Source organism: Helianthus annuus, chromosome 15 (assembly GCF_002127325.2).
Source record: "Helianthus annuus cultivar XRQ/B chromosome 15, HanXRQr2.0-SUNRISE, whole genome shotgun sequence".
Lineage (NCBI taxonomy): Eukaryota > Viridiplantae > Streptophyta > Magnoliopsida > Asterales > Asteraceae > Helianthus > Helianthus annuus.
Window position 1 is genome coordinate 17,930,197 of NC_035447.2, and position 144,179 is coordinate 18,074,375.

Genomic DNA, 144,179 nt, shown 5'->3' on the forward strand with positions numbered 1-144,179 from the left:
GTAGCTGTTTATATGCGATAACTATTTATATGACATTACCATCACAATAATACAAGTAATCTTATGTAAACGGTTTGTTGATATTTATGAACAGAAAGAGATACTTTCACAAAAGGAGTTGGAGCTAAAGGCTGCATTGAAGGACCTTGAAGCAAAGAAGGAATCACTTTCGCATTTGGAGAAACATGTCAAAGATCTTACGGAAAATGCTAAGGTCAAAGAACAGGTAATACTTTACATCTGAACTCGCATCACATATGATATAATGACACTAGCACAGGGGTATATTTATTGGAATGAATCTGATAAGAGAGATCAGAATGTTTCGATGTTGTTCTTGATTGAATTGGTAAACGTAAATGATACATGCCCGGTTTCATATATACATCAGAGGGTTTATGATAACTGCCCTAACTTAGGATATAATAATAATAATAAAAAAAAAAACATAATATAACCTATATTATATCGAATAAGAACTTATAATAATAAGATCTAGCTTAATACTAATATCCGTCTAATACCCTCCCGTAAGCAAGATCAAAGCTGTTGCTGATTCTTCAGGTATGTTCGCCGCTGACTTGCAACAGATTCTTTAGACGTGAAAACACTTTGAACTGCAGCGCCTTAGTGAGCACATCTGCAATTTGACTTCCTGTGGAGCAGAAACGAACCTCAATATTGTTATTCTTGATCAAGTCTCGAATGAAATGATACTTGATCCTTATATGTTTGCTTTTGCCATGGAACATAGGGTCCTTGGCTAAGCATATTGTGGATTTGTTGTCACAATAAATGATTACTGGGCCATTAACTCCTTCTTGGAGCTCGTCTAAAATCCCTTTGAGCCAAAGTGCTTGACAACCGGCCATGGAGAGAGCAATGTACTCTGCTTCTGTTGATGATAACGCCACTACCTTTTGTTTCTTTGATTGCCATGCTATCGTTCCTGTTCCCAATTGAAATACATACCCTGATGTGCTCTTGCTGTCATCAACATTCCCTGCATAATCACTGTCACTGTAACCGATTAGCGTTCCTTTGCCTCCTTTCGAATATACTAGTCCTTGATTTAGTGTTCCCTTTACATATCTAAGTATCCTTTTCCCAGCTTCCCAGTGACTCCGCTTGGGTTGTTCCATGAATTGACTTATTTTGTTTACCGCAAACATTATGTCCGGTCTGGTATTGGTTAAGTACATAAGACTCCCAACCAATCTCCTGTATAAGTTAGGATCTACTTCATCACCTGAATCTTGTTTAGACAGACGTAAACCATATTCCATCGGAGTTGAAATCCCAGAGCTGTTCATCATATTGAACTTGCTTAGTAAACCCTTTGCATATTGCTGCTGGGACAGAATGATATTCCCATTGTCGAATGAAACTTCCATGCCCAGAAAGTAGTGTAGGATTCCCATATCGGTCATTTCAAATTCGGTTTTCATTAATTCCTTGAAAGATTCAATACTAGATAATGAATCACTTGCAATAATGAGATCGTCTACATACAGACAAATGATTATTTTCTCCTCTTTTGATATTTTAGTGAATAGAGTATGTGCATAAGCACACTTTTTGAATCCATGAGTGGTAAAATATCCTTCTATCCTACTATACCATGCTCTCGGGGCTTGTTTTAAACCATATAAAGCCTTTTTCAACTTGCACACCTTTCTTTCCTTTCCCTTTACAACATATCCTTCCGGTTGTTCGATAAAAACATGTTCTTTTAAATATCCATTTAAAAAGGCTGTTTTTACGTCCATTTGATGCAAGTGCCAACCATGATATGCTGCTAATGCAAGTACAAGTCGAACTGTATCAAACCTGATGACAGGTGCAAAAACGTCTTGATAGTCTATTCCATATTTCTGATTGTAACCTTTCACGACCAACCTTGCTTTGTGTTTGCTTATTCCCCCATGTTCATCATACTTAGTCTTATATATCCATTTAACGCTGATTGGCGTTTGGTTCGGAGGTGGATCCACTAATTCCCATGTGTCATTCTTTATAATTGATTCCATTTCTTTATCCATGGCTTCTTGCCATATCGCTTCTTTGCTTGCTTCAACATAGGATGTTGGATCAGTATCCGCATACAAAACAAAATTTACCACCCCACTCGTGTTTCCTTGACTTTTCTTATAAAGTTCTTTTACTTGTGCTTCAGTTAATTCTGTTGTGTCTTGATATACTTGAGTTATCGGCTTAGTTCTAATAACTTCATTTTCGGAGTCTGATGAAGAACCAGTGCCTTCATTGTTTCCTGCTTCTTCGCTATCTCCAGTACCTTCATTGTAAGTCTCCGGTATTTCGGCTTCGATGTTACTGGGCTGCACATTATCTTCATCATTTGTCACTGGTAGATTAATCTGATCTTCCACTGCTACGTTTCTGTCAACTTCACTTGTATTACTTATTTCTATCCTAAGCCCACCATCACTTCCTTTATTGGTTGCCCAATGTTGATTTTCACTGAAAATCACATCTCTACTTATAATCATCTTGTTTGTTATTGGGTTGTATAATTTGTATGCCTTGCTATTTTCATTATATCCGACAAAGATAACCCGCTCAGTCTTATCGTCTAACTTGGAGCGATTTTGCTTGGGAACATGCACATAAGCAATGCAGCCAAACACCCGGAGATGATCTACATTTGGCTTTCTTCCACTCCATGCTTCTTGAGGTGTTAACTTTGACACACTCTTGGTAGTTGCACGGTTCAACAGGTAGGTGGCACAGGCCACTGCTTCAGCCCAATAAGCGTTTGGTAATTCTTTCATCTTCAACATACTCCTGCTTAATTCCATTAAAGTTCTATTTTTTCTTTCGGCCACTCCGTTTTCTTGAGGCGTGTAACTTGCCGTAAGTTGATGATGTATTCCATTATTCTTAAGAAAGTTTTGAAATTCATGTCCACAGTATTCTCCTCCTCTATCTGTCCTTATGCCTTTTATTTTGCGTTCTATCTGGTTTTCTACTAGTCGTTTGAAATTCTTGAAATAACATAGTGCTTCAGATTTGAGTTTCAAGAAGTATACCCAGGTCTTTCTTGAGAAGTCATGTATAAACGTAATAAAATACTTGCAGCCTCCAATCGATTGTGTTTTCATAGGTCCACATATATCGGAATGAACCAGTTGCAACTGTTCACTTGCTCGCCATTTAGCCTTCTTAGAGAATGGTTTTCTGGCATGTTTGCCAAAAATACATCCCTCACATATGTGTTCCGATTTGGTAATCTTTGGCAGCCCATTCACTATTTCATTTGCCCCCATATCGTGCATGGTTTCAAAATTTAAGTGCCCATATCTTCTATGCCATAAGGTCGAATTGTCTTGTGTAGTCATATTATATACTCTAGGAACTACATCATGTTTTAGATTCAGCGGATACATTTTGTTCCCTGTCATCTTTACAACACCAATGCAACATCCAGACGAGTCATTAATAATACATCCTTTGTCATTAAACCACACATCATAGCCCTTTTGTACTAGTTGCTCAACACTTAAAAGATTGTGTTTCAAACCTGCCACATAAAATACATTTGGAATTCGCTTCTCGTGACCTTTGATTTTAACATTGACATCACCACATCCGAGGACTTCTAATCTTTTGTCATTGCCGGTTCGAACCTCCCGTCTTTCTGAATCATTCAGATTTATAAATAAACTTTTGTTACCCGTCATATGATTACTGCATCCACTATCAAGATACCAACAATCGTTCTTAACTACTTCTTCCATATTAAAAATCATAAACATTGTGTCTTCGGTTTCATCTTCTATATCATCTTTGTGCAACAGTGCATCATTTGACCGATCACCTTCTTCACGTTTATTACAAAACCTTGCCGTGTGCCCTAATCTTTGGCAATTATAACATCAGATCATCCTGTTGAATTTACCCTTTCCTTTCCCTCGTCCCTTTTCGGAGTTATCAAATCTAGATGATCTAGATTTATCATAACCATTCCCTTGGACTTGGAAAGCCTGCTCTACTGATGCATCATCATCATATTGCTTTAACCTTAATTCATGCGATTCAAGGATGCCTAGCAACTCCTCAGTGGAAATTGCATTTAAATCCTTCGACTCTTCAATCGCCACTACAACCAATTCATACTTCCTAGTCAGACTTCTGAGAATCTTTTCAACGACGCGTTGTCCTTCTATTCGTTCTTCATTCATACGTAATTGGTTGACTATTATTGTAATTCGGTTAACATAATCTTCTATGGTTTCAGTTTCCTTCATTCTTAAACTATCAAATTCACATCTTAGGGTTTGAAGCCTTACCGTTTTAACCCGATTTTCGCCCCTGTAGGCTTTATGTAGAACTTCCCACGCGTCTTTGGATGTTCTACATGTTGCAATGCGTTCAAACACCGTTTCGTTCACTGCATGAAATATAATATGCAGTGCCTTCTTGTCCCTTTTTACTTTTTCCTTGTAAACATTCTGTTCATTCTCTGGTGCCCCTGTTGCAATTTCTGTATATCCTTCCTCCACAATCGTCCACAAGTCTTGCGATTCCAGTAATACTTTCATCTGTATATATGCCAGTGATAGTAATTTTGTCCCAGTAATTTTGGAGTCTGGGTTTGAATTCCACCATTGGAGGCCATATTTGTCGACATCTGATGTAATTGTGTGGTTTGTGAATCGTTGAAGTTGAAACTTGATTTCGGATCGGTGGCTCTAATACCACTATATTGGAATGAATCTGATAAGAGAGATCAGAATGTTTCGATGTTGTTTCTGATTGAATTGGTAAACGTAAATGATACATGCCCGGTTTCATATATACATCAGAGGGTTTATGATAACTGCCCTAACTTAGGATATAATAATAATAATAATAATAATAATAATAATAATAATAATAAAACATAATATAACCTATATTATATCGAATAAGAACTTATAATAATAAGATCTAGCTTAATACTAATATCCGTCTAATAATATTGACATTGTAAATTGTAATTGTAGGTTCACGGGGATAATGCAAGCGAGGTAAAATCACGGGACATAGGATCAACACTGACAACAACAACAGCATCAAAGCGCAAAAGCAAGAAAAACGTGGAATCCTCAACCGCACATGCAGCTGCACCCACACACTCGTCCTCATCAAACACACAAAATCAAGCCCTTGATGGTTCAATTGTCACAAGCGTTAAGTTCATAATGGGAGTAGCATTGGTATCAGCGATCATTAGTCTAGTGATATTAAGCTGTTTTAAGGTATTTTTGGGGAAGGAGTGGTGTTAATCTGTTTTGGTTTTTATGTTTGGGCTTGATTTGAGCATAATTTATTAGAACATGCGTTTTTTTTTTGTCAATAACTGTGATCAATAAGAATTTAAATGGCATTGGATGTTGATGATGATTTGTATTTGCCTAGATAGAGCTGATGAGAATAGGTTGTGGAAGATACAAAACTAGAGATTGCAATTTCTATCCATTTAGTTATGAAAGTTTAATTCGGGTACAAATATATTCCATAATTATTAGCAAATTTGATGAAATGTAGCATATCCATGACCAGTAGCTCTGCAAAAATTTGGGCTACCTGACAAACCCGAACTGAAATAGTGTTTGTCGCTTGGTCCTTGGTCCAGCCTATTCAAAATTCTCGGTCTCAGGTATAGACCGAAGAAAACCAACCTAGTCCAACGGCGGCCTGCTCCATCAAAAAAAAAATATACCCAACTGTGATTTTGCAAGTGTACCTACGGCAGTCTAATCCTAGTCCAACGGCGGCAAAATTGAAATTCTATTGAATTGGTTAAAAACAATTTAAAAATCTACAGCAGCCTAATCATCAAAGCATGGTAGTTCTAAAGCATAGTAGGTTCTCTTGCACTCATCACCTTTTTTAATAATCAATGAGCAAAGGATCATCTTGTATGAATCCTTTGTGATGAAGGTAACATGACAAACCCCGGTTTGTTTTTGTGATACATCAGCTCGCGTTTTGTAGAATTTAATACTATTACTAAAACCAGATAGATTCAGAACAGAACAGGCAACAATAATTTAGTTCTCAAAGCTGATTCAAAATTTGTCTCTATCGTCGCCCTCAAAACCCTAGCGGCGCGTTTGCATCTTCTTCAACTAATTGACAACGGTGATTGCTAACATCAAACATCGATTTCACATCTTCAATGTACAATTTTTCTTATCTTCCAACGTTCATCATCCACGTAACAGTCGGCTTTCAACTTGATCAGTGTTTGATTTTGAAATATGTATGTTCATCTTTTGTTTGTTTATTTATAGACCTAGGGTTTTTCGTTCAATATTCTATATCTGATACTTGGATGGTCTAAGTCAAAATCAACAGTACGATGGTACATGGAAGGATGAAGGTGTTCTTCGATTAACAATCAGGTTTGACGTCTACCCTCGTTTCTTTGTCAACTAAAGTCTGATTAGTCTTTTTACTAATTGAATTCATGAATATGTCACATTCGTCATCCGTTAGGTTTTGTATGGTGATGTTGTTTCATACGGAATCTGTAAACCTGTTTATTAAAGGTGTTTGTGTGATGCGATTGAAGAATGGTTTAGGTAGGATGTGGTTGAAGAATCTGTAAATTTGATTACCAGAGGTGTTAATGATGTTTCATTTGAATTCTTGAATATGTCACATTCAGTCATTGCTTTTTTGCATTGGTGTCGGCTGTTCAGTTTTTAAGTCTAGAAAACTTGGTTTGAAAGAGTCATTTTTCACAGTTTCGTTTTTCTTAGCAGGTTCTTAGCTTAATCATATCTTGTGATTTAAGGTAACATTATTGCTTGGCTAATTATTCCTCTTCTTCAATCATCGCCACCACAAACCTAGCTTCAAAAGATTGTCTTCAAGTAAGTTTATGGTTCCAATTTGTAGTTATGAACGTTTGATTTTGTAATTTTCATCTTCACCTTCAAAAATTTTGGTTTAACTGATGTTAGGTTATGTGTAGACTAGAGTTAAAACAACAAACGTGAAGATGTAGACGAATTGTTTATACAAAATTTCTTTCAAAGAAGCACTTAAAATCAAAGAAGGTTGGATTTGCTTCGGAGGTTGTTGAGGTGGTAAACAACTCTGACCCATGAAAGGTAGGCGGGTTTGCTATGAAATTGATTTTTCATGTGTGTATTGTTTTCCTTTTACTTGAGGTGTATTTCAGTCACACCCCCAACATACCACATGCGGAAACCCTCGCGAGGCGTGTGACGTACCAAGATCTAGCCACCAATCAAATTGAACTAATGGTTAAGTAATAAATAAAATTCCCATTAAAGTAAAGAGCGCAATTCAAAATGTTTAATTTAAAACACGATCATGTTCAGCGGAAGCATAATTTAATTGTTCAAGTATTTCAAAAACCATAATATTCAATAAGCCAATGTTCAAAGTTACACCAAGCATCACGACCCATGACTACTCCAGAATCCCAGACTGCAAGTCCCATGACACGTATCTAACGACCTGCAAGCATGCAGACAAGTGTATCAGCACAAAGCTGGCGAGTTCACAGTTTTGTAAACATGTTTAGTTGCCAAGTGTTTAGTTTAAAAGCATGTTGACTCGAGTACCACAAGATGGCGTCAGTTTGTTTGCCCTTCCCCAATGCCTATCAACATTGGTCGAGTGGTTAAGGTCATTAGTTCACGCCCGTCCTCCCCGGTACGGTGTGAGGGTGCCAAATTTAATAGCGCTATCAACTAATAACCCCGTTGCCTCCCCGACAACCAGTTCGGTAGTAGACGGGACTTAAGGTGATAGATTTGAGTGTCTTATCCAACATCGAATTTAAACCCAATAAACCCAGTATTCCTCCTCGGAATATTTACTAGTTGTCCCTCCCCGGGACGCATGCTTGAAAAAGAGCAGTGAACTCACCTTAGATTGCTCGGTTGGTTATTTAGTTGTTTCAAGGTTGGTCAACCACGTCCTATTATGGCTACTAATAACAGTTAGGAATTTATCTAAGTGTTTCACATATTTAACAGATTGTACACACAAGTATCATCACGTAGCACATAACAGACCATTCGGCCCACTCACAAATTCACATGAGCAAACACATTTATAGTCGCACACTCAAGTGTGCGACCCAATAAGTTACAAGTTGGGCCTCAGTCGAGACCGAGACCACAAGGTCTCACCTCCAGGACCTCGAGTCGCAATTGAAGGTCTCGAGTGATAACTGCACTAGTCGAAACCCCACGGTCTCGAGTCGTATCCTGAGTCAAAACCACACTGGTCTCGACTCGCAACCAGTTGGTCTCAAGTCTTCTCATGTTGTGGAGTCTGGTTTCGAGTCGGAACCTCGAGATTGCGACTCGCAACCCCTGTCGATACCCCTTAAAATGTAACTGATTCCCCCTATTAACACCCCTTTATTTTCGTAACAGCAGTTATCAACTTTGGCATGTTCCAATCAGATCAAACAATGTAATTTTTGCAGTTATCATACATGTGCCTACAACCCTAATTGTCGTTATTCATCATAATAATATCATCAATTTTACATAAACATAATCATACACCAATCATGTGATCACCAACCCAAATATTCATATCATCAATACTATCATAGCAATCATCCGACTAGTACATGACTATCATTCTAGATCCAAGTCTCGTGAAAACAATTCTAGGCTTCAATACCATGGTGGATCATAGCAATACTAGCATACATAATGTCCTAGATTATCGGTTAACAGTATGATCAATTTTTAGTTTCAAGGCATTAGTTTATCATAACAACAACTATCCGATCATGCACCAAAGTTTCATATCATCAAACACAGTTTAATATTTAACACACAACCTCGAATATCAATGAATGTAAATCAACTCAGTGATGGGTATACTAACCGAAAGATGGGTGTTGCTAAACACAAGATACAAGCTTTGTGGGGAAGGAAAGCTTCAAAAGAAGTAGGTAGCCGTCTAACAGGAAGGGAAGGGGCACTTTGGTTTTGTTAACTTTTGTGATTATGGTAAAATGCCATCTCTAATTACCATTAGATGTGTAACCACTCAACACCAGTGGGTCGGGCCCAGTTGGGCTCGATGAAGAGTGTGGGTTGCAATCGAGAGGTACATGGGTTACGGGGTGTGCGAGTGTAAGAGGGGTGTGCGACCAAGATTATAAAAACCAACCTACCCTTTTAACATATAACCAAAACACACATCCATTCAACACATTAGGCACATCCAAGTAAATTCATTCATTCCAAATACGTACATGCAATTACAACGTAAGGCAAAGCATGCAAAATTACGAGTTGTCACAATTTGATTCATATAACATTATCAGTTTTTCTGTCGAAGTTTACAATCAAATTGATTTTTTACAGATGGTTTTGATGTATTATATCTTAACAAATCAGTAAGGAAGAGACTGTGTTTCCATGGACTGATGTGTTTTAGAAAACTCCAAGTTCATAGCCACCATGGCACCAGGAAAAGAATATAAAACAATTTTGCTGAAAAAGTTAGTTATGTTAATAAACCATGAAATAAATCGGCAAAAAAGAATATAACTTGTCACACCCTGAATTTTCAACACAATCCTGGTGGGCCCGAGTGGGGAGTATCGTGACGTAAGATTGGTATCGTCATAGTCAAATATTCACAGATAGCATAGCGGAAGTCTTGGAGTATAAAATATTATTACAAATGTAAGCGTACAAATGCAAGCGTACAAATGTTCAAAATAATTATACAGACTTGTTTGTAATAAAATCCACAGGCGGATCAATAAACGTACAAAAGGGAGAACATCAGACTACTAGGCTTTATGCAAAGGAGTTGCAAATTTCTCTTCTAGCATTACCGAGCAACTTCCAGCCTATTTACGTATTTGCACCCGTCACTTAGTCTTTTGAAGATACGTCAGTTTACACTGGTAAAGACAATTGACCGACACATTTTGAAAACATTTTCCAAATTGTTTTCATGTACACAATGGTACATATAATTTTCGTAAATAACTTGGGATAAACTATATCTCATGTTATTAATTTAACAATGCTTGACAACACATATGGGACCCGGTAACAAAGCCGAGACATGATTAACCGACACACAACTTATTCCCTTATTGGGAATACCCATATTGGGCAAAACCCGTATTGGGTTATAAAATCATTTTAATAAAGTATTAGCACCTGTCAGGTGTATGCCTACTGTTAAAGCAACAAGAGTATGGCAGGGGAAGGTCCAGGATCCACACCAAGAGACAGCTTCTTGATCAATATCTGCAACCAAAGAACACCGTTAGCCTTAACACGAGAGGGGGCCTCCTACGTTTGGACTCCGGCGTGAGAATCAGTGGAATGATCTTTAAGAGTCTAAGCAATGAAAGGATAAAAGTTTAGAGTGAGAGAGTGAGTGAGATTGTCTAATCTTTGGCTGGGATAAGAATCCTCTTATATAGGCGGACCGGTCTGCCTAAGAAGCCTTTATCCAGCTGTGCACCTTCTATTCTGAGTAGGCTTATCCACCTTTAGATTGCTTGCAGGTTTGGCCTTTACCTCTTTAGGCATAATTCAGGTTGTGTGTCTCGAGGACACTATTTACTTTATAAAAGTTTGTCCTTTTATCTTGACTTATTCATTTCAAGTCCCGAGGCCTGAACAGTAACTTTTGCTTCCTGTCATCAGCTATAGGTATATCAGCTCCCGGTCAGGAGCTTTAAGCTTCTGACTTCCAGCTTCCTGTTTTCACCGTTACTTATTTATTTTATTTTTATTACTTGTTGACTTTGACTTTTGCTGACTAGGATCTCTGAGTACCCACGTCATCAGCCCCCCAATCATGAGTGTTGGTGTTGTAAATAGCAGTACTTATGACTCTTGAGTTTAGGGGTTTTGCCCTTCTTCGAGGAAGGTCTTTTAATTTATGCTTCTTTAATTGTGTTCAATAAAATGTGTGTTTTTTTTTATTTTGAAAGAAAAAGGATGCATTTTATTGAAGTATCATTCTAGAAGCATTTTAAAACGTTTCGAGCTTCTCGTCGGTAGCCCCATTGTCCACTTGTTAGTTTGGGCGGTCTGGATAAGATTGATTTGACAGTTCTGTCAGGCCTTCTTGAATGCCCTAGCCGTCTACTTATGATGGTTTAATCCTCACCCTCCACTTGTAAGTTTCTTCTCAAGTTTGAATTTTGAATTTGATTTCCCTTTATATAACCGTCAAACATACCCCTTTATTTCTTTATCTTCTTCAACTTCTTTTCTCCTTATTATCCAGCGGTTATTACAAGATTTTCCAATCATCTTCCCCCTTTTACTCCCGGTGAGTCACTTGTCTGCTTTTTATTTTTATTATGGCTTCAAACAAAAACGACATTCATGTTCAATTTTCAAAGTTGACCCAGTCGGAAATTGATCAGTTCTGTGCCGATTACGGCATTGATCCCACCCTTGAAACACAAGTTCCGGGAGACAGAACTGCGAATGAATGTCCGGCTGGCTTTTTTGTTTTTTATACCCGGATCGTTGATCAGCCCAATTTATGATACCCTTTACAAACTTTTTCCTTGAAGTTCTGAAATATTATCGCCTTTCTTTGGGTCAATTGGCTCCGGTGGGTGTTCCCCGGATCATGCATTTTGAGATTTTATGTCAGGCACTTACTTATGAGCCTTCTCTCCTGATGTTCCGGCTTTTTTCTGGCTTGCCCGGAACGGCGACTGGTACACCATCGAGAAGACTCAATGTGAGGCACCCCTCTTTTCTCACACCGTTGGTCATACTTATTCTTGGAAGAACCAGTTCTTTTTTTATTTCTGAGCGATTGCTTCCTTTTACTGTTGTTCCTCGAAAATTTTCTGAGGTTTTAAATGAGAGAGAACCAGGGGTTAATGATCTTGACAAGAAGTTACTCCTTAGGCTTCGTGTCTATCGTGCCAAACTGAGGGCTTACCCGGAGGAGCTCCTAGTCATGTTGGGTGTTAGCCAAGACTGGGCTGAGTCTGGTTTTGAACCGGTCTTGTATTCGAATGATAAGGGTATGTATTTTTTGTGTTTGTCTTATATTGTATTTGTTTGATGTTAATGTTTTTGTTTCCTTGCTTTTTCGAAATGAGTGCCTTGGATTATATCTTATTGCTTTTACAGTTTTGCGTAGGGATTACGCGTAAACCGCGAGTGGATTTGATGAAGTCTCGAAATTATGCTGAAATGGTTAGACGAGAGTATAAGATTACTGATGTGAAAAAGTGTCGAATCAGAGTGTTAAAGTACGGAAAAAAATAAACGAGTTATGATGTTTAGCAGTCCATTCGTACAGATGGACATAATCCATTCGTACGAATGGACGTTCCTGCTTAAAACGAACCGACTGTTTGATATGTTTTCGTTCATAGGGGGTAAATCCAAATGAATTCGATAGACGTGTTCTGGAAGAAGCTTGACTTCCAGCCGGCAAGGAGTGGGATTGAAGATATCGATGTAGACGCGGAGTTTGAAAAACTCAAACAACAAATCAATCCAACACCTCCTCTGGTGAAAAGAGCTACCTCAAAAAATTTAAAGAAATCGTCATGCCAGGAAAGAATACGAAAAAACATCCTGTTTTTCAAATGAACACCCGTGGTCGTCCAACATTAAAGACGCAAGAACAAAGGACGGCAGAAGATACAAGAAAAGGCTCATATATGCCGTCTGAAGAAAGTTGGTTCGACGACTCGTACGATCTTCCTCATCACGGCGCGTACGCATCATCCCAAGACTCTCGAAGACAGAAAAAACAACCGCTTAACCTTCACCTCGATTTCCCAAATATCACGTTGGGTCCTAAGTCGGATATAGCTATCGGGAACTATGGATCTCAAATTCCGAAAGTGTTTCACCCATACATCTCTAAGATAAAGGATGTGAAACCAGATGGTCACTGTGGGTTTCGATCGATAGCTGTGGGGTTAGGACAGAAACAAGGAAAGTATATGACTATCCGGCGACAACTTTTGTTGGAGATGCATCGAAACAAGTGTATTTGGAGGCAAGTCTTCGATCCTGAAAATGTAGGACATTACGATGAGCTGTACAACAGGATAAGTTTTGAGGGAGTGGGTAGGGCAGAGCCCAAAAATTATATGTTGATGCTTGAGACGGGATTTCTTATTGCTAAAAAATATGGTGTGATTGTTCACACGTTGGACATTCGTGGCAGCGACACAGTTTTCCCTCTGTTGGGCGGTCCGGATGACGCTGAGGGGCCTCATCAAGTGGTTACGGTTGTGTTCGTCGATTGTGGACATTTCATCCATGTAACACTTGAAGGTTCCTACCCGATGCCTCCCACGAACTTTATTTGGAATTCGAAAAGAACAGAGAGGGCAGCAGCCTGGCATGACAGATACAAGGATCGAATCGACTCATATCAAAGGCTAATGTGCCCACCCGTTGGCCTTAATCTTTTCCCATATGTTCAACATATAGATTTGTATAATTGTAATCCTATTAAATCAGTTATAATCCAAAAGTATGTTTGTGATTGTTATTGTTAAAAATACGCCATAATATGAACAAATGCATATCCAGCATTCAACGATGCCCTACGACAGTTGTAGGTGCGTTTTTGAATTAAAATGATTTTTAAAAAATAAAAAAAAAACCCAAAGCGCCCTGCTTTGGCCAAAGCGGGGCGTTTAGGGTTCTTTCTGCAGAAAAAGCCTTGATGTGATGTTATATTCTGTATGGTGTTCCAAAAAAGTGTCACATTTGAACCCTAAGCGCCGCACTTTGGCCAAAGTGGGGCGATTTGGGTTTTTTTTTAAAATCATTTTAATTCAAAAACGCACCTACAACTATCGTAAGTTGACGTATTTTTCCATTTTAAACACATCCAACTCATACCTATTTTCAACAAATTACAACAACAATAACAAAAATAGATATTAATTTACAATAACATTTAATCAACCAAAAACATAATTAAATTTAAACTCACAATAATATCAAACATCACCTACATTTTTCTTTAAAAATTCAAGAAACTTGAAACACTAACTGTGTGGATTGTTGGGGGTTATTTATCATGGTTAGTTATGATAAAAAATAACTAAAACGATGGCAAGTTTGTAATTTAGAGTTGGGGGCAAAAGAATAATTTGTCAGGACAAATTAGCGAGTGCTAGGCAGCTGTTTGACACGAATAAAAACAAAATTGAGTCAACAAGTAAAATAAAACACTACCATGGTTTTGCCCAAAAAAACGATGGCAATATTGCAATTTTTAGCTGAGGTAAAATCGTAATTTTATAATGGAGGTAAAATAATATTTTTAACTGAGGGCAAAACCATTTTTTATTTGAATTGGGGGCAAAATCGTAATTTTTTAACTGCGGGCAAAAGCGTAATTTTTAACTTGGGGCAAAACCAAAGTTTTATTTTGAATTGGGGGCCAAATCGTAATTTTAAACTGGGAACCAAATCATAATTTGGCAGGACTCTAGCTCGGGGCAAAACCATAATTTTATTTGAACTTGTGGCAAAATCGTATTTTTTAACTGAGGGCAAATTCGTAAATTTAAGTAGGGGGCAAAACCAAAATTTTATTTTGAACCGGGGACAAAATCATAATTTTAAACTTAGGATAAAATTGTAATTTGGCAGGACCTATAAATAACTATTATATGAAAAAAAAACCAAAGTGGCCGCCACTTTTGGCCAACCACGTGCTTTCACTATTCCCGCCAGCCACTTTAATTTGTATGTATTGTAAATGTAAATGTTGGGTCTACAATTGTCGACTTTGGTTCATCTTAGACTCCGTTGAATCTATAAGTTGATACTGCTGCTTGAACTCATTTGACAACCGTTGAACATTTCGGAAGCCTTGATAATGCAAATTATAATTTGTAGATTGTGGGGCAGTGATGATGCACATTAATTAATGTGTGGTTTTCGTTATTTTGGCATGGCAACCGTCATGGCAATGTGAAGCCATTTCTGCCTTTATATTGCAATCGGTATGCAGCCGCACTCTGCTCTACCAATTCTGAGCCCTAATTATACCATATATTACAGAGCAACGTCATTAAATATTTTGTTATAGTTGCATTTGAGGAATTAAGATTACCTTTGAAGAAGAAATAGAGATATTGATGAAGATGTGTAGTAAGTGCCATTATTTTAATTTCTGAGCTTTTTGATATGGGATTGATTACAAATGTTTGTGTCTTGATTTAGGCTTTCAAAGTTTATTAGTTGATTTGTTTGGTACTGTATGCATTTTTGAAGATTGGGATAATCTTTCCTCATGTGTTATGGCATCAACATTATCTACATCATCCATGAAGGCACTTGCCATAGAAAATTGAAATACAATACAACCTAGTGTATAATTAACATTGCCATATGGATTTTCAAGGCCCATAAAGGTTTTCTTTATCATTTTTTTAATTTGTGCGAAAAAATCTAGACATCTAATTAACGATTACTGAATTCATCTTTTTGACATCTTAATAAATTTACAGTATTTTTACTTATACAAGTGTTTAGTGTCACATACGTTCGATGGTCTTCCATTCTTTCTTTTGGTTTAAAACAAGCAATTTTCGTCTTTTTTATCGGCTTAAAAACCAATAAAATAAATATCGGTGCAACCCATATTGCTTTTGGTTTCTGATTTGGGATGTAAGCTCCAATCACATTTTAAAAAAAACCACCGAAACCCGGCAACGCGGGGTATCTATCCTAGTTACATCCATGAAAAGTACACATAACCCGTTGACTTTTACATCCATGAAAAGTATAGTATACATAACCCGTTGACTTTTACTATTCTTTTTCAATGTTTGACTTTCAGTCTAATCTAACATTCAACCTATAAATTTGGGCATAAAACCCAAGATTAACTCAATTGAATAACAGAGCAATCACTGTCTGCATGAGTCCGAGAGAACCACGATCCTGTTTCGGGTTTCAATTCGGGTCGGATCCTATGGGCCTTGAGCTGGGTCGTGTAGGCGCCAGTAGCGGAAGCGTGTTTCGATCATCTGCAAAGACCCGATCAAACAAGGCCCAAATTTCTGGTTTGTACTTCAATTTCTTCGATTTATGTGTCAATTTTATGATTTTGATTAATGAGTTCTGATTGTTAGTCAATAATTATTCATGAAATTATTTAATTTCATTGGTTAAGTGGATTTTTTTGTTGCACACCAAGTGTTTGATGAAATGTTTGTACTGAAAAATTGAAAATTAAGTATGGAGCTAGTTTTGATTAATTAGTTATCTGTTCGATTGATGCGGTGATTAGATCGCATCGCTGCAGTTGATGCGCGCATTATGCGGTTAACTAGTATTTGAACATAATCGACTATCGATTGAACAAATTAGCCGCCCGACAGATGATGAGAATATCTTATATTCTGGTGTTTAAAAGTTAACAACTTAAAATTTTATCTATAACTTACTTTTAGTACTTTTTTTTAACAATGAGCGTGCCAGCGCCACATACGTGATGCGCACACTTCGCGCATCGCTCTTCGGCTTTTGGGAACGAAACGCATTGGAGTGCCACACGCTTCTTGAAACCAAGGATCCATTGCACTCACACTCATTTGATGAAAGTGTTTTGTTCATGTAGTCCTCTGAGCTAAGAATAATAGTATAAAACAACCTGCTACTACATCTATTTGTTATAAGTAAGTGCTTGCTGTCATAAACCTAACATGCAACAAATGCGATTATATTCTAGATGGAGATATCGAAGAAAGTTCTCTTCTCAAGGGCCAATCAACTTCGTCCGGTTCAGTTTTGCCATATGTCGGTGTTGCTAGTTTGGGAGCCATATTGTTTGGATATCATTTAGGGTATGCACCTTGACATTTCTAGCTTTTTGCATATTATTAAATTGGGGTAACTTTGTAGAATAGTAATCAAGTTTTAAATGTGTTCTAATTAGGTCACTCAAGTTTCAAAAGTATTGAACCGAGAGTTTTCTAGAATAATCGGTTATTCTAGTATTATAGTTTGATTATGATTTAGTTTCTATATTTATCTCTTTCCATAGTTATCGGATATTAGTCTATATATTGATTGTAATCTCATTGTTGATTATTCAATAAAAATACCGATACCTTTTCCTGTTATTATGGTATCAAGAGCCAGATTTACCTCCTAAAAATTTTCCTAACCCTAATCGGTACTCCTCTGCCGATTCTAAAATCTCAGCCGACGCAACTTCCGGCCTACTCCCCTGCTCTCAATGGCGGCTATACTCTGTTTTTCCAACCCGGAGAAGACGACCCATAACTCCCACAAGTTTCCCTTCACCCTCAAACCCACGAATTATGGTTATTGGCGGCAGATGCTTGAATCGTTTCTCACATCTCATAACCTATTTGGTTATATCGACGGAACCGTCCCCTGCCCAGAACAGAAGGTACAAACTGGTGAAGCTACGACTGACAATCCAAGCTATGCTCCTTGGATCTCGAATGATGCCCACATTCGAACCTTGTTGATCTCAACCGTCTCTGAAAAATCGTATCAACACATCCAAGGGAAAACATCCCGGGATGTCTGGCAATCTCTGGAACGGGCCTATGCGCCCAGCACAGCCTCACATGAGTTTTACCTCAAAAATCAACTTCTTCGCATCACCATGAAGGGTGATGAAAAACCAATTGACTATTTATGCAGGGCCCAAGCATATGCCACTGCACTCGCTAATATTGGAAAACCGGTATTGGACAGCGACCTCGTTATGCACACTCTTGCAGGGCTTCGTGAAGAATACACCGGCTTAAAGGGCAGCGTGCTGGGAAGAAACCCTCCCATCCAGTTCAACGAGATCTACTCTTTGCTGTCCGATCATGATTATGCTGTCACCAAAACATTCAGCCCCAACCCATCGGCTTTTCTGGCCGCGGCTCAACCACCCTCTCAGCCTTCGGCTGTCCCGAGCCCACCAAACCTAGACCAATTGCAACAACAAATCCAAAATCTTCAATTGGTTGCTTCTCAGCTGGGTTCTCAGTTGCAGCCCAATCCATCACAACCTCAGGCCTACTTTGGATCTCGATCCAACAACAACTAAAACCGAAATGGCCGAAACAACAGGGGCTGAGGTAATTCTCGGGGTTCATTCAATCCGCGTTCCAGAGACAATGGTGGCACAAGACAGTTCTCATGGGCTTCAATTCAAAACACCGTCTATGGTCATTGCAATCGGTGTGGAATTGCCCATCTACCATCCCAGTGTCCGAATCAAAACTTGGGTCAGTCAAGGTCTGCTCCTCAAGCCAACTTCACTGCTTTTACGGATGGTGCTTCTTCTTCCGGCAGTACTTGGAAAACGGACACTGGCGCCACTCATCACGCAACACCAGACTTATCGAACCTGGACAATTCTGAGGCATATTTTGGTAATGACTCCTTACTTGTTGGCAATGGTTCCTCTATTCCTATTTTTCGTATCGGGTCTTCAAAAATCCACTCGTCTAATAAAATTTTTAATCTTTCTGACATTCTTCATGTTCCAAAACTTAAACAAAATCTTTTATCTGTTCAAAAGTTTTGCTTTGACAATGATGTCTTTTTTGAATTTCATTCATCTTATTTTCTTGTGAAGGACGAGTCTACCCGAACTATCCTCCTTTCGGGCCCCAGTGAGCACGGCTTATACTCTATCCGCCTTCCTCAACTAAAGACTCTACCCAAGGTTGCTTTCACCGCTGTCAAAGCTTCATCGGATGTTTGGCACCAACGCTTAGGACATCCACATGCTCAAGTTTTTAATTCCATTGTTTCTTATTGTTCTTTACCAGTTTCTAATAAATTGTTAAAACATTTGTGTCCTTTTTGTCAAATGGGAAAGTCATCCAAATTGCATTTGTCTGATTCCAATTTTCGTAGTAACAATATTTTGGATCTTATATATTGTGATGTTTGGGGCCCGACCCCGTCACCATCCATTGATGGTCATCGTTACTTCTTACTATGCGTTGATCACCATACTCGTTACATGTGGCTTTACCCTTTATCCCAAAAATCCGATGTCTATGCCATCTTAACCAACTTCATCACCATGGTTGAACGCCAGTTCAACACAAAATTAAAGTCCATCCAATCGGACTGGGGTGGTGAGTTTCGTCCACTTGCAACTCTCTGCCGCAACCTTGGGATCCTTCACCGTCGTTCTTGTCCTCACACAAGTGAACAAAACGGCTTTGTCGAACGCAGACATCGCCATGTTGTCGAAACAGGCCTTTCACTCATGGCCCAATCTCACCTCCCTCAACGTTTTTGGCACTTTGCCTTTGAGACCGCGGTCTATCTAATTAACCGCCTTCCCTCTCGTGTGTCTTCAAACAAATCTCCATTTGAGCACACTTACGGCCGCAAACCAGATTACTCCTTCCTACGGGTATTTGGTTCTCAGTGTTTTCCTTACCTTCGCCCCTACAATCACCACAAAATTGAGTTTCGCTTCACGCCTTGCGTGTTTCTCGGCTATAGCCCTTCTCATCATGGCTATAGGTGCTTCGATCCACTTACCGAGCGTATCTATATTGCTCGCCATGTTCGTTTCAACGAACAAGTCTTTCCATACGCTCCATCTCCCAAGCCACCCTCACCACCACCCTCTTCTCCTTACATCTCTATTTTTCCTAACCCACCTCCTGGTTTCCCACCACACCCTCCACCGAACAGCCCTACACCCGAACCTACACCCTCGGCCCAGCCCAATTACACCAGCCCTGAACCTACTCCCTCGGCCCAACCACCTACCACCAGACCCGAACCATCCACCACCGAAACCCCTCTTCCCTCGGCTGCCCCCGGCAGCCACCCTGCCTCTGCAGCCGCACGCTCACGGCCTGCAAACCTTCGGCCGCACCCAAAACGACCGGATTGATACAATCCGGCTGCATACACCGCCACCGCTTCCTCTCTCCCGTTCGAACCTCCTACCTTTACTATTGCCAACAATTACTCGGAATGGCGCGATGCTATGTCTGAAGAATTGAACGCGCTCTATAAGAATGGTACGTGGACCCTTGTACCACCTGTCCCAAACACTAATGTGGTTGATTGTAAGTGGGTTTACAGGTTAAAAACTGATGAAACTGGGAAAGTTAGCAGGTACAAGGCACGCTTGGTTGCAAAGGGCTTTCATCAACAACACGGTGTTGATTATCATGAAACTTTCAGCCCCGTTATAAAGCCAGTTACTATTCGGACAATTTTGTCTCTGGCCGTGACAAATCGGTGGCCCCTACGGCAGTTGGATATTCAAACGGCCTTCCTACACGGAAACTTGGAAGAAACAGTCTACATGTGACAGCCTCCAGGCTTCACTGACCCGAACAAACCGGATCATGTTTGCTTGCTCAACAAAGCTCTTTATGGCCTTAAACAGGCACCCCGGGCCTGGTTCAATAAATTGTCCACTGCTCTTTTACAGCTGGGATTTCATGGGTCCAAAACGGATCCTTCACTGTTCATCCTTAACTCGTCGGGCCTACTTGTCTATCTTCTAGTTTATGTTGATGATGTTATCATCACGGGGAATCACTCAGGTGCCGTCTCCAACATCATTGAGCGTCTTGACTCACTTTTTGCTCTAAAGGACTTGGGTCAATTAAATTATTTTCTTGGAGTGGAGGTTATTCATAAGAACTCGGATCTTGTTCTTTCACAACGAAAGTACATTAACGATGTTATGCACCGTGCCGGCTTGACAGACTGCAAGCCTATATCCACTCCGATGAGCACTTCCCATGTGCTTCTTCCCGATGATAGCCCTCCACTTGATGACCCCTCTCGTTACAGGCAAATTGTTGGAGCTCTTCAATATGCCACACTTTCCCGGCCTGACATTGCCTTTGCTGTAAACCGGGTTTCTCAGTTTATGCATGCTCCTACGGAAAATCATTGGTCTGCTATCAAACGTATATTACGCTACTTGAATGGCACAATCAACATGGGTCTTTGGATCCGTCACAACACGGGGTATCGATTACAGGCTTTCTCTGATTCTCATTGGCAGGCTAACCTACGGGCATTTTCAGACTCTGATTGGGCAGGATGTCCTATTGACCTTCGATCAACGGGGGGATTTGCCATTTATCTGGGTTCTAACCTTGTTTCCTGGTCGGCTAAAAAGCAGAAAACAGTTTCTCGCTCTTCAACTGAGTCAGAATACAAAGCAATCGCTGATATTGTTGCAGAACTGATTTGGCTAAAATCACTCCTTCGTGAACTTGGTTTGGACAGTGGAGCTCCTACTCTTTGGTGCGACAATCTTGGTGCCACCTACCTCACCGCTAATCCAGTATTTCATGCCCGCACCAAACACGTGGAAGTCGATTACAACTTTGTTCGTGAACAGGTCTCACAGGGCAATCTCACCGTGAAGTTTATATCAACGAAGGAACAAATTGCTGATATTTTTACAAAACCGCTGCCCGCGCAAAAATTCGATTTCTTACGAACCAAGTTACAGATTGCTGACCGCCCTGAACTTGCGGGGGACTATTGAACCGAGAGTTTTCTAGAATAATCGGTTATTCTAGTATTATAGTTTGATTATGATTTAGTTTCTATATTTATCTCTTTCCATAGTTATCGGATATTAGTCTATATATTGATTGTAATCTCATTGTTGAGTATTCAATAAAAATACCGATACCTTTTCCTGTTATTAAAAAGTGTTCCAATCAGGTCACTCAACATTCATTCTTCATTAAAATTAAGGGTTTTTTCATCCATTTCATAGGTAACCGTGGTGATGTGGATTTTTGTTTCTTTTTTCTCTTTTATTTGATGCTAACGTCGAGTGATGACGTGGATTGTAACTTGTTTTTTTAATTTTTAATGTAATTAAATGGTTTTTATTTTTAATAAATATAATTTCATATATTAAAATAATTCGACCCCAGCATCTTATGCTCCATTTTTTTCTTGACACATGGAAAAAAGGACATGGCTCGATTTGAATGTTAAGTTATCTAATTGGGACAAAAACAACACCAGTGACCTAATTAGAACACTTTTAAAACTTGGTTACTATTATGTGAAATTTTCCTCGTTCGCTTAAATCAGCGGCGTCTCTAAGAATTCACGTACCCTGTTCCAGCTCGAAAAATGTGCCCATATGATTTAATGAAAATTGTTTTTTTATTTGTATTTTTTAAAATCATATTAGCATTGGGTTGGGCCCAATAAACCTAATGTAAAGTTGGGTAAATTATAAAGCATAAAAAGGTATTTGATAATGGGCCTCTATATTGGATTTGTATGTGTTTACAATTTTTTTTTTTAAATAGCATATATATATATATATATATATATATATATATATATATATATATATATATATATCGATTTTTTAAATCTCGTGCCCCTCGGAATCACGGGCCTTGTGCGGAAGTCCTCCCCGCACACCATAAGAGCCGCCCCTGGCTTAAATCATTACTAAATTATTTCAGTGTGGTGAATGGTGCACTGGAGTACCTTGCAAAAGATCTTGGTATTGTGGACAACACTGTTCTACAAGGTAAGTTGTACTCAGTTTTAATAGTCTTTTCTCTGTAAATTGAGTTGCTTGTCTTATTTTATATTTATTATTATTGTTCTCATTTCAGGGTGGGTTGTTAGCACGCTTCTTGCTGGTGCCACCGTTGGTTCATTTACAGGGGGATCACTTGCAGACCGTTTTGGAAGAACAAAAACTTTCGTATTGGATGCAATCCCACTTACACTTGGAGCTATTCTTTGGTTAGATATGCTTTTAATTCTTCCCAGTGTTTTTAAATACAAAGTAACTTAACATGATGTAACGTTTCCAGTGCCACAGCAAAGAACGTAGAAACCATGATAATCGGCCGCTTGCTTTCTGGCATCGGAATTGGCATATCATCTGCTATTGTCCCTCTGTATATATCCGAGGTAAAGTTATCCTAAACTTATTTTGACTTTCTGGTCAACATGCTTACAATTCATTGTAGGGGTGTTCAAAAAGCTCGCGGCTCGCTCGAAACTTGCTCGAAAAGCTCGTTCGAAAAAAGCCCGTTTTGTTTTCAAGTTGAGTCGAGCCGAGCCAGCTCGTTTTGTGATCGAGCCGAGCTTGAGCCAGGGCGCTCAGCTCGATGGCTTGACTCATGACTTGATGGCTCGTATGTATTTGTGTGTATGTATATGTATATTTTTTTAGAAATGTGTGTTAATTTTTTTTAATGTTATCGATATTTGTAAAAATAATTTGGGTAAATTACACTTTTCGTCCTTTATGTTTATACCAAATTGCAATGGATGCCCTTTACCTTTCTAAATTACAAGAATCATCCTTTATGTTTTTAAAACATTACGCCATATTTCCTTTAGCCCTAACCCAGTTAAACTTTTTTGTTAAGTTTGAGCTCCCTGGCTCGGCTCGATTACAGCCCTAATTCATAGTTGCATACCTAACAGGATAACTAACACCTTTTCTTTAGATCTCACCAACTGAAATCCGAGGTACACTCGGATCTATCAACCAATTATTCATTTGCATCGGGATTCTTGCGGCTCTAGTAGCTGGTTTACCGTTAGCCGGAAACCCTACATGGTAATTTCTTAATCCTATTTTACATTTTATATAGAATAAATCACAAAAATCGTCCTTTATGTATGTCACTTATTGCAAATTGTGTCCTTTATCTTCAATAATTAAAGAAAACGTACTCGATGTTTGCAAACCCTTGCAAGTTATGTCCTTTAGCCCTAACTCAGTTAATTTTTTGTGGTTAAATCTGACTAAATGGACCCCACATGAGAGTATTTTGGTCATTTTACTCTCATGTGGGGTTCATTTGGTCAGATTTAACCAAAAAATTTAACTGAGTCAGGGCTAAAGCCTAAAGGACATAATTTGCATGGGTTTGCAAACATCGAGTACGTTTTCTGTAATTATTGAAGACAAAGGACACAGTTTGCAATAAGTGACATACATAAAGGACGATTCTTGTAATTTACTCTTTTATATATTGATACCAATATAACAACAGACTAATACATCTGCAGGTGGAGAGCAATGTTTGGCATTGCTGCTATCCCCTCTGTTTTATTAGCAATTGGGATGGCATTTTCTCCCGAGAGTCCTCGTTGGCTTGTTCAGGTTTCCCATTATTTATTTATCATGTGAATAACAAAGATGACGTTTATGTATAAAGATTTCGTTTCATGTCAGTCACAACATTTTAACTAAATGGTTTAAAAAATAAATAAATAACAGATTTTAAAACAGTTGTCATTTTTGGACAAAACATTTTTATTCATATACATTATCAACAATATTTGTTGTTCATTTTAAATAATATATTTTTGTTATTTTATATAGGGTGAATTACACTTTTCGTCCTTTATGTTTGTAGCGGGTTGCAATGGATGACCTTTAACTTTAATAATTACAGTCACAGTCCTTTATTTGCAAAACCTGTTACACCTTAGGTCCTTTGACACTAACCTGGTTAAAACTTTCAGTTAAGTGAGGTCATGTGCAACCAATGTGAGGGCAAAACATTCATTTAACAAAAAATTTTATATAAGTTTTAAAATTTTGACATTCTTTTTTTTGTATTAAATGACTGTTTTGCCCTCATATGGGTTGCACATGACTTCACTTAACTGAAAGTTTTAACCAGGTTAGGGTCAAAGGACCTAAGGTGTAACAGGTTTTGCAAATAAAGGACTGTGACTGTAATTATTAAAGTTAAAGGTCATCCATTGCAACCCGCTACAAACATAAAGGACGAAAAGTGTAATTTATCCTTTTATATAAAACAAAAACACAAAAGTCAAAAACGTTCCTGACGCTAAGAAGTTGTTTTTCCTTCTATATATATTAATAGTAACATAGATTAAGTTTATTTTTGGTACCGATATTGTTCAAAACGGCAACGGGGTGGTTCCTCATAGTAAAAGAAAAAAACATCAACTTTATGTGACCCATTCGAATAAAGTTATAAATGAAAAACAAATGTGCTCAAAGTAATTACAATAATAAAATAATAAATAAAATTAGTTATAATAATCATATAATAAAAAAGTCAATAGCTAAAAAGAAAAGAAAATACTAATAAAATATAAGTAAATCAGGTTCAAAAAAAATAATTATAAAATATTAGACTGTAGCTAATACTTCCAAATTAAAAATCAAAACTTTGTACCAATCTTTTTTAGTAAGCGTGAGAAACCATTAGGGAAAACTCACGGCCCCACCAATACACTACTAACAAGTGGGACCAAGTAAAGCGCAACTTACACTGGACATGGGGCCTTCAAGGGGTTAAGGTAGGTGAACGTGAGACCTCTGCTGGAGGGGAATCCGACGCTTACTACTACGCCACCCCTTGAAGGTCGTAGTACATTAACTATTGATAAAACTGATATAAGGTTTACTTTCAGCAACGGAAAATTACCCAAGCGGAGCAAGCAATTAGAAAACTATACGGAAAGAACAGGGTCACCGAGCTTATGGAAGATTTAAGTGCATCCGCTCAAGGTTCAGAAGAACAAGATGCCGGTTGGTTTGATCTTTTCAGCTCCCGCTATTTCAAAGGTACATTAACACTTATTAAAAGCCAGAGTTCATTGCAAAAGATTAAGCTTTGTTTAGTAATGCCTAATAACCAATGGTGTTATGACAGTTGTCAGTGTCGGTGCCGCCCTTTTCTTGTTTCAACAGTTGGCTGGAATAAACGCGGTTGTATATTATTCTACTTCAGTTTTCCGCAGTGCTGGAGTTACGTCTGATGTGGCAGCAAGTGCTTTAGTTGGGGCAGCCAATGTTTTTGGTTACATAAACTTGATCTAAAGTCTAAACTATTTGTGGATAAAGATTCAGTTGTAGCGTTATGGTTGACTCGTAATGTTGACTTTTTGCAGGCACGATAGTCGCGTCTTCTTTGATGGATAAAAAAGGACGCAAAAGTCTACTTATCACAAGCTTTACGGGAATGGTATCATACATTTCGTACTAAAATGAAAAGTTGCACTTTTTTTTTTTTGAGTTAACTGCTATTTTCGTCCCTGTGGTTTGTCCAATTATGCCGGTCCAGGCCAAAACCGTCCCTGACATTCTTGAAATATGCTAGTTCTGTCCAAAAAACTAACGTCTGTAAAAACCTGCTATTTAATGAAAGGTAAAAACGTCATTTTCCTTTTTTCTTAAAAAGGGTGGGATTTTAATAAGGTTTAAATGGAAACTGACTTATTTACCCTTCATTGAACAGGTTATAACAGACGTTAGTTTTTTGGACCGAACTAGCATGTTTCAAGTAAACCGGGGACGGAAATGGTACAAATTTGAAAATTTGGTCTGACTGGCATAATTGGACAAACCACAGGGACGAAGATGGCAGTTAACTCTTTTTTTTTTTTTTTTTGTAGATTTATTGACTTTTATTTTTGGGTAAAGGCTGCTTCAATGCTGTTGCTGTCTTTGTCCTTCACTTGGAAGATTCTAACACCGTATTCTGGACCACTTGCTGTCATCGGGACTGTCTTGTGAGTCAAATTATTCGTGTTCTCTTAGCTTAATACATTAAAAGTCACCCTTATATTGATTGGTCGTGGTAAATTGGTAATTAACAGGTACGTGCTGTCGTTCTCACTTGGCGCTGGTCCTGTCCCGGCTCTTTTACTACCTGAAATCTTTGCCTCAAGAATAAGAGCAAAAGCAGTTGCCTTGTCACTTGGCATGCATTGGGTAAGTAATGAATCGAATTAACAACATTTTGATAAGGGTGAGCATGGTTCAGTTCGATTCGGTTATGGGCTATAACTGGACCTATAAACGATGTTTTGCTTTTTAGATTTTCATAACCAATAGATTTTGATTATAAACGGTTCGGACGTGGGTGGTTATGAAAATCAAAACCTATAACGATGTCTTGCTACAACTGATATATTATTTATAAAAAAAGTATAACAAAAGTTTTCTGACATAAAACATAGAGTTAAATGCCATTTTAGTCCATGTGGTTTGGGCCATTTTGCCAGTTAAGTCCAAAGGTTTCATTTTTTCGCCTGTGGGTCCAAAAAGGTTTCACCGTTGCCATTTTAGTCCACTGGGTTAACTTCATCCTTTTTTTTTGTTAACATGAAGGGTAATTCGGTCATTTTATAGGTAATTCTGTTAACTAGAAGGGCAATTCGGCCATATAAAATGACCGAATTGCCCTTCTCGTTAAGAGAAAAAATAGATGAAGTTAACCCAGTGCACTAAAATGGCAACGGTGAAACCTTTTTGGACCCACAGGTGAAAAATGAAACCTTTGAACTAAACTGGCAAAATGACCCAAACCACTGGGAGTTAATGGCATTTAACTCTAAAACATATTATTTATAAAAAGCGAAAAATACAAAGGTTGGTTTAATGTCGGTTCGGTTCGGTTTAGTTATTTACACAAATATAACCATAGGGGAGGGTAACCATAACCTAACAATTAAAAATCGATTATCAGAAAAAAAAAAAAAAAAAAAAAAAACATAACCAAAACGGTTTGGTTTTTCTGATCACTCGTAAGTCCAATGTGGACTTAACAACTAACAAACGGTTACTTTGTGGATAATCAGATATCAAACTTCTTTATCGGCCTGTGTTTCTTGAGTGTGGTGACGACATTTGGCATAAGCAAAGTGTACCTTGGATTCGGCTGCATTTGTATTCTTGCTGTTATGTACATAGCTTCTAACGTTGTTGAAACAAAGGGGCGATCGTTGGAGGACATTGAACGCGAACTTAGCCCACCCATATAGTAGGATTTCTAAAATTTTACATGATAAATGTTTATGGGAATAATGTACATTTGATCTTGATACAGTTTATGAAGCTTTGAGAGTTTTTAGGTTAAGCTATGAGTCAAACTATTAGTAACGGTTTTTAGTTTCTTTGTAGCAAAACCAAACCGTTGAAAAATAGAAACTAAACTGAACCATGACCAAACCGTTACAGAGTTTGGTTTCATAGTTTAGGACTAAAGTTAGTGAATTGTTTTGGTAGCTTATGTAACGGGTTAGGCTGACATGTAAGTATAACTTTTAAGTAAAGTGAATAATTTTATATAAGTATGGAGAAACGGTTTGGAGAAAAAATAACCGATGGTTTGGAAAACTTAAAAAAAGAAAAAAAAATAAAGAAATCTTCTTGTTTGGAAAGGTGAAGTTAAAAAAAGAAAAAGAAAAATACACTCGTGAAATCAAACCGATGACCATAGTCCGTAAACACCATCGGTTATTTTTAGGGAACAAAACACTAAAAAACCCCACTACGGGTGGTCTCGGATTCAAACAAAAAATTTCTAGTTCTGCCGTTACAAATAATCAATGCATAATTTTGTCTTGGATTGGATGGTTAAAAGCTACACTATAACATTACATGGTCGAATGGTTATTTCCAAGATGAAATCTTCTAAAGCTTGTTTTCACACACTTTTATGAGTTTCAACAAGTCAAAAGTTAGTTTTAAAGCTTGTTATTATAGTGCTTATTTCCGGATGAAAGGTTGAAGGAAATCAACTCACAAAGCAATCAAGCAGACCTATTAACCAAGGCATTTGCATCTTTTCAAAACATTTGACTATTTCCTCAATAGATCAAGCCATGTGTTTTCATTAGGTATGAATATTGCAAACTACTTGTGTTTAAAGAAGGTTCCTACCATATTTTATCTTTTACTAACTTTTATAAAGTCTTTTGAGTTCCTTTGTTTTGTGATAACCATAAAAACGTGTCTTGTATGCATAGTGGCGTAGCTAGCCTAAAAATCCATGCACATCCCAATTTTATTTTATTTTTGGGATCAGTGGTACCCTTTGCATAAAACCAATTTTTTTTTACACTACGAAAACGGTACAAAGAGGGGGTTGAGGGGTAGCATGTGCTACCCCTTCTAATACACTAGCTCCGCCCCTGTGTATGCATCTAGACATGATAGATGTAGGAATCGTCGAAGTTGACGTGGGTTTTTGGTCTTGATTCATTTGTTGGAACGTATGTCTAGCGAGTGGATGGTTTATGCACTTTCGATCCATAGCATCTACTTCGACTCTCATGTTCAAGACTGTTTCCTTCATTTAATCACTCATATTGGAGATTGATCACGACTCTACCGTGACCATACTCCTTGTACAGCATTTACGTGTGTTTGGTTTAGTGCACTTGACGGTTAATCATGGTTGCTTCGTGGCGTCAACTGTGAACTTTGTTGGATTAATTTAATCTTCTTGTGAAGTCTTTAAATCAACATACGAAACAAAAGAATGTACGCCCTTATATGTTTTCAAATAAGGTATAAGATGAACACAAGTATTAGAAATATAAAGTTAGGTTCTGGTAGGGTTTTAACATACAAATTGGTTTAATGTGAGAAATGAGAAGCAAAGGGATTTTTCTTTGAAAACTTTTTTCTTATCTGAAGAAACACCAAGTTAATCCGACGATTAGCTTGTAGTTCGTGTCTCGTCCAAATAAGGTTAATCTTCTTCTAAACTAGATGAATAGCGACGTCAACCCTACAAAACAATCAACACACTGTGAAGCTCGTTACAAAGAGGAGAATAGGGGGGTTCTCCTTGTAACCACCCTCCGGCATGGGAACAAGAACTTGTTTTGAGGATAAGATTGTGTGTATTAAGTGAGAGAGCAAGAGAGCGATCCTTAAATCTGGATGTGAAGTTCTCTATCTATAGCCGATGTGATTTGTAAAGGAGATGGGCTGATGGGTCTTGAGCCTGAGATTGACAACAAGGAATATCCATTCTGCCTCCTCTGCCACAACCGTTAGTGATTCTAGGCGAGAGGGTAGTAGGCGCATGCTGAATGGATCCACGTGTCCTGACAGTTGTCCTTGTTGTCTGGTTTGTCATCAGCAGCTAAGTGGAGATCACAGGGCAGTGGTCGGCGCAAGCTGATTGGTGCCACGTATGTGTCCTTGTGTACTTCTTGTCTCCTGCACGATTGTTTATCATGCAGCAAGATCAGATACAACCTGTTGAGCGCCTATTGGCCCACTGTTCTGCCACTCGTACTTTTTTTATTTATACAATGTTTCCTTGCGCTTCTTGCCCCGCGTGACTTGGGTACATTCGTGCAGTCGGCGCAAGTTTAAGGAAGCCAGGTCTTTTGTTAAAGGAACTAAGTGTCAGAATTTATTTTATCCTGGTCCTTACCTCGCGCGCGACCTGAGACACACCCTTGTAGTCGGCGCAAGGTCGGGAAAGTCACCATTTTGGCTTACTTTGGGTATGGTCTCGTGCGCGATCTGAGACTAACTCGTGTGGTCGGCGCGGGATTTGGGACCATACCCCTTCATTATCTTATTAAGTACGTATTTTAGTCTAGAATTTAAAAAAACATGATTTTACGCTAGTTGAGTAATTATATAATTTTTATAAAGTAATTATAATTACTCTACTAGTAAGTAGAGTAATTATAAATAATCTACAAAAATTACATAATTACTTTATTACTCCATAGTAATTTTCGACAATTTAAATTTCAAATCGTTAACTTAAAATGGAAGTATTCAAAATTCATAATCAAGATAACTATTTAAGTTCTTTGTTTCTGTTTTTTGACATGATTTATTGACATGTATCATCTTTAGTATCCATGCATAACTTTATTTTAATAATACAAAGTGTATTGTGTAGTACTTATTTTTTTACGAACCGTAACCCGTTTTAATGAAGTATTAAATGATAAATTATTGTATAAATGATTTCATGTATCTAATCTCATAAGTAATTAAATAAATTAAAAAAAAAATAAGTGTGTAAACATTAATAAAGATTTATATCATACCAAATTAAAAAAAGTGTGGCAATTACTTTTGTTTCAAAGATGGTTGAAATAATTTTGTGTACGAAGTTAAGATGGCCTTTGGTGATATTCTCTGTTTACAAATGCAAAATAAGACATTTTTTAAAACTACGTTTTTTTATAAAGATGGTTGTGAAATATTATTGAGGAATTCAACCTAGATGTCATTGATCTTGAAGATACCTACAACCCATATTCAAAGTATATTGCTTTTGAAAGTTGTATAGTCGATACCTTGGTAAATAACTCTATTGCATTAATATTTTTATACTCTTTTATTAACTTTTTAACAATTTACATTCTAATATTACTAACAATTTGTTCTTATTTTGTAATGACTACTTGAACACATCGGAATTTTCACTGGTTTACACAATGATTCAAAAATAATTATAAAGATGATTGGTGGATCTGAACGAGAAATTGAAGATATCTATAGAAGAAGGGCTTTTCGAAACTACAAAGTTTATAATATACTACAGTTTGTAATCTATTTATAATATACTACATTTGTTTTTTTTTTTTTCATATCTACATTTATTAATTGTTGTTTGTTACAAGTATAATGTTGTCGGTTGGAATGATATGATAAAATATGGGGAGTTCCATGGGGCAAGATGGGTATTTTCAAATGGTTAAGGAGCCAAGGAAAGATTTTGCTTGCAATAGATCAAGACCTTTAATATTTCATAAAATCGTGTTTATCAAAATCATCTCATAACATTGTTTTTTATATTAAGTATTGTGTGTTTATTTGTTGGTTGAAATATTTGAACATTATCATTTGTCTTTTTTTTTTATAATAAGTCATTAGTACGATTTTAACATTGTGTACATGTTCAAAAAACCATGTTTAATTATATAAAAACTTTAAAATTCATTTATAGATAACTTATTGAATTATTTTAAATACGATGTTACTCATAAAATTAGAATATAAAAAATTTTCTCAAGCCCGAGAAGCAGTCCCAGGTAATAACCTAGTTAATACATAAAATATTTGCAGGTTAATGGAATTCATACCTTCAATTTCAATAATTATTGAAACTTAGCAATAATTGGCCATGAAGGCTTCAAATCGTGTGTTTGTGTGTGTGAAGATCATGAACTGAAGACTCTAAACAGTATACTAGCAAGGGAAAAAGATGGCAGTTAACTCTTTTTCTTTTTTTTTTTTTTTTTAGATTTATTGACTTTTATTTTTGGGTAAAGGCTGCTTCAATGCTGTTGCTGTCTCTGTCCTTCACTTGGAAGATTCTAACACCGTATTCTGGACCACTTGCTGTCATCGGGACTGTCTTGTGAGTCAAATTATTCGTCTTTTTTTAGCTTAATACATTAAAAGCCACCCTTAGACCATGGGGTATAGTGGGGCGGGGGTTGAGGCTTGGGTTGGGCATTGGTTGACATGTGGAACGTGATGGCAGACATGGGAAACTCACAAGAACACACGGTATGGTGGGCGAGGGTTTGGGGGGCGTGGGTTTGGTGGGCTTGTGGGCTGACCGGCTGGGCTGACCCGCTGGGCAGACCCAATAACACAAATTTAATTTTTTTAATAATCTATAATCTATATCTATAATACTATATAATAGATCTCCTATGTACTTAAATGTAATTTCACCTTGAAATTTTAAGATGGCATATGAAGGGTTAACTTAAAATCCTAATTTTTTACCATATTGTTCCCTTTCTGTCCTTTTCACATGAAATAGACACCCTATTATATATTAATCAATCACGATTAATCCGAAGAAAACACGTTTCAATCCTGCATCTAAGGGTTTCAGCCAAATCGTCTCTCTCTAAGAAACCTAATCGACCTCATCTTCAACGTTACTTCACTTCATCTTCCTTCCCGTAACTGTGAATCATCAATCATCATGATGAGAGTATACGGATCGCTAAGGTAATCAATTGTATTGAATTGCACCAGCAATCGTTCTCTTCTCCTCTCTAACAAAAGCATCCCCATCATGAAGATAACTCACGGTGTTCAGATCTAGGGTTCCGGCTCTTCCCTGTCTTCTCCGAACTCAGGTTTCTTAAAGCACCTCCAACTCTCATCAGCTTTCAGAAATTTCAAGAGATTTGGTGATGCTTTTCCTCTTCGGGTCTCGAATTGCAACCCTGTAAAGACAAATTACAGGAGAACAATTGTATGTAAGCCTCTTTCTTTGCTCATCTTTTAGCATTTTATATTTTCTTACTTATCAAATGATGTTGGATATTTGATTATCAGTTTTCTATTTGGTGATTGTTTGTAGGTACTGAGGATATTAATAAGTGATGAAGTGATATCTTGTGTGGGGATTCAATGAGGTATGGTTTTGGTGTAAATTTTATGTTTTAACAATTATAGTTCCGTAGTCATCTCTGTTTTTTTCTATTCAAAGGGCGTTTGGATTTGGATTTTGACACTTATGAATTAATATTTTTTAATGTTTTGAAAGACAGAATTTGGGGATGTTTGGATTTGGATTTTCAACTCTTGCCCTGCTGTTTATAACCCAATGCCCATAGCAAATAAGGATGAAGTCTGGCTTATGCAGGTTTTTTTTTGATTCTCAACTGATTTCTTATGTTGATGTTTTGTATAATGATTTAAATTAAGAGAAAAACAATAAACCTCAGTTCCTTGGAGGTTATCAGCTTTGATATTACATAGTATTTTTTTACTTTATATTTTAATATCAATTGGGTATCATCAATATGCTGGTTGATTCTGATTGGGATGCAATAAGCGCCTCTAATAGGCCCATGTTTCTGTTTGGTGCCATAAACCCATCTCATAGGTAATGTATTTTTGGTCAAATTTGTTGACCAACATTGTTATATGTCAAATTCATGAACCACTAATTTTACATTAGTTATGTTGGTAACAAATGGCTTTAATTTTTATGCAAACATTGTTACTAATTTTGACCCATTTAGTTATGAATGGCTCTATTAATTAGTACGTGCTTTATCTTAAACGGGTCAAAAAATCCTAAACTGGAAGAGACCATTCTTTACAGTTTACTCAATCTATGAAATTGTTTTAATGAATATGTTTGAAATATTACTGTAAAAAGTGTTTAGATCTTGTAATTAAGAAGTTTTTGTAACCGTATTTGACATGTTAGTATCTAAAAAATGAACTAAAATGTGTTGGGTTAACGTACCCGGACCCACCTGCTTTCAACTGCACTTAAAATAACTAGCATGAACCCAAACCAGTTGTGATCCAACACACAGTGCTTCTTTGCTACAAGCAATCAAGATAGGACTTGTAGAGTATGAAAGTTAAGTAATTAATCTTTCAAACCTGGTCTTGGTTCATAAAGGCAACTTGGGTGTGGTTCGATCAGTTCGCTTGTCATCAGACGAATAGTTTTGGTGGATACACTGCAGATAATGTGACAAAATTAATGCTTTATTTGTTTTCTTCTCACTCGCCTGAAATATTGTTATAATCGGTTCGGGTCGGATTTATCATGTTTTGCTCACTATACTTTTTTGTACATGTGAGTCTTGTTTTGTGAACAATTCGGGTCAAGATCAATAGGGAAATTTGGCATGATAGATAAATCTCACATTTTTATCCTTGACAGCCTATTTCTTGCATAGAAAATGACAAAAACAAGGCACAAAGTCATCTTTATTTACTTATGTATGGAAAGCACAGTGATAAAACATATTTGATCTCCCATTTAAATTCATTTTATTATTTAGTATGTCTGACATAAAAACATAACCAAATCAACTTGTTCATAACTAAATTGGTCAAAACCACCACGTCTAAAATATTATGCTAACTGGTCTCTTCTTTGGGTTTCAGATTGCTGGACATAAGGACCTTCTAGAGGGTGATCTTACTTAAAACAAAGAATTAGATTGCGAGATTCGTCTAGCACAACCTTAAATATTTTTAAGCTTATACCCTAAAGCGAGTGTGTGACCCAAACCATCAAGGGAGGTAGCATGACTCTTTGGGAGCTTTAGGTTGATCATCAAAACCTTTTGTCCATAATTTATTGTTTCAGGAGTAATTTATTTTATTAAATAATATTTATGGGGTTTTTTATGCATTTTGAAATAGACGCTGGAGCGACTTTTGACATGTATCAGTAAGTTAATTTTTTTTTTTTTTAATTTTAGCTAATAGATATTGAAGTTTATTATTCACTAACCTTTCTTGTTTTTACTTAATATTTCAGGCAAGAGTTGAGATGAAGTTAACTTGACTTGTTTTTACTTAACAGTGTATCAGACTTGAAGGTGTTGTGAAAAAGTGCAGTTTCTTATGCTCTCAACCACCAACTGAGCCTTGATGATTTAACTTAAATAATTGATGAGGAAAATATAAAAGTCACAATCGAAGCTTTCTTGAATGCTCTTCATGAAGTTATTCCTGCTTTTGGTGCTTCAACAGACGAACTTGAACGTTGCAGGTATATATTATCTAGGAATGAGCAAATGTTACCGGGTACCGGTACCGAATTTACCGAACCAGTACCGAATTTACTGAATCGGGTACATTTTCGGTACCGATTCGGTACCGACTTTTGACGTTTTCGGTACCGGTATTTACCGGTATAGAACCGTACCGTATCGGGTATATTCGGTACCGTGCCCCATTTTTAGGGATTTTCGGTACCGGCAGGTACCGAGCTCATCTCTAATATTATCTCCAGCTGTTTTTATTTTTAAATTAATAAGTTTGTAATGTTTTGTAAGTTTTTAGTTGATTGTGGTCAGCGACATGCTCAAATCTTTAAAAGAAATATGTAATTAGCAGGGCCATTTAAGGTGTTAGTCGAGGTATTCACTTGTCATAGTTCTTCTAGATGGTCCAAGTGACAGGCGAATTATGGCTTTGATTAATGGTTTAATTAATGTTAATATAACTATTTTCCCCAGCTCACACAACCTTTTTTTGGCAGTGGTAAGACTGCAATGGCAGCAACTGTTGGTATTGGTAGCGATTTCTCCTATGTGAAGATTGTAAGTTCTTCTATATTTTAACTATGGGACAATTCCATGATACCCTTCAATACTTATCACATACCTGTCTAACAAAAAGTTATAATATCAAATATACTCATTTTCGAATTTGTGACATTTATGATACTTGTGGCTGTGCTCGTTGATGGATGGATGGACATCATCATACTGGTTCTAAAATTGGCAAGGTCGGAAACAGAAATAAATCAAGAGGAACCCTCATGTTTATTGTTTTGGTATCATAATTTACTGATCATTTCTCTTTTTTTATTTTACTTTACAAACATTCAGTTGGTTTTTGACTTGTCATTTTGTCGTGTGTAAAACGATCCACGTCACAAGTACTCTTTATTTGATATATCGATTAAATAAAAAAATTGGGATGAATTTTACATCCTAAAGCATGGATATAGTTTGATTCAATTTTTAGTCCCGCCGCAACGCGCGGGTTACCTACTAGTTTTAAATAAAGAAAATTACAAAAAAGAAGATTACAAAAAAAAAAAAAAAAAATTCCTAACTTTTATATTTGTTTTTTCTCTCTTCTCTCAACGCCAAGACTATTTCTAACTCGTCACCCTGTAGGTGATCAATCGGCTGGGATAGAATTTTCAAATCATCTCGTCTTTGTTTCAAGGCATCTCTAGTGGAATACGTTGAATGTTTCCAACTTGCATGAAATGTCATCCAACTGGTCGCTGTATATTCCCCTACGCGAGCCAGAACTCCCAGCTGAAGGCGACGCCGTTTGTTTTTGAGCACGCCTTCTTGAGGCATTTCTTCCATGCTCAAAGTTATATAAAAAATAACCATTCCATTAATTTAAACAAAGGTTAAGAATACCTAAACTTGAATGTTGAGATTGTTCACACTAAGCCCTCGCCAATGCAAGTTCTTCAGCGTAGCCCCATTTTTGTTGTTTTCGTTTGGCGGTTTCAACTACTTTATCCTCCTCGGTTTTTTTCTTATGACTTCTTTTTTTTTTTATGGGTTTAGATGCGGAAGGACCCTCTTTGGATGGTTGAGTTTCGGGAACGGATTCGTTTTGTGAAAGGTCGATGGAGGTTGGTGAAAGGTCGACGGGCGATTGTGAAAACGGGGTAGGTATTGAATCTTCGGTGTGTAGGAAGTTAGTATATAAACGATTCCCAATATACGATGCATAACCCGCTATGTCGGGCATAGGAGAGTGTATGAAAAACGGACGAGCTATTGGACGAGTGGGTGGTGGGCTAGGATTATTTTCTTGGAATCCATACGGGTTGCTCGGGTCAAAAGGACGGTTGTAAGGATGCATTTTTTCGTTTTGTAGTAGGAGAATTGAAGATGTATAGAAGATATGGTTGAATGTGGTAAAAAATGGAAGTAAAATGTGATTTTTATAGTGAAAAAATAGAAGAATTTTTTTTTTTAAATATAACCGTTGGCCAACGGCTAGCCCAACGGATCTTTTCTTTTGCCCATTCACAAACCGCCATGTCACCTTGGTCCCCCGCCCCACGCCCGGCTTGAAACCCAAGCCCCAAGGGGCCACGCCCCAACCCAAGCCCACCCGGGGTGGTGCCTTGGGCGTTTTCCCCCAACTCACGCCCCAACCCAAGCCCCATACCCCATGGCCTTATATTGATTGGTCGTGGTAAATTGGTAATTAACAGGTACGTGCTGTCATTCTCACCTGGCGCTGGTCCTGTCCCGGCTCTTTTACTACCTGAAATCTTTGCCTCAAGAATAAGAGCAAAAGCAGTTGCCTTGTCACTTGGCATGCATTGGGTAAGTAATGAATCGAATTAACAACATTTTGATAAGGGTGAGCATGGTTCAGTTTGATTCGGTTATGGGCTATAACTAGACCTATAAACGATGTGTTGCTTTTTAGATTTTCATAACCAATAGGTTTTGATTATAAACGGTTTGGACGTGGGTGGTTAAGAAAATCAAAACCTATAACGATGTTTTGCTACAACTGATATATTATTTATAAAAAAAGTATAACAAAACTTTTCTGACATAAAACATAGAGTTAAATGTCATTTTAGTCCATGTGGTTTGGGCCATTTTGACAGTTTAGTCCAAACTCCAAAGGTTTCATTTTTTGCCTGTGGCTCCAAAAAGGTTTCACTGTTGCCATTTCAGTCCATTGGGTTAACTTCATCCATTTTTTTTTTGTTAACATGAAGGGTAATTCGGTCATTTAATAGGTAATTCTGTTAACTAGAAGGGCAATTCGGCCATATAAAATGACCGAATTGCCCTTCTCGTTAAGAGAAAAAATAGATGAAATTAACCCAGTGGACTAAAATGGCAACGGTGAAACCTTTTTGGACCCATAGGTGAAAAATGAAACCTTTGAACTAAACTGGCAAAATGACCCAAACCACAGGGAGTTAATGGTATTTAACTCTAAAACATATTATTTATAAAGAGTAGGGTTCGCACGGAAAGTGTGTTTTTCCTAGAAAGTCTAGGAAGCGATCTGGTCCATTCGATTGGTGTGTTTAAGGGATGAGATTAAATCAATGGCAATCTTGTAATATTTGAGTTTAATTAATTGATTGTTTCAAATGAGTAGGGGCAATTTTGTCAATGGCCGTGTTTTAAATCAATTAGATAACCGCCCAGTTCCTAAATTCAAACGATTTTCCCTCTCTCTCTCTCCAAACCCATCTTGGAAACCCCAATCCCTACCAAAAATAACTACAATCATGGTAGAAGATAACTTTAGAAACGATGGAGAGCACCGGATCAAATTAAAACACTTCTCCATCTCCACCATCTCCGAGTTCATCATCACCATTCAAATATTGTTCTTATCATCTCCGTTTTCTTGACGATGTGTTTTAACAACAAGCAAATTGACACAGTTGTGTTTTAGCAGCAAGCAGATTTATACAATTGTGGTTTAGCATCCAGATTCATACATATGTGTTTTAACAGCAAGCAGATTCATACAGTTGTGTTTTAGCATTCAGAATCATACAGATGTGTTTTCACAGCAAATAAATTCATACAGTTGTGTTTTAACAGCAAGCAGATTCATACAGATGTGTTTTAACATCCAGATTCATACAGATGTGTTTTAACAGCAAGCAGATTCATACAGATGTGTTTTAACAGCAAGCAGATTCATACAATTGTGTTTTAACAGCAAGCAGATTCATACAGATGTGTTTTAACAGCAGGCAGATTCATACAGATGTGTTTTAACATCCAGATTCATACAGATGTGTTTTAACAGCAAGCAGATTCATACAGTTGTGTTTTAGCATTCAGATTCATACAGTTGTGTTTTAACAGCAAACAGATTCATACAGTTGTGTTTTAACAGCAAGCAGATTCATACACTTGTGTTTTAGCATACAGATTCATACAGTTGTGTTTTAACAGCAATCAGATTCATACAGTTGTGTTTTAACAGCAATCAGATTCATACCCTGTGTTTTACCATCTTTATATTGTGGGATCTATAAAAAAATTAACTTTAGCCCTGTAAACTGTTAAAACACAGCACCAAGAACATGCTGATAAATTCCAGTAATCTTCTGAACAATGGAATATGTGATGTAATGTGACATGGAATTTTAGTTAATGAACACATTGACTTCCAGATTTGAATTCGAAAATAATAAAAATTCCGAAAATCATGGAATTTTAGTTAATGAAGATACATTCCAAAAATAAAATTAAAATGTGAAATTACATGATAGCCCTTCTACTTAAAATCCCTCAATGACACATGTTCAATTCTTATTCCTTCCTAGACTTTCTAGGAAAAATAGACTTTCCACCCAACTCCTACTCATTTATAAAAAGCGAAAAATATAAAGGTTGGTTAAATGTCAGTTCGGTTCGGTTTAGTTATTTACACCAATATAACCATAGGGGAGGGTAACCGTAACCTAACAATTAAAAATCGATCATCAGAAAAAAAAAAACATAACCAAAACGGTTTGGTGTTTCTGATCACTCGTAATTCCAATGTGCACTTAACAACTAACAAACGGTTACTTTGTGGATAATCAGATATCAAACTTCTTTATCGGCCTGTGTTTCTTGAGTGTGGTGATGACATTTGGCATAAGCAAAGTGTACCTTGGATTCGGCTGCATTTGTGTTCTTGCTGTTATGTACATAGCTTCTAACGTTGTTGAAACAAAGGGGCGATCGTTGGAGGACATTGAACGCGAACTTAGCCCACCCATATAGTAGGATTTCTAAAATTTTACATGATAAATGTTTATGGGAATAATGTAGCTTTTAGTTGCAGCTCATTTGATCTTGATTCAGTTTCGTTTGTTTGTTCATAGTTAAAACATGAAGTTTTGAGAGTTTTTAGGATAAACTATGAGTCAAACTATTAGTAACGGTTTTTGGTTTCTTTGTAGCAAAATCAAACCGTTGAAAAATAGAAACTAAACTGAACCATGACCAAACCGTTACAGAGTTTGGTTTCATAGTTTAGGACTAAAGTTAGTGAATTGTTTTGGTAGCTTATGTAATGGGTTAGGCTGACATGTAAGTATCGGGTTAGGATATAATAGGAAGTTTATTTGGGTAGGAAGACTAGGAAGTAATCTTGACCATCTATTTATTTAATCAAGGGCTAAGATTAAATAAGTGAAATTGAAGGAAAAAATTGGAGGCGCGTAGGTTTGTTAGAGGAATTCTAGTCAATCCAAGCAATAGTTTCTCTCCTCCAATTCCCCCTCATTTTTTAAACGTTAATAACTCTTTCATACGACATTATTTTTTTTTTATAAAAATTGCACCAAAAAAACAAGCGTTTTTTTATCTTTAAAACGACTATACAATTGCTATATTTCTGAAAAAAAATTTGAAAACCCAGTTGCATAAAACACAATGGAAAAAACCCAGTTGCGTAAAACGCAATGAAAAAAAAAACCTAAAAAATGACATTTTTCTAAAATGCAATGCACCAAAAACACAAAGAAATGTTTTTTTTTGTAAAACGCAATGGCCAGAAAACATAAAGAAATGTCTTATTTCTAAAACGCAATAGCCTAAAAACACAAAAGAAAGTGTACTTTCTAAAACGCAATGGACTGAAAACACATAAAAATGTGTTTTACCTAAAACGCAATGCACAAAAAACACAAAGAAATGTCTTATTTCTAAAACGCAATGGCCAGAAAACACATAAAAATGTGTTTTACCTAAAACGCAATGCACCAAAGACACAAAGAAATGTCTTATTTCTAAAACGCAATGGCCAGAAAACACTTAAAAATGTCTTTTTTTCTAAAACGCAATGGACTGAAAACGCCTAAAAATGTGTTTTTCTAAAACGCAATAGCCAAAAACCACATAAAATGTCTTATTTATAAAACGCAATGGCCTAAAAACACAAAATAAAGTGTTCTCTCTAAAACGCAATGGACTGAAAACACCTAAAAATGTGTTTTACCTAAAACGCAATGACTAAAAACACTTCAAAAATGTGTTTTTCTAAAACGCAATGGACCCCGCCTGGGGCTGCCACCGCTTGGACCCTGCTCCCAGGGGCGCTGCCCCCGGACCCCCGCCAAGATCGTAAAACGCAATGACTAGATTCATAAACCCAGATCGTAAAAATGCGATTAAAAAATTTCTTACATAGATTTCTTCATATTCTTCACCGATTGACGAAATTTGAATGTTAGAAACACTTATCAGCGATCGAATCAAACGAATCAATTGATTCGCTTCAAAAATCACAGGGAAAAAACGAGATTTTAAATGAAATTAAACTGGGTTTCTTCAAAAAAGCTGAAGAACACGTTGATCGGGTGTTTGAAACATTGATTTGTGACGAAAATTGCACGTGATTATTGAGATAGAAAATGAAGAAATGGTTGAAGATGGTGGGTTTTGAAAATGGTGGGTTTTGAAGTTTACTGGGGAGAAGAATGAAGAAGAAATGATACGATTGACTAAAATATCCTTACTCTTTATTTTAAATTTTGCCACATGTCATAATTTTATTGCTTCATATCCTTCCTAACCAAATTAAACTTTCTATTTGATCATCATCCTTGATTTTAAGAGGAAGTATAACTTTTAAGTAAAGTGAAAAAATAATTTTTTACAAGTATGGAGAAACGGTTTGGAGGAAATATAACCGATGGTTTGGAAAACTTAAAAAAAAAATAAAGTGGAAAACTTAAAAAAGGAAAAAATAAAGAAATCTTCTTGTTTGGAAAGGTGAAGTTAAAAAAAAAAAACACACCTGAAATCAAACCGATGACCATAGTCCGTAAACACCACTACTCAAGATATACATATCAATGAATTGAAATAGCTACAAGCCTACAAACAATCAGGGGCAGAATTAAAACGGGTTCAAGAGGGTCTGCTATCTCGCAGGTCATCAATTTTTTTTGGGTTTATATTAATATTACCTGAGGTTTTGTTTATAAATACATGAGTTTGACCTCTAACTCCCTAAGATAGATAACCTTATGTTGATCACAAAAAAGTTCTAGTTCTGCCATTATGCATAATTTTGTCTTGGACGGTTAAAAGCTACACTATAACATTACAGGGTCGAATGGTTATTTCCAAGATGAAATGTTCTAGAACTTGTTTTCACAGATTTTTATGAGTTTCAACAAGTCAAAAATTAGTTTTAAAGCTTGTTATAGTGCTTATTTCCGGATGAAAGGTTGAAAGAAATCAACTCACAAAGCAATCAAGCAGACATTTTTTTTGAATGACAAAAAAACTTCATTCATCACCCAAAAGTTTCATTACACAAATTATATACTTATATGATTAGTAAGCTACTAAGTCAACCATCTCATTATGATCGCCAAATAGATTAAAACATTACATAAAATTAGATGTTCGACACCTTGAAACCAAGGCATTTGCATCTTTTCAAAACATTTGACTATTTCCTCAATAGATCAAGCCATGTGTTTTCATTAGGTATGAATATTGCAAACTACTTGTGTTTAAAGAAGGTTCCTACAATATTTTATCTTTTACTAACTTTTATAGTCTTTCAGTTCCTTTATTTTGGGATAACCATAAAAATGAGTTTGCATAGTGGCGTAACTAGCCTAAAAATTCAGGTGCAACTCAATTTTATTTTAGAGTAAATTACAAGTTTTGTCCTTTATGTTTGTCCCAAATTTCAGACATTATCCTTTACCTTTAAAATTGATGAGTTTTGTCCATAAAGTTTCAAAATCCTGCACGTTATGTCCTTTAGGGCAAACCCAGTTATAATTTCCAGTTAAGTTTTGTCATGTGACTTGCACATGAGGGTAGCATTGTCTTTTCACATCCTAATTTATAAATGATTTTAGAAAACAAATAAAACATCCTATCCTGCAATTTCTCAACTCACCCACACACACTCTCTCTTTCCAACCATCTGCCGCTACCACCTCCCACCCTCACCTGCCGCCAACCACCACCACCTCCCACCCTCACCTGCCGCCGACCACCCACTATCTCCATCAACGCCTGAACAAACAAAAAATACAGAGCAACAAACTATCCCCAAATCTCCAAACTATCCACCCCTACGAAATCATCTGAACAAACAAAAAATACCCAAATCTCTTCTTCTCTCTCTCAAACCGAGTGAATGAAAAGTCAAAATTAGTCAACACTTAACAAAAACTGATCAAAATTGAAGTGAATCAGACAATTAGTAATGAAATTAGATCATAATCAAACATCTCACAAGTCAAAATCAGTCAACAATTAACAAAAACTTATCAAAACTGAGATAACTGTCTAATGGCAGTTAATCATCCCAACCTCTGAAATTCGCAGACAGGTTTTGTTCACAACTTCTTCTGGTTCAGGCAATTCACAGACACACATACCCTGGTTCTATTTCTCAAAATCAGAGTTGTATCCGATTAAATTATTCGGGTGAACCACTGAAATAATTTGATCTGAGAGTGACTACATCGCTCTCTGATGTAATCTGAAAATTCCCCAACATAAAGTAACCGAACCCGATATTGTTTTTAGGGTCAACTTTTGGGTAGTATTATATGTTGAACTCGGGTATCGGGTCAGATCGGGTATTGTTCGGGTCGGTTTGGGTAGTGGACTTTGCTCAACCCTAGAACATTTTGAGCATATAAGTGAAAAATTTGGCCCATGGCTTTATAGCCTGGTGGCATCTTGGGGGTGTGATAAGGCTTTGGGATCAATAGGTTCTGGGTTCGATTCTCACAAGGGGGTTTTCCTATATTTATTGGGTTTTCTCCTGAATTGGTGTATAGGCATTATGCCCAGTGGAGATGTATATGATCGGGTGGTTCCGCTAATGGCACGATGATATTCCGGTGGTCCGTCAGTGATCCAAATTTGCCGTTAAAAAAAAGGTGAAAAATTTGTTTAAACGTAAAACATTATAATGAAACACAGCTAGCATTTAATATATGAAAAATAGAAAAATATCTTCATAAGTTGACAACTGGCCGTTATATATCTATTGAGTATATAACTTAAAAGTCCACATGCACTCTCATCTTATTTGCCGCTAACCTCCGACAACAATTGGCCGGAAACAGCCACCTTCACCGCCGTGTTCATCAACCGTTTTCGATGGATAAAAACTATTTGCAACTGTTTGTTGACGAGACGTCGTTGACCAACCGAATGGTGCTAGGAACGCTGCTGCCGGAGAAGATATGGGAGCCGTTACCACACTTTTTTCAGACGTGGCTCCGGAACTACACCGCCGGAACCTTAGTTTACTTCATCACAAGTTTTCTTTGGAGCTTCTATTTTTATTACTACAAGCATAATATTTATGTTCCTAAAGGTATGTTTCTTGTTTTCATTTTGGTTATTTTTTTAATTTTGATCTTGTAGCTTATGACATTTTCTCAATATTTCATACGGCCTCATGTATGTCCACAGCCCATGTTTCTTACTGTATCTTTCAATAGCCGTCGCCAAAACACTTTTATCATTTGCACCACTCGGACGATTGTTCCATGCTTCTAGATAGATATATACCCGCAAACCATCCAATTTTTGTGTTGATCTCTCTAAATTTATAACTAATAGAATTGACCAATCAATATGTTTCTTGTTGCATCAAATGAAAAAATTGTTTACAAACTTGGTTCCAAAAACAATATAATTTTTAACACAAAACCGTATTATTAAAATACATAAATTTTAATACTTTGTTTAAAAAAAGTTAAATATTATAAATTGTATGAATGTAAAAAAATATTAACATATGGTCAGATCGGTAAAAATGTTAACCCACGCTCGTGGAAGAGCTTCCAACTCGACATGACTCCAAGGAATGCATTGCGCCTTTCCACTCCCATCTTCTTGTTCTTGTGCGATTTTAATACTTTGTTTAAAAAAAGTTAAATATTATAAATTGTATAAGTGTAAAAAAATATTAACATATGGTCAGATCGGTAAAAATGTTAACCCACGCTCGTGCAAGAGCTTCCAACTCGACTTGACTCCAAGGAATGCATTGCGCCTTTCCACTCCCATCTTCTTGTTCTTGTGCGTGTTTTCCACAATTTGTTCGTTTTTTCCTTTCTTGCTCTTCGTAGGTTGTGGTTGCGTTTCGGGGTTATTATCATCATCTACGCCTAAAGAAACGTAATCATGCAAGGCTTCGCTTTGATGCAACGCTTGTACCTGTGGCATTTGGGTTGGTTGTGATTGCATTTGCATTTTCATAGCAATGTGTTGTTGTTGGACTTGCATATGCCAAGCGTTTGGTGTTTGACTATAACCGTCAAATGTAAACATATTTGAATCAATCGGTGTCATGGGGTATACGAGTAGGGGTTGAGTCGAGGGAGTAGCGGGTGTGTTTGGGAAGAATGGTGGCTGGTTTGGTCAGCTCGGATCCATGATAACATTTGTAAAACTTGAGATTGTTTAAAGAGAATGTTTAAAGAATTGGAAGTGGGTGTGAATTAGGGGTGTTCAAAACCGGATATCTGAAAATTCGGATATCCGAATTTTTCGAATAACTGATTTCACTATCCGAATCCATATCCAAATGTTCGGATATCCGAATATCCAATTTTTATTTTTATTGTTTTTTAATATTCGAAACCGGGTATTTCGGATATCTGAATATAAATTTTCGGATACTTCAGATAATCTATAAAATATAAAAATTAAATTTTCGGATATTTCGGTAATTAGCTCGGTCCCTTTCAAACTATGCTAATTAACTCGGTCCATTTTGAACAATTCTTGAGAATTTCCACAAATTGTCCTCGTCAAACGTTTTCGTAACCTTGATCTTATGAAACACCTCTTGCTTTCATTCCTCGCAAGTGAATTAGTAAACTTGAAGACATCACAGTCGCATTCGATTATTGTTTCTGTTATGCAAATTCGTAAATAACCTGACGTATCTGCGAATTTCGGCCCACCGTCCCGATATCATATCTTGATTACATGCCTCACTTCCCACCTGCTTGTAGAGCAACTCTCTTATTTTAGTCCAAAATATTCTTGCTTTTTCTTTAGTCTGCTACATAAAAAAGAAGTTAATAAATGTTAAAAAAATATAAAAATACGAAACAAAAAAAATATTGAAATACTATACCTGCTTTTTCGATCCTTTGATATTTCAATCCAATCACCACAGAATGCAATTTTGATATTTCAATCCAACCCCGACCCGATTTTGTTTCACAGGAAGAGATCGGAAAGAAAATAGAAAAAAAAAAGTAAGAAAAATATAAGACTTTTTTTATGAACAAACTTCATTGAATATTGAACCAACCCCGATCCGATAACCGGTTACAAAAACCAGATACACTGAAAATACAAAACCACTTTATATTTGATGTGGTTTTACAATATTAAAAATGTATACAATTAACAAAATAACCAACTGGGGTAGCCCAGTTGGCCACCGACACCCACCTCTTCCCAGAGGTCCCGGGTTCGAGTCTTCAGAGTGCCATATGTCGCCCAGGATAAGAACTCGGTAGGGGGAATTCACCGCGGAGCTAGCTTGGTCGGGTAGCGGCTCCCGGAGTGGGATCACTCCGACGGTTAGGAGAACCGTGCTCTACCCCCCCCCCCCCACCCCCACCCCCCCTCCTCCCTACAATTAACAAAATATGAAATCTGACAGTAAATTAATCAGTATGAAAAGAAAAAATTCTAAACAAATTGAAATAGTGTACAACCAGACGGTCTGGTTCACCGGTCCAAACCATCCCCATGTGCTACCCCCTCTATAACACAAGTCTTGTTAACAATAAATATTTCTTTTAACTCTTGTGTTGATAAAGTCCAAAAACTATTATTATTGTTATTGTTAGTTTTTATAACCTTTTGTTAACATCAATAACATAAGTCTTATTAACAATAATTATCTTTTAAAGTGTGCTTTTAACTCTTGTGTTGATAAAGTCCAAAAACTATTATTGTTATTGTTAGTTTTTATAACCTTTTGTTAAAGAAAAGATTCATATGTTAAGTCAGACCATCTCTAGTACATGTCCTTAGCCTATGTGTTCCAAATGGCCCTATTGGAGATCAATGTCCTTCCAAAGTGCGGGTGTTCTGAGAGGGGAAAGAGTGAGGCCCGTAAAAAGGAGAGATGGAGATAATTTTAAACAGATCGTTTGACGTTGAGGGCAGAAGGTGGCATTTTTGTAATGCAGGTGAAAGGGCAGGTGTTCCGAGAGGGGAGAGAGTGAGGCCCGTAAAAAGGAGAGATGGAGATAATTTCAAATAAACAATTTGACGTTGAGGGCAGAAGGTGACGCTTTTACAATGTAAGTGAATGTAGGTCGTTTGTATTATTAAAAATAAGTAAGCTATACTTGACACATATAGATCCCTTAGTGTTTCACAAAATATGAACCCGTCATTATATTATACTATATATACAAACACAAGATGGGGGAATAGTGTCAGACGACACTTCTTCATTGATCCAACCAATTTATGATTTTATCCTCAGTTTAAAATTACAATTTCGTCCTCACTTCAAAATAACTTTTTTCCCGGTTTAAAATAAAATTATATTAAAAATGATACGATATTAGGAAAGGATAGTGTTGAGTGTTTCCCTACGTTTTCCTACCTTTGGGCCGCCGGCGAATATGAATCTTGGTTGAATAGTTTATCACCAATAATCTAACAAGGTCGCTTTCTTGATTTAATATTAAATTACTAGCTTACAAACTTGACCTGTGTATACAGTTGACTATAAAAAATATAAATTATTGATGTGTATATAATCATTATCAGTGAAATGATTTAGTATTTCAAAATTTGAAACAAAAAGAATTTACATGTTGAGCTATCTAAATATATTTTTCTAAACTTTTACTTCTTTTTTCAGTAACTATAATCCATCTTATTATATATATGGTTGTAAAACAATATCACTAAAAAATTAAAAATAATAATGATGATAAAACTGTAAGTGTTTAAAAAATATAATCTAATTTATGAAGTTGTGACAAATGAATATAAAATTATATTATGTATAGCAGTGATAAATAATGCTTTAATATAGATAGTGTTTTATAAATGTGGATAATAAGATGAGATACGAATATATCATAGTATAGAAACTATTACGTATTAAAAAATTCATACTATAAATAAAATATGGATTTTCAAAAATAAGACTAAAGTTTTTAAAAGTATAACTTTGAGTGTCAAAACAACCTCTTTAAATATTAGTCGGCGTTTAAAAATTCAAATCAAGACTTTATAAAACTATATAGCTTCTTTATTTAGAATGATGTGCTATTAAAATCAAGGTTAATATGTAACACTTAATGTTATTAGAAAGTTTAACCATTTTTATGATGAAATTATATATATAATGAGTTGGTTCCAGTACACAATAGTCATAGGTTAAAACATTTTTTTTTTCATTTTGCATCTAAACTCGGAAACTGAACAATCCAACCCAAACTAACATGGACCTGACCAACTCAAACTTTAAATAAATCGGTTATCGGGTCACTTTTTTTAAGAAAAAAACCCGAACAACCTGAACTTGCTGGTATGATTTGATTGTGAGGAAAAAACAATTAGATCTTTGCGCTAGACCAAGTTATAAAACCGGTTTCTGGTCCAACTTGCTGGTATGATTTTTTGTGAGGAAAAAAACTATCAGATCTTTGCGCTAGACCAAGTTATAACTGGCTTCTGGTCCAACTTGTTGGTATGATTTGACTGTGAGAAAAAAAGCTATTAGACCTTTGCGCTGGAACAACCCAATAACACAAAATACTTGTACTAAATATTTGTCATCGTAAATAAGTCTAAAACAACAACTTTAGTTGTTTTTATTATTATATTACATTTTTTTAAAATTTTATAGATTTATATTAAAAAATTTAAACACATATACTAAATCTATCTATACTATATAATAAAAGAAACCATTTTGAGGACACTTGTCATCATATTAGGCCATCTCTTATAGATAATTATTATTTTAGTTTAATCTCTTTTAATTAATTATAGATAATCCTCTTATTAACTATTATTTAGTTTAATAACTTATAGATAATTATTATTTAGTTTAATATCCTTCTCATTTATAATATTATTTATTTGAATTAATTAGAGTTAATTACTGTTTTCGTCCATGTGATTTGTCAAAAATCACTATTCAGTCAATTAGTTTAAAAGTTGCGATTTCAGTCCCTATTGTTTCACTTTCGTAACTATTTCAGTCCACGTCGTAACCATTTCAGTCCCTGTAATTAACAGAATAATGGATTGAAATTGTTACGAAATTGAAACCATAGGGACAGAAATGGTTACGAAAGTGATACCACAGTGACTGAAATTGTAATTTTTAAACTAATGGACAGAAATAGTGAATTTTGACAAACCACAGGGATGAAAACAGTAATTAACTCAATTAATTATTACTTTTATATTTATCTATTTATTTAAATTCAAACTTAGTTATCTAATTTGATCTTGACTATATATTTGAACGTTTTGTTTAGTTTGGTATCAAATAGATTTTACGAAACTTGAAATAAAATTAACTAATATTATTTATCATTTATATATTTACGGAGTTTTAAATAAAGGGTTACATTTATTGAGACTTCGTTAACAAATTTTGAAACAACAGAATAATCTATTTTTATCATGAAAACCAAACTTTGTATTAATATATTAAATATTTTTTTTCACTATACAAAATTACATTTACTCGACCCATGTAATACATGAGGTGTTTTAAAATATAACTTTTTTATTATTTGATATATAAAGTTAGATTTATTCAATTCGTATAATACACGTGGTTTTTTAAGGATATATATTTTTTTATTATTTAGTACAGAAAATTACATTTATTCAAACCGTGTAATACGCATATTTTAAAAGATGTTATTTTTTATTATTTTGTATATAAAATCACATTTATTCAACCCGTGTAATAAATGGGGTTTTTTAAGATGTATTATTTTATTATTTAGTAAAAAATATTACATTTATTCAAACCATGTAATACATGTGGTTTTAAAGATATAACTTTTTTTATTTGGTATATAAAATTACATTTATTCAACCCGTACAATATGATTCTTATAGATATAACTTTTTATTATTTAATATATAAAATTATATTTATTCAACCTGTGCAATAAAAGAGGTTTTTAAAGATACATTGTTTTATTATTTAGTATATAAACCTTATTTATTCAACCCGTGTAATACACGGGGTTATAACCTAGTATATAAATAAAAGAAAGTCACACATGTTAACCATGTAGATAGATTCCACATGCTTCACATAATTTCATGCTAACTACATTTTTTAGCTTATACTTATTGACACAAATGGAAAATGACTAGGGATGGCAAAAATACCTGAACCTGACGGGTATATCCGAAACCCGACACAAATGGGACGGGTATACCCGATACTTGATGGGTATAGGGTCGGGTATGGGATTGGTTTTAAAAAATTTTGCGGGTATGGGTCGGGTATAGGATTAGTTGATACCCGACCCGATTACCCGAAACCACATACCCGTTTACCCGAACTATATACCCGATCATATACCCGATTTTTTTAATTTATACTTTTATTTTCCATTAACCCTTGTCTATTAGTATTTTATTTTGTATGTTCATAACGTGAAAAAATAAATTTTCTTTTAGTATATGCATTTGATAATAGTATTTATATTTTATATGTTATGAAATATATGCATGTGAGTGTATAAGTATTATAAAGTTCTTATTAATTTATGATAAAATTTATATGTATTTAATGTATATTTTTAATTTATAATAGTTGTTGTATAAATAAAATAATATAATAATTACAATAGTAAAAAAATGTATTTAAAAATCACAACGTAAAATAATATAATAATTACAATAGTTGTCGTATCCGTTGCTCCTGTGACGTTGGGACGAGCATGTAAGACAAAAATCACCACATCCTTCTTCTCACACATATATACATACAACTCATATATATATATATATATAGAGAGAGAGAGAGAGGAAGGTTAACGTACATTACGGCTTAACGTACATCACGTACGACAGGTAATTACGCACATTCATTTTAAAATCACGCATGTTATAACTCAAAAATCCAAAATCACCCATGTTGAAACACAATAATCACGCATATTGAAAACATTAATCAAGCATGTTATAGAACAAATCACGCACGTTGTCGTACGTGAAGTACGTTAAGCCGTAATGTACGATATACTTATATATATATATATATATATATATATATATATATATATTAGATTCATCCCTCATTTCCATAGTTCCATCTCCTTTGTCTCATCCTCACACCCATCCTGCGTGACGCTGACATGGAGGGTCATTCTCCAAGGATGAGCCTCTCCCATACCGTATAGCCTGATGTGCCATACTAAAAATCGGTTTAGTAAAAAAAACATAAAATTCCACATTGTTGTAAAATCGCACCTAGCTTTCGATTAGTCTCCGATTAATCGTTAATCTCGGGGTTCGTCGAGTAATTTTCATTTAATCGGCCAGGTAATCGCTAGACGATCAACAATGATTAAATCCAATCCTAATCGACCAAAAATCAGTGGCAGTCTAGCGATTCTGTACATTCTGGCCAAAACCTATGAATTTTGGCAATTAATCCTATCTACTTCAAAATATGGATCGAAGAAGGTGTTAAAACATGTCAACTTAGAAAAATTACATATAAAATCGTAATCTAGTTATTTTTGATTAATTCCGATTCATTACTAGTCGATACCTCATCGACCAACTAGCGTCTAGCGATTCTTACGAAAATGAAATTTGGATTAATTTAAAATAGATAAAACTAAAAAATATAATAAAGTTGAATAATAAAATAAACATTTAGAAAAAAACAAAAAACATAAAATTCAGAGTAACAATAAATGAAACAAATTATCCTATATATTAATATACCAACCTTATGAATAGTAGATGTCACATCATCATCAATAGTAAACTTTTCTTATTGGTTCATATACCTCCACTCACATATTGACACGTGACAAAGTTAATGAATATGAATATTGTTACCCCACCCACACCCACCCCCTAGACAAAATTGTTGACTTCTTTTCCCCTATCACCCGAAACACCCAATGCTTAAGTGTACTTCTAATTTCATTTTTTAGATGTGATTTTATTGTAGTTTTTTTTACTCTTTTAAGTTTCAAAGGAAGTAATACACTTTGCTGATCTGAAAAAGACACCACTAACAAAACCTAGAAATGAAGCATGATAAAGATTTTAACACAAAGATTAAACCTAGAAACCAAACATGTGACGCAAGAAATCTAAAAGAAAAAAAACGTTTTAATGCTTTATAATCATATATGCTAACCACAATGTAAATCGCGCAACGCGAATCGGGCAATGACCCTAGTTTAAAAGTAATAAACGACGAAGTGCCAAATAATAAGTTAAGAGATCTCCATGTAATATTAGTGTTCATGTTGTTCTATTCAATTCTAACACTGAGCATTTCATTTTTTTTTTAATTTGAGTATGCTATATTTATAGTTTTCTTAATTTAAAAAAAAAATGTTTTACTAGCTATAAATTTATGTGATTGTGTAACGTTACGTGATTATGTTCCAGTACGTAATTGTGTATGAGAACATAATCAGTGAATACCTAAATCAAGTACCATGTGTGCAAAAGCAGTAACAAAATACTCAATGTAATAATTACGTACAATGTATGCAAAGCAGTAACAAATGCTCTATGTAACACTACACCTATAATCACGTAACAATCACGTAACGACTTTTATTACATATCTCACCGCGTAATAGCATAAAAACAATTAAGTTATCATTATATTAAATATATAATCACGCAATAAGCAAAACTTAGTAAAAAGAACATTACACAATAAAAAAAACTATAATAATGTAATTAGGCGCTGATACATAATCGCGAGTACACTTTATACATATGGTACGTGATTATAGATATAGGGTCATACTGAACATTTGTTACTGCTTGCATATATGGTACGTAATTACGTACTAGAACATAATCATATAAAATATTTTTTTAACAAACTAAGAAAACTATAGTAATAGCCTACTCAAATTAAAGAAAACGAAATGATCATCGATACAGTGTAATTAAAAAAATTCTTGTATAAAAAGTTATAGTCGTTTGAAAATTAGAGATGAAGTAGAGTCACGAGATAACCACAAATATCGACTTTTACCTTCAAATACCGCTACCGTACCGATACCATACCGATACCGTACTGTACCGACATATTTCGGTATATGTATCAGTACCCAGTTTTGGCGAAATTCGAAATCGAGATTTTCAGAATCGGGACAATATCAGGACGGGGTCGGGATTTGCTCATCCCTTTTGTACATACCCTTCCTTTTGAAAATTGAAAAAGATTTACACTTTAGATAGAAAATCCCTTTGTATCCGATTCCATTTATCTTACATCTAAAACAAATAACGATAGACACGCATATTTACCCGATATTCTCTCTTTTTTATGTCAGTGACGTTGATAAAATATTAATATTAATTTAATACACTATACTATACTAATATATAATTTAGCCAAAAAATTATATAACCAAAAAATTTCCTGGCTTTGCCATTGTGCAAGTGCTTGTTTGATTATGATGATGATAAACCGGGTGCCAAAACAAGAACCTTGTTGAAACCACTTATAGATTTGTTCTTTAGAACACAATGGTTTTATTTGTTATTTATTTATTTATTTTGGAGTTAATTGCCCGGATGGTCCGTATGGTTTCACGTTTTTTCACGTTTAGTCCCCACCTTTCGGAAATAGTAGGTATGCTCCCTATGGTTTGTCATTTTGTTACTCGGATAGTACCCTGACATTTACTCAGGGGACTATCCGAGTAACAAAATGACAAACCATAGGGAGCATACCTGCTATTTCCAAACTAACTGACAACTACTCGGGGGGCTATCCGAGTAACAAAATAACAAACCATAAGGAGCATACCTACTATTTTCAAAAGGTGGGGACTAAACGTGAAAAAATGTGAAACCACAGGGACCATCCGGGCAATTAACTCTTTATTTTATTGAGTTAATAGCCAAAATGGTTCATGAGGTTTGCTCACTTTTGCCATTTTAGTCCAAAATCCATTTTTTTTTAAATCTGGGTCCCTGAGGTTTGCATTTTGTTGCCATTTTAGTCCAAATTTCAAAAAAAGTCTAATTTTGTCAGGATTTCTTACTGAATTTTGTCTTCTTCCTCATTTCTCATAAGAACAAAATTGTCATTATAGATTATTATAAACTAATTTATATTAAAAAAATAACAAAAAAAGCCTCAAACAACTTTAAATAACTCTAATCAATCGATCAAAACACTCTTGATAATCTATAACGACAATTTTGCCCTTATGAGAAATGAGGAAGAAGACAAAATTCAGTAAGAAATCCTGATAAAATTAGACTTTTTTGAAATTTGGACTAAAATGAAAACAAAATGCAAACCTCAGGGACCCAGACTTAAAAAAAATTAGATTTTGGACTAAAGTGATAAAAAAGAGCAAACCTCAGAGACCATTTTGGCTATTAACTCTATTTTATTTTTTTGCATGTATCACTGCTATAACAATAGCAAATAGTTTTCTTTTAAAGTAATTTCATTTAAAAAACATGTTATAATTTGCTTTGGTACTTAAAAAAATGGTCATATATGAACATAACTTTAATAAATAATGATCGGTATTTTAATAAATACATTTAACGAACAACTCCTTTGTAAGGGGCTGTTTGGTAGCCACCGAATGTTCATTAAGAGGCTACCTCTTAATGAAACCATTAAGAATTTTACCAATGAGAAGGTAGAAGAATGTGACATGTGATGATTACCATTCAGAGGTTACCTCTTAACCATTCAGACTTGAGGTTACCTCTTATTCATTCAGAGGTTTTAAACCATTAAGAGGTAGCATCTGAATGGTCATTAAAAGGCTACCAAACAGCCCCTAAGTAATATACACACTAAATCCTTACACTTTCAACATGTACACTCTCACCGTTTATTTTTATTTTTATTTTCATATTTGTCTTTGTTCATTTTACACTACTTACCCCTCTAGTTGAGAGTGAGACAAAGAGGAACCTACTAACTTGTTATAAGAGTGTTATATATTAATCAAGAGTCACAACCTTGGTAGACTCGCATGTTAATTGAACCCTTGTATTAAACATACTCATTGCGCTTTCTTTGGGTATGAAACAATGATGGATCTAGAAAATCTTTTGTAATAATCCAGGAATACGTGTTGCTTCATAGACTTTGAAGCCACGTGTTGTTGTTATTATTGGCAAATTTAGATTCCTAAATATTGTTTAATTTTGTCAAAAAAAAATCATAAAATTGAACTTTCATTTATTTAGATGGTAGACAAAGTATAATATACTTCACATTATTAGAATTTAGATCTTTAGTTAAAAATCTTCATATGTATTGTTAGTTAAGTCACATATGTTGCCTAATAATAATTAGTTTGTTTAATAAACAAGTTCGTGGCCCGGCTTCACATATGAAGCTCGCACCGGATCACAAGCCTAACCGGGTATTATTTCAATAGTTTTTATTTAATATACATTGTATATTAATTAAATTTATATATGTTTTATATTAACTGAATTTGTATAAATCGTTATAAAAATAACTAAATAATTATATATAAAAGTTATAATAATATATATTCATAAATAATAAACGAGCTGAGCCCGAAGAAGCTCGTTATTTAAATATACGTTTCAAAACGAGCTAAGCTCAAACAAGAGCTTTTGCAAGTTTAACAAGCATAGTCGACTCAACTCGGCTTGTTTAACCCGAACTCGTCTTATATTAACCACAATTTTATTTTCTAAAACCATGGGCAAATGAAACCATGCATAAAAACATAAGTATTATTTAATCACCTACTCCATCCTCACATTAGCCATTGTTATCTCAAAATGAAAGAGTTAGAACACCTGCAATTATTTGTGAACGAAACCAGTGTGTACAATCAACTAGTGATCGGAAATTTGTTGCCGGAAAAGTTATGGACTCCGGCCCCACACCTACTTCAAGGCTGGCTCCGTAACTTCATTGCTGCCACCTTTCTTTACTTGTTTACTGGTCTCATCTGGTGCTTCTACATTTACCACTTTAAACGTAACCTTTTTGTTCGTAAAGGTTAGAACAATATCAACTATGGTATAATAGTTTATTGTTTTTTTTTGGTTGGTTTTTATTTATGGGTTTTGTTTAGTTTGAATCTTTAGACGATTTCGTATCGTTTTACAATTTCACTACTAGAAAACTGACAATTTTTTAGTGATAATTAAATCACTGACGATTACCCTCATAAAAGTGGTTGATTCAAATCTTTACAGGCGCAATGTTAGGCGGTATTTAGGTGTATAAAAAACTTACGAGCATTTTCATCAATTTAAAGAGAGAAGAGTAAAATGCTAAAATGGTTTCCGAGTTTAGGTCACTTTTGTCATTTCAGTCAAAAAATAAAACATTTTATATCTGGGTCCCCTGAGGTTTCATTTTTGTTGTCATTTTCATCTAATTAGTAAATTGCGTTAAAATTTTCTGTTAACTTTTCCCCTTAATTTTTGTCGTTTTCCTTATTTAAATGAAGGGCATAATCGTCATTTTATGCCATAATAAATTTTAATTAAATGAGGAAAACGACCAAAATGGGAAGAAGTTAGCAAAAATTCTAACCTAGTTTGCAAATTGGATGAAGAGAGCAACAAAAAAGAAACCCCAAGGACGCAGATACAAAAAGCTAGTTTGCAAATTGGATGAAGATAGCAACAAAAAAGAAACCCAGGGACGCAGATACAAAAAGTCTAATTTTTGAACTTAAGTGACAAAAGTGGCCTAAACTCGGGTACGAGTTTAGCATTTTACTCAAGAGAGAAAAAAAATCAATTGACTCGAACTTAAAACTTGATCTTTTGTAACAATTTATATAATCAAACATAATTCTTGTTTTATTAAAATCTTTATTGGTATGCAGATGCTATCCCTTCTAGGAAATCAATGCTTCTACAAATATATGTTGCAATGAAGGCTATGCCATGGTACTGCCTTCTTCCCACGGTCTCGGAGTACATGGTCGAAAACGGATGGACCAGATGTTTTTCGCGGATAAGTGATGTCGGATGGTTCTCCTACACTTTCAACTTGTGTTTGTATCTAGTGATTGTCGAATTCGGCATCTACTGGATGCACCGCGAGTTGCATGACATTAAACCTTTGTACAAATACCTTCATGCAACTCATCATATCTACAACAAACAAAACACACTTTCACCTTTTGCTGCTATGTTTCCTAAAGGGTTGTGTTAAACGTAACTCTCCCTCTCTATTTACTCTTTGTTGTGCCCCCTTTAAGTTGTCAGCTCACTTAGGGGTGTAAACAAGCTGAGCCGGGCCCTAGCTTGCTTAAGCTTGAGCTTTACTCGTTTAAGTGTTTAACCGACGAGAGTTCAAGCTCAAGCTAGCTCATTTCGGTCTTTCACTACTACAAAATAGAGCATAAGACGGTGTTCAATATTTGGTTTAGACGGTGTTATTAAAATAACACCGTCTTAAAATCAATTCCTCACATGACCGTTGTGCAAATCCAATTAAAATATTCAACAAAATTCCATAAAACACCGTCTTATGCTTCAACACCGTCTTATGGTTACATACGCACCCTTTAGACGGTGTTCCCTTTGAACACCGTCTTATATGCTCATGCTTTAGACGGTGTTATTTTAATAACCCCGTCTTAAAATCAAATCCTCACATGACCGTTACACCAACCCAATTAAAATAATCAACAAAATTCCATACAACACCGTCTTATGCTTAAACCCCGTCTTATGTGTACATAGCACCCTTTAGACGGTGTTACCTTTGAACACCGTCTTATATACTCATCAAATTCAAATCGCAGAAGCTCCAACAACCCACCAAATCTTCATCTTTCTTCCAACTTTCTCACCTTCTTCATTCTCTCATCTTCTTCATCCAACTTTCTCACCTTCTTCACTTAATTTCATCATTAAGAAGCTTTTAAAGCTTTAAGGTTAGTTTCTTTTTTCTTTACATATGTTATTTAATGTTTTTTAGTTTTATAAATAGTTTTAAATGTGTTTAGTTATATGTTTTTTTTTATTAGAAATTGAAGTTGTCTTTTGTTTTTCTAAGGCATTAATGTATTTTATATGTGTTTAACATTGTTATAATTTATTTTCAGTGATATATGAAAATTTTCTATCTTAATTTACATATAGATGTTATATATTTACATTTACATTTACATATAGGTATATAAATATATATTTAGGTAACCCTTTAGAATTACCCGTCCAAAATTTATCTAATAGAGATAAATTTTGGATTGTCCCGTTCGGGACTGTTTTTTGAATATTCTATCTCATTTAGGATATGTATACATTTTAACGAACTGTCATTTAAGAAAAGATCGGTTGGTATTTCCTCTACTCTCACGGGTTTGCGGTTTTTCGCATACTTGGGGAGTTAAGGGGAAATGCTGCCGATTTTTTCTTAAATGTCGTCTCGTTAAAATGTGTACTTCTGAGATAGAATATTCAAAAAGTGGGTTAGGATTCACCTCCTTAGAAAACCGGTTTACATCATCCGTATACGCTCATATCATTTTTTTGTTTATTTGAATTTTCAGATGGATCGCGATTGGATGTACTACCGAAATCGTACAGATGAAATATATATAATGGGTGTTCAAAGTTTTCTTAAGGCCGCCGAAGCTCATCGCGTGAATATGGGAGATCGATTAATATTTTGTCCCTGTGCATCGTGTACAAATTTTCAAAAATTTGATATCAAAGAAATAAACTTTCATTTGTTTAGATATGGTTTTATGCCTGGATATACTTGTTGGTCAAAGCATGGGGAATCTCTTGCTAATCGTAGCACATCGTCTTTCAAAATAGACAATGACAAAAAGGATAATAAAGAACAATATATTGATCACGAAAAATTCACTTTAAATGACGACAAAGACAACTTCAATGACATGTATAATGATTTAGAGACTAATATTGGTGATGATGAGCAAGAAAAATTAAGAAAATTACTTGAAGATGAGGAAAAACCGTTATATGCTGGTTGTAAGAAATACTCGAAACTAAGTGCTGTTTTGAGATTGTCTACCCTAAAGTCAACACACGGATGGAGTGATAAGAGTTTCACAGATCTATTAGTGTTATTAAATGACATGCTTCCAGAAGGCAATGAGTTACCACTTTCGTTATACCAAGCAAAAAAAAAAATGATGTGCCCGATGGGATTGGAAGTTGAAAGAATACATGCATGTCCAAATGATTGTATGTTGTATAGAAACGAGTTCAAAAATGATCATACATGTTTTAACTGTGGCGCATCAAGGTATAAGCGTAAAAGCAATACAGATGAAGTTGACGATGATGTGGCAAAAAATGGACCACCAGCTAAAATGTTGTGGTATTTTCCTATTATACCAAGACTGAAACGATTATTTGCAAACGAGAAGGAATCAAAATTGGTAATGACATTAATGTTTATTTGTCTCCATTGATAGATGACCTTAAAACTCTATGGAACCCAGGTGTTAACGTGTATGATTCTTATAAGAAAGAATATTTTGATTTGCGTGCCATGATATTTTGCACCATCAGTGATTTTCCAGCGTATGGTAATTTGTCAGGATATAGTACGAAAGGTAGACTAGCTTGTCCTATTTGTGAAGATGACACAAGTTCAATGACACAAGTTCAATATGGTTAAGTAATTGTAGAAAAACCGTGTACATGGGACATCGAAGATTCCTTCCGGAAAATCACGATTATCGGAACAGAACAGTGGAGTTTGATGGAAAAATTGAGCATGGAAAAGTAAGGGAAGAATTTGATGCATTTTCACGAGTAAGAAATTTAAATGTCGTGTTGGGGAAAAAAACTCAAGGGAAAAAAACAAAAGAGAAAAAAACAAAAGGGAAAAAAACAAAGGGGAAAAAACTCATCCTGAACCATCCAACATTTGGAAAAAAAAAGTCTGTCTTTTGGGATTTGCCTTACTGGGAGCATTTACAAGTTAGACACTGCTTAGATGTCATGCATATTGAGAAAAATGTATGTGAAAGCCTGCTTGGATTATTGTTAAACATTCCCGGGAAAACTAAAGATGGGATCAATGTCCGTAAAGACATGCAAGAAATGGGAATACGTGAAGGGCTTCATCCTTTTCCGCACCCTAAAGGTTTTTTTCTACCACCAGCATGCTACACAATGTCAAACAAGGAAAAAAGAATGTTTTGTGAATGTTTACACGGTATTAAAGTTCCATCCAGCTATTCAGCAAACATTAAAAGGTTGGTGTCATTGAAAGATTCTAAATTGCTTGGTATGAAGTCTCATGATTGTCATGTTTTGATGACACATATGATTCCTATTGCAATCCGTGGATCATTACCAGATAAAATCCGACATACAATCACAAAGCTTTGTTTGTTTTTCAACACAATTCATTCGAAAGTAATTGATCCACAATCACTTGAAAGTTTGCAAAAAGAAATAATCGTCACGCTCTGTGAACTTGAGATGTATTTTCCGCCGTCGTTTTTTGATGTGATGGTTCACCTGGTAATCCATATTGTAAGAGAAATTCAGGCTTGTGGTCCTGTATTTCTACGCTACATGTACCCTTTTGAAAGATACATGGGTTTCTTAAAAGGTTATGTAAAAAATCGTAGTCGGCCTGAGGGTAGCATTGTTGAAGGATATACTTCCGAAGAAGTGAATGAGTTCTGCCCAGGTAATAATATCATAACATTTATAATATATTAGTTTTATTACGTATAATTAACAATGCAATGCTTGACTTATCCACAGGTTATTTGAATGGTGTCAAAAGTATTGGTGTTCCTCAATCTCGTCACTCGGGTAGACTTCAAGGGAGAGGAGGTGTTGGTATGAGAACAATATTCCCAAGTTACGATTCTTTACAACTTGCACATTTTGTTGTCTTACAACACATGGCATGTATTGCTCCTTACGTTAACGAACACATGGAAACATTACAGTCGACATACCAGGGTAGGACAGCATATTGGTATAAAAAAAAGCATAACGAAGAGTTTGCTAGTTGGTTGAAAAGTAAGGTAATGGCAAATGGCCAAGGAGATGTTGATCTAGTTGTACAGAAGTTAGGTCAAGGTCCAAATATTAATGTAACATCTTACCAAGGGTACGACATTAATGGTTATACGTTTTACACCAAAGATCAAGATGGGAAAAGTACAATGCAGAACAGTGGAGTTACTGTAGTAGCCACATCGACCCAGTACGATAGGACGAATCGTGATATACTTACAAGAATTGCTAAAAATTCTTATTACGGTGTTATACATGAAATATGGGAATTGGATTATGGTTTCACCACCATACCTGTGTTCAAATGTAAGTGGGTGAATAACACTAGAGGCGTTACAGTTGACAAATATGGATTTACACTTGTGGACCTTAACACAGATGGCTATGCATCTGAACCATTCGTTTTAGCAAAACTAGTAACACAAGTGTTTTTTGTCAACGACCCGAGCAAACCAAAATGGGATATCGTAGTGCAGGGTAAAAGAAGTTGATGTGTGTAAAATGCAACATATAAATCACATCAATTAAGGCATAAAACTAACCCTTTTTTAGTACTAGTGTTGGAAAAAGAGTGTTTTTGTCTTCCTTTTGTAATTTCAGGATGAAATGAGCTCAAAATCACAAAAGAAGCAAAAAGACAACTAATTCTACCATAAATACAAGAAAAAGGAACAAAAGTGGATTGCCCGGACCCTCAACGGCACCTCCCAAGGCAAAGGAGAAGAAACAGAGTCTGAACACGCCCCGTGTCCAGCGAACACGGGGGCGTGCCCAGGAAGCAGCAGAAAAGACAAACCGGTAGAAGCTTCCATTGCCCACCACGGGGCCGTGTCCAGCGAGCACGGGGGCGTGGTGAAAGTACAGCAGGCGCATTAATTGTAATTCGCAATTACAATTAATGAGGAGAGAGAGTGTCAGGCGGGCACGGGGCCGTGTCCAGCGGACACGGGGCCGTGTCCAGCCTTCTGTTCAGCCTATAAATAGAGGAGCTTGGCTTCATTCTCTCTCATCCCTTGGCACACCACCTCTCTCACACCTCATCCACCACCCACCACCACCATAACACCATCATCCACCACCATCATCCATTGTCCATCGTAGAGTGTGTGAGTCGTCTCGGGATCCAAGATTGATCGTAAGAGTTCTTGACAATCAAGGCCATGGTTGCCTAAGTCTCTTACATCACTTGGTGAAGACAAGTGTTTAGCATAATACTTTTTATTTTTAATCTTTTGCACTTTTTATTTGGTTTTGTATTAATGACTTTAATAACTAGTTACTTATGTTGAAGGTGATCTTTCCTTATCGTTTGTCCGTGGTGTCTTGGCATTCTTTTACTGTCTATATAAAATAAAAGATTTTCACCATTCATATCTCCACGGTCTATATGGAGGTATGTTGGCTACCTGGTCGGGGGTTAAGGGAACGGTTTGGTAAGGGTCTTGCCCTTGTTCAGCGTTTAGAGGTCCTGCTTGGGACCTGGGTCAAATTTAGTAGGATCTCCTTCAATGCCCATAGGTATTGGATGGCGGGGATCCAAACTCTTTGACCCCCTCATAAGTTAACTACTATTAATACTATAACCCGGCTATTTAGGACTGTATCCCTGCTGACTCAGACTACTTAGCCGAGGGTAACGTCACCGCCAGAAGCGGGGCCTACCACAATTTGCATTAATAACTTAATTCATTATCTTTCAATAATCCGACCCTTTAGGATTGTATCCTTGCTGACTCAAACTACTGGGTTGAGGGTAACGTCGCCTTCAAAAGAGGGGCCTACTTCAATAACTAAGATAATCTCTTAAACAAGTGCAAAAGTGCGAAAATAATCAAAGGTTATACTAATACACGTGTCGGATCCAAGTGATTCATCTTGTCTATCTGTTTTTATTTTATTTTTATTTTCAGCATTTAGTTAGTTTTTATTTTTCTTAGTTTAAAACATTTTTCTAACTTTTTGATTTGATTAGACGTTGAGGATAAACCGGTATTAAAAGCTCTTGTGTCCTTGGACGACCTCGGTATCTTACCAACACTATACTACGTCCACGATGGGTGCACTTGCCCATATGTGTGTTTAGTGTTAGTGAATATCGTGTTTTATAAATTTAAAACTTGGCTAAAAGTGTAAAAAGGGCTTAAATATATATCAAAAATATAACACACTTCACGCACATCAGAAGTATTGTTGGTGTTGATGATGTCGTCGACGATGAAGAACACGACCAGCTTGACGACCTACCACCATTTTCTGTTGGTATTCAACCGGTGCATGATGTAATCGATGGTTCCGCCACGTACAAAAGAACCGACCACCACGATGGGATATATGTTGACGGACCACGTTTAACTAAGCGAAAAAGGTTTTAGATAAATTTATATATAGTTTTTCTTTATTACAATTTTATTATATAGTTGATGGGGTATGGTACTAAACCCGACCCGAGCGGTCGGACTACCCGTTACTTATTGCTTTTATATTACTTATTTATTATTGTTGTTACTAACCCAACCGCGAGGCCCAACGCGTTGTAGTTTACACTACTTTGGGTCGGAGCTTGTAGAGATAACCCCTAACTGGGCCTGGCCCATTGAGGTTAGGGGAGGCCCATATCCCCCTATATAAAGAGGTCTTCACCTCTTGAATAGGGTAGAGCATATTGAGCCACCACACTTTTTGTAGCTGGAAACAGGAGAACTTCTCCTACCGGCAATCTCTACAGCTCCACTTTCTTTTCTTCTCCATTGCAGATCTAGGTTCAAGAGGAAGAACAAGGTGTGATTCTTCACCCTTATGTAGAGCGCGGTCCAGTCATCCCGGCGGTGATACCGTGTTTCTTCATTGGCGCCCACCGAAAATTTTATACATTTGTTGATCACATCTCGTTTCTCTCTACTCGATTTTCAGATCTCATTCTTCTTACATGATTTTTCATGTTTCAAACTTCCAGATCTGTTTTATTAGAGCTCAAAAAAGGAAGTTATCGATAAACATTTCATTGATCTGTTCTTTCTATGGTCAAGAAACCAGATTTATGTTTCTGATACACAACTGCATATTCCAGATCTGAATCCAGTCTTTTCTTTCTCTATTGCAATGTATTTTGCATTTTTTTTAGGATCTTGTGTTATCCTTATCCCATGATCACACGTACTAAAAGTGTGGTGGATTTTATTTTATTGTGATAAGAAATGTCATCGTTTGACGTATCACAGTGGAAAAAGGAAAAAGAGTCTACAGTGCACAACTTTATGTTCGTCTTAATCCTATCTTATTTTAATCATATTCCCCAACATTGATATATGATTTATAAGAAAACAAATCATGCCATCATATCTGAGCTGTCATCACAATAACTTCTACCCAAAAGCAATTAAATTAATTCGAGTGGCAAATTGCTTTTACAGTGGGTACAATTCATATAGCATGTTTTGTCTTGCTCATGGAGACATTTTCTGAACACATGACAGGCACCTAGAGTACTTTTAGTACTAGTACTAGCCATTATTTTATATATTTTCTATTTTGAAAGGACATCACCCATAAGTATTATCCGCTGACTATTTGATTGAGCAACCTAAGGGCAGAGGGTTTTTATCCTCGCGCGACCATCATCGGTGATCTCTATTTTTTTTCTGCCACCTCGCGGATACAGGCGTAAACCCCACGCACCAGCCACACGCAGCAGGACATGCCTCTGCTACCATGCGCAGCAGGACATGCCCCGCCACCAAGCACAACTGATCGCCGTCACTACAGACCAGCTACCAAGGAAACAATGTTCATTTACCTGACTGTTTGCATGCACAAGACTGTCAGAAACTTGTAATGAGACTAAAACATCACCGTTCTTACATCGGGAGTGCTCCACAACCTGCGGCGGAAACGTCACCCTGCGCACGCTGACTATCTTTTCTCTGACATGTTGCGCGACTGCGCGAGTAAGCTTCAAAACAAGGTACAACCTTTTGCTTCATCTTTAATATAAAATCTCAAGCAAGGCATAACCTCCGCCGAGTGAGCACCCGCGCGAGCGAGTTTCCCATGCACCGAACTAGCTCTGTCGCGCGACCATGCTCCGCTCTTTACCAGCAAGCTTCGTTGCGCGAGCATGGTGGACAAGCTCTGCTGCGCAGGTATGCTCTACCCGCCATAATGCATTATCAAACGATTATAAACTTTGCGCCAAATGTTTGATCACAAAATGGTAAAAGCTAGAAAAGCTCTGGTCTTTAGTAGGGGAACTTGCTTTTGAGCTCAAAAGTCTGTTTTTGAACTTTCAAAACTTGCAATATCATAACTCCTTTTTGTCAGAGACCAACTCAAAAGAGCTTTTATCACATCACACTATTTACAAAAACCACCCTCATAAACGTGGTTAGTTGTGACACAACCCCTCATTTTAAACAAGGTTGACTCATGAAAAGAAGTATTATCATTTTAAACTCATACGTAAAGGCCACTTGCCTAGTTCTTTTGTATGAAAAAGAAATTAAGCGATGCATTTATTAAAACCTTTATTTAAAGTGGTCAAAACATTATAGTGTCACGACGGGACTTATTCCTTATAAGCACACACAATGTGGCTAAGGCGAACAAACATGATTCACGCCTCGCGCGCAGTTAGTAAGCTCTGCCAGCTCGCGCGACATACATAATTTACCAACTCGCGCGCAGTTAATAAGCTCCACCGACTGGCGTGCCATACATGATTCACACCTCGCGCGTAGTTAATAAGCTCCGCCGACTGGCGCGCCATACATGATTCACACCTCGCGCGTAGTTAATAAACTCCACCGACTCGCGCGCCATACATGATTCACACCTTGGGCGCAGTTAATAAGCTCCGCCAACTCGCGCGCCATACATACTTTACACCTCGCGCGCAGTTAATAAGCTCCACTGACTTGCTTGCCAGTTTTAAACGGATTCCCACATTGGGTTTTCATAATTACTTTTTGAAAGGACGAAAAGCAGCAATGACACTTACTGAAGTCATGCTTTCATGGTATCTTCAAAACAAGTCAATATAGTTTTTTTTTTCAAAAAAAAAAAAGGGGCTGTTGACTTTCTGACATGAACAGTGGATAGGTCGTATGTGCCCTTCAGAACAACTTGGCATTTTAAATGAAATATATGTAATTTGGAGTTGATGATTTTCTTTGTCTTTAAAAAAAAAAATAAAAAAAAAGACTACATCAAAAGTGTCACTAGCCATCAACTCTAGCACATGGATTTTTATTCACATGTATTCCCTGCTTAGAAGGATACACCTAGAAGGATACACCTGAATTAAATTAAAGTTTAACAATAATACAATTCCCAATAAACTAAGCGGGCCAAAGTTGAACAAATGTAATCGATCAACGACACGATCAGAAGCTTATTGTCAAAAGAATCTTGAGATTTTATCTACTTACAATAAATAAATTTCATACAAAGACGAGGTCATAATTGCTCTAGTTATGACGTTGATGTATTTAAACAAAATATTCACATCTGAAGATCTGAAGACCTGTAACAAATAAAAAGCATAAAAGTGAGATTTTATTGCTACTTTACCGACATGAGTCCATTTCTTCTAATTATACAATAACGTGATATACGTTATACCAGTGCATTCGTTACTTCCCTATGATCAATTTTAGTACAATGCAACTAACAGTTATGTGACAGCAATAGACAATAACACTAGCATGCATGGTGTAACACCATTTCGAGGTTCAAAATTGCTTTCAGAATATTGCGAAGTACGGATGCATAGAACAAACACCTCCTAAGGATGAAGTTTCGGTAAACGCTTTCCACATATCACTCTTTATTACAATTTACCATGTCAACTTATTTGCAGGATAGGCAATACATTCAATCGGTGAAACGCAACGAGCGATCCTCACGCGCACCGATGAAAGCCTAAAAAGCACCTTCACACATGAGCACGTAAGTCGCCGGCTGGCGCATGCTCCTTTACATACGAGCACGTAAGTCGCCGGCTGGCGCATGCTCCTTTACATACGAGCACGTAAGTCGCCGGCTGGCGCATGCTCCTTTACATACGAGCACGTAAGTCGCCGGCTGGCGCATGCTCCTTTACATACGAGCACGTAAGTCGACGACTGGCGCATGCTTCTTTACATACTAGCTCGTAAGTCGCCACGCGCGCATGCTTTTTTACATACGAGCATGTGTGTCTCCCGTGAGCGCATGCTTAGCCATATATGAGAACGCTTACAAAACGTAAACTGTGCTACAAATGCACGCACCACTTTGGGTATACGCAAAAACACATTGGCTAAAATAAAGTTTCGCTTACACCAACAATCTTCAAGACAAGCCACATCTCCTTGCTTCATGCCACACCGTTGTTATGTCACACCAGAGGATTAGCACAAGCTCGGGTCTCCACTTCATTATTCATGACGCAACTTTATGCCAATTCTCATTCGCGATAACCTGTTCAAAGTGGATTAACACATGCAACTATTGTAGACAGCAGTTTACAAAGATTCAAACACTATAAATACATACGCTTCATGGCTTAAGACAAGCGCACCTTGCGCTAACCAACAGAAGTCACACCATAGGGTCAATATTTTACAATAGCCACACGACTGTGTGCACACTGCTAGAGCTTGGCCTCACTCAGGGGTCGCCACTCGCCCGACAAAAGACGAACCGTCAGTGTCAGCATGATGATCGTCGTGTCAGTAGTCAACTCAAGGGTCGCCATCAAACGACATTTGCACCAACCAATCAGAATTCAAAATTCGAAGAATTTCCCGCTTAAACTTACAAAGAGACTTCATACTGAAGCTAGCAAGGGTTGTGCCGCTGTCATCATCAGTTGATGATCACGCGCGCCAACCCTCAAAAGCAACACCTATCAGTAAGCAAGCCTAGCGGCCACGCCGTAGTAATTGACAAACACTTACACGCGCGCCGGCTACCATAACCTAGCAAATGCTTCAAAGACCAATACGCTCTTTTTTCTTAGTCCAGAGCTCCAACCATTTACTTCGCGCATGGAAGCAGCACTGGACTGGGGGGACTTGAAGGGTTAGGGTCCCAAAAAGCCGAGCTGACCAATCAGGTCGCACGCAGGACCATACTACTTATATATTAATTTGACTAATCAAGAAACACCCTGAATGAAGGCCCTCAGCCCATCTCCTTCTAAACTACTCCAACTAAAGATAAGGTCCTTCATACACAGGAAGGACCGTAGCTAAGCTCAGGAAGGATTAAGAAGATTAACCCTTATGGTCGAAACACGGGTTACTTGACTAACAAACCTAAAACTAGTTACGTATGCGCAACCTTGACAAGCTCATGGCAATGCGCCAATAGCAACTACCCGCAATCAGACAGCGTGCGCCAGGTTTGCCCAATCAATTTCCATGATGAACAACCAGGGGATATTCATTATCCCATTTATCTCTACTCACAGTGAAAGACAGACGCAACAAGCATGGACAACAACTTTCCCGCATCTGGGCGACTGGTAAGCCTAAAACTCAATCTTTACTTTCGAGCACTCCTAACAAGTCTAGTACTCCTACCACGCTTGCACGCGGAGCAGCACTAGACTGGGGGACTTGATGGGGTATGGTACTAAACCCGACCCGAGCGGTCGGACTACCCGTTACTTATTGCTTTTATATTACTTATTTATTATTGTTGTTACTAACCCAACCGCGAGGCCCAACGCGTTGTAGTTTACACTACTTTGGGTCGGAGCTTGTAGAGATAACCCCTAACTGGGCCTGGCCCATTGAGGTTAGGGGAGGCCCATATCCCCCTATATAAAGAGGTCTTCACCTCTTGAATAGGGTAGAGCATATTGAGCCACCACACTTTTTGTAGCTGGAAACAGGAGAACTTCTCCTACCGGCAATCTCTACAGCTCCACTTTCTTTTCTTCTCCATTGCAGATCTAGGTTCAAGAGGAAGAACAAGGTGTGATTCTTCACCCTTATGTAGAGCGCGGTCCAGTCATCCCGGCGGTGATACCGTGTTTCTTCAATAGTCAACTTATTTTTATTATTGTTTTGTTTTTTTTTTTTTTTCAGGAATAACCGAGAAAGATGATTGTTCAGTTATGAAAACTATATTTCTATGTCATTTTATTTTATAAATGTATTATGTTTCTTTTTCTTAATATGATTTTAAAGTTAAGTTATTTTCACTTCTATTAGATACGTACTCAAATACTTAAACCCATTATTAATCTTGATATAAAACAAGACTAATGTTTGATAACAATTAACTTTGAAAAAACAAACACTAACATACGTAGTGTTATGATAACAGTTAACTTAGAAAAAAAAAACAAACATAAACCAATTCCATACCCTAACATACGCTTTTAGTCATGCTCGACCAAAACCCTAGCTCCCCTTCCCCTTCCACGCAGCCCCTCCAGATGCAGCCCCTCACGCAGCCCCTCTAGACGCAGCATTCCCCTTCGATTCAAGGGCGGACCTAAGGCTAGACCAGGGTGGGCGGGCGCACCCCCGGGAAAAAAAAAATTTAGTGCTAAGTTCCGTTGAAAATCCCGTCCGCACCTCTTGGAATTTTTCGCCCGCATCCCATGGAATTTTCTGTCCGCACCTCTTGGACATTTTCGTCCGCACCCCTTAGGTAAAAAGCGTTTTCAGTTTATATTTTAAAAATATTCTTTAGTAACTCCTATTTTATAAAAAATGCTACATAAATTATTTTACTTTTAATACCTAAATAACTAAACCCAAATACCTAATACATTTAACTAGCCCACTACTAAGTCTTAGCCCAATAAACAAACCCAACAAATCATCAATATTTCAAACTAAAATAAAATAAACTAGCCCAAAACCGTTACATATTCTATCATGCTCTCTTTATTGTCCTTGCACGCCAGCGATCAGAACATCAACAGCGACAACAGTGAACAGTCAGCAGCCGCATACCACCGTAATCAGCCACGGGTAAGTTTCTTTGTTATTTTTTATGATTTTTGGTTGGTTTTTGGTTGATATTATCCACCTCCAGCGGCCTATTATAGCCGCGTACTAACCATAGTAGACATGTGCTTCATTTTGTTTTCATTATGTTATGGTGGGTTATATAAATTAAGTTCTTTTATTTTACATGACCCGACTCGACCCGAACCGACACGATACGAACCGATTTTTTATTTATATACCTTGTGGCCTAAAATTTTTAAAAATGTTACGCACCCCCATGGAAAAATTCCTAGATCCGCCACTGCTTCGATTCCCCTCCAGACAGAGCATTCCCCTTCTACGCAGCCCTGCAGACGCAGCATTCCTCTCTAGACGACGGAAGCATTCCCCCTTCGATTCCCCCTTTGAGAGCGGTTAGTTTTTCGATTTCCCTTTGAGACTGGTTCGTATGCTTTCGATTATGCTTTGAGACTTGTATGTATATATGTTGTTGTTTGCAAGTGATTTAAAGTGAACCGAAGAAACTTTAGACTACTTTTTTATGGAGAATATGCTTTCGATTCCCCATTGAGACTAGTTTGTATGTATATATGTTGTTGTTTGCAAGTTGTTTAAAGTGAACAGAAGAATCTTTAGACTACTTTTTTATGGAGAATATGCTAGACCATACTTTCAGGTACTTTTATAAGGAGTCAAAGGATAAAAAAGGCAACCGATGCGCCTTTTTAAATGTGAACACAATCACAGGTGATATGTGCAAAAGAAATCCTAGAGAGGTTGAAGATCACATTTTAAGTTTAGCGACTCATCATATCGATAAAGATTTCATTCTTGCACCGCATTTGGTTGAGTAAGTTTCTTTTAGTTAACTTTCTTTTATTTTATTACTATGATTCACATAACTATTCTATAAGGGGACTAGGGGTGGAATCACTAGTGATGGATTTCATCACTCCCACTATCCAATCAGCAAATGCCATGTCATCAACCATATTTCCATCACTAGTGATAGAAATGGACTAGGGGTGGAATCACTAGTGATGGATTCTATCACTCCCATTTTTTTAATTTTCATTTTAAAATTAGAAAATAAAAATAAAACACTAAATTATAAATTTCATTAAACTTTAAAAAAAATTACATAACCAAATAAAAAATGAGTGTGAAAATACTTGAGAGTTTTTTGAATTTTTGGTGTAAAAATTGTTGAAAGGTTTTTGAGTTTGTTTAGATATATGGGGTATTTATATAAAAAATTCTTGTAATTAACCCAAACGGTCAAAAAAACGGTCAAAAAAAACGTTCACTTTTCAAATGTTAACGCGTTGTGTGGAGCACGCGTGAACTTTACCACGCGTTTTACATGGTGCGGCGGCGGTGTAGCAAATGCCGATAACGCGTTATGGGTGGCCGATCACGGACCACCCCGGGTCCTCTAACGCTAATTTTGTAGCGACCATTGGTCTTTGTTCATCATCGCCCAACACACAAGACATGTGTATATTTTGGATTCAACAAAGATAAAAGGCGAAAAGAATGCTTCTAACTATCGTCTTTCAAGCCTAATTGCTACCGCCTTAGGATCCGAGTTCAACTACACAATGGTTGATGTATGTGTGTTTGCTATTTCTAAGTTGTTTGATTTTCTTTACTTTTAAATAATAATTTGTTAATTTATTTACAGTGTAAGCAACAAAAGGGTGGATGGGAATGCGGCTACATAGTTCTCCAACATATGTTTGACTTTGTCAATTTGTATCAAAACCAGTTTCCCGATGAAGTAAAATATACTTGTTTATCAATTTATTACTTAACTGTTTATTTTTTTTTTAAACTTAGAAGGTTCAGATGTATATAACATGTAAATATATACAAAGCTTTATTGCCGATGTTATTACCGATTTTTCTCTTTGCCTTTAGATTTAGTCTATAATATTTGTAATAACTCTTTCTATCTATTTTTATTTTAGATGTGGCACGACACGAGAGAGGCAACGGATAATGAGATAGATGTTTTGTTGATGACGTTGATGCCGAAGTTTTTTAGGGAGTTAGGTATTTCGTTAGATTAGCGTATGTAGTTTATTTATGCAATTTAACGTAGCTTGTTATGTATTCACAAATGATTGTAATTTGACGGTTTATTTCCGAATTGGATGTCTACGGGTTTATTTTTGATTTGAATATGTATTATTTTGGTTTGATTTGAAAATGTTCCATTGGTGTATGTATATAGCTTGATGTATTTCCTGGAAAACCTTGTATATGTTTTTTTTTCCAGCAAGCAAATGTATTTCTAGCAAATGTATTTCTGGAAAATGTTTCACTAAACACCGTCTAATAAGACTTGAGGTATAAGCCGGTGTTCAAACTCTGAACACCGTCTAATAGGACTTGAGGTATAAGCCGGTGTTCAAACTCTGAACACCGTCTAATAAGACATCAAGTATAAGCCGGTGTTCAGACTCTGAACACCGTCTAATAAGTCATGAATTTTAAGCCGGTGTTCAAATTGAATACCGTCTAAAAAGATATGATTTTAAACCAGTGTGGTTTAAGACGGTGTTGAAAACACCGTCTTAAAACCCATTTCACCCCGTCTTATGCTCTATTTTGTAGTAGTGTTTGTATATTTCTAAAGCTCGAGCTTGGCTCGTGAATATCATTCCAAGCTCGAGCTTTCGCTCTGCTTGTTTTTATATTTAGTAATTATTTTATATACATTTATAATTATATTCATATTTTATAAATATAATTAGTGTATATAACATAATATATAATATTTAGTAATTTGTATCGTAATTTTATTTATAATAATTATTGTATAGATATACATGTAATATGTTACATAAAAATTACATATACAATTGGCTCTTTTAGCTCGATGATGGACATTTTAAGAGGGTCAGGTACGTTTAGCCAACCTGGGTACTTTAAACTAAATCTTGTGTTTGATGATTTTGTGCCAGGTTTGGCCTTCCATCCTATTGATGGGATATTGCAAGCGGTACCACACGTGATCGCGCTATTTCTAGTTCGGATGCATTTCTGCATTTCACGACCCACATAGGGCTATTGTTTATCGAAGTGATATGGACATGCAAATATTCATGACTGTGTAGACGGGAAAATTTGGCCAGTGATGGGTGCGGGATACCACACGATTCATCACACGACTTATCGTCATAATTATGGACATTTTACAGTGTGGATGGACTGGATGTTTGGCACACTTCGTGATCCTGCAGAAGAGGGGACCAAAAAGATGTGATTTTGATATGTGTTGGTGACCTTTTTCTTTTCTTTTCTTTTTTTTTTTTTTCTAGTGTGGTGTTTATGTAAATGATTTGAGTAATGATTCATTTGGATTCAGATTCATTTGGTTTCCTTTTTAAGGTTGTAATCATGGTCCAGGGTGTGGGGTGAACGGACTTCGTAGTTTTTCTGTAGCGTATATCAATGCATCATCATCATACTCAGTATATCTTACCAATACCAAAACTAAGGTAGGGTCTGAGGATGGTGAAATGTAGACAACCTTACCCCTATCCCGTAGGAATAGAGAGCCTGCTTCCAATGAGACCTCTGGCTCGATAATAGTTTTGCATCAAGACTTGGACATAAAGCACATAACACTCAGCAATTGAGACAAATGCCTATCAATGCATACTTGTTGCATTTGAAAAACAAATTGAAAAAAATATATATTATCAAATTTGATCTAATACATTATTTATTCTTTATAAATGGTTATTAAACGGCACATCACTTTTTCGTGGTCAAGAACTTAAGATTACCTTGATAATTCATTTTACCTCTTACTTGTACCGTTAGGAACGACAAGTCATCATTATTATATGTGGCATGGCCCGAATCATACAAAAAAAATTGGATGTTGGGTTAACAAACATCCGAGCAATGAAAAACCGACACTGGTGAAAAAAATCTTGATTCCGCCACTTGTTGTAATTGGAAAGATGTGAACACGATGGTGGCCAGTGGCGAAGCTTGAAAAAAAAGTTCGGGGGGTCGGAAAGTAGCGGACCTAAAAAAAAATTTCTATCGCGTAGTTTCGAGGTGTATGTTCGGGTCGGACGTCGGTGATTCGATTCGGGTCGGGTCAAACATTAATATCAAATAAAAAACGTTCTCAAACATTAAAAAAGAAGTTATCATTTTATTCTTCTGGTCGATGTCCCAAAGTAAACGAATTTGGGTTTTTTTTTTTTTTCATAGGGTGGACTTTTAGGTTGGGTTATGTAATATACATTCTAGTATTCTATCAAATATAATGATTTGAGCTATAATATTTGGACTAATTAAATATTTTATTTAGGCTATATAAATAAAAAAAAATTAAAACCGGGGGGGGGGGGGGGGAAACGTATAAACCTAATTTTTTTATAAAACCGGGGGGTCGAAAACGTATATACCTACAAAATCCTATACGAAACGTACATATATAACACTACTGACCGAAAAGTTCGGGGGGCGGGCGCCCCTCCCCGCCCCTTAAATCCTTCGCCAATGATGGTGGCGGTGGTGGACTGTGACGGTGGGGTAGGGATGAGCGTGGAACCGGTACCGATACCGAAAATCGTCAAAACTGGGTACCGGTACCGAAAATGTTCAGTACGGTACAGTACCGGTTCCGGTATGGGACCGGTATTTGAAGGTAAATTTCGGTATTCTACCGGTACCGATACCGAAAATGCCAAAAAGTGGATACCGGTACCGAAAAAAATTCAGTACGGGAAATTCGGTACTGGTATCCAATACCAAATGCTCATCCCTATAGTGTACAACTATTTCCATTTTCATATAACACATCATGTGTTTTCATGTTTTGTGGTGTTTGTGTAAATGACCCATCATAATCATACCATGTTGTGTCATAATGAAATCGCAACATATCATGTCAAGTGTTTTAAATTATTCATATCACTAGGGAGAAAGCCCGTGCGATGCACGGCATGCATAATAGATATTGTTTGTTCGTGGTAAGACGTCTGACACGGCTGGTGCATAACATGTAAGACAATACGCCTACAAAGGGGCGTGCTTAAACTTTATTAAACCATGGACCATAAGTTGTTTCCTTGGTAAAACTTGTCGGCCAAAAAGAAGTGAAAAAAGATGTCTTCCAAGAAAAAAACATGAAACAGAAAGAGGAAAAACGCATAAACTCTCGCACGCCTTCCTATCTTATTGGATAACACATAGACCAAACTTTTGCTAACGCATGCCAACGTCATCCCCAATCCCATCACCAGCCAACTGACTGCAGTGAAATAACGAAAAGAAAACTATTAAAAATGGTATACTATGTTTACGTATATATGCATCGAAAAGTAGTACGGGTTTTCATTACTAACACTAAGTGCAGACGGTATACCTTTCATGTGGGTCACTGTCAATTGTTTCTTTTGAATCCGAATCTGCATAAACAGGCCTGGGAAGGAAAAGCACAAAACATTTATGTAGACGGTTATCCAAAAATATGCACAATTACATTGTTTATGTACCACGCAGATGGTCAAGCTCTCTTATATACCCTTTGGTGGGGCATAGTTTCTCTAAATAAGTAAGTGCATGTGATGTTTCCAAAGCTGGGATTATGCCGTATAGTCTAAATAGTCTCTTGAAGGTTGCATTTTATATATAATCACACAAGAAAATAAATAATTAGCAAAAGGAGATTGAAGAGATGAAACAAAATGGTAGATGTGGCAATTTAGATCCAAAACCAGTTGTAGTAAAAGTGGAGGTTGTGATTTTTACTTATAACGGGTCAATCAGCTTTGTGTTTTTTTTATCCAAAGAAAAGAAGTCGAATAAAAACCATCAAATTGGTACAACATGCCGAATGGGTTTAACAGTACCAAAAGTCTACTTGTTAGGCATAAAAGCGCCTCAAGCATTTTATTTATATATTTTGGATATTATTAATTATTCATAAAAGTTCTAACAATGGACATTAAATGTTATACGGGTCAACCCACCAGCCTACCCCGTTTAACTTTAACCAATGCATAAAATGACTGCGGCGGGTCAACAATTTACGATGCTGTAATATCGACCCACGCGTTGCGGCGGGCGCGTGAACTTTGTAAAGGTATGTGCCTTGGGTAATAATCAAGTCTAAGATTCAGCAACTCCACCACAATCGTACACTACAATATCATAGAACAATTAGAAGCTTACACCAGGCATGTCAACAAAATAGTTCATGTAAGTCGAATGACATGGCAAATGGAGTAGATGGAAGAACCATCCCTTTCTTGGATGCACAATTAGCGTCGAAAATTGTAGAACGAATCTGGCGCACTACCTTATTTCCTTCTACAAAAGTCAACATTAGGTTTTTTTTTTTTTTTTTTGAACGGCTACTTTCATTAAGCTAGCAAGGCGCTAGAAAACACAAACAAACAACAAAACAAAACTATTACACTGGGCGCACAACCCAATTCGACCAAACAACATCCTTAATGGGCGATCTATTCCTAATCCAATGGAAGCTTAGGGCCTTGACATCCTTAAAAGTCAACATTAGTTAAAAAAAGCCCGTTCGTGCATGTTAAGTATAAAAAGCTAGTAAGTTTTTGGAACCTGAATTTCATACTTGAACTGGCACCTTAAGTAGTAAAATGACCATCCATGGCTGCAACTTTGGTTTTCCAAAGGCTGGTTACTAAACAAAATAACCATAAAGGTTAGGTATTGCTAAAACTATAATAAGTCTCTAAAAACTTGAAAACGGTTAAACTAATTTACCTTCTACATACATGAGAGCCACAATGAAGAGGATGTTGAAGAGAAAAATAAAACCAAGAAGAGCACCAGCACCAATCCAGTATGAGCTTTCTGTAGTTTGGACGTCTAAGTTCTTTAGCACAGCAAATCCTAGGTTGGTTGAATTGTCGAAACTCTGCCAAAATATATATCAAATTAATTGGTTTTTTTTTCTTCTTTTTATGTAGAATTGTTTAGGTTTTTATTAAGAATTAGTTGCATACTCTTTGGGTGGTCCATCTAGGGTCAAGTAATTCATTTAATGGATTTGAAGATATAAGACAGAGATGATAGCCAATAAAGCCATTCCCACCAGTTTTGGAATTGAGTTTTTATTTTGAATAAAACCACCCAACAAAAATAAAAGCAGAAATACTACTGATCCACCCGTGTTTGCAATATTCATTGTTTTTGACCAAGCATAATAGGCGTTTTTGCCCTCAATCCCGCCCCAAAACGCCAGCAAGGCCGCCCCCTGGGCGTGTTATGGCGTTTTCTTTCAAAAAAATGCGGGCAACGTGTTTTTAATCACGCCGGAGAAGAAGGGCTTTGGCCAATGAGTGTGCTCCTGTTCTTTGTTTGGCCAATAACAATTTTTCATGGTTTTTTTATTTAAATTCTATTTACACCCCTTTTAACATAATGACCCACATCCCCACTACACCCATTTTAGAAAACGCCCAATAATGCCCCATTGCTGACTGGGCTACCACATGGCGCAAAACACCCAAGGGTGGGGTGTTAAGCACTACACATGGTGTTACAAACTCCAACAATCAATCTAAACAGTCCCACTGCAACATTATGTATTAGAAACACCAATAGGAGATGCTTGAAAAACATGTGTCACACCATGCATATTCTATTAGCTTAAAATGAAGATTATTTTAATTTATTTTTTTGAAAGTAAAATGATGGTCAACATAATACATGCCTGCTTCAGGGGCAAGGTCAACACCCCGATAGCGAATTACGGTCACAAGACGCTCTCTATCATGAATATGGGTATACGGCCCAGCCTGCTCGACCCATTTTCAACTGATTCTAAATTATAACACGACCCAACCCGAATATTTGGCCGCTTTCACCGATGGTCAGTTGTTGAGGATCCTTTGCACATTTGTCATTTGTCTTAAGAAAACAAAAGTAAATATGTAAATAACATATGTGCATTCGAACTGATAATAATAATCTGATTTCTTCAATAAACTGGATTAAAAGATTGTAAATGGGTCAAAATTAATCCGGCCAGATTTGAAATTAGCCAGAAAAAAGAATTCATACTAAAAGAGTAGAAGTTAAGAGCCCTAACCCTAATTGTAAAACAGTTTCAGATCAATTATCATAAAATAAATACAAAAAGAAGTTAGAATATTAAGAGATCCATGTACAGTTATAGAGCGATATACGTCAAAAATCAAAAAGAAAGAGTAACAATTTGCATACCGGGATTTGATATGTTTATAGGAGAAGCTTTGGTTGCAGCTACTTTACTGGATGGAGAGCTATCCACTGCATGTTCACCACATAAAATAAAAACCACAATCAATATAATATTATGTAACCTAATATAAATTCAGTTATTCACAAACTAAAAATGTAATAATAAAAGACTACTCACTACATGTTCTTGATACGTGCTCGAGTCGTTGAAATTTCTTAGCTTCGAGTCTATTGTTGACTGTATTTTCTCAACAATGACCTCCTGGTTCAAAAGGCTCACCTGCATGAATATTACAGGTTATGAGTTTTGGAGTCAAAAGGATTATCCATCACTTAATAAGATAAAAAATCTAAAGATGATAAAAAAATGAAATAGCATAGAAATTACGCAAGAAACAACATTACCTCTCTCTTTGTGGGATGCACATTAACATCAACGTGTTCAGGAGGTAAGATAATTGACATATATACGAAAGGCTTTGATGCTTTGGGCAGAGTTGCAGCATATACAATTTCAATTGCCCTCTTCAGAGCAGTACACTCAACTAATCTTTCTGCAAAAAAAGGAAGTTATGTATAGATTCTTATTAGCCAATATCATATCCTCTCAATAACTCTTAAGAATTCGAATTCTTGAATTAGAAAAACTGAATTCGGCATGTTCAGTATAACAAATCCGAACCTAGTTGTCAACTATGGGCACGACCTCCTTTTCGCATTGATTTGTGTCACCAAGATCAAATATCTTCTCTCCAGATTTCAACTTTGAACGCTTCAAACCTAGCACAGATTACAGGGTCCAAAATTCCAAATTAATATGTACAAAAAAATATAGAAAGTTGGGGCCCCTTGGAAATCGGGTACCCAAAGCTTATGCTTTGATACACTTACCCTTGGGTCGGCCCTGGGCATAAAAACTAACCAGCATGCATCCTTAATACATGTAGATTGACAAACAGAAGAACATGATGTTGTAAATACCAAATGCAATTAAAAATTCTGCTAGAGGTTGGCTGCTGACTTGCTAAAAGTGTACAGTACCAAATGAGAAGCGGAAGGAAAACATAAATGTCGAAGATTCTGACTTTGCTATTGCTCGTGTATGCAACTTCAATGCCAAATTCTAAACCAAACCACTTAACTGTATATACTATAAAAATACTCAGCATTTTATCACATTTGAAACTTTAACGTTGGATAAGTTATATAAAGAGGAAAGCTTCTCTTAAATAATCAGTCTCCACACAATCATTTATTGTATTCGACAAAGGCTAGGAAAAACAGACATAAACGATACCTTAGCCTCGGCCACCATAGCCCCGGTGGTTCGGATCCAGTCACCAAGAATGGTCCCTCATCAAGATAAAATACATCAAAAAATCTGCCATGTATTTTTTTTTATCAGCCTGCCCCAGCCCATTCGAGCCACACCAAGATGTCTCGCTACTTTTGGGCTTGGTCCATACGGATTTGGGTCGAACCTGTGGAAACGTTACTTTTGCGGGTCATGTTCTTGTCAACCCAGCAGGTTCGCAAGTTGACCCTTTCAACCCATTTGTTTGTTTTTTTAGAAGTTTGACCAATTATAAAACTACATGAGGCGTGCATCATGTACCATCTATGTACAACTAAACTAAATAAGCTTCATTTACGACCATAAGCTACATCTCTCTCATCTGTTTAACATATCAACCTATTTATCAAGCAAACCTTTCATAATTTCTTCTTCTTCTTTGACCGTAACTACACGCCTCGCGAAGGCGCACCTATTTAAACCAAGCTAACATTTGATTTCAACAGTTGTGTACCAGGTTTCCTCACCTAGTTCAAAATCATCCTTTTCAAATTAATAACTTAAGAGCTAACGTACTGGGGCGCCATATCCAGCCAAAAGCCAAACATAGCGCCGCATGGCGCCATGAACACCGGGACAGGGGGCGGTATGGGACGAAAAAGAGATGGCAGCGCCATACATATCGCGGCGTGATGGAGGAGCTCTTTTTTTGTTTGACCAATCAAAAATTAGTCTGTGTTTTTTAAATCAATTAATAAAAATGAAAAATAATAATTAGGTATTGATGGGTAGGGGCTTTATGACTACGGGCTTAAATGCATAACGGCCCATAACGCCCACCCGCACACGTGGCGCGCCACATGTCGCATAACGCCCACAAAGGGGGGTTATGACTACACATGGCCTTATACCAAAGACATTTACAAAGTCTTAACTCTAATTCTCACTCCCTCAAGCCAAATCAAAGTCAGCATTCGACTTCTAAGCGACAAATAGTCAATTCTCATCTCTAAAACCTACAAAACTCCTTACGTTGCTTAAAAAACACCTAATAAACCACATCAGAACATAAACCCTAGGTCAGGTTAACAACAGATTCTAAAACCTAAACCTCCGATTCAAATTAACTAACATTCACGAACAATCAGAGATCGAACTCCACATATAATGAGCATAATAACAAAATCAATCAATTACAGAACACAAACTACAAACAAAATGAGCTAATCAACCTAGGGTTTCAAAATTATCATAACGAAGATGAAGAACAGTGTACCTGATGATCGTTGTGAAGATTATTGCAACATCAGAGCATGAATTTGTTGAATAATTGTTGAATGTGATCGATTGTTGAAGATATTTTGGAGAAGATGAAGATGCAGTTTCGAGTGGAGGGATTTGGGTGAAATGTGGGTTTTGCAGGTAGTAGTTGTAACGATCCTTAAACACCAACCCCTATTAATTTAGTGGAGTGAGAGAGAGAGAAAGAAGAACCCAATTTAAAACAATCATAAATTTTGGTTTTAAAATAGAACATATAACTAAACTTTTGAATATATATAGATGATTTAATTTGTTTCGATCATATAACGACATAAATGATAAAACTCTAAATTAATTCAATAATTCTGACCTTTTCAGTTTTCGTTCTTCCTTATGTCAGATACAAAATGGATAGTAAAAAGAAACTAGCCTTCATAATAGAGTTTTTTGTTAAAATCTAATTGCATCATTTTTAATGCAAATAACTTACCTATGGCGACACAACACCATGGTTTAGAAAAAAAAATGAGTAAATTTCAAAGTTCGTCCTTTATGTATGTCATATATTACAAAGTATGTCCTTTATTTTTAATAAGCTCAGAAAACATCCTTAATGTTTGAAAAACCAATCAGGTTATGTCCTTTACCCTAAACCTTGTTTGTTTTCCCAGTTAAGTTAGATCACATGAGAAGCACATGAGGGCATTAATGTCATTCTACCTAACAATTAATGTGCCCTGTTATAAAAACCCTAAACCCCAACATCATCTTCTCCATCTTTCAATCACCTGCACATAGCTAACCCTAATCCCCAATTCGTCCACCACCAAAACCCACCTGCCACCACCACCGATTTGCCATCACCACCACTTCACCTGCCACCACCACCGATCTGTCTCCTCTCTCTTCACCCACAGAGCACCACACTCACAGACAAACCAACAAACCTTAATCTCCTTTAAAATTCTCATCTGCGAATTTAATCAAATAGAATTTCTAATGAAGAAAAGGAGTATAAATTTCAATAAAGTAGATAATTCCGATAAAAATCCAAGACGACTTCCGAAATTTTATACAATCTAACCCCTGCTTAGACAATGTTCATATTATTCCCATAGAAATCCAAAACGATACGACATGGTCACTACTATCGTCTCCGGCGAACCACCACCGCCACGTTCTTGAGTCTCCAGCGTAGCAAAACAACCAAAGTTCATATACGATCTAGTCACCACCATCATCTTGTTGCACCGCCGCCGTTCAGATATGACCGGAGAATTCGAAGTTTAACCACATATTTGAAAGGTTCAGAAAAATACAGATCTGAAAGCGGATCAGTAAACGACGATGGTTATTCGAGATGGCGGCCCGGATCTAGTGGTTTTCCATCTAGACACCACACCTGACGGTGGCTAAGGATAAAGGTAGGGCTACAGCGTCGGATTTAGTTATGTTTCAGGTTGCCGGAAGTGGTGGCCGGAAAGGTGGCGTTAATCGGTTGTCATGGAGAAAGAAAGAGACAGAGATGAATATGAGAAAGGAAGGTTAGAGAGAGGGAGAGAAAGAGAGAGTTAAGTGAAAGAAAGAAAATCAGTTTAGTGGATTTAATTTATTTTTTATACATGTTTAATTATAGAATGACATTAATGCCCTCATGTGCTTCTCATGTGACCTAACTTAACTGGGAAAACAAACAAGGTTTAGGGTAAAGGACATAAACTGATTGGTTTTTCAAACATTAAGGATGTTTTCTGAGCTTATTAAAGATAAAGGACATACTTTGTAATATATGACATACATAAAGGACGAACTTTGAAATTTACTCAAAAAAATTGTAAAGTTAAATACCATTTTAGTCTCTGTGGTTTGAGCCATTTGAAAAGTTTAGTCCAAAATTTTCATTTTTTGCCTGTGGGTTTAAAAAGGTTTCACCGTTGCCATTTTAGGCCACTGGGTTAACTTCATCTATTTTTTCTGTTAACGAGAAGGACAATTCGGTCATTTTATATGTAATTCTATTAACTAGAAGGGCAATTTGGTCATTTTATATGTAATTCTGTTAACTTCATCCATTGATATGTTTTTGAAAATGACTTCTGTTTTAAACTTTGATGCACTAATTATAACATGTAAGTATATCGACGTATATAGCTTTCACTTAATTACATATGTCGTATCCTGATGGCTTCCTAAACTTCACAAAATAAACACACTTTTTAGTGTAACCGTGTGCGTGTGCGTTATTAGGGAACAAGGAACACTTCATGACCATTGTGATTTTTAATCAAATAACATACAAATAATTTTGAACATAGTAAAACTACATATGAAACAACACTCACTTTTCATAACAAACAAATTAATACAACACGACTAAAACTCGAAAGCTTGAGTAACAAGTTACCTTCTTTATACGTGTATTAGCGTCATAACACAATCCCACACAAAACTTGCTCCACAAGTAAGTATCACCACACCAACCCCTTTCGTCTTCTAAACATGTCGACACTCATTCGAGACTTCTCCGGCTTGTTTGACTTCTTTGACTTCTCAAGCCTACTATCTAAACTATTTCTAGAAACTTGCGGAAGTTCAGGCCGTAACTCAAACGTGTCGGCAGTACCAGCGGTGCCACTTTCAGGTGCTTTCTTCTGATTCTCAACGTCTACTGTCGGGTTTTTTGACCCGTTGGCGGTCCCTTTTGACTTCCCGAGTGACAAAACAAACTTTTTTAAGTGACGTATGAACTCAGGGTAGAACTCGAGGTTGCAATGGCCGCCACCCGTAAGCCACAACGGTTCATACTTGTTCTTGCAAAGCTCCCATAGCTGTTTCCCATGAGAATGATCAACAACTTCATCTGCCGTACCCTGTATGTATACAAACACAAACCGACTTGGTCAATTTGTCTAGAGGCCCGTTTTTCATTTTGTTTCGCTGAAAAACTAGGGTGTAAATGAGTCGGGTTGCTCGTGAGCTACTCTCGATCGACTGGCTAAAAGCTCGTATCGAGCGGAGCTTAAACGAGCCCCAGCCCAAAAAGAAGTTTTTTTAACAAACGGGCCTGAGCCCGAGCTTCACTTATCGAGCTCGAGCTCGAGTAGGCTCGCAAGCCAAAACCAACCTATTATTTATATAACTTTAATTTAACATATTATATATATATATATGGATTAGGTTCATTTGTGAACAACCCCTTGATAGTGAACTGTGTGAACTAATCCCAACCCTTGATTATCAATACACAAGTGTAAATCAATGGCCAGGATTTGATAAGAATTTGATGATGAAAATACAGTAGTGTATTTAACGATTTGATGACGTAAATCAATGGTCAGGATTTGTTCACTCATACACTAGGGTAGGGTTTATGCGAGAACCAACTTTAGGGCGAGAACCAATATGAACACAACCAAAATAACCCCAAAACTAAATGCTAAAAATGTCTTTTTTTAAATTTTTTACAGTTAAATCACAACTTTTTATATAAAAAATATTAATAAAAAGTTGCGATTTTAATGGAAAATTAAAAAAACAAATCTTTTTGTGTGTTTTTTAAGTAGTTTTGGTTGTGTTCACACCAGTTCTCGCCATAAATAGTGGTTATTAAATACTAATTATTATAATAAATAAAATTATATAAAAATAACTAAATAATATATATTATGTTATGTGTGACTTTTATAATTATAAATGTATATAAAAATAAATATAAATGTATACATAATATATTAATAAAATACGTAATAAATAATAAACGAACCGACTCAAGCTAGGGCTGTTCAAAAAGCTCGCGGCTCGGAGCTCGCTCGAAGCTCGCTCGGATTTAGCTCGGAAAAAGCTCGCTCGATTTGGCTCGGTTTAAAAGTAAGCCGAGCCGGCTCGGCTCGGTTAGAAAGTGAGCCTAGCTCGGCTCGGCTCGTAACGAGCCGAGCTGGCTCGGTTCGGCTCGCTTTGTAGCTCGGCTCGGTTTAGCTCGAATTATTTTACTTATAATAAGTTTTAATTTTATATACATTATATTATATTACAAAAAAACTGATTATTATTTACATGTATATAGGTTTGTAATTTGATATTTATGGCATATTTGAAGATTGCTTACCATACTAATGAACTAATATTGTATTTTATTGAAATTAAAACTTATTTTGCATTGTTAAACTTGATTTTGGTTTGAATTGTATTAGGTTGAACTTATTTTGAATATATTCTTTTTAAATTATTGAATAATATTTTAGGCTATTAAATTTTAAGAGGTATATATTAGTTTTTTTTTTATAAAATCGAGCCAAACCAAGCCGAGCCGAGCTAGCTCGGTTTAAAACCAAGCCGAGCCCGAGCTTAGATTTTCAGCTCGGTTTTCAATCCGAGCCGAGCGGAGCCAGCTCGGTTTATAATCGAGCCAAGCCCGAGCTTGGCCTGGCTCGGCTCGGCTCGGCTCATGAACAGCCCTAACTCAAGCTATGATATGTTAAACTATCCGAGCTCGAGCTTAGGTGGGTTCGGGCTTGGTTCGGCTCGTTTACACCCCTAGAAAAAAAAAACAGTCATTGATCTTACGTGTATGACAAGAACCGGGCAGTTCACTAAACCGATCTTGTCAATGTTCTGAAACCAACAAATGCAGAGCACAGGTTAGTTTTCACTTACAACACGATAAAACAAAACTTTAATATATCAGTATGCATTTAAATATTTTAATTATAATTTATAACCTTATAAATATCAAACCAATAGGTTCTTTTGACAGGATATAGCACCCTCAGGCCCGAGAGGATGGGACTGTGTAGAACCACACCTCTTAAGTCGGGTATACGTGATGCAAGATCAATGGTGGGACCGCTACCAACAGATTGACCGTATACGATTAGTTGGTCATCTTTAACACCGTATTTCTCCTTGAGGCATTTATACACTGCGTCAACGTCCGCGTATGTATTGCACTCGGATGGCTGTTATGAACAAAAAATAAGGACAGTTGTCACGTTACTAAATTAGGAACCATAGTTTTTGTTAAATAGCAATCGTAGAATATGTTTCAAAAGGTATATAACGCGCATATGGAGTTAGATAACAAACCTTTCCGGTTGATTGCCCATAGCCAGAGTAGTCGTATCTGCATATACATAAGAGATTTAGACACTGAAAATGAAGAAATAAGTACACATGACAATCATAACTCGTTCTTAAATACAACAACAACAACAACCATACCCAGTAAATCCCACAAATAGCAAAGCTACTTATAGGGTCTGGGGAGGGTGGGATGTAGACAGACCTTTCCTCTATCCCTAGGGATAGAGAGGTTGCTTCCAGAAGAGACCCTCGGCTCCAAGACGAACAACATACCAACATATCAAGTCAGAATATAGACAAATAGAATATAGAAAAAAGAAGTCGGTAATTTAATCACGCGTCAAAATTGAATGGGTTTATTTGGGTAACTCAAATTTTACCACGCGTCAAAATTGGTCACTCCTGAGGATAAGTCGGTAATTTAATCATCATCATCATCATCATCATCATCATCATCATACTCAGTAAATCCCACCAACAGCAAAGCAAAGGTAGGGTCTGAGGAGGGTAAGATGTAGACAACCTTACCTCTACCCCGTAGGAATAGAGAGGCTGCTTCCAGTGAGACCCCGGGCTCGATAGTAGTTTTGCATCAAGCCTTGTACATAAGGCATATAACACTCAGCAATCGGGACAAAGACCGATTAGTGCATTTACCCTTTTGTCTTTCAGCTATCAACGCCACCACATGATGCATGATTAACCGTCCTCAACTTTTAACGTTATTTTCACGAAATTAGTAAAATAACGTTAAAATTAGTGCACTTTCTTAAAAAGCATTTTTCTTACACAACTCCTTACATGTTTCTCCAAATCTAACTATTTTGACCCTAAAAGATAAGAAACCCCGAATGAATGATCAATTTCCCGACACTCTATAACTCATAAGTGATTTTTGAGTCTCCAACTTGGTTAAAAAAAGCGCAAGGCGCTCAAAGGTGCTCAGGTCGCAAAAGCCGAGGCGGGAGGCTTGCGCATCACGTACACGAGGCGTTGCTTTACATAGAAACAAATAAGCTTCATTTACAACTAGAAGTTACGTCTCTCTCGTATGTTTTACATATCAACCTTTTATCAAATAAACATTTCATTTTCTTCATCCCTTTGGTTGTTTTACATATCAACCTTCTATAGACCCTAACTTTGACCTCGAAGTACATGAGTCACCATCAAAACCTATGAAGGCGTAAAACCAAGGACTCCAAATCGTGATAATCATTTTTAAACGCATGTCCAAACACCCGTAAGCATCAAGAGTATCCCACAAACATAAAAGTTCCAACTGAATAAAAACACTCTTAGAAAGCTCTACACGGTTCTAGAACCATCTACGGTTTTAGAGAATGCTAGATCTTCGCCTATAACTGCACACCCAAAGTCGTCAACATAAATCCTAACTCGAAATGCATAACCTTAAGCTCATGTTAAAGCATACGATAGGCTAAAAATCAATCAAAACATATACAACCGAAAGATTAATATGAAGCTATGTACAACAATCCTAAATTGAACATGTTCAAACCCTTCAACTTATTGCCACGAAGTGCTAGATTTCTTAATATTTATGCCTAATTATGAGCATAAACAAACAATTTTTTAGGTAAATTAAGCAAACTTCACAGAACATGACATCAAACATACCCAACAGGATTAACACTAACACTAACACTAACACGAACACGAACGCGAACACGAACGCGAACACGAACACGGCGGCTCAGTTCGACATAAAGAATATGAACAATAATTCCATAACAAGATTAAACCCTTTAATTTATTGCCATAAAGTGCTAGATTCTTTGATCTTTATGCATAATTATGAGCTTTCAGCTAAATTTAGCAAATTTCACTTAACATGAGATCATCAATTAATATTCTTTGATCTTTATGCCTAATTAAGACCCTTTCATTCATTTAACCAAAGAACTTACATTAAATAAGAAAAAGAGTGAATTGCATTTTACGACCTTTAAGTTTTAGCCAAATTTCGGGTGGTGTCCTTTAACTAACGAAATTACAGCGGATATCTTTTATGTTACTGTTTATCATCAAGCGGTGTCCTTATGGCCATGGTTTTAAAAAAACGGTTGAGGCGTGTGCCTCGAGGCGCGCCTCAAGGTGAAACGCCCAAAAAACGATTTTGAGGCGCGCCTCATGCGGTTTCTATTGTATGTGCGCCTCGGTGGGGCTGAGGTTTTGATGTTTGTTTTTGATGTTTTTGACTTTTTGTGTGAATTTCAAGCAATTTATGTCTTTTTATGAGTGTTTTTGATGAAGAATTTAGTTAGTATTATTATTTTTATAAGATATATAACTTTTATATTTATTTTTTAATTCTGCCTCGGGCTTACGCCTCGGTTCGCCTCGAGGCTTACGCCTCATGAGGCGAAGGAAAAACGCCTCGAAACTCGTTTCCGTTTTTTAAACCTTGCTTATGGCTTAACCCAATTTGTTTTTAACATTAAGTCACGTCATGTGCCACTCGCATGAGGGCATAATGGTCGTTTTCCCCATGTAAAAATTATTTAAAATAATATTAAAAAATAAGAGAAAATAACCTACACACTAACCCATAACTTTGACTAAAGTAAACAATTAAACTACCCATGATCTAATTAAACAGCAAAACCATGTGACTAAATTAACAAAGTTTCTACAACCCGTTTGATACCGATCCACTTTTTCGACCCATATCCAATGACCCATCAAGATAAACCTACACCATAAAGTGCATTTCTCTTGATCTTTATGCATAATTATGAACTTTCAAATCAATTTTTAGCTAAATTAAGCAAATTTCGTAGAACACGACTTCATCATCAATTGAACAGTTTGTGAAAAGATTCAATAACATACCCAAAAAGATTAAGAAATTCGACAAAAAAAAGCATACGAACAATAACCCTAAACTAAAAAAGATCAAACCCTTCAATTTACCGCCATAAAGTGCTAGATTTATTGATAATTATGCATAATCATTAACTTAGCGAACAACAAAAACATAAATTCCACAGCCGAAACAATCAAATGAACAGTTAGATAAAAGATTTAAGAACATACCCACCAAGATTAAAACGAAGACGAGGACTCAATTCAACAAAAAGAAGCATATGAACATTGAACAAGATCAAACCCTTTAACTTAATACCATAAAGGGCTATATTTCTTGATCTTTATACATAAGTATGAACTGAATAATCAATTTTTCATCTAACAGATTGTGATAAGATCGATAAGGTATCTAACAAGATTAACAAATTCGACAAAAAAAAAGTATATGAACAATAATCTTAAACTAAACAAGATCAAACCCTTCAATTTACGGCCATAAAGTGCTATATTTCTTGATATTTATGCGCATATATAAACTTACAAACAAGAAAAACATGAATCCTACAGCTGAAACAATCAATTGAACAGTTACGGAAAGGATTCAAGAAGATACCCACAAGATTAACACGAATACGGAGGCTCTTTTCGACGAAAAGAAGCATATAAACAATAATCCAAAATTTAAATGAGATCAAGCCCTTCAATTTATTGCCATAAAGTGCTAGATATCTTGATCTTTATACACAACTATGAACCTAAACAATCAATATTCAGCTAAATTAAGCAAACTTCACATAACAAAAGATCATCAAGTTCAAGAACATACCCAACAAGATCAACAATAAATCCTAAACTGAAAAAGATCAAACCCTTCAACTTATTAGCATAACAGTGCAATATTTCTTGATCTTTACACATAATTACGAACATAAACTATCCATTTTGAGATAAATTAAGCAACTTTCACATAACAAAAGATCATCAACAACATACCCAACAAGATTAACAATAATCCTAGGATTTATATGTTGACATTTAAGAGATACACAGTCAAGAAAATCAAGAGCAATGGTGATATATATGCGTATTAGACACCAAAAAATAAACATTCAAAAAATGGCTACAATTTAAGGAATGTGTTTAGTGACGGCATCAGATTCCTAATTGATGGAGAAAGGTCTGGTGGCAAGAAAATCTGCTTCCAGGAGGTTGCATCTTTACACACAACAATGACCATAAACAACCACTTTTCACCAAAATTAAGCAACTTTCACATAACAAAAGATCATCAACAACATACCCCACAAGATTAACAATAATCCTAAACTAAACAAGATCAACCTATTACCATAAAGTACTAAACTTGTTAATCTTTACACACAACTATGACCATAAGGCATAAACAACCACTTTTCACCAAAATTAAGCAAGTTTGAAATAACAAAAGATCATCAACAACATACCCAACAAGATTAACTCGGAGACGAAGGCTCAACTCCACAAAAAGCTCAAACATTTGACCCAAATCAGCAGCATTACCATGAGAATACAAAAGGGTAGCATTAGCTTTAGGATGCTTAATATAAACAGTCACAATCTCATTCCCCTTTTTAGTTCTAAGCTTCAATACATCCACACCCTCCCTCCGTGGCACCTCCGGGATAACCAGCTGACCACCACCGTCGTCCTCCACCGTGTACGACGGCGGAGTGGGTGGGAAAAATGCAAACTTTGCAGCAATTGATGACGTCACTCCTCCCATTGATTATTGTTGTTGTTGTTGTTGTTGTTCATAAATAAAGTTTGAAACTTTATGAGAATTGGAGTGTTCAGATCTTGGTTTTGAGGTGGGTTTGGAGATGTGAGGACAAAAGGGTGTGGGGAGATGGTGGTGAGCTGCTATGTGGTGGTGGTGGGGGCGGCGCGTGGGGTTTGGATGATTGGCGCGTGGGGTGTTGTAGAGGTGGCGGCGAATGCCAACGCTTTGGTAGTGACAAGGTTATGTCTTGTTTGATTATTATCTATCTGGTCGTTAGAATTTTGGTACTTGTTGTCACTTACTTTGGGATTTAAATGCCAATGATCTCTAGATAAATCGGTGGACGGCTTGCATTTCTGTTGAGAGATGCATGTTCGACTTTTACTTAGTGTAGAGTGAGTCACTGGTGGGCAATGATAGGAGACCTAGGGAAACCTGGGTTGGATCATTGAGCCAAACCGGTTTTACCGGTAATTTCACCATTGTGCCTACGGGTGGGTGGGTTATCGGGTTTTCCCCAGAATTGGTGGTGGACTCGGGTTACTCTCGGAATACTCCGTTTGTCCAGTGGGTGCCCCAAAAGTGCTCGGGATTAAGTTTGTTGGCCGTTCAAAAAAAAAAACTTTAGGAGTTAAATACCATTTTAGTGCCTACAGTTTGTACCATTTTTTAAGTTTAGTTCAAAGCTTTTATTTTTTATCTATGTGTCTAAAAATGTTTTATTATTTTTATTTTAGTCCACTGACTTAACTTCATTTATTTTTTCTGTCAACGAGAAAGCCAATTCGGTCATTTTATATGGCCGAATTGCCTTTATAGTCAACAGAATTACATATAAAATGTTCGAATTGCTCTTCTCGTTAACAGAAAAAATGGATGAAGTTAACCCAGTGGACTAAAATTGCAACTGTGGAACCTTTTTGGACCCACAGACGAAAAATAAAACATTTGAACTAAACTGTCAAAATTACCATTATGCTTTTTCTTTTTTTTCTTCTCACATTAATTTTTTTCTCAAAAAAACCTTCCCCTGCATATATATATATATTATAGTCCAAAAATTAGGAAAAATGCATTTCTTATATTTGTAAAAAATGTTATTTTCAGTATTTGACAGAAGTTTTCATTACAAATTCATGTCCAAAAATATTTAAAAATACTGTCCAAAATAGTAGTAAACTTTGATATTTTTCTTAAGATGTTAATACTCAGTCAAATAGTCTTAAACGATAAAAATTAAAAGAAATTTACTTTTAAAAGAAATTTGCATTTAAAAAATTATGAAAAACTTGCAAAAAAAATGTGTGGGCATGCTGTGCTTTGGGACGACCCCTGACAATTAAAATGGAGCCTCTCAACTTATGTATGTTGTGTTTTTTTTTTTTACTCACATAAAAATCTTAATTCAAAATCATGTAAGAAGAGTGATCTTTGATGTTTTACCACTTTCGACATTAGAAGAAAAAGATCATTGATTAGTAAGAGCGAAATTGTTTGAGTGTTAATCGTAATATTTGTATCCAACACTTATGTTGAAGTTGCGAATGGATAAGGGAGAAAATTAAACACTATAAAGAAGCAACCCAACTATGCATATATGTGTTGTAATGTAAGCTTTGTGAGTCTTTCAAAAAAAAATGTTAATTTTTCTTTTCAATCCTAAAGTTTTAATGTTTAACAATTTAAGTTTAAACTTCTATCTTTGTTTTCTTTTTAACCCTAAAGTTTTAATCTTTGACAATTTACCCTAAAGTTTTATTCTTTAACAATTTAAGTTTAAAATTTTTAATCTTTGTTTCCTTTTTAACCCTAAAGTTTTAATATTTGACAATTTAAGTTTAAAATTTGAATCTTGGTAATTTAACCCCTTTGATTAATTTGATTTTTTTTTCTAATTCAAAAGTTTCCATCTTTTGCGATCTAACCACTTTGATTTTTTTTACTTATGTGTTGTAATCTTGGCTTTGGGGGTTTTCCAAAGAAAAAATGGTTATGCATATGGTTGTTGTAACCTTGGCTTTGGGGGTTTTACAAAAAAAAATTGACTTTTTACTTTTCACCCAAAAGTATTTCATAAATTACTTTTAACCCAAAACTATTTGTTTTTTTTTTTTAGTTTTAACACTAAACTTTTTATCTTTTGCAATCTATCCTCACAGATTTTTTTACTTTCAACTTTGGTCCTTTATAGTTTTCATTTTCCGCAAATTTTTCGCTTTATGCTTCGTTCTAAATTTTGTGACTTAACACATCACAACGTGCGTCTTTGGTTTAGCATGCATATATGTGTTGTAATGTAAGCTTTGTGAGTCTTTCAAAAAAAAATGTTAATTTTTCTTTTCAACCCTAAAGTTTTAATGTTTGACAATTTAAGTTTAAACTTCTATCTTTGTTTCCTTTTTAACCCTAAAGTTTTAATCTTTGACAATTTACCCTAAAGTTTTATTCTTTAACAATTTAAGTTTAAAATTTTTAATCTTTGTTTCCTTTTTAACCCTAAAGTTTTAATATTTGACAATTTAAGTTTAAAATTTTAATCTTGGTAATTTAACCCCTTTGATTAATTTGATTTTTTTTTCTAATTCAAAAGTTTCCATCTTTTGCGATCTAACCACTTTGATTTTTTTTACTTATGTGTTGTAATCTTGGCTTTGGGGGTTTTCCAAAGAAAAAATGGTTATGCATATGGTTGTTGTAACCTTGGCTTTGGGGGTTTTACAAAAAAAAATTGACTTTTTACTTTTCACCCAAAAGTATTTCATAAATTACTTTTAACCCAAAACTATTTGTTTTTTTTTTAGTTTTAACACTAAACTTTTTATCTTTTGCAATCTATCCTCACAAATTTTTTTACTTTCAACTTTGGTCCTTTATAGTTTTCATTTTCCGCAAATTTTTCGCTTTATGCTTCGTTCTAAATTTTGTGACTTAACACATCACAACGTGCGTCTTTGGTTTAGCGTTTTTACGTTTCGTTCTAAATTTTGCGAGTTAACACAACGCAATGTGCGTGTGTGGGTGAACGTTTTTACATCGTCTATTTTTTTCCTGTTTGACAGATCCAACATAACGTGCGTGTCCTAAATCGACTTAGTTATAACTAAAGAATCCCCGCCGCATTGCGGCTGGTCGTAATTCTAGTTTATTATATTAGTGATCTCATTCGTAATTCTAGTTTATTATATTAGTGATCTCATTTCCACACTATAAATTTGCAATAATTTTGTGCATAAAGAGGTTGTACTTATGGTTTAGGGTAGTTTTCAAAAAAAAATTTGCAATTTTCACTTTTAACCTAAAGGTTTTATTCTTTGAATTTTAACCCCAATGACTTTTTAACTTTCTATCCAAAGTTTCTCATCTTTTGCGATTTAACACAATACTTTTTTATTTTCAATTTGGTCCCTCTTACTTTTCATCTCTCGCAAGTTTTTCGTTTCGTCGGTTTTTCGTTCTGTGTTATTTTTTACTTTTTTTATTTTATTTTTTCGAGCTTTTCTGATGTTGGTGGTCGCTGACAGTGGCGTGACATTAGTGCTACTTGGCACGTTTTTACGAACGTATTTAACCTATTAATTTTTTTTACTAATACTTTATTTCAAGTTTACCGCTAATTCTAAATAAAAACAAATTTTAAAAGAAGTAAAATGACTAAAAAGCCCTCACATGCAAAGCATATGAGGTAACTTAACTGAGTTTTCGGACGGCGTTAGTTGTAAAGGTTATAGAATGTAACAAAACGAACATAAAGGTTGGGTTTTGCCGATTTCATAGTGAAAGGTATAAAGTGCAGTTTAGGTATAACATAAAGGTTGATTTATGCAATTTAGTCTAAGAAAAATTATTTTTTTACGTGCATATTTTTATATACGTGTCGGTATAAATTCAATTTGCTCTGCGTTTTGACGTAAACTTTTTCTAGAAACGAGTCAGGTCATATATAATACGTTTTCGTTTAAAAAAAAAAATTTTACGTGCATATTTTTATTTGCGTCTTGGTATAAATTTGAGTTGGCATATGTTTTATCGTAAACTTTTTTGGAAACGAGCAATGTCAAATATAATATGTTTTCGTGGTTAATTTTATGAATGTTTTGTAAATTTTGTTTCGAACCATGTGGAGTCAAATTGTGGTTTTTTTTTTCCATTTTTTCAGAAGATCTAATTAATCTCTTTTGATTATACGTGTCAGCTTTTCCGTGATACACGTTACATTTTCTATGTATGACTCGAGTCACATATAATACGTTATTATTGTAGGGTATAAATTTGATTTACTTTATGTTTTGATCTAATCACAATGCTTATATAGGTTACATTGAGTTCAATCAGATATGTCGAAACACGTGCTTTTATATGGTTAACGCATCACATAACGTTTGAACTAATTTATTCGACGTTTACGATGTACCCGCGCCGCAACGCGCGCGGGTGTTAATGCCAGTTCATTTTAAATAGAAGCCATTGAAAGTGATCATTACCTTAATTAACAAGATATACTTGGCTATGCCTACCAAAGAGCATTTAAAAAAAAAAGATTGATGATATATTATCTACCACTATAGAGATAAACGTTGTATAGGTGATCTCTTACTAGAGAAAAGTTCTTAGTGAAGACAACTTATAGGTAAGACCATAGAGTGGATGTAAAATGAATCAATTAAATCATGAAATCATGTGTTGCTATTTCTTCTACCTTAAAATTGTTCACATATTAGCCTTTAACTTTGATGTCCTACATATGAAATGTTTTCTTTAACCAACAAATAATTTTTAAGAGTCGAAAAGAAAGTAAAACTAACATATGCAATCTCTTTTTAAATTACAGGGGTTAAGAAAATAAAACTAACATATGCAAACTTTTTTTTTTAAATTAAAGAGGATACGTTTACTCTTTAACTATACATCGTTAATAGCCAATCCTCATCCTTATTTATAGCTCTTGTACAGAAGCTATTGTTAGCTTACACAAGCCAAAAACATATCTAACACCGGGTAACAAACTAACACATTCAATCTTTTTTTTTTTTAAATTGCTGGGGTAATACGTATACTGTTTAACTATACATCGTTAGTAGCCAATCCTCATCCTTATTTTCTTCTTGATATAAAATTTATAGCTCTTGTAGAGAAGCTATTGTTAGCTTACACAAGCCAAAAGCACATCTAACACTGAGTAAAATTGTTTTTTTTTTCCTATATAAATCCTAAAACAAATACATTGTTATAACACCTAAAAGAGGATATGAATCGGTCTCTATCAAATTCAAAACAAGAAAAGTTAAAGAAAAAGTCGTGTCCACCCTTTAATAAACACGAATTAGCGATGGAGGATAAACGAAGATAAGACTACGACACTTAAACTCTATGAGATGAAAAAAATCAAATATTTCTCAACTCTTTTATATTTTTTTTCTTTATCATAAGATATCTAGTTTGAAAAACCGTTGATCTATATACACACAACTAATCTATTAGGGGTTTTAAAAAGTTGGTGAGGAAGCTTTGTTTCTAATAAAAGAAGTTAACCTCTTTATTAGTTATTTAAAGTAAATCTTTTTGTTTCCTATGCTTTTGGTTTTTGTAAAGTGTGATTAAAGTTCATACTTGAAGTAACACGTCCCAATAATGTGTAGCTTCTTTTGCTTTATTCATATAATAAAGAGAAAACCATGAAAAGACTCCACAATGGAGAGCCACACATCTCTTATAAAAGTTCGGGCCGGGTCGAATGTTGATTTATTTTGTTTGGGTAATTATTTCTTTTCAATTAATTTTGGTTTCTTATTTTTGTTTGGGTAATTCTTTCTTTTCAATTAATTTTGGTTTCTTATTTGATTGTGAACTAGTTAGGAGAACGACCATTAAAAACGGAAGCAGTGGCGACACTGCGGTGGTCGGAAAAGGAAGAGAGAAACATATGGAAGAGAGAAGGTGAATCAAAATGAAGCGACTCACCATATAAATCAAAACTTGAATACCAAAGCAACTTACAATCAAATTGGCTTAGAATACAACTCACAAATACATAAACAAATAACAAAGCATATTGTACAACTATCATTCCACAAATATATTGCTAATTGATATTGACTAGATGTAAGACTCCGCCGCGTTGCGGCCGGGGCTTACAAATTCAGCTGGCATAGGTTAGTTAATAATTAAGGGGCTATTTATTTACCTCTTAGAAAGAAAATAAACCTTTTAAGAACAATTGAGTATAGATAGATTGTTTTAATGCATTACTGTTTTGATGATACTCCAGCTAGAAAAGCATCTTGATTCTTGAGCACTTGTTGTGTCTACAATATCCAGCTTTATACCTTTCACTCTTCGACTAAACTCCCAAGTCCTAACAAAAAGATTAAAAATATTTGTAAGAAGAGAGAAATTAATCAATTTCTCACACTTTCTTAATCGTGTATATTTAACGTTACATGTAATCTTGTTGGCATGCGTAAAACTGAAAGCGCCTCTCTTGGCATGGCATCGAACACCTGGCGTGCTTTATCAAGTGCACAAAATCTATCATGCATATTAGTTAAGCATTATGAATGTCTCGCACCGAATAAAACCAAGAAAAATAAAAAGGCATTTCAAGGACATAACAAGAATTCCCAGTCAAGAACAACACAAATTAGGAGCTGCAACAATCAAAATACTTTTCTAAGCGAGTGACAACAAAAAACAACTAGAAAGTAGGAAACTCACAGCCTTTTTCCCCTACACTTCTCATGCAGTTAATTCTATATACCTGTTAATGAATGATTGGGCAAGACCTCAAATCTATTTTAAATTTGAAGCATTAACCCTAACGTTGGGTAGATCTAAAAGTATTTGGAACCCTAATATAGGGCTTTACTTCCCAAAGCTTAAGGTTGACCCTGCACTTGCCATATTTCGCTACCTCATTTCTTCATTTTGGTGTGTGATGGTGGTTTCTAAATGTTTCAGAAGGGCATCTCCAGGGACATAGGAAATGGGGTGGGGAAGAAGCGGGAGTTTGAGAAACCGAATAAAAGCAAGAAGAGGGAAAAGAGAAAAAGCAAAGTTTGAGATTTTAGATTAAGGCCACATGTAATGGGGCGCGTTCAAGCAACATAGCGCCGGTATGGCGCCGATTACACCGCCCCCCGGGGCGCTTTGAGAAAAAAAAAAAGAAAGGCGTGAAGAATATAGCGGCGCGAGGAAGAAGAAAAATTTAATTTTTTACCGTTACAAAACGGTCATATTTTAAAAAAAAAAAAAAAAAATTCAATTTTTCTAATTTTTCACACTATAAAACCTCATATTCTTCCACTTTTTTTTACAACTCAAACCTCATACTCATTCTCCATACTCATTCTTCATATATTTTTTAAAAAGCTAGTCTCACTTTATAAAAAATGGGTTCCCCGTCGGAAGAGTCTTTCACAGAAATTTACCGAAGATATTTTTCGCCCGACGAAGACGCGGCCGAGGAAGAAGCGGTTACGAGTGCATGTACTTTTGTGCTACAAACATTTGCGCACATTCGGCCACCTCCCCCTCCACGACCCATCTTGCGACGCACCTATATCTTGCGAGATCGTGAAGCCGCGAACGAGCGTTTGATGAAAGACTATTTTGACGCGGCACCGGTTCACGGACCAAATGTTTTTAGACGACGTTTTCGTATGAGCCAAAGGTTATTTTTGCGCATTAACAATGACTTGGAAAATACGTACGATTTCTTTAAGCAAAGAATGGACGCACGAGGATATCTAGGCTTCACCTCAATTCAAAAGGTCACATCCGCCTTACGCGTATTAGCATACGGAAACACGTACGACATCAACGACGAGTATTTGAAGATGGCGGAGAAAACAACCCGAGATACCTTGGAACATTTTTGCTATGGTAATTTTTTAATTGTCTTTTATTTATTTACTTTTATACATTTATTTTTTCGTAACTTTTAAATTATATTTTAGGAATATGCCAGTTATATGGAAAACGTTATTTGAGAAACCCCACTTGGAACGACCTTCAAAAAATATATGAGGTGCATCTAGAAAAGCATGGAATACCCGGCATGATTGGTAGCTTGGATTGTCGTCAATGGCGTTGGTATAATTGTCCAACCGCATGGCGAGGTCAACATACGCGGGGTGATCAAAAAGGGCCAACTTTGGTATTACAAGGTGTTGCGTCATACGACCTTTGGGTTTGGTCGGCCTTCTTTGGTGTAGCCGGGTGTTTTAACGATATTAATACGTTAGAGGCTTCATAATTAATCGAGGGCTACATTTCTGGAACTATACCAAAGGCCGGTTTCCATGCAAACGGGAACGATTACGAGCATGGCTACTAATATAATATACTTCTAATTATATTTAGTTAAAATAATATTATATCATGTTTTCTTTTAAAACATCGAAAAAGCTAACATAACTTAGAGTGTTGTTTATGTAAATTAATTAAAGAGTAAATTACAAAAATCGTCTTTTATATATGTTACTTATTGCAAACTGTATTCTTTGTCTTCAATAATTACAGAAAACGTACTTGATGTTTGCAAACCCATACAAGTTATGTTCTTTAGCTCTAACTCATTTAATTTTTGTGGTTAAATCTGACCAAATGGACCCCACATGAGAGTAAAATGACCAAAATACTCACATGTGGGGTCCATTTGGTCAGATTTAACCACGAAAAATTAACTGAGTTAGCGCTAAATGACATAACTTGCAAGGGTTTACAAACATTGAGTACGTTTTTTTGTAATTATTGAAGATAAAGGACACAATTTGCAATAAGTGACGTACATAAAATATGTACTAAACCACAGAAATAGACATATGTAAATAAAATCTTAAAATATTATATAAGTGGTGTTTACCTGTCGGGCACTAACCGTAGGACTAGCGGCGGTGTGTAGCCTACGAGTAAGGGATACCTGAAGACAAGGGCCTACGCCCCCCCCCCCTAATGTAACTTGATAGAAGTAAAGAGTTATAATGTGTTATATGTGCATTAGTAGATTATACTGGGTCTTAATAACTATAATAATTCGTAGCAGTATTCGTATTAAAGTGGTTATACGTGCCTTAGTGGATTATACAAATAAGCAAAGCATGTAAAACTGAGAACTTACATATATGCATTTTTAATATAATTGTGATAAAATAACATATATATATATATATATAGAGTGGGGATCCTACGGAAAGTGTGTTTTTCCTAAAAAGTGTAAAAAGTCATAAAACACAATAATTTCAGGCATAAAACACACCTAAAACTCACAAATAATAGAATGAATATTACTAAAACACCATATTCAAACTCTAATAGTCCATAAAAACTTCAAACACACCATCGTAGAACTATGAATATAAAACACACAATGCTAAACAACATAAAACACAATAATATTTGTCATTCCACAATCAGAGCATTAACATCTAAAACACAACACAAAACCCACATACATGATGTTTTAGTAATCTTCATCATATTATTTGTGGGTTTTTGATGTGTTTTATGGTTGACATTACGGTGTTTTATGACTTTTTACACTTTTTAGTAAATTTGGACTTTCTGGCCAACTCCTATCCTATATATATATATATATATATATATATATATATATATATATATATACATGTGTAACCTTTAAAATAATAGTTGCATTTAACTTTTAACAATGTAACATTTTAAAATAAGAATTGCATTTGACTTTTAACAATGTAACCTTTTAAAATAAGAGTTGCATTTAAATTTTCGCAATGCAACCTTTCTAACAAAAGTTGCAAAATTCAAGAAAATATGCAACCCTTCAACAAAAAGGTTGCATTAGATCCTCTAATGCAACCTTTATGTTCAATGAAGTTGCATTAGAGTCAAATGCAACTCATTTGAAAAAGGTTGCTTCTAAAATGTTGCATTAGGCCGATTTTCTAGTAGATGCTACTACTCACAGTGTAGTAACAAGTAATGTATACAAAACCCCAACATACCGACAATAATTGTAGAATACATAGACTCAATCATTGTTAAATATGCTTTAAAATAATTGAGGTTTTGTAAAAACAGTTTACAAAAAGTGAATGTACTCAAATTTGTAGACTTAGGTATTTCTACAGGCTTCCTGGTAATATTATAGCTTCCTGTTGCTTCTTGATATTCACTAAAATATACATGTTTTATTCCCCCATTCTATCCCCATTTTACGCGTTTTTGGCCGTAAAACCGTGAATCGGATACTTAATCAGGTATGTTTTTGTTTACAGGCCTAAAACAGCGGGCCGAACAAGAAGATGATGAAAACGAGGATTTTCCGGGCGACACGGCTGAGCTGCGAAGATTCTGTGAAGAATTTTGACCTGGGCGAGTTGCACGGTCGTGCATCTGGTGGCACCACCGTGCCAATCCGACGACCAGTGCGATCAGGAGTGCAAGCCCATCTCGAAACAGAACGACCGTGCTATTGGACGCACCCCGTGCGGATACCGTAACCACCCCCATCCTGGCAATTCACTGCCGGTGCAGTTACCGTGCCCAAAAAATCTCGGATACGAACGACCGTGCATCCAATGGAACGCTCGTGCGACATCGAAGACCGGTCAAGACTTGCTGATGTCACAACCGTATGGTGAATAGTACAATAAAGTGAATGGTCGTGCACTTTAATGGCACGACCGTGCGATCTGAAAAAGTTATAAAAAACAGGAGAATTATCAGGCTCCGGAGGCATTAGCTTTCACCCGGATTCAAGCACCATTGTGTCGTTTAGCTCCGTTACTATCAGGATACTCAATCTTGTGCTTGTTTATGGTTTGATTCTTCAATATTTCCATGTTTTTGTTCATGTTTCAAGCATTTAGATTGATGATTATGTATTATTGTAAGCCTAAGGGCAAAAACACTAGTATCCCTTGCTTAATAACAACCATTAGTATGTTAATTATGTTTGTAATGACACTTTGAAGCATTTTCTATGTTAATCCTTGATGATTAGTTTGCAACCCTGTTTATTGATGTTGATTTCTTGATTATAGTTAATTATCTTGGATGATTAGCATGTGGTTAGTTGAGATATTTGCAAGAAGATGCTTAATTAATCATGTATTAGTAGACTTTGAACTTGTTTAACTAGTTTAACTTGTTTAAATGTGTGCACCATGATACTAGAAATGGTTAATGGTTTAATAAGGGGTAATTATTGTTAATCAAGAAAGCTTTCCCTCACGTAAGGACCTTAACGGGTTAAATTGTGTTGTTATGAATTCTTGACATGAATTATTAGCTTAGTTAGTAGTTTAGGCCAAAATTGCTAGCTTGGTGAATTTATGTGCAAGATTTGTAAAATGAACTCAGTTGTGATTTAATCTAGTTTATGCTTGTCTCGGTGGTTGCATTGTCTTTATCGGTGTCACTTTCGTTGATTAAGTGATGTTAGAAAACTCTTAACGGACGACTAACCTATCTTTATGGGATTTTCATAGACATTTGTCATTTGAGCATTAAAGAACAGTTTTAGGTGGTTAAAGTGTGTTCATCGTTTTAGCTTTCCAAAGAATTGTCATGTTAGGATTCCCGAAAGGGATACTAATTGTCTTGAAAATGGAGAATTGACCAAATGTTTTTAGTGACAAAACGGACTTAGTTCACATGCGTTGGTAGTGCATAAAGCAAGGCTATATATTTATTTTCTTATTTGGAGTCTATTATGTTTTTATAAATATTCGCTTATGCTTATTTTAGTTTTTAGAAAATCACTCACTTATTTTCCCACCGGTAATTTAGTGACAACGGTTTAGTATTATTCCTCCGCCCACATCCTTGGATCGACACTTGGTTCTTACCAATGCTTTACTACATGTATGATGGGGTGCACTTGCCCTTTCGTGTGTGTTTTATTGTTGAAGTTTAAATTATTTTTATAAATTTAAAACCGAATCGTGTGTAAAATTCATTGTAAAAACATGTATATACGCGCACACGTCACTTCTCCTGGTTATTATTTATTAAATTTAGACAAAGCACACGTGTTAGTAAGATAACCCAAATCACATTAGCCATACAACACGAGACAGAACTCCAACAAACTGAGTCAGGCAGAGCCTTGACCGTTACGGAGTTCTAGATCAATTGGGTAGGGTAACGAATATGTGATCAAGGTTATAATACTTACAACGAGGCAGAGCTTCGCTTTTTAGGGGTGATTTGGCTATAAACTTTGCCCACAGAAGTTTGAGAGAAAAGAAATATTTGAATGGGGATGAACTGCTGATCGAAGGAGATATTTATAGCTGTTTTACTGGTCCCCCGCGCCCCGCGACGCCCACGAGCCTAACTTGTCGCGGCCCGCGAGACATGTAGCTAGGGTTTTAGGGTTGGTGAGTCAAGGGTGTAGGTTTGACGTGTGTCCGACACATGGCAATCAGGGTGTCCGGCAAGTAATAAGGTGTCGCGGCCCTCGACTCGCCCTAGTAAATCCTTCGCGGCCTGCGAGCGATGAAGAATCTTGTTTTATTTGATTTTTATAATAAGTAAGGTTATTTGGTTTTGTTTATGAGTATAGGGGTGTATTTAGGAGTGTTTAGGGTGTTTTATGAGGGTTGTTATACTATTTAATAATATATATATATATATATATATATATAATGCACTCGTGTTAAGTATAATAACCCAATTCAACTTTATCAATATATCCGAGACAGAACCCTAACGTACTTAGTCGGACAGATCCTTGACATGCGTTGGTGGGTCCTAAATCAATCAGACAGAGTATCGACTCAGTGATCAGGGGTTAAAACACTTAAAACGGGACAGAGCTTTGTAAGATTGTGGGGTGAAATACTAATAAAAATTGAATATATATATATATATATATATATATATATATATAGAGAGAGAGAGAGAGAGAGAGAGGCGTTTGAGAGATTGAAAGAAAAAGGAGCTGTTTACTTCTCTATTTATGGTGGATTAATAACTTGGAGAACACATTGAGATGCTTCCTTCTGCTCAAAGTCTTGCTCAAAATCTTACACGTACCCCCCACGTAGAATTTGAATTCAATATTAGTTAAAATTATTTATTATTATTATTTTATTATTATAATTAATTCAGGTACTTCATTTATTTGGCGTTTATAACTTCTACGTTTTATAAAACAATGAATATGTTATTAGAACGAGAATATTTGTATCTACATTTTAAACCAAGTTTCATTAAAAATGGAGTAAGGTTATTATGATGTATTTTTATTATTATAATTTTTAAACGGTTCCTATGATCGTCTAAATACCTCATATTTCTAACAGTCAGTTTACCCGTGATCTACCCGCTTAATAATATAAGTTTCTATATAATAAAATTTTGGAAATGTTACAAAATTAGCCTATTTTAAAGACACTTATATTACCAAAATGCCACAAAAATGGTCTCAACCATTAAACACACTCATCTGATGGCCCAAATCGCTTCCTACACTTTATAGGAAAAACACACTTTCCACAGGATCCCCACTCTGTATATCTATACTATTACTTGTACACATATACGCATATACATACATACATATATATATACATACATATATATATATATATACATACATATACATATATATATATGTATATATAGGGGGAGGTTCATTTGAGAAGAAAAAATTTTATTAAGAAGAAAAAGAACAAAAGGACAATTGTAAAATGTTAAGTAGTTTTTATTATATCTCATTTATTACTATCTTCAAGTAATCAATTACTCATAAAGACTATCATTCTCTACACTATTTTTTTTTTTTTGCCTACACACATAAAAAGTTACCTTACACATTTCAAAATTTATACTATACATATTTAAGTTTATCCTACACACAACTCGTAATTTATCCTACAGAGCTAATAATTTGTCCTACACTCTAAATTAATTTTTTTTTATTTTATTGAAAAAATATATATTTTGAAATTAAGTTAATAATTTAATGTAGTTAGCTATTAAAGAGGAAGACTACAAATTAATGATTTATATAAATTACAAATTTACCCTTATAGTAAAATTAAATGCAAATATTAAATGAAGTAAAATGAAACATTCTTATTGGTTGAAACTTTTTTTTTTCTTACAAAATTTCTTCTCATTTGAACCCTCCACTATATACATACATATATATATATATATATAATTAAGTTAACATAATTAAAATGTCAAATAATAAAAAAATAAAGTTAAAATTGATCGACAGAGCAAAAAAGAATTACGTTTATTGTTGACATTTGTTATCCTTGACTTTTTTTCATGAGTAAACTGCAATTAGGGGTGTGCATGGGTCGGTTTGGGTCGGTTTTGACCAAAAACCATAACCATAACCGCGATGTCGGTTATTGGATAACCATAACCATAACCGATCGGTTATGGTGGTTATGGTCATTCGGTTTTGATGGTTATAGCGGGTCGGTTATGGGTGGTTAACCGTGTATTTAGTCTAGCTAAAAATAGCTTAATTTTTTTAATGTGGAATAAATTGTTATTGCATATTTGTATATATTAGTATATTACGTAGTATTAAAAAATACATATAATCTATAATATTAATACCAATTATTATCGAATATTCAAATAAGTGATATGATACATTCCATAAATTCAAATAAACATTCAACCAAAACCACAAAATGATATGAAAAACCCATAAGTACTAAAAATCTTTAGTCAAAAACATCAAATATTAAAAATATGGTGAAAAGTCCTAAATCCTACAAAGATTGATTACATGTCGGTTCGGTTCGATTATGGTGGGTATGAAAAAAATGATAACCATAACCGACCCACTAGTTTCGGTTTTCAAAAAAAACCATTAACCGACCCACCGGGCTTTTATTTGGTTCGGTTTTTTCGGTTCGATTTTGTCGGTTAATTCGGTTATGGTTCGGTTAATTCGGTTTTTTGCACACCCTTAACTGCAATTTTACCCCTTGGGGTTATATGTGATTGGCACTCTTACCTCCTCCCAGGAAAATTTTACTGTCTTACCCCTCAACTATTGAAAAACTCTGCAATATTACCCACCGGTGTTAAAAAACTTAACACTTCTGTTAAATGGTATATTAAATGACTATATTACCCTTTCTTATTACCCCCTATGCTTTGTTGTAAGAAAACGTATTACCCCCAACGTTAAATAACTATATTATCCTTTCTTATTACCCCCTATGCTTTGTTGTAATAAAACGTATTACCTTCCGGTGTTAAATATTTCTTTGCTTCCTTACCCCCTGCAGAAAACGAAACCATTCCGCTGTTTCAATCATTCATATCAAAATCAAAATGAAATATCGAAAGACAAAAGTCATCCTGAAGATTCTAAGGATATTGAAGAGCCCCAAATGTTCAAAACGGAGTCGGATGAAGAACAGATGGAATTATCGAAAGATGAGGATCATTCTGAAAAAGAAGAATCTAAAGAAATTGAAGAAGATGAAGATGACGATGGGCTGCCACCAGGGTGGCGTCACTCGCCGACGCCATCTCCGCCGTTATTAGACATGATTGACTTTCCAACGTCTTAAACATTACCTCCTACTCCGCCTCTTCCTTCTTCCCCTACAGTTTTTTTTTAATTTTAATTGGTTTAGTTTCACATTCATGCCCAATTGCAGACCTGCTTATGAAAATTAAAATCACATAATCTCATTTAATTTACGTGGTGTTTGGACATTGGTTTTAAGATAATAATTGACACTTGAAGCGGGACAACTTGCAGTCACGTCGCCAATTTCTTCTTGTAAGTTCTGCAGCTCTTCTTTTTTTTCCCATTAATATTCCTTTGTGCATAACACATTCATCTGTATTATGTATTTTGGCTATGTATTAAAATGTTATTATGATCCACATGTTGTATGTGGACTTAAAACATATTATCAGAAGTTTAGTCTTTCTGACTTCAAATTTTAAAGATGGATTTGAGTGTAGTTTTTTTATCTGCAATTATAGTGTGTGAATTTTTTCACGAAGTGCTTTTTTTAGTTCGTTGTTGATTTTGAAGTGGACTCTTTATTTTTTATATCAGATATACAGACAGAGGATGTACAGCAAGTTGCACACGATGAAGAAGGTGAACCACGATCACAGGCACATTCTTGTCTACCACCGGAAGTAGCTCCATGTGGTAAATATATTTGTCATTATTATAGTACTTCTAATTCATTTCATGATATAGAGCTGAAATTTCAGCACATTGATTCTTAATCTCAACAGGTCGAGCAAAACATATAGCTGAAACGAATCGGGTCAATCGGCATTTCTATGAGCTGTGGTGTGATCGCCTGAGATGTCGCCGCCGGTGGTGTGTTCGCCTGAGATGTCGCCGGAGAGAAGATATGGGATTACTTGGGGGTAAGGTGGAAATGAAAGTTATTATATAGGGTGTTGTGTTGAGGAAGCTATCAAAAACAAGTGGAAAAGACAATAATACCCTTTGACCGTTAATAAGTGAGCTTGACTTTAAACAGATTTTAACACCGGGGGGGAGGGGGTAATATTGCAGAGTTTTTCAATAGTTGAGGGGTAAGACAACAAAATTTTCCTGGAAAAAGGTAAGAGTGTTAATAGGGGATAAAATTGTGTTAATAGGGGATAAAATTGCAGTTTACTCTTTTTTTCATTCTAGTGGAATTTATTCACTTTTTATATTCAAGTAACTTCACATACTTTATTATTCATAAAATTGAGTTGTATATCAAGTAACTTCTACATCATTATTTATAAAACTGAGTTGTACAATATCGATAAATTAGTGTTTATTTGATAAAGTTGATATTGATTGCACTGTGACTACAACCATATTTTAAACTATGATGCGTCTAAACTCATTACAAAGTGTGTCTAAACTCATCATCTGTAACCCCATTAGGGGACCCGGGGCGGTTGTGTTTGTGTACATGATGAGCCCCCATAACGCGTGGAACAAAACAAAACACCACCACCACTCGATTGTATCACGTGTCAATTTGATAACGCGTTGAATGTATCACGCGTGAAGAATGGAAGAATGGAGGGAATGTGAGGGTTTATTGTTGGGTGTTGTGAGTGATGGGCATTTCCACTAAAATCCATCACCAGCGATGTAATAAAGCTCGATGATGTGGCGGAACTTGATTGGAAGTTGTGAGTGAGTGATGAGTGATGACCACCCCTACCCCTTAGGTGTCTAAGCTGCGCATGTATACCACATGAACAAATTAAGGTGATTATATAAATGGTGCGCCTAAGTCGCCAAATTTCACGAACTCATATACCTTCACCTTAGGGCACACGGGGTGGTCCGTTATACCACCCCGATCACTCGTTAATCCATCACGGAACACCGCCGGCCGCCTATACTTTAACGCGTTATATTTGTAATGCGTGGAATTGTTAATGCGTTGATAATCCATTTATTGCATAAAGCTGCTCTGCATGTTGCATGTAAAAATGGAAGAATTCTACAACACGTGTACATGGAAGAAAATGGGATCACCCCCACTACAACACGTGTACATATAGTGATAGAATATGGCAGAATTCTATAAAATGGCATAATTCTAAAAATAAAAATTATAAAAATTTGGGAGTGATAGAATTCCATCACTAGTGATACCACCACCTACATTTCTATCACTAGTGATAGAATATTGGGTGATGACATGGCATGATTTGATTGGATAGTGGGAGTGATAGAAACTATCACTAGTGAACCACCCCTCCTCCTCTTAGAAATCCATGTCGCATCCAGGATCTTTCGTAAGTTTCGCACACATTTTCCACTTAGTAGAAAACCGTAGTGAGAGAGAGCTACACATACCGAATGTGAAAAATTCCAGATTTGATTATATCTTTTACTGAAATAATCTTATCTTATCTTACGAAACTATAACAAAAAGGGATGGCAAACTAAAATTAAGGATACTGACGTCTGATAAATACCAGAAGAAACTTAAAGCATTAGTTTAATTAGGTCAAACTCGTTTTTTTTTTCCAAAAATAATTGTATCATTTATAAAGCATTTTGTATACAATAACCACTATTTAATATATTGATTTTAATCCAGAAAGGGCTAGTATTATGTTTCTATAACAAGTAGGGGCCCATCGCAAGGAAGCTAGCTGTATAAATGGATGCTATAGTAGAATAAACTACCAAATTGTATCTTCCTTCCAATTAAAATGGCTAAAATACATCCTGGCAAACCAGCTTCTTCATCTTCTTCCTGTTCAACCGAAAGAGAAACATATACTATATGGATGAAATCACTTGTGTTAAACTCAAATGGGTATACGGCCTACGATTCCAGTGGAGAAGTCGTTTTCCGAATAGATAATTATGATACCAAGTGTAGAAGTGAAGTTTATTTAATGGATCTTCGTGGAAACATAGTATGCACAATACTCCGAAAGGTAATACTATCAAAATCATGTTATTATATATATATTCTACTACTGTTGATTGTACGTACCTTTAAACTTTATAAATTTATTAAATTACAAACTATTTTACAGAAACTACTGAAATCCGGGCTCTGGGATTGTTATAACGATAAAGATTCTCGTACACCATGGTTTAGCGTTTGAAAAACTTTTGGCTTTTTCAAGAATAGTGGTTCCCTTTATAATGTTTTAGTTGGAACCAACGAGGAACAAAGCTCGAATCATCATAAGATGGAAGGATCAGTGCACAGCTTAGAGTTCAAGATAATCGACGGTGGAGGACAAGTGGCAGCTGTGGTGAGCCTGCCTTGGCTGATTATGTTTCATCATCGAGTTTTTTTTTTTTTTTTTTTCTATAAATCTTATGAATTGAATAATAATTGGTTGGTATCTTGTGATGTAGGTAGAAAGAAAACGATCATCTTCAGGAGTGGAGTTGGGTGAAGACGTATTGTGTGTGACGGTGGAACCACATGTGGATCGTATATTCATAATGGCTCTAGTAGCGATACATGGGTTAATTTGTGGCAAAATGTAGATGATATTCTTAGTTCCTCATTTTTTTTTAATACATGGCACCTGTATATGCAAAAGTTGTAGTTGGTCCTTTTAGCCTACACGTATCTAGTTAACACATGAGGCTACGCTTTCTTTCAGTTTTGACCTGGTCATGATCATACTTTCATTTTCAGTTTATTAGACGTTGGTAATCCAGATTCGAATTAGTGAGTGGATGTTTTCTCTTTAGTAATCTTTGTGTTCAATATTGTGTTTTAAGTATCGATCCATCTTTTAGTATGTATGTTGTCTCGAGAATAATGAAATCTTCATAAATCATAATTAGGTATAGTATATAATTGATAAACTACAAAGAGAGTACAAATTATACATGAAAAACCCTATCCTCATTTATTTGACACACCCATATACGTGAAAAGATTTCATTCAAAAGAAAACCTTAAGTAATAAGATTGCTCAATGGAATTAAAAGATGACGATGGAAGTAGTCTCAAGGTTGTGATCTAAGACATAAGCTGGAGGACCTATTGATTTAGAGGCTTAAAGTCCAAGCCTCAAAATACTTGGGCTTGGACCGGCCCTGACTATGGTGATAAGGTAGTGAAGATAAGATGGTGGCATCTATGGCAGTTTGGGAGTCCAACGTCACGCAAACTTAACACTTTCGCTTATGATACAATTATACTATACATAATTTATAAATAAAATGCAAAATGCGACCCTAAAGAACCAAACTCGTTGATACAAATATAATTAACAGAGAGAAAAATCCATCCATATATGGTAAAATTCAACTACTACCACTCATATTTTATCTGTTACCTAATATATCTATACCGTCAATTACCTAACAAAACAATGTATCTCCATTCAAATTGTGAAAAAAAACTACCTACGATAAACTTTGTATTATACAACATTACGTTAGGAGACAAAAATGTCCCGTACACCTCCCTTAATTTGAATATGATGTTTGCTTGCTTGTTTTATATATTCCGCTCCATAAATTTTTAAATATATTTATATAGCTGTTTGTCTTCTTCCATCACAAGGAAAAGAAAATATTAACATTGTGTTTGCATTTTTTTTTCGTAAGATCCAAATTAGATAGATACAACACTTTGGCCAACTTGTCAAAGAAAAATACGGATAATGGCGAACAACTATTCAAGAAGTGATGATGTTATTAACCAGCTTTGGTTAAATGTGGGACAAAATAAATTTGCATGCATTTTAATCGGCAAATAGAAAAAAAAAAAAGAATCGGTTTGATCTGACCTCCGTTCAGGCCGGCCCTGAGAATTCATGTACCTTGTTTGAGCTCGAAAAATGTGTCCTTAGGTCTTAACGAAATTAAGTATTGGGCTCACTAAAGGTATAAACCTAATGTCAAAGGGGTTAATATCTAATCTAAACCATAAGAATAGTTTTGTAAAGGGGCCTATGTTGGTGTTTGTATGGGTGTACCATATTAAAAAATATTTTACATATACATATCGGGTTTTTATATAAAAAAAAACATGCCCCTCGAAATATCGGGTCCTTGCTGGTGGTCCTCCCCGCTCACCCCCAGGGCCGGCCATGTCTCCGTTTGAACGAGCTGTTTGATGATCTTGATCTACATAGAAATAGAGGTATCATAGATGATGAGGATGATGGGGGTGGTGCCATGGTGTGGATACACAATGTTAGACCGGATATAAAATTTTGACTGGAAATATTAGATATTTCGCATTAAAACGCCAAAACATCAAATTACAAGAAAATATATGGCAGGTAAACGGACAACAAGTTGCACCTCAACTCCCTTTTGAATTGCAAAACCGATTCTACTAAAGACGAATCGACTCTTAAGGGTCGAGAAATTACTATTCACGACCCGCTAGACTCTGTTTAGGAATTCCATCGCCTCCGGGGCTAGGGAACCAAATGTATTAAAAGCAAATAGTATCAACACAAGTTGATTCTCCAAACAAGCTTTCTCGTGTTTCGCGACTTTGCCTGACTCCGCCTTCAGTGCAACTTGGCCAGCAATAAACCCATTATCCCTGAGCCCAACAAGCGTGTTTATACATATTTTCGTATTGAGTTAAAAAAATCAAGAAGGGAGATATTAGGAATTTTTTTATAATTGTTTTTAAACCTGAAGCAAGTTTAAATAAAGTTTGAAACTAGTTTTTAAATAAATGAAACTTAAGGGTTCATGTTTGTCTTAATTGAAATATGTTTAAACAAAAGAAAAAGAACAATACGTAAGGTTAGAGGTGCCTTATATGTTTTGTTCGACTTCGATAGAAGTAAAAAAGGTTATGTGTTCTAAGGGTTCTTGAAGCCTTCAAATCTTCAATCCTTTATACATACTTTCGCAGCATTATAAATGTTTTGGTCAAAAATCACAACAAGGATAATGTAACCAAATCTGATTTTTGTGAGGTTGAGTGCTTGATTGTATGAACAAATGTATGATCAATTATCAAAAGGAAATGACAATGAACACAAGGTGTTATATGAGGAAAAAACCATTGATCAATGAATGATCTCTGGCATAAAAAACCTCGGATAGTGAAAACTATCACTATCAACTATATTGCACAAGAAAGATTACAACTTTGGAAGATAACAAGCTCAATACAATGAATTGCTAGTGTGGGTGTGTGTGTTTCGCCAAACAATATCAGAGAGTTCGAGAGTTAGCTAATGTGTTTCTATTCTGAGCTTGTTACCCCTTTAAAATTAGAAAATATCCTAGTAACTAACTATCTGAAAATCATGCATGTCTTCACACGATCCCTTTCAACGGTCATGACTCCTTTGCACGTGCCAAAAATAGCATATTCCTCCGATATTCCCGTGTTGACTCAGCTCATATAATGCCTGCAAATGTAAACTAAACACACAAGGAACAATTGTTAAAAACATACACATTAGTAAGGATCCTTGATCCTCAAACTCCCTGCATTATCCATTAAGGATCCATGATCCAGGTCCAGTCTCAGGATGGATGATCCTTAGCATAAAATCCATGCCCTAACAATTTCCCCCAAAATATGAGGAATTAATTGTAACTAAATGAGTCATATTTTCATTGATTCCTGACTACTCGCTGCCAAAGAACTAGTCATTACATGCGAACTAGTCGTTACAGGGGTGACGTCATCGACAAGACTCCTCCTGCAACAAACATGTTTATATATAGGGAATAGATAGAGATGAAATCTTTATTAAAAACCTGATGTTTTCAATTTAAAACCGCAATCCAGAGGTCTCAACGTATTCTCTCTTCTTTTCTCTTTCATCCTTTATCTATTCTTCTTTTTTCTTTCTCAAAATCCATGGCAAAGATGATCACCCGGTCCTCACCAGTCAAGAATCCTGAGAATAATAGCCCACCGAGGAGTCAAGGTCTCCTCAAAAATCCTTTCTTTGAACTTTGCCGCTTCACTGATCCAGAAATTGATCAGTTACGTCATTGCTTCCCGGAGGGAACAATTTTCAGGCCCTTTGACTCTTCGATGAAGAGTGATCGCAAGTCTGATGTCTGGATCTCCTTTCCTGCCGCCCCATTATAGATAGGTTTCACTTACCCTTTCCGGCGTTCACGAGAAGCTTCTTTACCCTGACTGGCCTGTTACATACAGGCTATGCCAATGCTGTGGAGAGTACTCTTCACACTCGAGCAGATTATTAAGCATGAGGGTATAGATTTAGGGCTCTCTGAATTGAACCACATGTACAACCTGGTCAGCCATGGGTCTTACCGTTTCCTCTTCAAAGCCAAGCCACAACATCCCCATCCACTCCTCAAAGTTACCAAGAACGATACCAACTGGAGGAATCAGTTCTTTTTTGTGAGGAGAGATTCCATTCCCAATGGAAATCATCTTCCTAAAAAATGGAACACCCAAGGTAGGATATAGGATCCTTAGGCTAGGATCATAGAAAGTTCCTTTCTTTTCTGAAAAGGATTACTGATACTTATTTTTGCTTGCTTATGCAGCCATCACTGTCACACCCCCAAAATCCACCCGCGGAGTACCACCGCTTGGGAGCGTGACTGACCAGGATCAAGCCATCAATCATATCAAACATAGCATTTAATAATAAAAGTAATCAATGTAAATCATCATGACATGATTGATGTTCCAAAACCAAACATCGTTTAAATAGCGGAAGCATAGTATGTAATCTCAAAATAGTTATAAGTTCAGAATAAGTTCATGAATCCAAATCCCACAACGACCTGCTCCTCCCTGTGCAAGCTCCATAAAGTACCTAAGGTCCTGCAAGGCATGCAGCAAATAATCAACAAACTAGTTGAGCGAGTTCACAGAAAGTAAGTTCATAACATAGTGCATAAGTATAGCTAGTGGGGGCTTCCCATACTAGTGTGTACTAAAGGTGGGGGCTTCCCAAACCTTGTGTTCATATTGCTGGTGGGGGCTTCCCATATTTATCCTGGCTAATGAGGGCTTCTCATTAACGGTACTTAGTAGACTAACTTCCGACCATGTGTTCTTCTTTACCGAGAACAGGAAAACGTACAGGGTCACGTAGGCTTTACGTGACGTGCCCTTCCCCGAGGACAGTGGTACGCGTGGGGGCTACGTAGGCTTTACGCAGCGTGGCCTTCCGACCTGGAAGCCAGTGAATGGTATTGGGTTACGTAGGCTTTACGTAACGTGTCCTCCCGACCCGGGAGACATATGGCAAATATACTGGGTTACGTAGGCTTTACGTAACGTGTCCTGACTAACCTGAGGACGATGGTCTATAGTCTGGTATATGCGTAAGTACGAGTAACTCCTTTTACAATAACATATCCAACCCAATTCCCAACCCGGGAATCCCATGCCTTGGTTGTGTGAACTCACCTTGGTTTGCTCGGCAGATACACAAATAAAAGACTCTTGAACTAAGGGTGGTCAACCACGTCCTAACAGGGTTACCACACAAGTCAGGTTCGTATAAAGCACGTAGGTTACTAACACGTATTGATCATGGCAACGAACACGTATTCCAATAGCAACCCAAAGTAAACAGTTAAACAAATAGCCAAGTGTCCGGCCCAATCAGTTGGGCCTGTAATAGTAAAAGTCCAATAGCAAACAGTCAACAAATCACATCATTGGGCCCGTGACAGTGAAGGCCCAAACAGTGTGCGTGTAGATGGTGGTCTCGAGTCGCAACCGGCGATCTCGAGTCGCAACCGAGGATTACGAGTCATGTCAGGAGATTACGAGTCGCAACAGTAGGTTGCGAGTCGCAATGGCTGGTCTCGGTTCATCATGGTCCGGTTACGAGTCGCAACGGGACTCGCAACCATGGTCTCGGCTTGTGCTGTTGTGGTTTCGAGTCGTGACCACGAGGTTTTGACTCGCAATCTGAGTCGCAACCGTGTGTCGTGTGTGTGTAACTGATTTCCATAATTCCTGTAACAATCATCCCGTGATTCAAGCTAACACTTAGGCAGTTTCGGAAATCAGATCAAACAATGATTATTCAACATTCAATCATATTCATAATGTCTTCAAATCATCACCATTTAGCATGCTCATAACCGCATCAAATCAATAATCGGATTATCAACCAATTCTAAATCGAATCCTAATCGTATCATCATCCTAGCATGCACCCTAATTCACATGTGCAAACAGAATCATCACAGCCGGTTACAAACATCAATTCGGACCAATTACAAATCACTCATGCAACCTATTTTGTATGTAATCATGATCACCATTCACAGAAACCGATTAACAAGAACACAATCAAATAACTCATACCAACCGAATACTAAATCATACAATCCGATTCATCATGGCATCACCTAAACATATAAAACACGGAATCATGGATAACATACTAACCGATTACAAGTAGAGGAAAGTGGTGAAGGTGAGGCTGCCCTTGATTCCGGTTCCGTTTGCGAGAGAAAGAGAGAAAGTGTGTGTGATCTAGGTTGCCAAAGTTGTGAAAGGAAAACAAAACCCTAAGGATGTGTGTATGTAAATACGTGTAGGGGAAGTGGGCCGAAACCCCACATGGGCTACTTCAAGGTCTCGAGTCCAACCATATGGACCGAGTGGGTTGTGAAACCAAGTGGGTGTTGTGCGTTTTGGGCCGTTCATAATATATATACACACATAATGCACATTCAAAACATAGCATTCATTAAATCCAACATATAATTCAGTTCTCGTAATCACGTAACGTTACATCAAAGCAAGTCTAAAGTTCGAGTTGTCACATTATCCCCAACTAATTGGAAATTTCGTCCCGAAATTTGGTATGCACTCACTGAGGAAGCTAGGTAAACTGTATTGTTCACTGATTTTCCTGGGGTGTCACATCCTCCCCCCGTTGATCTGGAATTTCGTCCCGAAATTCCGAAGTAGTAGCTTCAGCCTCAGTAGTGGTAGCATTGGTTTCGAATAACTGGGGGTACTTTTCTGTCATCCTGTCTTCGCGTTCCCAGGTGTACTCTGAACCACGTTTGGAGTTCCAACGAACTCGGACAAGAGGGATTCTCTTGTGTTTGAGGACCTTCACATCCCGGTCCGTGATTTCTACTGGTTCCTCGACGAACTGCAACCGCTCGTCGATAGTGAGTTCCTTAAAAGGAATGATGAGGTTTTCATCTGATAGGCACTTCTTTAAGTTCGATACATGAAAGACATTGTGAACTGCCCCGAGTTCAGCTGGTAGTTTCAACTTGTAGGCTACTTTGCCAATCTTTTCTATAATTTCGAATGGTCCGACGTACCGCGGATTTAGTTTGCCCCGTTTGCCAAAACGAACCACACCCTTCCAGGGTGAAACTTTCAATAAAACCCGGTCCCCGACCTCAAATTCCAATGGTTTTCTACGCTTGTCCGCGTAGGCTTTCTGACGGTCGCGTGCTGCCGCCATGCGTTGTCGTATCTGTGCAATCTTTTCTGTGTCGTCCACTACAATCTCTGGACCCGTGATCTGACTATCCCCCACCTCTGCCCAACAGAGAGGTGACCGGCATTTACGCCCGTACAATGCCTCGAATGGAGCGGCTTGAATGCTGGTGTGATAACTGTTATTGTAAGAAAACTCCACCAAAGGGAGGTGCTTTTCCCAGCCGTTGCCGAAATCGATAACGCATGCCCGAAGCATGTCTTCAAGTGTTTGGATCGTTCGCTCAGACTGCCCATCCGTCTGAGGGTGATAAGCTGTGCTCATGTCTAATCGTGAGCCGAAAGATTTATGCATCGCTTGCCATAGCTCTGACGTGAATCGTGCATCGCGATCCGAAATGATGGATGTGGGCACCCCGTGCCTCGAGACAACTTCTCTAAGATAGACGTCTGCGAGAGTGGAGAACTTGTCCGTTTCCTTAATCGGCAGGAAGTGTGCAGACTTGGTGAGTCGATCAACTATGACCCATATTGTATCGTTCCCACGCTGGGATCTAGGTAGGCCTGTAACGAAATCCATGGAAATTTCTTCCCATTTCCATTGAGGTATCTTAGGCTGCTGAAGTAGGCCAGCTGGTTTCTGATATTCAACCTTGACTCTCGCACAGGTCAAGCATTTTCCAACGTACGTAGCAATGTGGGCCTTCATACTAGGCCACCAATATGTAGTGCTGATGTCGTGGTACATTTTATCCGACCCTGGATGTACCGAATAGCGAGACTTGTGAGCTTCATCCATTACAAGTTCGCGTAACCCGCCATAAAGAGGGACCCAAATCCGGCCCGTTACATAGTAGGCGCCGTCTGCCTTCTGTTCCATCTGTTGTCGTGAGCCGCGTAAGGCTTCAGCCTTGACGTTTTCGGGCTTCAGTGCTTCTGTCTGAGCAGCTCGTATCTGAGCAGGAAGGCTAGACTGAATCGTAAGCTGTAGCGCTCGTACGCGCTTCGGTAAAGTGTCCTTTCGACTAAGGGCATCAGCCACAACATTGGCTTTGCCTGGATGATACTTGATAGCGCATTCGTAGTCGTTAAGTAACTCGACCCATCGTCGTTGACGCATATTCAAATCCTTCTGCTTAAGAATATGCTCGAGACTCCTGTGATCGGTGTAAATCGTGCACCTGGTACCGTACAGGTAGTGTCGCCATATCTTAAGCGCGAAAACAACAGCTCCCAGCTCTAAATCGTGCGTCGTGTAGTTGCGTTCATGAACCTTGAGTTGACGAGAGGCGTAAGCGATAACCTTGTCGCGCTGCATTAACACACATCCAAGTCCCCGAATGGATGCATCACAATAGACCACGAAGTCGTCTGTGCCCTCTGGCAATGAGAGGATAGGTGCGCTGCAAAGTCTATCCTTTAGGTGCTGAAAAGCAGTCTCCTGGGGCTCTCCCCAGCGATAAGTAACACCCTTCTGTGTCAGTAACGTAAGCGGCTGAGCAATCTTCGAAAAGTCTCTAATAAACCGTCTGTAATAACCTGCCAGACCCAAGAATTGGCGTATTTCCGTTGGCGTACGCGGTGCAGGCCAGTTCCTGATCGAGTCTACCTTGGATGGATCGACATGGATCCCATCCTTGTTCACCACGTGGCCTAAGAAGTGGACTTCACGAAGCCAGAAGTCGCATTTAGAAAGCTTGGCGTACAGCTGTTCCTTCCGAAGGAGTTCCAATATCAAGCGAAGATGCTGCTCGTGTTTCTCCTGACTCTTGGAGTAAATCAGAATGTCGTCGATGAATACTATGACGAACTTGTCGAGATAGGGTTTGCACACCCTGTTCATAAGGTCCATAAATACAGCAGGCGCGTTCGTTAACCCGAACGGCATGACAAGAAACTCGTAGTGACCGTAACGAGTTCTGAATGCTGTCTTAGAGACGTCCTCCTCCCGGACTCTCAGCTGATGATACCCAGACCTCAAGTCTATCTTCGAATAGTAACACGACCCTTGCAACTGGTCGAATAAGTCGTCGATGCGCGGAAGAGGATAACGGTTCTTCACCGTCACCTTGTTGAGTTCACGGTAGTCTATACACATCCTGAACGTACCGTCTTTCTTTTTCACGAAAAGCACTGGAGCTCCCCAAGGCGAAGAGCTTGGACGTATGAAACCCTTTTCCAAGAGTTCTTGCAGTTGTGTTGACAGTTCTTCCAATTCTGATGGAGCTAGACGATATGGCGCGCGAGCTATGGGTGCTGCTCCTGGAGCGAGCTCGATCTGAAATTCGACCTGACGATGAGGCGGTAAGCCAGGTAAGTCTTCAGGAAACACCTGAGGGTACTCACGTACAATTGGAATATCCTCCAATTTCTTTTCCTTTGCTGATGTGTCTGTAACGAGTGCCAGAATGGCAGTGTGCCCCTTACGTAAACATTTCTGAGCCTTCAAGAAAGAGATGATGCCAACCACAGCACCACTCTTGTCGCCTTGAACTTCTAGAGGTTCCTGACCCGAACGAGGAATGCGAATTATCTTCTCACTGCATAAAATTTCTGCCTGGTGTTGGGATAACCAATCCATCCCAATCACTACGTCGAAGCTACCCAAAACTATGGGAATGAGATCGATAGAGAAGGCTTGACCAGCTAGGATAAGATTACAACCCTGAACTACGTGCGTGGCTTCTAGACTTTTACCGTTAGCTAACTCTACTACATGTTTGGTGGGTAAAAGTGTTGGTGCACGTTTTAGCAGTTGACACATTTTCACCGACATATAACTTGTATCCGCACCCGAATCAAACAAAACAATAACGTAAATATTGTCGAGGAGAAACTTACCCATAACAACGTTGGGATCGTTCACTGCGTCGCCTCGACCTAGTACGAATGCACGACCACGAGCTTCATTGCCGTTGTTGTTGTTTCCACCGTTGTTGTTTCCGTTGCCCTGATTATTGTTGTTGCGATTCTGGTTCAATTGAGGGCAATCACGTTTGAAGTGACCTTCAGCCCCACACTGGAAACATCCCCGGTTTCCACGCTGTGGCTGCTGCTGCTGCTGCTGGTTCTGTGGAGCTGGTTGCTGAGGCTGCTGATTCTGATTCGCAGGCCGTGGACTCCTACAGTCTTTGGCCTCGTGGCCCATCTTAAGACACCTATGACAACGACCCTTGTTACACGGGCCGTGGTGATGCCTGTTGCAGTTGTGGCACCTAGGTTGACTACCCTGATATCTCCTCTGTCTGTGACTACCAGAGGATTGCTGACTAGGACTCTGGTAATGGTCAGTCTTCTGTTGCTGCGCTTGAGACTGAACGGATGCTGAACCTTTACTAGAATCTCCATCCCATTTTCTTTTACTGTCACCAGACGTAGCAGGAGTAACCGAGGTGGTGACGTTAGCAATAGCATTAACACGCTTGGGCAGTTTATTCTGATCCACTGCCTGATCGGTGATACGGTGAGCGAGACGCTGAATTTCCTGGATGTTTTCGAGATTAGCCGACGTCACGTGGCTCTGAATTTCTGGCGCCAATCCCTTGTGATACAACTCAATGCGCTTGTATGGAGGGTCCACCATAGTAGGACACAGAACGGCCAACTCATTCGACCGTTTAGTATACGCTTCGATCTCTGATCCAACCATTTTCAGATTATACAACTCGTCTTCCAGCTTGTGAATATCTTCACGTGTACAATACTCACGCTTGATGAGTTCCTTGAAATCGTTCCATGGGGTGGCGTTAGCAGCTGCCAACCCAAGAATTTGCACTTGCGCGTTCCACCAAGTTAGTGCTATTCCCTCCAAAGTACCGGTGGCAAACTTGACCTTGCGAGCCTCAGGGCACTCGCACATTTCGAATACAGATTCTAGCTTTTCAAACCAATGGAGGAGTCCCACTGCCCCCTCTGTGCCGCTGAAAGAGTTTGGACGACAGTCCATGAAGTTCTTAAAAGTGCAAACTTGCTGCGCTGGTTGACCTATTGCGTACGAATAGGACGAAGTTAAATATGAGAGTTAATGTAGGATCTAGAGATCCTAGTGTGTGCCTATACTGCAGGATATACTACCTGCTTGAGCTGCTGCAACTGCCGCAGCAACTTGAGCTTGAACGAGAGCCTCTAGCTGGGCTTGTGTCATGTTGATTCTTCCAGACATGATCTTCATTGTAACAAGTAGCATAGGTAAGAATGGTTTGCGAGTAGGGCGATGACAGAAAAGTGTAAGCACGTAGGGATTCTCATACTATAGTATCGTGTGTATCTAAACGTAATTGCGAGCAAAGTTCTAAACAGTTCTAGCAAACAGGCAATAATCATAAACCTTATTACCTAGGATGTCGAGTCTTGCACGTGGAGCAAAGCGTCGTTGTGGATCGTTGAGAGCACTGTTCTGGTTATAGTCCGGTTTTAATAAAAACGTTTTCCCATATTAAAACCAAGTTCTCTATAACCAATGGCTCTGATACCAATCTGTCACACCCCGAAAATCCACCCGCGGAGTACCACCGCTTGGGAGCGTGACTGACCAGGATCAAGCCATCAATCATATCAAACATAGCATTTAATAATAAAAGTAATCAATGTAAATCATCATGACATGATTGATGTTCCAAAACCAAACATCGTTTAAATAGCGGAAACATAGTATGTAATCTCAAAATAGTTATAAGTTCAGAATAAGTTCATGAATCCAAATCCCACAACGACCTGCTCCTCCCTGTGCAAGCTCCATAAAGTACCTAAGGTCCTGCAAGGCATGCAGCAAATAATCAACAAACTAGTTGAGCGAGTTCACAGAAAGTAAGTTCATAACATAGTGCATAAGTATAGCTAGTGGGGGCTTCCCATACTAGTGTGTACTAAAGGTGGGGGCTTCCCAAACCTTGTGTTCATATTGCTGGTGGGGGCTTCCCATATTTATCCTGGCTAATGAGGGCTTCTCATTAACGGTACTTACTAGACTAACTTCCGACCATGTGTTCTTCTTTACCGAGAACAGGAAAACGTACAGGGTCACGTAGGCTTTACGTGACGTGCCCTTCCCCGAGGACAGTGGTACGCGTGGGGGCTACGTAGGCTTTACGCAGCGTGGCCTTCCGACCTGGAAGCCAGTGAATGGTATTGGGTTACGTAGGCTTTACGTAACGTGTCCTCCCGACCCGGGAGACATATGGCAAATATACTGGGTTACGTAGGCTTTACGTAACGTGTCCTGACTAACCTGAGGACGATGGTCTATAGTCTGGTATATGCGTAAGTACGAGTAACTCCTTTTACAATAACATATCCAACCCAATTCCCAACCCGGGAATCCCATGCCTTGGCTGTGTGAACTCACCTTGGTTTGCTCGGCAGATACACAAATAAAAGACTCTTGAACTAAGGGTGGTCAACCACGTCCTAACAGGGTTACCACACAAGTCAGGTTCGTATAAAGCACGTAGGTTACTAACACGTATTGATCATGGCAACGAACACGTATTCCAATAGCAACCCAAAGCAAACAGTTAAACAAATAGCCAAGTGTCCGGCCCAATCAGTTGGGCCTGTAATAGTAAAAGTCCAATAGCAAACAGTCAACATATCACATCATTGGGCCCGTGACAGTGAAGGCCCAAACAGTGTGCGTGTAGATGGTGGTCTCGAGTCGCAACCGGCGATCTCGAGTCGCAACCGAGGATTACGAGTCATGTCAGGAGATTACGAGTCGCAACAGTAGGTTGCGAGTCGCAATGGCTAGTCTCGGTTCATCATGGTCCGGTTACGAGTCGCAACGGGACTCGCAACCATGGTCTCGGCTTGTGCTGTTGTGGTTTCGAGTCGTGACCACGAGGTTTCGACTCGCAAACTGAGTCGCAACCGTGTGTCGTGTGTGTGTAACTGATTTCCATAATTCCTGTAACAATCATCCCGTGATTCAAGCTAACACTTAGGCAGTTTCGGAAATCAGATCAAACAATGATTATTCAACATTCAATCATATTCATAATGTCTTCAAATCATCACCATTTAGCATGCTCATAACCGCATCAAATCAATAATCGGATTATCAACCAATTCTAAATCGAATCCTAATCGTATCATCATCCTAGCATGCACCCTAATTCACATGTGCAAACAGAATCATCACAGCCGGTTACAAACATCAATTCGGACCAATTACAAATCACTCATGCAACCTATTTCGTATGTAATCATGATCACCATTCACAGAAACCGATTAACAAGAACACAATCAAATAACTCATACCAACCGAATACTAAATCATACAATCCGATTCATCATGGCATCACCTAAACATATAAAACACGGAATCATGGATAACATACTAACCGATTACAAGTAGAGGAAAGTGGTGAAGGTGAGGCTGCCCTTGATTCCGGTTCCGTTTGCGAGAGAAAGAGAGAAAGTGTGTGTGATCTAGGTTGCCAAAGTTGTGAAAGGAAAACAAAACCCTAAGGATGTGTGTATGTAAATGCGTGTAGGGGAAGTGGGCCGAAACCCCACATGGGCTACTTCAAGGTCTCGAGTCCAACCATATGGACCGAGTGGGTTGTGAAACCAAGTGGGTGTTGTGCGTTTTGGGCCGTTCATAATATATATACACACATAATGCACATTCAAAACATAGCATTCATTAAATCCAACATATAATTCAGTTCTCGTAATCACGTAACATTACATCAAAGCAAGTCTAAAGTTCGAGTTGTCACAATCACCTTATCAAGTTTACAAGATACACCTGCCACATCTGAAAGACTCACTGCTTTCTGGAACTTAGACTCAACTGTCAGGACATACCAAGCAAGGATCAAGGATATAGAAGAAGCTTCATCAGCCTCCTACACCATGTCAAGTAAGTATCCACAGATATATGCAAATATTTGATAAAGAATAAATTATGAATACTTATCTGTTTTGTGTGCTTGTAGGTACTGCTAAATCATCCAAGTCTGCCTCCCGATTCGGAATGAATGACATTGATGGCATCATCTCTCCCATGTCCATCAAAAACGAGCTGGCCGCAGGCCAAAGCCTTCCTGAGGTCAAGGGCACGACCACCAGAGCCAAAGCAGGAAGCAAAAGGAAGAAGCCTAGTGAGCCCTCCGGGGACCTTCCCCTGATTGAGCAACACCTCCATGACGTCGTCTCCGAGGTAAGGATCATGTATCCTAAATTTTGTATCCTGTCTAAGGATCACTGATTCTGAATATTGTTCCTCATGCTTCCAGAAATTTGCTGAAATCCACATTCTCCAAGGCTAACACCTAGCTGATGCAGAGGAGCGTATCCTGGATCTCCAAACCATTGCAGCTGCTAAGGATAAGAGGATGTCCCACCTGGAGAAGGAGAACAAGGGCTTGGAGAAGCAAGTCTTGGTTGCTGAGATGACGGCTAACAAGGAGAAGCTGGAGATCACAGAAGAGGCTAAACAGTCTGCTGCTATCGTGATCCTCAAGACCAAGCTCCGGATGGCCAAGGAGGCTGCTGATCCTTCCTTTGACAGGGCTGAATGGGACATGCTGCTTGGAGGCAAAGGCTACATGAACTTGGGGATAATGAGGAGCCGGAGGAGGTGTTAACAGCTAAAGCTGGTGGAAGCGCCAGCAAGGATCCTGAGGATGCGGCAGCAGCTGGTGGTAGTGGTGAAGCTAAGGTGGATGAGGCAGCGAAGGTGTAAGTTGCATCAATGGGCGATGATGGAAAATTTAGACGTGGCCGGAGCCGATTTTTTAGAATTTAAAGGTTTTTGTGGTTTGGTTTGAACAATTAGGGGTTGTACTTAAAACAATAGTAGCATAGGGTTAAGGATCACTGATCCTGTGAACAATAGGGGGTAACAAAGATGGATGGGTCCTTCTGTTTGTGGAGGATGAAGTCTTTGGTGACCCTCGCCTTTAATTTCCTGCACTTAAACTTATCAGTATGGATAGCCTTTGCTGACCCAAGTGGACAGGCCACATGTTGCTGGTAGAAGCTTGGGTCAGCAATTTTGACAACATTTTGAAAGGGTTTTAAATAAATAAATAAATAAAACTTAACCTTTTTCACTATGTTTGTTTTTATTCTTTTGCTTTGAATAATGTTATGTCTACACTTGTTAGTCAATCCTATACCATATAACTTAGGAATTCATAAGTTGTGAGAAAGAATGTCAAGTGTATGTTAAAACAAGTTCTTCAAAAGACTGAACATTGTATGATCAAGGATCACATATCCTGTTGTCAAAGGTTGAGGGTAACATTAATAAACCAGAAATAAAACAAAGGCAAATGAAGGATCTTACCAGTGAATCCAAGTTAGGATTCTATATCCTTAACACTTACAGTCATGTCAATAAAGCATAAAAATCAGTAGAACTTTAGGATCCAGGATCTCAGCTATTAAACTTTGTAAACCTGTAACAGTATATAACTTGGGACTAAGCCAAATACCAAATGAAAGAATCATTAGTAACTGGGGACAAACCCAACAAGCTGGGACAAGCCCAACAAGCTGGGACAAGCCCAATAAACTAGGGACACGCCCAATATGCTGGGGACAAGCCCAAACAAACTTGTGTAAACTGGAGTATGGCCCAAACTGGAGACTATCCCAATGAGAGTGACACGAAAATGGCAAAACCTTAGCTAACGTGAAAATGTTAGAAACCTTAGGAACGGATGTATGGTACGTCTACCATTATACTTAGGATCCTACATATAGCCAACAACAATGAAATTGTCAGCCCCTAAAGCGGGTACTGGTCCCAATGCCTCGAACTATACTTGGATAACGTGCGCAACTGGCGGGGTGTCAAAACCCAATTTGTGTGAAGGTGAAGGCCTTTAAACCCTAAAAGGTAATGAATACCTTAAACTGGGGACAAGCCCAAAAACTTTGGAGAAGTGGCCAACCCCTTGATCCTTTGTCACAAATGCAAATAACTCTGCAAAACTTAAAACTTAATGAAAATGGATGTTATAAATCTAACATCCTTTCTTCATGATGAATAAAATAAAGAACTTATGACATAATAAGCAAAACATTACCAGAATGAGGATCATATATCCTCTGAGGATCCTCAAACATGAACAGAGTATCAAGATATCTAAGGATCATCAATCCTTCTTACATGAAATACTTCTTTAAATGAACAGCATTCCAGGCTCTTGGTAAGAGGTCACCATCCATTGTTAACAAACGATATGCCCCATTTCCTGTTTCAGCTTCAATAAGATAGGGGCCTTCCCATTTTGGTGCTAGCTTGTTGTTTTGGTCAAATATCACACAAGGATAATCCAACCAAATCCGATTTTGTGAGGTGTGATGCTTGAATAAATGGACAAATGTATGAACAAAATATGAATGAAATGAATGTGTAACACAAGGATTTGTACGAGGAAAAAGCCCTTGATCAAGATATGATCTCCGGCACAAAAAACCTCGGGTGATGGAAACTACCGATCACCAACTATATTAATCAAGTAAAGTTTACAAATCGGGATGATAACAAGCTTGTTACAAGGATCACTAGTGTGCAAAAAGTGTATAATCGCCAATAAGTTGCAGAGAGTTCTCGAGTAGTGTGTGTTTGCTAATTGTTCTATCTAATCAAGCTTGTTATCCCCTTATAAAAATGGAAATAATCTAGCTAACTAACTGATGTGCACAAAATGCAACATATAAACTATATCAATTGTGGCATAAAACTAACTCTTTTTTAGAACTAATGTTGGAAAAAGTGTGCTTTTGTCTTCCTTTTGTATTTTCAGGATTAAATGAGCTCAAATGAACAAAAGAAGCAAAAAGACAGCTAAATCTAACATAAATACAAGAAAAGGAACAAAAGTGGCATGCCCGACCTCCCGACAACATCTTCCCAAGCAAAACAAAGAAGACAGAAGACTGAACACGCCCCGTGCTCAGTGAGCACGGGGCCGTGCCCAAAGGTCAGCAGAAAAGACAAACTCATAGAAGCTTCTGTTGCCCACCACGGGGCCGTGCCCAGCGGACACGGGGGCGTGGTCAGTTTCCTGCAGACGCATTTATTGTAATTGCGAATTGCAGTTAATGAAGAGAGAGATTCGGATGGACACGGGGCCGTGCCCAGCGGACACGGGGCCGTGCCCGAGCTTCTGTTCAGCCTATAAATAGGAGTGTTTGGAGCTCTTGCAACTCATCCCTTGGCACACCACCTCTCTCACACTTCACCCACCACCCACCACCACCATAACACCATCATCCACCACCATCATCCATTGTCCATCATAGAGTGTGTGAGTCGTCTCGAGATCCAAGATTGATCGTAAGAGTTCTTGACAATCAAAGGCCATGTTTGCCTAAGTCTCTTACATCACTTGGTAAAGACAAGTGTTTAGTGTAATACTTTTTATTTTTAATATTTTGCACTTTTTAATTGGTTTTGTATTAATGACTTTAATTACTAGTTTCTTATGTTGAAGGTGATTCTTCCTTATCGTTTGTCCGTGGTGTCTTGGCATTATTTTACTGTCTACATAAAATAAAAGATTTTCACCATTCATATCTCCACGGTCTATATGGAGGTATGTTGGCTACCTGGTCAGGGGTTAAGGGAACGGTTTGGTAAGAGTCTTGCCATTGTTCAGTGTATATATCCTGCAAAGGACCTGGGTCAAATTTAGTAGGACTTCCTTCAATACCCAAAGGTATTGGATGGCGGGGGTCCAAACTCTTTGATCCCCTCATAAGTTAAACTACTATTAAAAATTTAACCCGGCTACTTAGGACTGTGTCCTTGCTGACTCAGACTACTTAGCCGAGGGTAACGTCGCCTTCAAAAGAGGGGCCTACCACATTATGCATTAATAACTTAATTAATTATCTTTCAATAATCCGACCCTTTAGGATTGTATCCTTGCTGACTCAAACTACTGGGTTGAGGGTAACGTCGCCTTCAAAACAGGGGCCTACTACAATAACTAAGATAATCTCTTAAACAAGTGCAAAAGTGCAAAAATAATCAAAGGTTACACTACACACGAGTCGGATCCAAGTGATTCATCTTGTCTATCTGTTTTATTTTTATTTTCTTTTTCAGCATTTTAGTTAGTTTTATTTTCTTAGTTTAAAAACCTTTTTTCTAATATTTTGATTTGATTAGACGTTGAGAATAAACAGGTACTAAAAGCTCTTGTGTCCTTGGACGACCTCGGTATCTTACCAACACTATACTACGTCCACGAGGGGTGCACTTGCCCATATGTGTGTTTAGTATTAGTAAATATCGTGTTTTATAAATTTAAAACTTGGCTAAAAAGTGTAAAAAGGGCTTAAAATATATACCTAAAACATAACACACTTCACGCACATCAAGTTTTTGGCGCCGTTGCCGGGGACACAAGGATTTTAAGAATGTTAGGAATCAACGGCCTAATCATTTTTTCTATTTTCTTTTTATGTTTTTAGGATTTTCTTAAATTTTCACCTTCTGCAGAACTCAGCACGGGCCGTGCCCGCTGAACACGCCCCTTGCCCAATCATTGGAACTGGCAATCTTGTTTTAAGTCAGACAGTAAGCTGAACACGAGGCCGTGCCCACTCAACACACCCCCGTGCCCAAGATTCAGTTACTGAAAACAGAACCGTAAGATCCTGACGGTTGGTAATTTCTGACACAAAAATGAGTGATAATGATCTTTTTTACTTTCGGCACTCTTATGGTACGTGGTGTCAATTATGTGGAGGCGGTCATAAAGAATTAGAATGCTATTTTCTAAATTATAAGCCCCACTATTTAGACCCATCGTTTGCCTGTAGCCTTAAGAGGGGCGAAAGTAAAAATAATCCTTATCTCTCCCTCGAAGGCGCCCAACCAGATATTTTAGGAGAAATGCTTCTTGATGAACTATTTCAACTAGAAGATCTGATTCTTAATTGGTTAGAAGAACTTAAGATGGATTTCTTTAATTCATCTCAAGATGAAGACCAAAAAGAAGTTTTGGGGTCGCATTCAAACAACCTCGTTGCTCCCAATAATACCTTCAACTCTAGCGAAGACTTGGGCGATAGTCGTCCCTGTCCCGATTGTGCCGTGAAGGACTCCCCATCGACTTCGTTCGATGCATACATAGACCTGAGCGATTTGGCATACACCTTCTTTAACAGGACCCCGGAAAAGGGTTGGACTTGTCCACCTACATTTAGCATAGGAATCACCATCACCGATAACCTCTTCCGTTCTCGACTTAATCTAGATCAATTAAGGTATCTTAGGCACTTTGGGGTTGTTCCATCCAGTAAGGAACCACCCGATCCAGATAAGTTCCTTGAAAATAAGCAAAACTCCATAAGACAGCTTCCAGGCACGGGGCCATGCCCAGGTCAACACGCCCCCGTGTCCACCCAAAGATTCTCTTCTGATTTTATCAGAATACGGACAAAAATGTGTCAGGATTCTGTCTGCACACGGGGCCGTGTCCAGCCGACACGGGGCGGTGTCCAGCGTGCTGTCGTTTTCTATAAATGCAGCATGATTCCTGCTCATTTGGACCACTTCAAAAGACAGAGATTCCTGAGATCTTCACCCATACTATCCTAGGTATGTTCTAAAAGAAGGTTCTCAAGAGCCATCTTGTCTTTTCCACTTTTGTCCATTGCCTTCTTCCTCAATTTTCAATCAACACCTCCATTAAAGTTTGGGAGCTTCATGATCCCAACCTTTATTGTGGTGTTTGTGAAGTTCTTATTCAAGGAACCTTGTCTAAAATAAGTTGTGCAAACTTTGTTTTGAATTATTTGTGCTTAAAATTAACCTATGAGCCAAGAAAATAATTTAAAACTCCAAGATTCCTTGGTTTAAAAACTTACAGACGCCTGGACACGGGGCCATGTTCATTGAACACGGGGCCGTGTCCGAGGGACTGTTTCGCAAAAACTGAGCTCTTTTCGGTCTGTTTTCCCAGAATGGCGAGCAGAACAAGCGGAACGTCTTCATCGCACTCAAGGAACAACCGACAGGGGAGGAGGTCATCAACGGCGGAAGACTCTCTTGTAAACTATGTTTACGCCCTAAGAGAGGCTATTGATGAAATGACGGGGGTGGAAGAAGCATTGGTCGACCGTATCAACCATCTAACGGTGGGACTGGAAGGGTGTCTCCGGGAGGTCAACCTCTTGCACCAGAGGTTGAACATTCTCGCATCTCCTCCTTTGGTGACTATAATAACCCAAAGGGCATGGAACGTGGTGCCTGAAGTCATCATACCAGCTGAGTGGTATGCCATGCACCCGGGGCCTCCTCGAGACATATTGCAAGGAGTCCTGGTTGGTGTTTCCCCTCCTCAGCAAGATGTTGAGGAAAACGAGGCCACCTTCTTCCTCCCAAGAGAGATATAAGAATGGCTTTAACAACATCTAGGAAGAAAACCCTCGGCTAAGAGTCCTACTACAATACCAAGAATCTATTTCCAGGATTTTGGTTCTTAATGAGAAAATAGGACTCCTTATGATGATTTTATATATCACTAGACCTATCTAATTTAGGACTTTTAACTTTTTATTTCTTCTTTGTTTTTAATTTCCTAGGACTATGTAATTCTCTCTATGATAGTTTTTAATGAAATGATGGTTTTAAGGTTTGGATGATGTTGTAATAAATAAAACACACTCGTGATGGTGAAGGATAACAAGGGAAATGAGAAACATCGCCCCATGCACGAAAACAGGGCCATCCGACAACAATTTCTTCATTACAGTAAGTTCAGCACGGGCCGTGTCCACCCAACACGGCCCCGTGCTGAACAATCTGCAGAAAATCGCCCAGTTCAGGTAACTGGACACGGCCTGTGTTCACTGAACACGCCCCTGTGTCCAGACTTCTGTTTCTCTTCATCAATTTTTGTCACTGGCACCTGAACACGGGGCCGTGCCCGGTCACCACGGGGTCGTGTCCAGGATGCCAGTAACATAAAATTTTGCTTTTAACAACATTTTACATATTCAATCAACCTAAAAACTTGTTTTTGGGACACATTGAGGACAATGTGTAATTTAAGTGTGGGGGATGCTAAAACCTTGAATCTTGCAAGTTCTAATAACAAGCCTTACACAAAACTCTATTGGAACCGCTAATCACCCCAAATTTTTTTCAAAAATTTTCATTTTTTTTACTTGTCTAAGTTTAAGTTGGAAATTCAAGTTCTAACAAGGTTATATTTTTACAAGTTTACAACCGATAGCGTCGTGATAAAAAGAACCAACATAAGAAAATTATGAAACGGCATAACAAGCTTAGTTAAAATTTGATTATATATACTTGATCACATAAAAACCCTTTCCCACAAAATTGAGTTTTGAGCCTTTATCGAGCATACACATACATATCTTTACACAAAATGCTTATTTTTCGTTTCTTGTGTGAATAGCCGCTTGGTTCGTACGACTCTAGAACTTGCCACGACAATACATTCCCGGTCCTTATCAACTTAAACCCGAGTAAGTAAATGATGGAGGCATTAGGACTAACCCTTTTTCTTTCTTCACCATTATTTTTCATTTTTTTACCACCTACCCAAAAATCCCCCTAGTTAACCCCTTTGAGCCTAAACCTTTTCATTTCTTAACCCAAAATAATCACCCTTTTTACCCACCTAAACCTTTTTATTTTTACCCTTTTCTTTTAGTAACAACGTTCGGTTTTCTAATGACTTTCCTTAAAATATATATATATATATATATATATATATATATATATATTGATGAAACCAAATAAACAAACAAGTTCATCAAAAATAACTTTGTTTGAAACAAAATAGTTCATCAAAATAAACTAAAAATGTGAAAAATAAAAAGTCTTTCAAAAACCAACATTTGTTACGCTTTTCGCCCTTTTACTAACCACTAACCCAACCACCCACCTTTAGCCCAAGCCTAACCCTTCACCCAAAAAGTCCTCTTGATATTTACAAAGGTATATAGTTAAAAGGAGGAGGATTGATTGCTTGACAAGCTTATGGCAGGAGTAAGTTCCATGCCGCTCTCGAGTGATTCACTAAAAATACACCTTCGGCTGAGTGTTGAGTGATTCCCCGTGAGGTATGTGAACTTGTATATAAATGGAATTTTAAAAAGGCATGTTATGCCCTAATAACTAATTTATCTTATGAAATGTTTTTATAAATCATGACGAATAGGATTGTAAATAAATAAAAATAAAACCTAAATAAAGAATCTTGGAAATCCCGACATTCTAAGACAAGCCCAAAAACTTTCTCTTCTACTCATTCCATTTGGGAGTGAAAAAGCCACATTATAAAGAGTTTTGCTAGAGGACAAGCAAAGATTCAAGTGTGGGGGTATTTGATATGCACAAAATGCAACATATAAATTACATCAATTGTGGCATAAAACTAACCCTTTTTTAGTACTAATGTTGGAAAAAGTGTGCTTTTGTCTTCCTTTTGTATTTTCAGGATTAAATGAGCTTAAATGAACAAAAGAAGCAAAAAGACAGCTAAATCTAACATAAATACAAGAAAAGGAACAAAAGTGGCATGCCCGACCTCCCGACAACATCTTCCCAAGCAAAACAAAGAAGACAGAAGACTGAACACGCCCCGTGCTCATTGAGCACGGGGCCGTGCCCAAAGGTCAGCAGAAAAGACAAACTCATAGAAGCTTCTGTTGCCCACCACGGGGCCGTGCCCAGCGGACACGGGGGCGTGGTCAACTTCCTGCAGACGCATTTATTGTAATTGCGAATTGCAATTAATGAAGAGAGAGATTCGGATGGACACGGGGCCGTGCCCAGCGGACACGGGGCCGTGCCCGAGCTTCTGTTCAGCCTATAAATAGGAGTGTTTGGAGCTCTTGCAACTCATCCCTTGGCACACCACCTCTCTCACACTTCACCCACCACCCACCACCACCATAACACCATCATCCACCACCATCAACCATTGTCCATCATAGAGTGTGTGAGTCGTCTCGAGATCCAAGATTGATCGTAAGAGTTCTTGACAATCAAAGGCCATGTTTGCCTAAGTCTCTTACATCACTTGGTGAAGACAAGTGTTTAGTGTAATACTTTTTATTTTTAATCTTTTGCACTTTTTAATTGGTTTTGTATTAATGACTTTAATTACTAGTTTCTTATGTTGAAGGTGATTCTTCCTTATCGTTTGTCCGTGGTGTCTTGGCATTATTTTACTGTCTACATAAAATAAAAGATTTTCACCATGCATATCTCCACGGTCTATATGGAGGTATGTTGGCTACCTGGTCGGGGGTTAAGGGAACGGTTTGGTAAGAGTCTTGCCATTGTTCAGTGTATATATCCTACAAAGGACCTGGGTCAAATTTAGTAGGACTTCCTTCAATACCCAAAGGTATTGGATGGCGGGGGTCCAAACTCTTTGATCCCCTCAAAAGTTAAACTACTATTAAAACTTTAACCCGGCTACTTAGGACTGTATCCTTGCTGACTCAGACTAATTAGCCGAGGGTAACGTCGCCTTCAAAAGAGGGGCCTACCACATTATGCATTAATAACTTAATTAATTATCTTTCAATAATCCGACCCTTTAGGATTGTATTCTTGCTGATTCAAACTACTGGGTTGAGGGTAACGTCGCCTTCAAAAGAAGGGCCTACTACAATAACTAAGATAATCTCTTAAACAAGTGCAAAAGTGCGAAAATAATCAAAGGTTACACTACACACGAGTCGGATCCAACTGATTCATCTTGTCTATCTGTTTTATTTTTATTTTCTTTTTCAGCATTTTAGTTAGTTTTATTTTCTAAGTTTAAAAACCTTTTTTCTAACATTTTGATTTGATTAGACGTTGAGGATAAACCGGTACTAAAAGCTCTTGTGTCCTTGGACGACCTCGGTATCTTACCAACACTATACTACGTCCACGATGGGTGCACTTGCCCATATGTGTGTTTAGTGTTAGTAAATATGGTGTTTTATAAATTTAAAACTTGGCTAAAAAGTGTAAAAAGGGCTTAAAATATATACCTAAAACATAACACACTTCACGCACATCACTAACAATCCGCAAATCATGCTAGCTCCCCATGACTTCCATAACGGTCATACAAGCCATGCACGTGCAGAATAATGGAGCATATTCCCCTGGAATCTCGGCAAGACCAAGTCCCACTCGTACATTCCTGCAAAACAAATTCAAACATAATGGAAACAATTATTAGTATAAGAATCATCATGAGGATCCTGGACCCTTAGTCCTGCAACGTCTTCTGAGGATCCTTAATTCAAAACTGAACCGAGGATCCGTGATCCTAGCTGCACTTGAGGATCCGTGATCCTTAGGTTTAGAAAATCCATCCCTAACAATTGCCCCCAAAATATGAGGAATAAAATATAACTTGATGAGTCATATTTTCTGCCTTATCTCCAATGAACTAATTATCGTAAATATAGCCGTTATATCCGAACTAGTTGTTGCAAACCTGACTTCAGCGACATGACTACCTGCAAATTCATCATTATGAATTCAGAGTTAGAGATAAGGATCAAGAGGCATTTAAATTCGAGCATTCCACCCCTTTAAATCCTCATCCAGAGATCAAACAGGTATTCTCTCTTTCCTTCTCTCTAAATCCTTCTATTCCGATCCTCTTTTCATGACGAAAATGGTTCTCCGATCTTCACCTTCTAAAGATCCTAAAAAGGACAGTCCTTTGAAAAGCCAAGGCGTTACCAAAAACCCGTTGTTGGAACTCTGCCGCTTCACTGATCCAGAAATTGACCGGATCCGCTATTGCTTTCTGGCTGAAACCGTTTTCCGATCCTTTGACTCTTCGATGAAGAGTGACTGTATTTATGACACTTGGGTCGCTTTTCCGACCACCCCCTTTTTGATAGGATTTTCTTATCCTTTTCCCGCCTTCACACAATCTTTCTTCGCACTCACAGGCATGTGCTACATACAGGCCATGCCAATGATGTGGAGAGTTCTTTATACCATAGAGAACATCATCGAGCAGGAGAGTATAGAAATAGGGATGTCCGAGTTGAGTCAGTTTTATAACCTTGTTAGCCATGGTTCACACCGTTTCTTGTTCAAGCATAAACCTGGTCAGCCTCATCCAATTCTCAAAACCACCAAAAACGACACCCACTAGAAGAGCCATTTCTTCTTTGTGAGGAGGGATTCAATCCCAAACGGGAAGGATCTCCCTAAAAAATGGATCACCCAGGGTAGGATATGGGATCCTTAGACAAGGATCATAGTAGGTATCTTTTTCTTTTGAGGATAACTGATCCTTCTTTATGTTTTTGTAGCTATCTCACTTTCTCACATCCAAGAAACACCTGCAACAAAAGAAAGAGTTTCTGCTTTCTGGAAGCTGGATCCTGCTGTAAGGACATTTCAAGCCAAAGCAAAGGATTCACAAGAAGTATCCTCCGGTTCCTTCACCATGTCAAGTAAGTACTCAAATTTGTGTATGATTAAATATTTAAATAAATGTAGAATAAGGATACATATCTGTGTTTTGCATTTGTAGGTACTGGAAAATCCTCAAAATCAGCTTCCAGGTTCAGCGTTAGTGACCTTGACGCATTTGCTTCTTCCAAATCCATCAAGAAACAACTAGCTGCCAGCCCTAGTATCCCGAACCCTAAAAGCATGAGCACACGGAGCAAGGGTGCCAAGAAAAGAAAACCCTCTGAACCCTTTGAAGGCCTTCCTCTCCTCCAAGACCAGTTCGAGGAGTATGTCTCTGAGGTAAGGATCCGGATCCTTAAGTCTGATCATCCCTTTCTGAGGATAACGGATCCTGACATGTGTATTCCTTGTGCAGAAATTTGCTAAGATCCAAATGCTCCTGGATTCACATGCTGAAGAGGCTGAACAAAAGCACCTGGACTTCCAGAAGATGTTCCTGGCAAAGGACAAGAAAATCTCCTCCCATGAAAATAAGATCAACCTGGTGAAGAGGGAGCTGGTCCTGACCTAAATTATAGCTCAGCAGGAGAAAGAGGAGGTGATGGAAGGAGCAAGACTCTCTCCTACAATCGCCATGCTCAAGATCAAACTTCAAATGGCAAAGGAGGCTGAGGATCCTTCTTTTGAGCGGTCTGCCTAGGACCAAGAAGCTTGGAAGCGGAAGCTGGCAGAGCTGGATGACGAAGAGGATGTTGAGGAGGTCTTGGCAATTTAGGCTGGTGGCAGTGGGCTGAAGGATCAAGCGGAAGGAGCAGGTGGTGGTGATGATGATGCAGCGAAGGTGTAGGCTGCAAAAATGGGCGATGATGGAAATTTCTAGACGTGGCCGGAGCCCATTTTTTATGGTTTAATGTCTTTTGGTTGTTGATGTTTTCAAACAATGGTTGGTCTGTACTTGAACAATAGTTTTAGGGTTTAGGATCACTGATCCTTTGAACAATAAGGGGGTAACAAAGGTGGATGGGTCCTTCTGTTTGTGAAGGATGAAGCCTTTGGTGCCCCTCTCCTTTTTTTCCTGCACTCAGACTTTGTTAATATGGACACCCTTTACCTACCCCAGCGGACGGGCCACGTATTGCTGGTAGATGCTGGGGGTAGGTAATTTTGACAACCTTTGAAGGGTTTAACTTTTGATAAATAAATAAAACCTTAATATTTTCGCTATTTAGTGTTGTTCATTGTGTATATTTACCTTTCAATTGTTATTGTACAATTTCTTTGAATTTACAAGTTAATAATGAAAGTATAGAAATTGGTTTAAGTCAAAAGGTTTAAGATATGATCAAGGATCAAATATCCTATAATCGAAAAGGTCAAAAAATGAGATAATTTTAGGATCATATATCCTGTTGTCAAAGAATAAGGGTGACATAAATAAACCAAGAATAAAGTTAAAGTATATAAAAAGTCATACCAGAGAATCCAAGTTAGGATCCTATATCCTTAATGCAAACTATTGTGACAGTTATCAGACAAACCCTTGTAAAAAGTTAGGATCTAGGATCCTTAACTGTTTGCTCTAGAAACCTGAAATGAGACATAACTTGGGGCCAAATGTAAAAGGAAAAGTTAGTAACTGGGGACAAGCCCAACAATCTAGGGACAAGCCCAATAAACTGGGGACAAGCCCAATAAACTGGGGACAAGCGCAAAAAATGGAAACTGGCCCTCACTGGCGACTATCCAAACTTAGTGACATGAAAATGCCAAAACCTTAGCTAACGTGAAAACGTTAGAAACCTTAGCTAACGTGAAAACGTTAGAAACCTTAGGAATGGATGTATGCTACATCTACCATTATACGTAGGATCACGAATACAGCCAGTAGAATGAAATTGTCAGCCCCTGAAGCGGGTACTAGTCCCATTGCCTTTAACTGCACCAGGATCATCATGCGCTACTAGCGAAGGTAGTGGATACCTTAAACTGGGGACAAGCCCAAAACTGGGGATAAACCCAAAAAACTGGTGACAAGCCCATAAAACTTAGGAGACTTCTGTGGATACTTGATCCTTTGTCAATGATGCATCAATCTTCTACAAAACTCAGAACTTAGTGAAAAAAGGGTAAAGGATCCTAGATCCTTCTCCTTGTAATAAAATAAGTTAAAGGATTGAATAAATTAAAATCTGATCATTACCAGGCTGAGGATCATATATCCTCTAACGATCCTTGATGTATACCAAATATGAAGATGGCCAAGGATCCTAGATCCTTCTTACATGAAGTATCTATTCAAATGGACAACATTCCAAGCTCTAGGTAGCGAATCACCTTCCATTGTTAATAATCGATATGCCCCCTTTCCTGCCTCAACTTCAATAAGATAGGGGCCTTCCCACTTTGGTGCTAACTTGCCATCAGCAGGATTTGTGGTATTTTGGAATGCTTTCCTTAACACCATATCACCAACTTGAAACTTTCTGATCCTGGCAATCTTGATATAAACTCCAGCCATCCTTTGTTGATAACTAGCCAATCTTATCCTTGCCAAATCCCTGAGTTCTTCTATGGTATCCAAGTCTTGAACCAAGTTTTCAACATTTCCTTCAGGATCACGGATGCTTGTTCTAGCAATAGGAACCACCATCTCTGTAGGGATCACTGATTCTGCTCCAAACACTAAAGAAAATGGAGTTTGGCCAGTAGCATTCTTGGGAGTTGTCCTATCAGCCCATAGCACATGAGGTAGCTCTTCTGCCCATTTTCCTTTTTTGGATCCAAGCTTCTTCTTCAAGTTGTTGATGATGATCTTGTTGGATGATTCTGCTTGGCCATTAGCTTGTGGGTGGACTAGTGTTGATGTTATCATCTTAATCCCCCAGCTATCACAAAAGTTAGTAGTTCTGCTGCCAATAAATTGGGATCCATTATCACAAACAATTTCAGAAGGAATACCAAATCTGGTAATAATATTTCTTTTAATAAAGGATATCACTTCTTTTTCTCTGACTTGAGCAAAGGCTTCAGCTTCTATCCACTTGGAAAAGTAATCAGTCATGGCAAGCATAAACACTTTTCCTCCCGGTGCTTTGGGAAGTTTGCCAACTATATCCATTCCCCATCTGATGAATGGCTAAGAAGAGGATATAGGATGCAGAAGCTCTGCTGATTGATGAAGGATATTGCTATGTCTCTGGCAAGCATCACATTTCTTTGCATAATCCAAAGCATCTTTCTCCATAGTAGGCCAATAGAATCCTGTCCTAAGGATCCTTGAGAACAATGCTCTGCCCCCAGTGTGGTTTCCACAATCTCCTTCATGAAAATCCTTTAGAACTTCTTGAATTTCAGGATCCTTAATGCACCTTAGATATGGACCTGTAAGAGATCGTTTATATAACATGTTATTTAATATTGTAAATTGAGATACCTTGACTTTGAAAGCTCTAGGATTTTCTCCTGTAGGGATCTCTCCATGTTGTATATATCTCATGATTGGAAGGATCTAGGATCCTGAATGAGATTGTGCATCATCACTAGGTATGATTGCAGAATCCTCTCCTATCTCCATATATCACGGCCCCCGACCCGGTTTGACCCGTTTCAGAAGCCGCGGGACAGAAATCCCGTGATATTTATTTAATTGAGTTTAACAGCGGAAGTTTATCATCAGGATCGTTGTAAAGCTAAAAACTTTTCCCGATTATTTTATTTCACAATTCGGGATAAAATCCCGGTAATTTACAATAACATGATTTTACTGATAATTCTTTATTTTTAGAAAACATATTTCTCTATTTTATAATGAGCCACTTTCTTAAGCTTGAAATGCTCCCCAGCACTTTTCCTGAATTACAATAGATCACCTGAAACATGTTTGAAAAAGGTTTTGTCAGCGGGAAATACTGAGTGAATCATTCAGTTTACTAAAATGACTCGTTTATTATAATTTACGGTATTAAGAGTTTTTACATATGTTTCTGATATCTACCAACTACCTACAGTATTTGTCACTCGACCGGATCTGTGACTGTGGTCATATCACCATTGGCTGCCCCAATGAATGACGTATATCACTTAATTTTAGGTTCGCCCACCTAATGTGATTAAAACAGTAGTAATGTGCACAATACCCCACATATCGGCTGTAATTTGGTGATTACATAAACTTAATCACTGTAATTATAATTCTGAAAATAATTTGGAGTATTGTAAAACATTTGATAAAAAGAGAATGACTCACATTGCAGATTTAACACGGACAGAATATGGTTTAGCCTTGTTAACCTAATTTAAATAATAATGCACACAAAACCGGGTTAGTGATCAATACAGCATTTACGATAACTCACGAGATCAAATTCTCACAACGAACGACAAAGTGTGATACTTAAACATCCATCGATTTAACGACGAACGACAGAGTATAACCCTATGTGGGCGGCACTTAAACATCCAATGGATATATTGATCAGTCGGAAAATGAATCGTAATAGCGATCGAGTGATTACCCTGTTTTGCGGCAGCAATTCGATATTAGTGTGTGTTTTGGGACTGTTTCTGCTTATAACGTACTCTACACAACGAATTTCTTCGTCGAATTAACAACAGAAAGCAAGTCCCAATGTCTGCTATTTATACTGATTTTTGGACAGGCTTACGGACCGTATGGCATTTCCCCTTACGGTTCGTAAGGGGTGCAGTCTAATTACATAGGCTAGCTGGGTTCGGGACTAGCTTGCATGACTCAACATGAAAACGAATTTCAAATTGGACAACGTATATTGTGGATAAATATCACTAGGGTTTATCCCCCTTGAGTTTTAGGGGCCCTGATCCTAATTCCGATTGTTCTGAAAATTTTAGGGTTAGTGCAGAATTACTTGGGTGTCTCAATTAGGGTTTTCTTATTGACTAATTATCATTCTAATTATTGATTTTAATGAGAGTTATTACATCCTCCCCACCTTAAGAAAATCTCGTCCTCGAGATTCACTGAAATAGATGAGGGTATTTCCGCTTCATTTCTGATTCCAGCTCCCAAGTATATTCTGGTCCTCTCTTTGAATTCCATTTGACTTTGACTAGCATTAGTCGCTTGTGTTTGAGAAACTTGACCTTCCGGTCTTCTATTTGTAAAGGTTTCTCTATGAATTTCAGCTTTCATTTACCTCCACATCTTGAAGAGGTACTACCAGGGATTCGTCTGATAGACATTTCTTGAGATTGGATACATGAAATACATCATGTACTCCAGCTAGTTCTTCTGGTAGTTGTAAGCGATAAGCTACTGGTCCTATTCGTTGGATCACTGGGAATGGTCCAACATATCTTGGACTCAGTTTTCCTTTCTTACCGAATCGTACTACTCCTTTCCAAGGAGATACTTTCAAAAGTACTTTGTCTCCTATCTGGATTCTAGTGGCTTGCGGCGATTGTCTGCAGAGCTTTTCTGACGATCTCTGGCTGTTTTCAACCTTTCCTTGATTTGAGTTATCTTGTCTGTGGTTTCTTGTACGATCTCTGGACCTGATAATTGACTTTCTCCTATTTCTGCCCAACATACGGGAGTTCTGCACTTGCGTCCATACAGTGCTTCGAATGGAGCGGCTTCGATGCTTGAGTGATAACTATTGTTATAGGAGAATTCGATTAATGGTAAATGGTTATCCCAATTACCACCAAAGTCAATTACACATGCTCGGAGCATGTCTTCTAGAGTTTGGATCGTCCTTTCACTTTGTCCGTCTCTTTGTGGATGATATGCAGTGCTTAGATTGAGTCGGGTTCCCATTGCTTCTTGGAAGCTTGTCCAGAAACGGGAAGTGAAACGACTATCTCTATCCGATACAATGGAGAGTGGGACTCCATGTAAGGATACTACTTCATCCACATACAGCTTGGCTAACCTTTCCATGCTAAAGGTTTCTTTCATAGGTAGAAAATGAGCAGATTTGGTTAATCGATCCACAATTACCCAAATAGCATCATTACCTTTTCTGGTTTTGGGTAACTTAGTAACAAAGTCCATTGTTATGAGTTCCCATTTCCATACAGGCATTTCTAACTGTTGTAGTAGTCCTGAAGGTTTCTGGTGTTCGGCTTTAACTTATGAACAAGTTAGACACTTAGATACGTATTCGGCTATATCCTTTTTCATTCCTATCCACCAGAAATTCTTTCTTAAATCTTGGTACATCTTATTATTTCCTGGATGTACAGTATACCTAGATTTATGAGCTTCCTCTAAAATCTTCGATCTTAAATTTCCCTGCTTAGGTACCCAAATTCTGCTTTTGTGGAATTTCCAAATTCCATCATTTCCTTGTTCTAATTCTTTTAGGTAACCTTTCATTCCTTCACTATCATCCTTGATTGCTGTTTTCTGAATTTCCTTCAATTGTTCCATTAAATCTACTTGTAGATTTATTCTAAGAGCACAGACTCGCCTTTGCTTCTCATGATCCTTACGACTTAAGGCATCTGCGACTACGTTTGCCTTTCCTTCGTGATATTGAATATCACAGTCGTAATCACTTAGGATTTCCATCCATCTTCTTTGCCTCATATTTAACTCTTTTTGCCCAAATATATAACTTAAACTTTTATGATCTGTATAAACAGTAAACTTACTTCCATACAGATAATGTCTCCATATCTTAAGGGCAAAAACTATAGCTCCTAATTCTAAATCATGAGTCGTATAGTTTTCCTCGTGCCTCTTCAATTGTCTGGAAGCATACGCAATTACCTTCTTGCGTTGCATTAACACACATCCGAATCCTAATTTTGAAGCATCACAATATACTTCAAAGTCTTTTGTTCCTTCTGGTAAGGCTAAGATTGGAGCTTTGGTTAATTTCTGCTTCAAGATTCTAAAGGCTTCTTCTTGTTTAGGTCCCCATTCAAACTTAATGGCTTTACAGGTTAGCTTAGTTAATGGTACAGCTATCTTGGAAAAGTCCTTAATAAACCGTCTATAATATCCGGCTAAACCTATAAAACTTCTAATTTCCATTGCGGTTTGCGGAACCTTCCAGTTGGTGATTGCTTCTATCTTAGCAGGATCTACGTGAATACCTTCATGATTCACCATGTGTCCTAAGAATTGCACTTCTTGTAGCCAAAATTCACACTTTGAAAATTTGGCATACAATTTTTCTTTTCTTAACAAAGTTAAGAGTGCATGCAAGTGTTGACAATGTTCGCCCTGACTTTTTGAATAAATAAGTATATCGTCTATGAAAACAATTACAAATTTATCCAAATATGGTTTACAGATTCTGTTCATCATGTCCATGAATGCTGCGGGTGCATTAATTAACCCGAAGGGCATGACTGTAAACTCATAATGTCCATACCTAGTTCTAAAAGCAGTTTTAGGTATGTCTTCTTCTTGAACCTTTAATTGATGATATCCGGAGCGTAAGTCTATCTTAGAAAAGTACCTAGCGCCTTGTAATTGATCGAAAAGATCATCAATCCTAGGTAATGGGTATCGATTCTTAATTGTAACCTTATTTAGCTCTCTATAATTGATACACATTCTCATTGATCCATCTTTCTTTTTCACAAACAACACTGGTGCACCCCAAGGGGATGAACTAGGTTGTATAAATCCTTTGCTTAGTAATTCATCTAATTGCTTCTTCAATTCTAGCATTTCGGTAGGAGCTAATCGATAGGGTGCTTTGGCTATCGGTGTAGTTCCTGGAATTAGATGAATCCTGAATTCTACCTCCCTATCTGGTGGTAACCCAGGTAAATCTTCTGGGAATATATCTGGGTATTCTGAGACTACAGGAATTTCCTTAAGTTCCTTACCTTTAGTACTAATGATTACTGAAATCATATATACTATTCCTTGTTTTCGTTCATAATTAGCAACTTTCATTACTGATATGAACTTCAGTGGCTTTCGAGGTTTATCTCCTGTAATCATGATTACTTCTCCAGTAGGTGATTGAATTTCTATAGGTTTTTATCACAAATGATTTGAGCATGGTTGGCTATTAACCAATCCATTCCTAACACAACATCAAATTCAACTAATTTCATAGGCAATAGGTTTGCAGCAAATTTATGACCTGAAAGTTCTATTTCTACTTTTTGCAAAACCTGATTGATTTTTACTGAATTTCCATCTGCGGTTTCGACTGTAAAAATCTGCCTAATGGTAGTTAAGGGTAACTTAAGAGCTTGGCAGAATGAAGTATTTATAAAACTTTGGTTTGCACCAGAGTCAAACAATACTTTTGCATAAACGTCGTGAACTAAAAACGTACCGGCTATCACATCCGGGATGAGCTCTGCTTCTTGAGTGGTTAACTGGAATGCTCTGGCATTCTTCTTAGTAGCTCCTTCGGTCGCCTTAGTTTTGTTGTCCACTGGTTTGACTAACTTAGGACATTCTGTTTTGAAATGTCCGGCTTCTCCACAATTGTAACAAATTATGGATTTCTTTCTGCAGTTTTCTTCACGATGTCCTATCGTTTTGCAAAAATTGCAAATTTTATTACATTTTCCAAAATGTTTCTTTTTGAAAATTTTGCAGAATGGCAAAGTTGAAGATTGCCCTGCACCTCTTTTCTTGAAACTACTATTACCCACCCTAAATCCTTGGGTAATTTTCTGAGCTAGTTCCTTCTTCCTGTCTTCATCTCTTGTGCGTATCAATTCATCAGTCAGAGTGTTAGCTAATTCTACAGCATCGTCAATAGTGCGAGGTCTCGCAGCCTTAACGATATTGTGAATTTCGCTGATTAATCCCCAAATATAGCGAGAAATGAGTACCGGTTCTGGCGAAGCCAGTGTTGGTACCACTCTAGCATATTCAAAGAATGTCGAAGTATAACCACGACAATCCACACCTATCATCCGATGAGTTAGGAACTTATTTGCCATTTGTTTCTTTTCATACTCAGGACAAAATTTTTTATTCTACAAGATTCTTAAATTCTTCCCAAGTCATAGCATAAGCCCTATTTCTTCCTTTAGCTTGTAATACAGTGTTCCACCATTCGAGTGCTCCTTCTTTAAACAGATTTGATGCGTA

General features: G+C 37.2%; 7 protein-coding genes and 2 long non-coding RNA genes across 26 annotated transcripts in view; 7 read left to right on the top strand and 2 right to left on the bottom strand.

The window, feature by feature from the left end:
* LOC110913315 (golgin subfamily A member 6-like protein 22) overlaps positions 1 to 5,373 on the top strand; it is an 11,196-nt gene extending 5,823 nt beyond the window's left edge. The window contains exons 5-6 of the mRNA XM_035984211.1: positions 95 to 226; positions 5,007 to 5,373. Of these exons, the coding sequence (XP_035840104.1) occupies positions 95 to 226; positions 5,007 to 5,288 (414 nt within the window). The 3' untranslated portion in view covers positions 5,289 to 5,373. The remainder of the gene's footprint in view (positions 1 to 94; positions 227 to 5,006) is intronic.
* A 10,378-nt stretch (positions 5,374 to 15,751) lies between these two features.
* On the top strand, positions 15,752 to 27,877 carry LOC110866790 (plastidic glucose transporter 4). Its single transcript, XM_035984212.1, has 13 exons — positions 15,752 to 16,063; positions 16,732 to 16,846; positions 22,472 to 22,539; positions 22,628 to 22,760; positions 22,832 to 22,931; positions 23,477 to 23,589; positions 24,045 to 24,138; positions 25,428 to 25,581; positions 25,670 to 25,816; positions 25,908 to 25,981; positions 26,440 to 26,528; positions 26,616 to 26,730; positions 27,600 to 27,877. The coding sequence occupies exons 1-13, from the start codon at positions 15,919 to 15,921 to the stop codon at positions 27,780 to 27,782; spliced, it is 1,530 nt and encodes a 509-aa protein (XP_035840105.1). The 5' UTR covers positions 15,752 to 15,918; the 3' UTR covers positions 27,783 to 27,877.
* A 4,706-nt stretch (positions 27,878 to 32,583) lies between these two features.
* LOC110868264 (plastidic glucose transporter 4-like) lies at positions 32,584 to 40,118 on the top strand. Of its 15 annotated transcripts, none has more exons than XM_035984217.1 (11): positions 32,584 to 33,008; positions 33,088 to 33,167; positions 33,303 to 33,397; positions 34,666 to 34,829; positions 34,927 to 34,954; positions 35,045 to 35,278; positions 35,771 to 35,831; positions 36,020 to 36,067; positions 36,828 to 36,931; positions 37,487 to 37,601; positions 39,852 to 40,118. In XM_035984217.1, the coding sequence occupies exons 7-11, from the start codon at positions 35,784 to 35,786 to the stop codon at positions 40,032 to 40,034; spliced, it is 498 nt and encodes a 165-aa protein (XP_035840110.1). In that variant the 5' UTR covers positions 32,584 to 33,008; positions 33,088 to 33,167; positions 33,303 to 33,397; positions 34,666 to 34,829; positions 34,927 to 34,954; positions 35,045 to 35,278; positions 35,771 to 35,783; the 3' UTR covers positions 40,035 to 40,118. The 15 variants fall into 15 exon arrangements, 7 of the variants coding, with proteins under 7 accessions (XP_035840110.1, XP_035840109.1, XP_035840107.1 ...); XM_035984216.1 differs by having other exon boundaries at positions 33,113 to 33,167; positions 33,299 to 33,397; XM_035984214.1 differs by having other exon boundaries at positions 33,113 to 33,167.
* A 4,166-nt stretch (positions 40,119 to 44,284) lies between these two features.
* LOC110868266 (delta(7)-sterol-C5(6)-desaturase) lies at positions 44,285 to 59,210 on the top strand. The gene is made up of 3 exons (XM_022117390.2): positions 44,285 to 44,619; positions 57,347 to 58,405; positions 59,024 to 59,210. The coding sequence occupies exons 1-2, from the start codon at positions 44,400 to 44,402 to the stop codon at positions 57,676 to 57,678; spliced, it is 552 nt and encodes a 183-aa protein (XP_021973082.1). The 5' UTR covers positions 44,285 to 44,399; the 3' UTR covers positions 57,679 to 58,405; positions 59,024 to 59,210.
* Positions 59,211 to 60,149: 939 nt separating this feature from the next.
* Positions 60,150 to 61,981, top strand: LOC110866791. Its single transcript, XM_022115938.1, has 2 exons — positions 60,150 to 61,152; positions 61,230 to 61,981. Exons 1-2 carry the CDS (start codon positions 60,150 to 60,152, stop codon positions 61,979 to 61,981), a joined length of 1,755 nt encoding a protein of 584 aa, XP_021971630.1.
* Positions 61,982 to 69,756: 7,775 nt separating this feature from the next.
* Positions 69,757 to 72,670, top strand: LOC110868267. 2 transcript variants are annotated; one of them, XR_004881752.1, is made up of 3 exons: positions 69,757 to 70,851; positions 72,123 to 72,218; positions 72,409 to 72,670. It is a non-coding gene; the product is annotated as an uncharacterized LOC110868267 (long non-coding RNA). The 2 variants fall into 2 exon arrangements; XR_002552328.2 differs by lacking the exon at positions 69,757 to 70,851 and adding an exon at positions 71,680 to 72,048.
* Positions 72,671 to 75,471: 2,801 nt separating this feature from the next.
* On the bottom strand, positions 75,472 to 81,438 carry LOC110868268. Of its 3 annotated transcripts, none has more exons than XM_022117393.2 (10): positions 81,244 to 81,438; positions 79,565 to 79,606; positions 79,356 to 79,453; positions 79,079 to 79,227; positions 78,852 to 78,953; positions 78,677 to 78,746; positions 77,213 to 77,366; positions 77,061 to 77,129; positions 75,834 to 75,890; positions 75,472 to 75,719 (listed from the first exon to the last, which is right to left on the bottom strand). In XM_022117393.2, exons 4-10 carry the CDS (start codon positions 79,136 to 79,138, stop codon positions 75,674 to 75,676), a joined length of 558 nt encoding a protein of 185 aa, XP_021973085.1. In that variant the 5' UTR covers positions 79,139 to 79,227; positions 79,356 to 79,453; positions 79,565 to 79,606; positions 81,244 to 81,438; the 3' UTR covers positions 75,472 to 75,673. The 3 variants fall into 3 exon arrangements, with proteins under 3 accessions (XP_021973085.1, XP_021973086.1, XP_021973087.1); XM_022117394.2 differs by having other exon boundaries at positions 75,814 to 75,890; XM_022117395.2 differs by lacking the exons at positions 75,472 to 75,719; positions 75,834 to 75,890 and adding an exon at positions 76,527 to 76,611.
* Positions 81,439 to 83,478: 2,040 nt separating this feature from the next.
* LOC110868269 (alpha/beta hydrolase domain-containing protein 17B) lies at positions 83,479 to 91,188 on the bottom strand. Its single transcript, XM_022117396.2, has 5 exons — positions 90,605 to 91,188; positions 86,313 to 86,349; positions 85,949 to 86,185; positions 85,794 to 85,841; positions 83,479 to 84,100 (listed from the first exon to the last, which is right to left on the bottom strand). The coding sequence occupies exons 1-5, from the start codon at positions 90,901 to 90,903 to the stop codon at positions 83,699 to 83,701; spliced, it is 1,023 nt and encodes a 340-aa protein (XP_021973088.1). The 5' UTR covers positions 90,904 to 91,188; the 3' UTR covers positions 83,479 to 83,698.
* A 17,872-nt stretch (positions 91,189 to 109,060) lies between these two features.
* LOC110940248 lies at positions 109,061 to 110,056 on the top strand. Its single transcript, XR_002592936.2, has 3 exons — positions 109,061 to 109,299; positions 109,402 to 109,626; positions 109,733 to 110,056. It is a non-coding gene; the product is annotated as an uncharacterized LOC110940248 (long non-coding RNA).
* Positions 110,057 to 144,179: the final 34,123 nt, after the last annotated feature.

What these genes read in the sequence shown, in the direction of transcription:
- LOC110866790 (XM_035984212.1), top strand. Translation starts at nt 15,919, where the DNA reads ATGAGTCCGAGAGAACCACGATCCTGTTTCGGGTTTCAATTCGGGTCG. An exon ending in GCTGTCATCGGGACTGTCTT is followed by an intron (nt 26,529 to 26,615) that starts GTGAGTCAAATT and finishes GGTAATTAACAG; the next exon opens with GTACGTGCTGTCGTTCTCAC. An exon ending in TGTCACTTGGCATGCATTGG is followed by an intron (nt 26,731 to 27,599) that starts GTAAGTAATGAA and finishes GTGGATAATCAG; the next exon opens with ATATCAAACTTCTTTATCGG.
- LOC110868264 (XM_035984217.1), top strand. Translation starts at nt 35,784, where the DNA reads ATGGCAGCAACTGTTGGTATTGGTAGCGATTTCTCCTATGTGAAGATT. An exon ending in CCCTCATGTTTATTGTTTTG is followed by an intron (nt 36,068 to 36,827) that starts GTATCATAATTT and finishes TTATGGGTTTAG; the next exon opens with ATGCGGAAGGACCCTCTTTG. An exon ending in CGGGCGATTGTGAAAACGGG is followed by an intron (nt 36,932 to 37,486) that starts GTAGGTATTGAA and finishes GGTAATTAACAG; the next exon opens with GTACGTGCTGTCATTCTCAC.
- LOC110868266 (XM_022117390.2), top strand. Translation starts at nt 44,400, where the DNA reads ATGGATAAAAACTATTTGCAACTGTTTGTTGACGAGACGTCGTTGACC. An exon ending in TAATATTTATGTTCCTAAAG is followed by an intron (nt 44,620 to 57,346) that starts GTATGTTTCTTG and finishes ATTGGTATGCAG; the next exon opens with ATGCTATCCCTTCTAGGAAA.
- LOC110866791 (XM_022115938.1), top strand. Translation starts at nt 60,150, where the DNA reads ATGGGACATCGAAGATTCCTTCCGGAAAATCACGATTATCGGAACAGA. An exon ending in AGTGAATGAGTTCTGCCCAG is followed by an intron (nt 61,153 to 61,229) that starts GTAATAATATCA and finishes ACTTATCCACAG; the next exon opens with GTTATTTGAATGGTGTCAAA.
- LOC110868268 (XM_022117393.2), bottom strand. Translation starts at nt 79,138, where the DNA reads ATGTCAATTATCTTACCTCCTGAACACGTTGATGTTAATGTGCATCCC. An exon ending in TGCATCCCACAAAGAGAGAG is followed by an intron (nt 78,954 to 79,078) that starts GTAATGTTGTTT and finishes ATATTCATGCAG; the next exon opens with GTGAGCCTTTTGAACCAGGA. An exon ending in GGCTCTCATGTATGTAGAAG is followed by an intron (nt 77,130 to 77,212) that starts GTAAATTAGTTT and finishes TATTTTGTTTAG; the next exon opens with TAACCAGCCTTTGGAAAACC.
- LOC110868269 (XM_022117396.2), bottom strand. Translation starts at nt 90,903, where the DNA reads ATGGGAGGAGTGACGTCATCAATTGCTGCAAAGTTTGCATTTTTCCCA. An exon ending in CTCCGAGTTAATCTTGTTGG is followed by an intron (nt 86,350 to 90,604) that starts GTATGTTGTTGA and finishes ATGTATATGCAG; the next exon opens with ATACGACTACTCTGGCTATG. An exon ending in GCCCGGTTCTTGTCATACAC is followed by an intron (nt 84,101 to 85,793) that starts GTAAGATCAATG and finishes GTATACATACAG; the next exon opens with GGTACGGCAGATGAAGTTGT.